Source organism: Carex rostrata, chromosome 20 (genome assembly GCF_964058835.1).
Source record: "Carex rostrata chromosome 20, lpCarRost1.2, whole genome shotgun sequence".
Taxonomy (NCBI): Eukaryota; Viridiplantae; Streptophyta; class Magnoliopsida; order Poales; family Cyperaceae; genus Carex; species Carex rostrata.
The window spans coordinates 1517462-1661640 of record NC_135937.1 but is presented as its reverse complement, the minus strand read 5'-3'; the positions used below and the strand labels follow the sequence as shown (position 1 = coordinate 1661640).

At 33.3% G+C, this 144179-nt stretch overlaps 4 protein-coding genes, 2 long non-coding RNA genes and 3 pseudogenes across 22 annotated transcripts in view; 5 read left to right on the top strand and 4 right to left on the bottom strand.

Moving 5' to 3' along the window:
• LOC144572642 (patellin-4-like) overlaps window positions 1–446 on the bottom strand; it is a 3107-nt gene extending 2661 nt beyond the window's left edge. Inside the window, exon 1 of the mRNA XM_078322290.1 lies at window positions 1–446. This exon is cut by the window's left edge and continues 41 nt beyond it. Within this exon, the coding sequence (XP_078178416.1) occupies window positions 1–376 (376 nt within the window). The 5' untranslated portion in view covers window positions 377–446.
• Window positions 447–17898: 17452 nt separating this feature from the next.
• On the bottom strand, window positions 17899–22868 carry MST1 (mercaptopyruvate sulfurtransferase 1). Of its 2 annotated transcripts, none has more exons than XM_078321873.1 (12): window positions 22589–22868; window positions 22304–22501; window positions 22065–22124; window positions 21813–21875; window positions 21071–21195; window positions 20399–20561; window positions 20035–20094; window positions 19802–19860; window positions 19400–19481; window positions 19160–19223; window positions 18365–18432; window positions 17899–18249 (listed from the first exon to the last, which is right to left on the bottom strand). In XM_078321873.1, exons 1-12 carry the CDS (start codon window positions 22751–22753, stop codon window positions 18148–18150), a joined length of 1209 nt encoding a protein of 402 aa, XP_078177999.1. In that variant the 5' UTR covers window positions 22754–22868; the 3' UTR covers window positions 17899–18147. The 2 variants fall into 2 exon arrangements, with proteins under 2 accessions (XP_078177999.1, XP_078178000.1); XM_078321874.1 differs by having other exon boundaries at window positions 22304–22503; window positions 22642–22846.
• Window positions 22869–49366: 26498 nt separating this feature from the next.
• Window positions 49367–56230, bottom strand: LOC144572415 (NAD(P)-binding Rossmann-fold superfamily protein). Of its 3 annotated transcripts, none has more exons than XM_078321997.1 (7): window positions 55974–56211; window positions 54537–54689; window positions 54188–54281; window positions 53835–53917; window positions 52975–53128; window positions 51914–52145; window positions 49367–49507 (listed from the first exon to the last, which is right to left on the bottom strand). In XM_078321997.1, exons 1-7 carry the CDS (start codon window positions 56109–56111, stop codon window positions 49498–49500), a joined length of 864 nt encoding a protein of 287 aa, XP_078178123.1. In that variant the 5' UTR covers window positions 56112–56211; the 3' UTR covers window positions 49367–49497. The 3 variants fall into 3 exon arrangements, with proteins under 3 accessions (XP_078178123.1, XP_078178122.1, XP_078178124.1); XM_078321996.1 differs by lacking the exon at window positions 49367–49507 and adding an exon at window positions 50103–50319; XM_078321998.1 differs by lacking the exon at window positions 49367–49507 and having other exon boundaries at window positions 51735–52145; window positions 55974–56230.
• Window positions 56231–79867: 23637 nt separating this feature from the next.
• Window positions 79868–83223, top strand: LOC144572073 (scarecrow-like protein 9). The gene is made up of 2 exons (XM_078321472.1): window positions 79868–80030; window positions 81198–83223. Exon 2 carries the CDS (start codon window positions 81225–81227, stop codon window positions 83091–83093), a length of 1869 nt encoding a protein of 622 aa, XP_078177598.1. The 5' UTR covers window positions 79868–80030; window positions 81198–81224; the 3' UTR covers window positions 83094–83223.
• A 1392-nt stretch (window positions 83224–84615) lies between these two features.
• On the top strand, window positions 84616–88447 carry LOC144572728 (scarecrow-like protein 9 pseudogene; annotated as a pseudogene). The gene is made up of 2 exons (XR_013517794.1): window positions 84616–84829; window positions 86290–88447. The product of XR_013517794.1 is annotated as a scarecrow-like protein 9 pseudogene (transcript).
• A 7502-nt stretch (window positions 88448–95949) lies between these two features.
• LOC144572695 (scarecrow-like protein 14 pseudogene) lies at window positions 95950–107223 on the top strand (annotated as a pseudogene). 3 transcript variants are annotated; one of them, XR_013517785.1, is made up of 3 exons: window positions 95950–96068; window positions 97436–99330; window positions 106963–107223. The product of XR_013517785.1 is annotated as a scarecrow-like protein 14 pseudogene, transcript variant X1 (transcript). The 3 variants fall into 3 exon arrangements; XR_013517786.1 differs by having other exon boundaries at window positions 106958–107223; XR_013517787.1 differs by having other exon boundaries at window positions 95981–96068; window positions 97486–99330.
• LOC144572348 (scarecrow-like protein 33 pseudogene) lies at window positions 104112–106957 on the top strand (annotated as a pseudogene). The gene is made up of 3 exons (XR_013517715.1): window positions 104112–104200; window positions 105080–105207; window positions 105873–106957. The product of XR_013517715.1 is annotated as a scarecrow-like protein 33 pseudogene (transcript).
• Window positions 107224–114334: 7111 nt separating the features above from the next.
• Window positions 114335–115945, top strand: LOC144572340 (uncharacterized). Its single transcript, XR_013517714.1, has 2 exons — window positions 114335–114783; window positions 115720–115945. It is a non-coding gene; the product is annotated as an uncharacterized LOC144572340 (long non-coding RNA).
• Window positions 115946–124383: 8438 nt separating this feature from the next.
• Window positions 124384–126665, bottom strand: LOC144572683 (uncharacterized). Of its 9 annotated transcripts, XR_013517777.1 has the most exons (9): window positions 126258–126665; window positions 126015–126153; window positions 125833–125898; window positions 125665–125753; window positions 125498–125567; window positions 125198–125270; window positions 124879–124966; window positions 124731–124752; window positions 124384–124628 (listed from the first exon to the last, which is right to left on the bottom strand). It is a non-coding gene; the product is annotated as an uncharacterized LOC144572683 (long non-coding RNA). The 9 variants fall into 9 exon arrangements; XR_013517776.1 differs by having other exon boundaries at window positions 124879–125270; XR_013517775.1 differs by having other exon boundaries at window positions 124731–125270.
• Window positions 126666–144179: the final 17514 nt, after the last annotated feature.

Genomic DNA, 144179 nt, shown 5'->3' with positions numbered 1-144179 from the left:
TGTTACTCTCAGGACATTTACTCGGGAGCAATGGCACTCTCCACAAACTCATCTCTTTCATTTCTCCTTCCTCTCCTTCATCCGGCTTCAACAATTTCGTTTCTACAAGTGACCTCAACTCGAACAGAGCTTTCTTCTCGGGCTCCGTCAAATCAGTGAGAAAGTTGCTCTCTTCTCGAAAAGACGAGTTCTTCTCCATGATGGAGCCCAATGTGGTCGATTCTTTTGTTTTCTCTTCTTCTTCTTCTTTTGGTTTATGCGTGGCGGTGGCGGAGTCGGGTTCTGTTTCTGTGACCACCGACTTAACTAGCTCAGATGGTGCGACTGAGACCGGGTCGGTGGCTTGCGAGCCGTTGGATTGTACTTCTGCGGTCATGGCGAAGAGTGAGAGAGAGTGGCAGGGGGTGGAGGGACGACGAGAGACGAAGGGTTTTGCGGGTATATAAAACAGTAATTTAAATAACAAAAATGTACTTATTTCTGATTGACTCCCTAAAAATATTGATATTCCGTTGTGAATTCTTCGGTGATATATTTGCTTCTTGTAATAGAAAAACTTTAAGCTTAGAACGCCAAGATAGTCTCTAAAATTTCATCTGCGTAAAATTAATTTCTAATATTATATATAAAATATAGATTATTTAACTTATAAACTTTAATAAATTTGGTTTCTAAATTTTAATTTGCATCAAATATGTCCTCTACGTCTCTATTAGAAGAGAAGAGGCCGTAGCATAGTTGATTAGAAAAAAAAAAAGTTTCTAAGATCATGGTTATCTAAAACTCGAGAGTTCAAGCCTCTCTCAAGATTTCATAGCTTTTGCGAAGATTTTAAAAAGTAAATACTCTCTGATTAATTTTTTTTATTGAAGTTCAATTCACTTCACAAGAAAAGAGTTTAATTGTATTAACTATTGTGATATAAAAAAATATTGATTTACTCGTTCAATTTGTTATCTAATTATACTTTACTGAAATAATGTCAACGTTAACATATAATTTTTAATTTTTGAAAGCAAAAACTAGGTAAAAGTTTACTTTTATTATTTCTTTCTTACTATTATTTTTCTATATATTTTATTTTTATACTTCTTCTTGATGAATCTTTTACGTAGATAGTGTTTTGCTTGTAATATATAAACGTAGTAAGCTTGCAAAGACCGTACTTCAAACAACAAAACAAAAATTCAAAATACTATATCATAAAGAGAAATATTTTGATACCCTGAGCCATCATATCTGAGCGCATCCCTCAAATAATTTAACAGAAAAATCTTTTAATATTGTCTAACTTTTATTTTCAACGCTAATATTCAAGTATTTAAAGCTATGTTTATAACATTTTTAAATATTACTCGCAAGTATATAAACCTCTGCCTGAAATCATTTTTAGATAGTTTTAACTCTCAACTACTTTTGTCTTCAAGCCAAAAAATGAAAGATTTTTTTCACTCACTCTTTTTTATTTTTTTAAAGTAAAACGCATAAGCACTTTCAATTTTCAAGTTTTTAAATCTCAGTCTACAACCATTAAAATTTTCAAGGCTTTGTACATGAGGTTTATATATTTTGTAAATGAGATATGTAATTGCAGTGTTATTGTTAAAGTTTATATGCTTTGAAGTATTATTGTTGAGGTTTAAATTCGTTGTACATGAGATTTATATGTTTTATTTTAGAGATTTAAAGTGTTATTAATGAGGTTTATATGCTTGTAAACAGATGTTTAAATTATTTTGAAGCAAAATAAAAAAAAACTGAAAGCCACATAGATTTAAAGTGGTAAAAAAATTACGACACAAATATAACTCGAAAGTTATTCTCCATAGATCTCATTTGAAAGAAAAAATCGGGTAAAAAAACGTTCACATTTTTAGATTCGCAAAATTTATCACGGATCGTCAAGAAAATGGATGAGAATAAACAGAGAAAAAAATTTTAAAAAAAATGGGTGAAGTGAATCTTTTCGTTTTTGGCTTGAAAACATAAGTAGTTAGGAGTTAAAACTATACAGATTTAGAATTTTAATGCTTGCAAATAGATATTTAAATGCTTGCGAGTATCATTGTAAAATGTTATAAACAAAACTTTAAATGTTTGAATATTAGCGCTAGAAATAAAAGTTAGATAACATTTGAAGTTTTTTCTGTTAAACTACTTGGAAAACACGCTCGAAAATTTTGTTTGAGATACAATTATCAGACTCCTATCATAAATTACACTATCTAAAATGTAAAACAAATAAGAGTAGTGAGGACAAAATAAGTGAGTTTTCCTCTGGACCTTCTCTCAGGGAAAAAATGAAAAGAGAAAAAAAGAAGAAGGTTGGTTTCCTAATACTTTGCGTATTGTGTCGGAGGCATAATACATTTTCTTTTCACAAATCATTGCATAATTCTTCAATAGTAGTGGGGTGGGAGATAAAGGTTGACGGAGCTGTTCGACAGGCGAGCCATGGGTCTTAGATTCCTCTCGCTCAACAAGCCGCTATAATATATCTGTCGAACATAATATTATAACGAAAGCGTTTGTTTGGTTGTTAGTTTAAAATAATTAATTTTGCATATCTAAAATCCGTTACTATAATCGGTTCGATCCTTAGTTGATTTTTTTGGTTCTCTGCTATATTTACTTTGCATAGAATTTCATCTTCATTTATTAAAAGATAATTTAAAGTAAATATATTATAATTACATATTTAGGTTTTGCCAAAGTAAATCTAAATTAATTAAATATTTACATTTTTTCAAAGTAAATCTAAATTAATTTAAAATAATTTCATACTTAACTTTCGTAAATTGATTTTAGTTCAATTTATAGCATTGATACCTTTTCTTATCTTAAATAATAAACAAAGTATAACTGATTAAGTAAATATATAATAAATCACGAAACAAAAAAATAATTTGATATTTTTGACCTTTTTTCCGCATTGGGATAAGGGACAAACGGAGCCCACCCCTCCTCCCCGAAAGGAAACATTTTGAGTTAATAAATTTCAATTGTCTAATTTTAAACGGAGTCAATCCGACTCTTACTTATAATATAAGGGGTCTTTTAATATTAGTGTAAATCTAATTCACACGAATCTTTAAACAAATCAGACGGTGGAGATTTATTAACTCAAAATAAATATTCTCTTTTGAGTTAATGCAAGGATACGAATCCCCCCTTATTTTATTTATTACTTTTATGTTGTTTATTATATTATTTAAAAAATTGCTAGCTATCCTATATAATTCAGAGAAAGTCTTATAATTATTATAATTATAAATAATTATTCTTCTTCTTATTTTTATTATTTCAAATTTTAGAATATTATGAAAACATTAAATCAACAGATCGTGTTTGAATCATGCAATACACATCTTTAATTTGTGTATATTTTGATGAAAATATTTCAAATTCTCAGTCTATATTTAATAATTATCATTGCATATTTCTGTAATTATGATGAGTTTGTCAACTTAAAAATAACTCTAGGCGCTCTAGTGTAAAAACTAAAAAATAATAATATAATAAACAAAAAACATATAAGCTTTTTATAGTTTTATGTGTTTTATTATTAATCGAAACTCCGTAAAATATTATTATTACAAAAACCCTGTCAAGCAATCTCATTTTTTTTGTTCTCTCCTTCTCTGAGAAAAGGGTGAGAAGAACAACATATTTGAATCTCATAAAGTAAAGCTATATGTATACACCATATACAAATTATCTGGATAATGAAAATTGTAGAACTAGGATGTTCTTAAGCTTACTAAGAATTTGATGAACTTAACTAAAAAATATATTTCAAATGAAAAATTCAAATCGTTGAAATCAATCTACAACACGAGTAACAAATTTTAATGTAAAATTTATAATTTTTCAAATTAATTTAGTATAAATTAAGCAATTAAAAAATATTGAAAAATGAAAGCATTAAAATTAACTTATTAACCTTTTTTTTTTTTACCGCTCAACTTTATACTTAATTGTTGGAAAGGCAAGCTGGCATTATACAAGATCTTCCAGAGAAGGAAAATGGGGGTAAGAATGGGTAACCAGGATATGCATCGTGTGGTATATGGCGCCTATATCTTTACTGGATCTCTGGCCGAATATCTACAGATAGCTAATTATTTGTTTCTTTATTTAGAGATATGTAAAAGATCTTAATATTGTTCTATAAATAATGCTAGCATAGAGAAATATGTAACTAGTGAAAGATTGTCTTGTAAAATTAATTTCTCAGTGAAATAAAGAAAGGGAGGGAGGTTTGGGGAGTCTTGTGTTATTTAGATTAATATTTTGTTATGGTATCAGAGCGGGTTTCAGTTTTCTAGTCTGCTGATGGCTATGCCGAAGGTGGACTAGTGGACTTATCCTGTATTTTCTTCCCCGAACCACTCTTTGCTTAGTTCAATTAATCATGTCAGAAACAAGCCCAGTAACTCCTGAGGCGAGTAGTGAATCCAATTCCACTACAGCTTTGCTAGAAAAACTCACCCAAATGATTAGTCTACAACAGACCCAAATCCTTGCATTGCAACACACCTCACAACCATCACCTATTACTCATGAAGGGCATGTCCATCCGAACCCAATTGATGTAAAGTTTGACGGCACGAATTTTGGGTTGTGGTCCCAAACCGTTGAACTCTATGTCAAGGGCAAAGAATGAACAAGACATCTCACAGGTGTGCCTCCACCACCACTCTCGACAGAACCAACGTATCAGAAGTGGGAGACGGATGACACAATTGTGAAAGGGTGGCTGATAAACTCACTCGAGACACGACTGAGAGGAAGCTTCATCCGAAATCCCACGGCTAGAGATGTCTGGAAAGCGGTGGCCACAACCTTCTACGACGGCAACGATGCCGCTCAGGTACTAGCATTAAATAGAAAGGTATTCCGTACAAAACAAATAGGGAGGTCAGTAGAAGAATATTATAACAAATTACAAGGGTTATGGCAAGAAATTGATTTCCGCCGACCAAATCCTATGATATATCCCGAAGAGATTGAGAAATTTAATAAAATTATGCAAGAAACCAGGGTATATATGTTTTTAGATGGATTGGATGATAGACTTGACCGAGTGCGAGCGGATGTAGTGCAAACTGTCCTATTTCCCACGGTAGAACAAGCATACGCAAGAGTTAGACAAGAAGCAACACGGCAAGGTGTAATGTTGAAGGGTGGAGATGAAGTATCTCAACCATCGATGGCAATGATTTCTAAGGGATATAAGCAACCCGAGGTAAAACTAAACTTAAACAAAAAAAATTTTAATCAAGATGGAAAGCAGGGTTGTACTCACTGTGGTGGACCGAAGCACACAAAGGAGAATTGTTTTCATATTATCGGGTTTCCTGAATGGTGGAAGAAGAAGCCACATGATGTAAGGAATGGAAAAGGTGCGGCCCATATCATTTCATCACATAACAGTGCCCATTCGGCCTCAACACAGAACAATGGTGTTACACCTACATACCTGCGTACCACACCTCAACTAAATCTGGAACCCATCCAGAATTGCGCCAACCAGGGGGCTGCCGCTGCACATGCTGTAGCAAGTCAGGTAGATGGGTCCAGTTCTGGATCCGAAGGTAAGACAAGTGGTCAAGGTAATAATTCAATCCCTAAGAAAATTTGTGATTTATCTTTTAAGAGTATAGACACGAAAAAATGGGTGATTGACTCTGGGGCAACGGACCATATGACCAACTCGGAAATTGAACTTGTTCATCTAAACAAATCAAATAAATCTGGAATTATAAATGCTAATGGGGATACTTATCCAGTTGAGAAAATGGGACATGTACAAGTTTCAGAAAAATTGACTCTCAGGAATACCTTGCTGGTTCCTTCTTTATCCACCAAGCTAATTTCAGTAGGGAAGCTTACGGAAGACTTAAATTGCATTGTTCTAATGTTTCCGGATTTTTGTGTTGTTCAGGATATCCTAACGGGGGAGACCATTGGGCGTGGTTCTAAGAGAGACGGATTGTATTATTTGGACAGCGTGTTAGGGAATGCATACTCTACAAGAAGTGATTCAGCAAAATTAAGAGAAAAAATATGGTTATGGCATAAGAGACTTGGGCATCCGTCATTTGGATATATGAGGAAGTTATCTCCAACTTTATTTTCCGGTTTAGAGAATGAAAATTTTGTGTGTGAAACGTGTATTAAAGCGAAAAGCCATAGAACTACATACCATTTGAGTACTAATAAATGTCTTTATCCCTTTGATCTTGTTCATTCTGATGTATGGGGTCCTTCCCCGATTGTCTCTAAATCTGGGTGTAGATGGTTCGTACTTTTTACTGATGATTGTACTAGGATGACCTGGCTATATTTGCTTAAAACCAAAGATGAGGTATCAAATATTTTCCAAAATTTCCATAAAATGGTTAGAACCCAGTTTGAAAGAAGCATAAAAACAGTAAGAAGTGATAATGGGAAAGAATATATAAACCGAAATTTGCAAGATTTTTTCACAGAAAATGGTATTATTCATGAAACTTCGTGCGTGGGAACACCACAACAAAACGGAGTCGCAGAACGGAAAAATAGGCAAATTCTTGAAACTGCAAGGTCATTATTATTTGAAAATCAAGTTCCCCAACTGTTTTGGGACAATGCTATTTCAACTGCCGTATATTTATTAAACCGAGTTCCGTCAAAAGCCAATGATTTCAAAACACCTTTACAAGCACTTGCTACACATGTTAATATTCCATCATACTTAAATCTTCCACCAAAAATCTTTGGCTGTGTAGCATATGTACATATTCAGAAAAAATTTCGTTCTAAAACCGAACCATGTGAGGAAAAATGTGTCTTTCTAGGTTTTGGATCACATCAAAAAGGTTATAAGTGTTATAATCCGAAAAATCGGAAATTCTATACAATAATGGATGTAACCTTTATAGAAAGTGAATCATATTTTGTGAAAACCCAAGTTTATGTTCAGGGGGAAACTACAGATACAGATGAACCTGAACTTGTTTTTTCTAACCCTTTACCTGGTGACTACATGAGCTATCAAAATAAAGGGTTTGATAACGAATTTCTTGCACAAGGCCCACACGGCCCAAATGAAGATCCCCCAGACAGCAGCGACCATCAAGGCCTACATGAAGACCGATCTATTGACAAAAACGTAAGCCCCACTCGGTTCACCTTAGACCAATCTGAAAATCAGTCAAACCAAGACCAATCCGAAAATTTGGCAGAACCACCCAGACAGGAAAGTAACACTGAACATTCGGATGTCAGATTCTGGATTGAAGCTGATGGAAGGAACGAAGAAATAATACAATCTGACTCTCAACCACTTGGCCCGAACTCTCCTGAGGATACTCCTGAGGTAAGGTTTCTTGACCAAAATTATGTTTCTCCATTTAAATTACCTGCTAGGAATAACCGAGGTGTGCCACCAAAATAGTACATTCCTGAAGAGGGAGTGAGTAAAAGAATAAAGTACCCGATTACAAACTATACAAGTGCCAACAATTTGTCTGAACCTTTAAGAAATTTTGTACTACACGTGTCATCTGTTGTTGTACCAACTAGAGTAGAGGATGCAATCCAAGATAAAAATTGGGTAGAGGCAATGAAATATGAAATGGAGGCACTTGAAAAAAACCGAACTTGGAAATTAATGGACCTTCCTGAAGGGAAAAAAACTGTAGGGTGTAAGTGGGTTTATTCTATTAAGTATGATGTAGAAGGAAAAATTGAAAGGTACAAAGCACGACTCGTGGCAAAAGGGTACACTCAAACCTACGGGATAGATTTTCAAGAAACTTTCTCACCTGTTGCAAAACTAAATACTGTGCGAGTCTTGTTATCTCTTGAAGTGAATCTTGATTGGCCATTACATCAATTTGATGTGAAGAACGCTTTTCTGCATGGCGACCTCAAGGAAGAGATTTACATGGATATTCCACCAGGGTATCATTGTCACGAAGCAAAAAAAAAGGTATGTAAATTGGAGAGATCACTCTACGGATTGAAACAATCTCCACGAGCTTGGTTTGGAAGATTCTGTACTGCTATGAAGGGGTATGGGTACACTCAAAGCAACTCCGATCATACATTATTCTACAAGCAAAACCAAGGTAAAATTGCGGTTTTAATCATCTATGTGGATGATATGATTATCACAGGAGATGACCATAAAGAAATACAGACGCTTGAAATAAGATTGTCCAAGGAATTCGAAATGAAAAACTTAGGTGGTCTGAAATATTTCTTGGGTATTGAAGTAGCTAGGAACAAGGAAACTATTTTTTTATCTCAAAGGAAATATGTGCTTGACTTACTTGCTGAAGTTGGATTGTTAGAGTGCAAGCCAGTTGATACACCGATAATACAAAACCAAAAACTAAGAATAGATACAAACCAGACACCTACTGATCGAGAAAGATATCAAAGGTTGGTCGGGAAACTGATTTATCTATCTCACACGAGACCAGACATAGCCTATGCAGTAAGTGTCGTTAGTCAGTTCATGCATTCTCCTAGCGAAGAGCATATGGAAGCTGTGATGAGAATTCTCAAGTACCTAAAAGGTGCTCCCGGACGAGGTCTAATGTTCCGAAAGAATGGTCATCTCAAGGTAACTGGTTATACTGATGCCGATTGGGCAGGTTGCATAGACGATCGGAGATCAACTGCTGGATACTTCACCTTTGTAGGAGGTAATCTAGTCACCTGGCGTAGTAAAAAACACAATGTCGTGGCCTTATCAAGTGCTGAGGCAGAATTCCGAGGGATGGTAAAGGGTATCTGTGAACTTTTATGGATACGAAAGGTGCTCACCGAACTCGGGTTTGAAACAAATGATGAGATGAAATTATTTTGCGATAACAAAGCTGCAATCGACATATCTCATAATCCGGTACAACACGACAGAACAAAACATATTGAGGTAGATAAACATTTTATTCGGGAAAAAATTGATTCAAAGGTGATTGAAATTCCATTTGTAAGGTCAAGTGAACAAATAGCATATATGTTAACCAAAGCCGTTTCTAATAAAGTGTTCAACCATCTGTTGGAGCAATTAGGAATGGGGGATATCTACATGTCCGCTTGAGGGGGAATGTTGGAAAGGCAAGCTGGCATTATACAAGATCTTCCAGAGAAGGAAAATGGGGGTAAGAATGGGTAACCAGGATATGCATCGTGTGGTATATGGCGCCTATATCTTTACTGGATCTCTGGCCGAATATCTACAGATAGCTAATTATTTGTTTCTTTATTTAGAGATATGTAAAAGATCTTAATATTGTTCTATAAATAATGCTAGCATAGAGAAATATGTAACTAGTGAAAGATTGTCTTGTAAAATTAATTTCTCAGTGAAATAAAGAAAGGGAGGGAGGTTTGGGGAGTCTTGTGTTATTTAGATTAATATTTTGTTATTAATTAATTCAAAATTTTATAAATTTGTAAACGCATAACTCGTAAAGTATATCAGTTTCAACGGTTTGAATTTGTCATTAGAAATCAATATAATAAATTTTAGAATTAGACTTGGTGAACTTAAAAACACCCTTGTTTTACTCAAATTTTAAAGTCAAGCTCACTAAAAGACTTGAACGAGCTCAAAAACACACCAAGTTTTAGGGCCCGTTCGGTGAACAGCTGTTCACCGTGGGAAAAAAAAAATTTGCTCAGAGTTAAGTTTTTATTCCCACGGTGAACAGTAAAATTCAGTTCAAAATTTTTAATTTCCACATCCATTCTCATTCCCTACTGGACTGCCGAACGGACCCTTACTAAAATTTTGTAGTTATCTCAGTATTTCGTATCAATTTCACATGTGAAACATCGTTCTACAAAATAAACGAGTCTGAATAAAATAATTCTAGACAGAGAGTTGGCAGCTAGCTTGGACTAAAACATTGAGCATCCAAATGCATTCATATCGATGTATGGTAATTAGTAATTTAATCATATCGATTTGTAGTCGTAATTAAAAGGAGAGAAGTAAATAAATCTGGTTCATCCTTTCCACACAGTGACACAGTCAATGCTACCAGTCTGACACTGACTGTTCTGAGAGAGAAAACAAAGTACGGCTAAACTTTATAAGAAGCTGATAACCATCTCCGAACTGTCAATGTACGTACCTCAGATTATCTTTTATTTTATATGTAATCCTTGAAATTTTTCATTTTATATCAAATCAATCCTATTGGTTTATCGATTCCCGTTTAAAGAAGAATACAAATCGACATTACCATCCAAGGTACGTAATAATGCATGAAATTATATCTTAATTAGTTCATAATAATAAACACATAAGCCAATGCTCGTATTTGTTAAATTGATATACGCTGTCGTCAATAATAATATTAATATCCGCATGTATATATATTGTTCCCGCACCTCTGTTAGTATTATTTGCAACGTAATAATCCCACCAAGATGAAAAAAAAAATCTGTTTATTTACTAATTTACGTATATGAGATGAGAAATCATCATAAATTTTGATACTGAAAGTCTGAAACCCTGATATTTGATAATAGTTAAATACTTATCTATCAATTTATTATTATATATATTCTTTAAAAAAATGAGGAGAAATTTTTTAAATTACGCAAATACCGGTGAGGCGCTAAGCATTAAATAACAATTAGGTGCGCCGGATTTACACATGAGATGTGGTTTTGAAAGTCCTAACATGGAAATAATGATTTGTTGTCATTGGTTGGTGGGACCCCCTCAATTTTTATACATTCCTTCTTGTTTGCCTAATCAATCAGCCTTCAAGTTCAACTTAACTGTGATGTGCTGTTCTTCAAAATCCCATGTGGATTGATTGATGATTTATTGAACCATTGAAGTTTGCACATTGCAACTCAATTATTTGAACAATATGAAAATTTTCATAACTTATCTGTAAACAACCTTTTAAAATTCTTTATCTAGTTGACAGCGCCTGATATGAGACAAAAATCCACCCATAGCATGTCTAGATGCTTGGAATATGGGAAATTTTTTATTCATAGAAATTAAGAAAAAAGTACAGAGAGAAATAGAAAGAATACAGTATTTATTATATTGATAGAAATATTGGTACATATGCTACCGATCTAAAAAAATCAGAAGAGTTAGGATGGGTAGAATTTGCACCGATCCTAACTTATTTCTCCAACTGCCACAGCAACAGGAATTCGTTACAGTTCAGTATGAAATAGAGTTAGGATGGGTAGAAATCTTACCTGTCTAAACTTTTACGAGTCTATGGTACTATGCATATTACGATTTGGTACCGTGCTACGGCTCTATATTCGAGTTTTCAAATCTTAACGGTCGATCCGAACCGTTCATCTTGTTCTCCATATTAATATGTGTTTGGAGACCAAATTTGACATTTTTTGAAATTTTTTTTACTATTTTTTTAGATTTATTGAAAATCACTGTTTTTGGATGGTCCAGAATTTTCAGATCAAGTGATTTTCTAAATATCTAAAAAAATAGTAAAAAAATTTCAAAAAATATAAAATTTGGTCTCCAAACACATATTAATATGGAGAACAAGATGAACGGTTTGGATCGACCGTTAGGATTTGAAAACTCGAATATAAAGCCGTAGCACGGTAACAACCCGTGATATGCATAGTACCATAGACTCACTCAACTTTTATTATATTAAAATATTTCCAAATGGAGAAGAGAAAGAGATAGGCAGGGGAAGGGGAATAGGCAAAAAAAACTTTAGATAGGTAAAATTTATGAGGAGGGTTCAAATGCCTCCCTTTTTTGTGCCTCCACAATGCCTCTATTTTTTAAAACTTTAATAATTCAAAATTTAAAAGTTAAAAATCAAAATAAAACCGTTAGATATGATCTACATCATTTTATCTTTGCACATGTAAAAAATTATGACATTTCAATTTTATTTTGATTGTCATCAAGAGCTTGTAAAAAATGCACTAATTTGGATGATTTCTAGACGTTGATTTTTGAACTTATTGATTCACATAAAAACAAAATTGAAATGTGATAATTTTTTATGAGCACATAGAGAAAATAACATAGATCACATCTAACGGTTTTATTTTGACTTTTAAGTTTTAAATCTTGAGTTATTAAAGTTTTAAAAAATAGAGGCATGATGGATGCACAAAAAATGGAGGCATTTGAACCCTCCTCAAAATTTATACCAATCTAAACTTCAATTAACTCAAATCTGAATCTTCTGTGGCACCGTCTTCACAATCTGCAAAATCGAAAAATTATAGGTTAGGATTGGTGCGAATTCTACCCATCCTAACTCTTCTGATTTTTTAAATCAGTAAAATCTGTACCGATCTTTCTATCAATATAACAAACACTGTACTCTTTCTATTTCTCAATCTATTTTTTTCTTAATTTCTATGAATAAAAAATTTCCTGGAATATGCTATTAATTGCTGTTGCCTGTGCTGTTGGGCTAGCTAGTTCAGCGTGCCTATCACTATGAGAAACAGAATATAGTTAAATATTTTTAAAAACAGCTAGAAAATAGCTGTCTGACTTTGAAGCAGGGCATTGGCAAGAATGTATTTATAATCCGAACCGTAGGAATTTAAATGCATTCATTTTTTAAACTGTTTTGATTATTTGATTCTATGTAAAATTAATTTTAAAATTATAATTTTTTTATATGTAGACGCATCACTCGCAAAGTAGGCAGATTTCAACGGTTCAAATTCGTTATTTAAAGCCGATTCGATGAGTTTTAGACTTGAATTCACAGGGAGACTTGGTCAACTTAAGAACACCATAGTTCTACTCTTTGTACTTGATATTACTAAGTAGTCAAATATTGTATTCTGAAAGAGATGAATCTGAATATATTTAACCAATGTTGTTGTTTAAAAAAAAATACACAATATACGGAGAGTAGTTATGAATAAATCGGAATGCGACTGAAATAATAATATAATTATAGTTTAGAGCAAATTTACTGGTGGAGCTACACTTTAGCAGCCGAACATTTATCTTAAAAATATAACAAGAAACAAAAAATAACTAAAGTATCAAATTAATTAATAACCACCAGCTTTGTCACGTAATAAGAGCTAATGAAATGTCAAATTTATTACTTGAATAAACCGCAATTCAAATTTGATATAATTTGAAAAAATTTTGGTCATGAATAAAATACATTAAATCAAACCAGTCATTAATTTCTTTTAAAAAAAGTAGATGGATGATTAATCATTTTTAAAATTGCATCAAATTTGATAAAAGCCTACAAAATGACAAAAAATAACCATGACAATATTTCTAATTTTTTATACATCAAATTAGATTTTAATATCAGTTATTGCAGTTTCTTAAACTAAATTTGTTATATATATGATAATTTGTAAAGAGGATAAATATAAAATATCCCTTGATTTCGGTTTATTAAAGTAAAATAGGTCATATTGTAATACAAGAGAGTAATGTTTTATTAGCTTTTTTTTTTTTTTGTGATGCCACAAATGTGATAAATCTGATATTTTGCCAACGTCAAACAAGCTGCATGAGCCTCCTTAGATGACTGCTATTCAAATTTGGCCAAACTAACTCAAAATAGTCAGATCGAATTCAAACAGCTCATATATATATATTTATATAGAGTACGGCTAACGCGCTTCCTCCAGCATATGGGCCGAAATGCTTCCGGTGGAAATTTGAAATTTTAAAATTCAAAAAGTCGATCTGAACCGTTCATCTTCTTCTCCATATTAATATCTGCTTGGAGACCAAATTTTACATTTTTCTGAAATTTTTTACTATTTATTAAGCCACTTTGAAAATCGCTGATCCAATGGTTTTACTGTTTTGTTAAGCCACCGTTGGATCAGCGATTTTCAAAGTGGCTTAATAAATAGTAAAAAATTTCAGAAAAATGTAAAATTTGGTCTCCAAGCAGATATTAATATGGAGAACAAGATGAACGGTTCAGATCGACTTTTTGAATTTTAAAATTTCAAATTTGGACCGTGTGTATTTCAACTCATATGCTACTGAAAGCACATTAGCCTATCTCTCTCTATATATATATTTTTATAGATAAATTCAAACTACTCATATTGGTATTCTGAATCATCCATCCATAAAAGTTTGATGCAGAATTCAAATTGAGCATTCCAAAATCTCGTGCTCTTCCTCCTAATCAAAATCAAACCGTCAATAATAGCTGCAGCCCGGAACAATTCTTGATTGGTCAAATCAAAACCGTTTGCTATTTATACCAGAACCGGACCTCCAATCTGCTTTGAAATCAGGGGCCGACGTAGGATTTATGTCAGAGCGGGGCAATAATTGGATGCAAACAGCTTATCGGGTACAATTCAACATAACAAAAAAAAATACCAATCAATATAATAAAAATCCTAAATTACTTGAAAAAAATCAACAATTCAATAGGGAATTTGAAATCAACATTTTGGTTCAATTTGACAGCCTCTGCCTTTGAATTCAAAAAAAAAAAAAAAACATTTTGGTTCAACTAATTTTTGCTATTTGGTATCAGCGCCTATTTGGGCTCCGCTAATTTGTTTCGCTCAGAGTTTATATGGGTTCCGTTCCGTCTATTAGAATTTCAGAATATGCTACAGGGGGGCAATTTGAATTCCAGGGAGGGGCAGAGGTCCGAAAAGCAGATTTTTAACACTATTTTTGAAAATCCAGCTAGAGGCAGCTGACCCCTATGCTACAGTGGGTCCGCCTCTGTTTGAAACAATTAAAGGAACCGTACATTCCACCTCGAACCGAATTGGTCGGAATTTTGATCGGACAGTTAGGACGCACCGCACCATGCAATGACATCGGATGCAAGCAAGAAGCTTTACAAAAAACAGTTGTCCAACCAAGCAACACCTGGAGCCTACAGTGAAAGATAAGACCTGTGTCGGGCTCATAATGACACATGAGATGTGTATGCACGATCCATCAAGTAGCCGTATCATTCTGTTGCCAAACTAGATATTAAATGAAGGATTGATTCCCTGCAGCAGATGCTTTAGGCGAAACCATATGTAAACTAAAGAATTGATTGTAATTCCTCCTTTTTTTTCTTTTTTTGTTTGAAATCAGATCAACGTTAATTTTGAGATCCATATTTTTATATGCATTTTGCGAGAACTAAATCTGTATTTTTCCGTAAAAAGACGAAACCCGTGGCAAGATGATAGCTACCGGTGTAATTCTCTACACAAATGTGTTAGATCTCTTTTTTTCTTTTCCTTTTTGAGAGAAAAATAAAGGTCAAGTTTTCAAATTCCATTAATTTGATGAGTAATAGTGATTTAAGTACTTTTAAGGTGCTTTAGTGCACTAGATGGAAATGCATTAAGAGTGTTTTAATATGAAATGAAGTTAAAGCAAATGTAGATGTGGAGTAAAAATTAAAACATTAAATTTCTTAACTCCTATCAATTTTTATTCTTACAAGACAAGAGAAACGAACAAGAGAAACGGAGTAGAACTAGGATGTTCTTAAGCTCACCAAGGTATTTGGTGAGCTTAACTCTAAAATCTATTAAATTAGCTTCAAACAATAAATTCAAACCGTTGAAACCGATTTACTTCACGAGTGATGAATTTATATATAAAGTTTTTAGAATTTCAAATTAATATTGTATAAAGTCAAGTGGACAAAAAGTGTTAAAAAAATGAATACACTAAAATTAAATTATAAACCTTCTAATTTTGACCGCTTGACTTTATACGAAAATAATTCGGAAACTTAAAATCTTGACATGTAAATTTATCATTTGTGAAGTAGATGGATTTCAATGATTTAAATTTGTCATTTGAAATCAATATAATAGGTTTTGAAGTTAAGCTCACCGAACACCTTGGTGAACTTCAGAACACTCTAGTTTTACTCAAAGAAACGAACAGGTAAAAAGTTAGTGCGCGAACTTTCCAGAAGCTGAGTGAGAACGAAGGAAAAAAAAAAGTTGAAGCTGATAGTGGGATCCAGTTGTAAGTCTCACTATAGAGAAGTACTGTAGATTTTCACTGTAGGTGAATAGTACCTATCTATCCAAAATTAATATATAAGAAAGATTACTTACTCTATTTACTATCATTATACACAATACATTTCGATTTTTTTATTTAATATTCTTCTAGAGTTTGGCTAGTATAACATCAGTCTCATTTCAGCTTATATAACACCAACTCCAAAACCTATCGAATCAACTTTAAACGCTAAATCCAAACCGTTCAAACCGATCTAATTCATTAGTTGTGTGTTTAGATCAAAATTTATAATTTTATGAATTTATTTAGTATCAAGTAAAGCGGTCAAATGTGTGAGTTTTTAAGTTAATTTTAATACATTCATTTTTCAACATTTTTACCGCTTGATTTGATACTAAAATAACTCGAAAATATAAAAAAAATTATATCTAAACACATAACTCATAAAAGTAAATCGGTTTGAACGGTTTGAATTAGTCGTTTGAAGTCTCTTTAATTAATTTTTAAGTTAGTGTCATATAACACCGATGTTATACTAGCCAGACTCTTACTATATATTTACTACTACCTAATATCAATATTTTAAAATTAATATCTACATTGTTTTAATTTTCCTTCACTTTCTTTTAACACATGAATACATGATGCATCGATAACATTGTGGCAGAGTAATGAAATAGGAACTTGATATTGTTGGTTCAGTGATATATGCTGGCTTTAGTCACTTTTAAAGGTACATTGCTAGCAAAAAACAACAGGCACCTATTAACCAGAGCTTGATTCTTTCACATGGCATTCTTCTATAATGGTGAATCTTCAGATTCAGTTGTTGTTGTTTGTACTATAGTCACTATTACAATGGATACTTTTATCACTAAATAGTAATTAACAGTGGATCCTAGTGTTTCCTCTGCTCTTGTTCTGTGACACAACTAAACCTTTTTATTCTGTCAAGGATTAGATGACTTTATTGCCCCATGGCCCCCACCATTCAACAAACACGTGGAATAATGCATTTACCGGGTCCCATGTTTTCATTTCTAGAGAGTAGAGAGGCGTGTTTATCTAATTAAGGACAAAACGAATAATAAATGGTTTTGAAACACAAATCAAAACTGACAAATTGATTCAAGACACAAAGACACAAGGACACAAGGTGCATAGTTTAATGACTTTAGGTGAAACTTATCCTTAATAAAAGCTTTTAGTAACATGCTATGTCTGTTTGCTTCCAGTGAATACCCAAATTTGCTTAAAGAATTATAATAATTAAAATAGTGATAGAATAGTGCTATTCATAGAAATATATGATTGCGATTTCCTGCAGTTTGCTAACCATGGAAACCATGAAATAGAGTGATCTATTCCTTTTTTTTTTTTTTTCTGCATTCTTCAATTTACAATTTGGTTTGCTGCCAAATATCATACGAAAAGTATGTACTACCATTGGACTTTTTAAGTACGAACGTTATTGACAAATATTGATCTTAACTTTGTAACTTCCTATTATATCTGTAAACATACTTTGAAACCATGGCATTCAGGTATATATATGTTGACATACATAAATTAAGTCTCACTTGATATATATTCTCTCCCTTGACCAAACCACCGAGAGCCATCAGAATAAACTTAAATAGTTTCGGCTGTCATTAGGTCCAAAACCATGGGCTTCCCTGCGGTATTTACAAGCCATAAAAGCATAGAAAGCCCAAAAATAGCTACACAAATTAAAGTCTTTTCAGAACCTATTCCGAATATTGGAGATCTGCTTTAAAATTCGTGCAAACTTCAAAGTTAAACAGTCCGGAACCGAATCTAACCAGAATGTGGTACCTCCCGTACCTGATCTGATCGTTAGTTTGACCACTGAGAATAGCCCGTCCTCGTTCAATGAACCAATGTGATGAAAATCAGAATTTTAGGATTCAATTTCTTATTGACAAGATCGACAGATCCTTTGTTTCAAAAATAAGAAAAAAAAAAAGGCTCTGACAATTATTCAAAAAAAAAAAAAAAGAAGAAAAAACGAGCAAAACCTAATTTCATTTTTAAATAATCAAAAGTACAACCAGCATGTCTTTTCCCCACGCATGTACAAAATACACATCCTGTGTGTTCTTTCGACCTCTCAAGAATACGCAGGAGAAGCACAGTTTATGCAAAACTTAAGCAGTATTTACAGCAACAGGGGCGTCAGCATGGCCACCCCACTCAGTCCATGATCCATCATATATCGGCACGTTAGTCTTTCCAAGCCGGTGAAGACCCTGCAGTGGTGTGACCATGTAATTTCTTAATAATTATAAATGTAATTACAGTTGTTATTATAAAGATGAGCATGCACTAAGTTATCTTGTTTATTCCGTTGTAAAAATCTTTTACCAGAGCAAGGATGCAAGCAGTAACACCGGTTCCACAAGAAGTAACCACTGGATGATCCAAAGAGATACCTGTAGTGTATCAGATTCACAAGCAAAAATATACATTTAAAAAGTTTACCCAAATATTAGCTGGGAAAAATAAGACACTGATTTTCTTATATCAGGAACTATCAATGTAGGACTAGAAAAAAAGAAGTAAATTTTGAACATGCCCCAAAATGTGGAATATAATTAAGGCTCAGCAGAAAAGGAATATACACCATGTGGTCCTATTAAAAATGGAATATCTATGACCCAATTTCCTCCCCTATTAAACATAAAATCACCATATTGCCAGTCTAACACATCAGAAAGTTCACCTTTATCTTTTGATCATAATAGAAAGCAACCATTATTTTCCTTATCTGAGCATGGGAAACAATAAAAATTAAAGAAATTTTCATCACATTATGATGTCTAAAATTTACAGGATGCTCGCAAAGCCAGCATTCTTTTTATTTTCCTAGCCATTTTTCGTGCATTCTTTTTAGATTCCATAAATTATGACCACTAAATCCTACTTAGATATCAAAATGTGACAAAACTTGCCAAAATATCTAACTGGGGGAAGTAAGGTATATGCCATACAGGGTATTTTATTATTTATTCATAAACATATGTCTTAGTTATAGTTACTTTTTATCTTTGAAGGCACACATTGATAAATATTCCTTAGATTTTTGATATAAAATAGCACATCAAAATGATATTTAGACAATTATGTTGGGTGGACTGGGGTTATGGGGCAGTAACTTACCTTCATCCTCAAACTTTTTACGGAGTTCACTTGCAGGTAATAACATCTGTGAGCTATCCAGCACCTGCAAGACAAATTAATACATCTCAGCGTAATAACGGAAAACTAAAACATACGTGTCCGAGACCATTAAATTACCTAGAAAGCTTATTCAACAAGATCGATTTACACAAGCATGGGAAATGAAAAGGACAAATAAGGTTCCAACTGATAAATTGGTTATAGAAAACATAAAGTTGCCTGAGTGAAAGGAATGCATTTGCTGTTAGGTACATGGCCTGCTCGTAATCCCTTCCTTGGTTCGGGAGCTCCACCATCAAATCTAAAGAAAGAAGAAAAATAATCAGCTGATTTTACAAGTGTCTGGAAACAATTCTGAGGCATAAGTAGTTTCATGTAATAACATAATAAAAGAAACCACAATACCCTTTTCGCAAGTTTTGGATTATGTGAGGCATAAATAATAGTATCATATGATATATCTCAAACAACTACAAATAAGCAAATGCAAAATATATGTTCTAATTCCTAAAAAGTCATAAAAAAAAGTTATAGATGAAACTGGTCAATATAAGTCATCAACAGCTACTGGTTTGACACAGAAACATAGTGTCATCAAATACAAGATAACTAAAAGTTTACCTAGCTTTTGAGCGGGCATCTATATGTTGATGAGACTGGAGGTCAATGTTATCTTTAATCTGAAAATTATAATAAACGTTATAACATTTAAACTATGCGGATTCTCTTGTAAGCGAACTTGCTCATAATCATGAATTATGGTGTATGAGCTGCAGTTAAAAAATAGTGAAAAAAAGAAAAGAAAATGAAAATGACAACCCACACATATTAAACTAAATGAATTAATAACAAACCTGATCTAAGTTCCACAGGAGATGAGGCTGTAACTTTGCTTCAAATGTAGTAGGGCCCGTCTTTAGAGAAAGACAAAATTCATAACCATCAACTTGCAGAAGTTATACAAGAGTAACTAATACCATGAAGCAAGGATCTAATGGTCTATTGACCCCTGCCTGGGATGCCACCACATTTTTTATATGGTTCATGATAGCGTTTCTATTCAGTGGTCTATGCACTTGTTACCGGGGCTGGTAGGGAAGAGGGTCTGAACGCAAATGACAGTTCCAAACTTCCAATAGACCGTACATGCCAACCTCATCACTATTCCATGGTAAAACAATCTTGGGTAAAAGATCTATACAAATTTTGGAAACATACAGGCTGGCCACTATAGACTTTCTCGACTGCTTCTCTGGCAGCATTGGCCTTCAAAATAGCATCGCTAGAAGCGCTGGATTCAACATCATATCCAGAAGAGCGCCACTGAGGTAGACCTCCATCCAATACCCATACTCTGTCATGCCCAAAAACCCTAAACATCCTGTCATTTTCCCAGAAAATGAAAGCACAGGTAGATAAGTTAAAAATGACCATGTATATTATCTGCTCTTGTTAAATGCTCCTTAAAAATGATTTCTGGCACGGTCTCATATATTTAAAAATTACACCAGCAGCTTTTTCATCTCTCTGCAAACAGCCGCCTACCTTCTAGGTTAATATTTATCCTCCAAGTTCAAATTGAACTAAAGTCAGTCCAAGCAATATTTATATTGTAACCAGGTCAACACTAATTATATAGGAAGAAATTTTCATTAAATTTATATAAAAGAAGGAAACAATATAGTCAACTCTTCAAAGCACTTGATCCATTTGGCAGAAAAAAGGAGCTCACTAAAGGAAAGCGCAAAATTGTCATGACTCAAGAGTAAATTTCTGCCCTCATGCGCTGTGCTAAGTAATTGATGGTTGCAAAATATGAGAACTGTTCGGTGTTGTTTGCAAATAAGTAAACACGGGCTGTAAATTACATAGGAGAAAAGGACCACATACCACCAAACACGAGCGGCACTGAAAATACCCTTGCCATCATAAACAATGATGCCATCCTTGTTATATATGCCAAGTGCTGACACAGCTGCTGAAAATGCTTCTTCCGACGGCAACATGTGTGGGAGCTATTTAAGAAGAAGGTAACATGTGAGAAGTAAACAAATATTAAGTACAAAACCATTCTTTCTTCCAACATGTAAAAAGACATTGTAAACAGGTATTTATAGCAGTGCTGGCTTCGCTACTTTTTGACCAACTTTTGCAGATCTTTATTTTTCTCTACTTGTCTAGTTATTGTTTCTCATAAGTTGATGGTTTAGAATAAAGACAACCAAGGCCAATGAAGAGTGAAATGAGGCCAAACTAAGATAAATTGAGGCTGAATTTAGGGTACAATGAGATACACTTGCATCATGCCAGAATCTAATAACGTATCAGTAAGATCACCTACCAGTATCAGCCTCATAAATCAACCTATGCTGCTGCACTAACCCTCTTGGCTTAATTAAGTCAAATGCAAAGCTCAGTTTCAAATGAGAATAAGCCAGGTTAAATTAAACTGAGAATAAACTAAGATACATTTTGGTCTGACCGGAGGACTTAGATTATTGACCTTAATTATTTTTTTAATTTGGACCAGAATCAACTGCTGCTGTTTTTATGTTCTTCCTCTGTTGCGTAACTTAAGCTAAAGTTTGACAAGAAAAAAACATCAAACAGAAAAGGTTAGAAGGTAACTCACATTTGATGTTCTGTCTGAAATTCCATCCACATCGAAGAATAATGCACCTGGAATGTGGGCCACCTGCTCATTTTTAAAATGGACTTAAAAGACCCTGCTAACTTTTTTGAAAACATTATTTTCTGTGCTTTCCTATGGATAAATAGAGGTGCATATGAATGTTGGGCACATTTACCATGTATAATTGTCACTACAAAGAACCTGCTTATATAAAACCCAAAACTTTGAACAACATTGAACATAAATTTAAACCTGATACTCTTGAAGCGGGCTCCTTTGCTCGTTTGGCATGTACCAAGATGCATCAAGCACCTATAAAATACAAAAAGAGTACTCTTAATCGTGAGTTCTAAGTTCTACAACTTCATCAATAATATGGAGCTGAAACAGCAAAAGTAGATTACTATGGAAATTTTCTTTTGATACGGACTCAAGCAAACAAACATAAATACAAATAATTACTGAAGATTGATTAGGCCCAATTGAATTACCTTCACATCAGGTTCTTTCAAATTAACATGCAACCAATCGGCAGAGACAACAGGATCGCTACTCGGAAGAGAATGGATACCGGATGATGCGGCCACACCCAATCCCGAAGTTGCTGTTGAATTACACTTCCCAAATCCGGCCGATGGCACAGCAAACAATTTGCAGTTCCCATTCTCGCCTATATAATTAGCTCTAATCTGAAAAAAACACACAGAGAAAAATACCAATCAGCTAAGAGATTGAAAAAGAACATTGGGATCGGGAAGATAACGTTAGACAGAGACCGAGGAGGGGTAGAGAAAAGCGACAATGGTGAAGAAGAGAACGAGAGTTTCCTTTGTGGCGTGGCTAACAGAGCGGAAGCTTCTAGAAGGTTCGCAAAAGTAGGGAAACGATGGACGGATCGGGCGCAGAGCGGTGAAAGCTCTCGTGAGGAGAGAGGTCGCCATGGGAGAAACCTTGTTAGTAGACAAGAGAAGATTGATTTAAGATTCGGGAATTAGAGAGCGCTCTCAGAGACTCAGACAGTCAGACAGCAGCCGGTTTTGATCGACGGTGGGCAGGAAACTGGAAAGCAAAACCCCCCCAGCCGTGGTTTTTATCGTCTCCGTTTCCTGATAACCCAGGGGACCCCAAGGGAGTCCATATTCACTGAGTTAACAGTATTTCATTTTAGATCCGGATCGTCCGATCAGAATTCCGATCAATCCGATCCGGATGCCAGCGTATCCCGTGAGAATTCTGATCAGACCGTTCAGATGTACACATAAATATTCTGTTCTTTTAGCCTGGAGTGTTAATTTGTTTTTTCTTTCTCAAAATCCTGAGATATTACAAAAAATCTCTACTAGTCTTAATGGAAATGATCATTAAAGCGAACTAATTTATAAATAAATTGAATCTTTAAGCTATTTATTTGAATAATAAATTGCGTATATTGTTTGCTTCGATTTGAACTGGTTCAAAACTCTACACTAATACATTTCCCGATTTTTTATCCTAAATTATTATTTTTTTCTGCCCTGTACTTGATAAACTATAAGTTATTAATTAAATTGAGTCATAAAATTATAAGTTGAATTCTAAAGTTAATAATATTAATTAATAATGAAGATGATATTAGCTTTATATTCTTTACATGTAAACACATTATTTGAAAAATAAATTGATTTAAATAGTTTAAATCCATCATTTTAAACTAATATAATTCAATAAATTTTTGAATTAAACTCACCACAAATTTAGTGACGTTCAAAACACACTAGTTCTACTTGTTTATTTAAGAAACAACGAATGTGCCGAAAAAGACAAATATAAATTACACTTTCGCATTTAATTCAAATGTTTTAGTATTATGAAGTATTCTATGATATAAAATGCACAAGTGGTGTCATGATCAACTTGTAATATCATATGTACACATTTTGGATTGTAGTATTGCTTTTGTCTTAAATCGTACAAGCATCTTTTTAATGTTTTAGTCATATCTATGAAACTTATCCTTTTGTTGCTCTTCTCTTACATGCATTAAATATTACAATATATAAAGTTAGTATTTAATTATATAATACCTTATTGGCTTATTCAGGTTATAAAAAATAAATTTATATTATTCATTCAAATTCTGTCACGGATTTACATGACGTATAACTAAATAAGTTTATACTTTTAAAGTTTCAACCATTAATTAAAGTGAAAATGTTTCTGTCCACTGAGTTTTGTCCACCACCTGTCCACAATCTTATCCGATTCTCACTTTTTAACGGTCTCCTCTGCTCTATTTAAACATGTCGTAACTTTTCGAATTTCATTTCTCAAATTTCCGATCAGATTTCATTTTTTGAATTTCTCTCTCTCTTTCTTTTTTCCTAGCTCACTGGCTCTCGCTACCCTATCTAAACTCCAAGATTCCAACCTTTTCTCTGTCAGATCTACTCTCGATCTCTCCATTACTCAACTTCTCCGCCTTGCATACTATCCTCACGACCAGCAGCGCCAAACGAGCGGCAGCGACGGAGTACAAGCGTACGACTACTTGTCGGCGCTTTCTTCTCTAAGAGAGATGACAGAGTACGAGAGTATGAGCGTACGACGATCTAAGAGAGGCGATCTGGAGGAGCAATCTGGTGAAGAGAGATGAGAGTGAGGCGATCTAGAGATGAGAGTGAGAGCGAGGTGATCTGGAGCATAATCGGGTTATTTTACAGTATTCACTTTGTAGTTTTACAATATGCATCTTGTAGTTTTACAGTATTCAAAACAGATTATTTACTAATCTATTTAAGTTTCATTCTTTCTATTGATTTGAATTGATAATCATGATTTCTTTGCTTCTATTGAAGTTTCATTTGAATTGATGTAGTCTCAGGCGTGTATGCATTATATGAACATTGTATTCAAACAAAATCGTAATTTATGCGATTTTTGTTGTATTTTGCTTCTGTCATTCATTTTTTTTTGTATTTTGTTTCTGGATGTTTGAAAATTTGAATGACGTTTTTTATAAGATTTGTTATTTAAGTTACAACATTGAATGATGAATTTTACAGAATTGGTGCAAGTAAAATGACATTTTTTTTATGTTTGAAAATTGTTATTAGATTGTTTTACATAAGTTACAGCTTTGAATTATGAATTTTACAGGATTGGCGCAAGTTAGTTTTACATGATATATGTTGTTATTTTTTAAATGTTATGTATATCATTTTATGTTATAAATGGGTTTGGTTTACGGTATAGGTGACAAATTTTACAGTATATAAGTAATGTTTTCATATGCATTTTGTATTAGTTATTATGATATGTGTATGTTACATTTTATATTAAGTAATTTACAGTATATAAGATATACAAATATAGTGTTATGAAGACATTTTGATGTACATCATTATATATTTTTTTGTTTGTCTAACATTCTTTAGTATTGATTTTTATAGTTTTGCCCCAATGGCTTTTGATTTGAATGAAGATTTGGCAAGTGAAAATTCTAGCGTGAATATTGTTGCAGAAATTAGGGTTGTAGAAATCGATTTAAATGCCGAGCCTGATATTGTGGGAGATGTAGGAATTGAAGAATCAGCAGAGTCAAACATTGGGGTTAACAGATTTTGTGTGTGGTGAACATATTTTTGTTGAACAGATGATGGATGGATGTATAGATTTAGAAATTTTACAGTATACATGGTATTATTTTATGATTTATATTTTGAAATTTACAGTATACATGATTCTTTGCAGGTTGTAGTTTAAGCTGAAATGTAGCATTTTTTACATTTTATCTTACAGTATACATGGTATTATTTTATGGTTTAGATTTAGAAATTTTACAGTATACAAGATTCAATTGAAAATTCTACTGTATACAATATTCAATTTTACAGTTCTGCTGATTCAATTTTACAGTATACAAGATTCAACCCAGTGCGGAAGCTAATAATTAACTCTAACTGCCAATAACCGCTAATAACAGCTAATAACTAACTCTAACTGCCAATAACTTCCTATAACTGTAATTTCCGAAAGTACAATTTGAAAGTACATTTATTTTGTCTTGTTGTGCAAGTTGCAATCTTTTTCTAACTATCATGTGAACACTTCAAATAGTTGCTGGATGTTTTGTGATTAACTGATATATTTTATGTGATATATTGTATAATTATACAGCATGCATAAGTAATTTTACAGTATTCGTGCAAGTCAAAGTTGTTGACAAATGATGGACAAAAGGCTGTGGACAATTAGATCTTCATATTTTGAGTTTGAAATTTCGACTGTTCAATCAGAACAATCGATCTACGCCTGTAGTATACGAGGTCTCTTTAATATTTGGTTAATATGAATCTGATAACTCAGATTCTTTCAAAATTTAAGTTAGACGATATGAATTTATATATTATGCTATGCCGTGGGCAATATAACTTTTTATGGCAGATTTAAAGGTTTCAGTTATACTGAATGTCTATTTTCTTTATTTTTCTAGTGTGTTATTTGCATCATGTAATATAATTTTTATTTAATATAAGCATACATACAACTTAACAACAACAACAAAAAAAAACTTTTATGGCAGACAATGATAATTGATATTTCAGTGCAATAGACAATTCATTAATTAATACGGATAATGAACGCAACAAAATTCCATGGGCTGAGATGTAAATGCCCAATTTTAGTGTACATAATTTACAGTCTGGTGTAAATTGCGGTGTAGTAGAAGTGTAGGACCAATTTAAAATAAAATAAAATTACAGGCCGATTTGTAAAAGAAAAAAAAGCCACAAGTTTAGGAAGAAAATATGCAATTTCTTGTAACTTTTGAGAACATTAACGAAGACGCTACTTGCAATACCATGCTAACAATATCACATAAAGTAACAAAATATTTCTGTTTCGATCCAAACCGTCCAAACCGAATATGCACAAATATTAAAGGAGTTCGTGCATTTCACCTGGTCTTGATTGGCCCGAATTCCGATCGGACGGTCCAAATCTAAACAGAAATATTATGTTACCTCAGAGGGATATGGATTTTCCAAACAACGGCAACAAAACCATGCATTGGTGCAAATTGGGTTGGTATTTAATAATAATTGAGTGTTAGATATATAAACCTAACGATCGGGCTGGAGAAAAAAATAGAAAAGAGAAAACAGGCGATCAAAAAAGCGATTTCGCCAAAAAGAAAAAAAGTGATTCCAAAAATAGCCAAATCTCACAACAAAAAAGAGAAAAAAACAAAAATAGAAGCCAAGTGAATCCACAGCATGGCGTTAGCCCATCAGCGAAGATTGGGCTTGATGCGATCTGCTTTCCAGACTCAATTTGGTGCTTTCACTCCGCCATTAATGGCGGAATCCAGCCTTTTAGGCCCATATCCTGGGCCGCGAGCCTCCTATCGCCAGATTCTCCTTGATCATCCATCGCTAGTGCGCACTAATCCTAACATACAACTCCCCCCCACTTCCGTACTAGTTCGGCGTAAAATTGCTGAGATTCGTGCCAAATCGAAGCCACATCGACCGATCTGTATGAAATGTGGCGATGCTGGTCATGTTGCAAAAATCTGTCGTAACAAGCAGTTGTGTTTTGCGTGTAACAAACTAGGGCACCGTGCTACTGAGTGCCGTACGACTCATTCCACCTTTCCGCAACGGCATATACAACCCCCCCTTTCCTTTGATTCCACTATCCTACCTAGATCTTTCCATTCTAAGCTAGATAACCCTAGATCTAAACCTCTTCTCCGATCACGACACTCTCCGCCTTTAGCGATGGCGTTCAAACCGCCGCTCGTCGTTCTGGAAGCAACACCCCGCTCTCTGGCGATTGAGGCAAATCTGATGCTGAGCTTTGTTCTTGACGACATCGCGGCGTGGGGGCCGGAGAGAGTCGAAAATGTGCTCCGTGCTCGATTCACCTCACATCGGTGGGTTGCATCGGTGTTTGATGAGTACAAATACCTCATCAAAGCACCCAACGCTGCCTGGCTGGACTCGGTGGCGTCGCGTGGCTATCTGCGACTTGGAGACGTTCAGTTTTCGATCATTGCCTGGGATAGAAGTTTTCATGAAGGCACACCTCTACAGAACATATGGGTAAGAATCTACAATTTCCCTATCACATTAGATGAAGCTGCAGAGTATGATCGGGTTTTAAACCCGTTTGGGGCGTATGTTCAAGAAATTGATACAGCAACCCAAAGCGGGTATGATGTCCGCTTTGCCAGACTCCGATTGGCAGTTTGTGATCTCAAATTACTTCCAAAGACACATATCGTTCCATACCGTGATCCTACTGGTAATATGTTCAAGTATGAAATAGATATTGAGATCGAGAATGCTCAGACTGAGCCTCTTAATGCATGGGCTAGTAGAAGGCGGGGTCGACCGTACCCCAATGGAACCGAATTTGGTGAGAGTGAAAGGAGAGACATCAATGGTAATGTCCTTCAGAACGGACCTCCAGTTAATCCACCTCCCCCCCTCCTCCCGTACAAGGTGGAGGCAGTATTAGGATGCTTTCTCTCGGTGATTCTGGTCTGGGTCATGTTGATAATAGGGGCAAAGCTCCTCTGGTGTCAGAGACTGAATGGGAACTCTTCTTACAACAAGTGTGTCAAAACAATCTGGGGGCTGCAGGCTCCAGCACTACCGAACAGTTTACTTTCCCTCCTTTACCCCAGGTTAATCCGATTGTAAACCCTCCTCTAGCCTCTCCTCCCATAGTAACACAAGCTGACCTTATCCCTACTCCTCCCCCAGTGGAAACAACAGAATCTCTCCCTGAAATGAACCGAATTATCTCCCTGGAGACTCTCCCCCCTTCTCCACCACCAAATCCAATCATTTCTTCTGATCTATCTCAGACTATCCCAGCTCCTGTAGACCAATCTCTTTCCCTTAATGACAATGAGGAAGAACCCATGCTGGACCGAGCCATTCGACTCAGCTTACAGTCACTACACAGTGCTTCGGTCACCAAGTCCACGCAAGGGACAGCTGGACCAATTTCCCAAAGACCCTCACCTAACAAGAAATTTACTTGGGGTCGCAAGAAAACATTAGCAATCAAAACCCCTAAAATCAGCAAAACAGTGGGGTCTAAAGCTAGAAAACCCCATCCCCAGGCTTCTGGAGTTGGCACAAGGCTTCGTAGTGCTTCTCGATTCAAACAACATGGCCCTGGGGCCACTCCTGTGACACCTATTCACCTGTCCGACACTGAGATAGCTACACCACTAGCTGCAGACCATCCTCCTTTGCAAAAAAAGACCAACCAGGCTGAACCTAGGCGTAGTTTGCGTGTTACAGCTCAAGGGAACCAAGATTCCACCATGAGTAAAGCTCTTAAGCGTAAGATGACTGCGGGTAGTTGCTCTTCAGGTATTACTCTTATTAATCGCTTTCCTTATAATAGGCTTTCTGTAGAACAAATTACTGCTTTGTTTGAGGTATATCAGATTAAGTTAGGTAACTCATTAGAAGATAGTAGACTTATTATCACTTGCCTTAAGTCTTTGGATAGAGATACTTTTGTAACAGTAGTTAAGCATATGATGAGTAGTGCTACCCCCAATAAATCTGCTACTTTTACTTTAGATCAGATACAACAACTTAGTTTGATAGATCAGTCTTGTTCTTTTGCATCAGTTTTAGTAGACAACCCTCTTACTCAAGATTCTGACCCTGTTTCTCAGGATCCTATTCCAGCTCCTGATTCTCACGGTCAGGATGGTAGTGTTGGTTACGTTTCTCTATGAATATCCTTACTTGGAATTGTAGGGGTCTTAACTCTAGTAGGAAGAGACAAATTGTTCATGATTTAATTGTAGATAATAAAGTAGATCTTATAGCCTTACAAGAAACTAAGAAAGAAACATTCAACAATAGATGCCTTCATAGTCTTTCTACTAGATTAGATTCTTGGGTTTGACTCCCTGCTATCGGACGGTCCGGGGGTATACTTGTAGGCTGTGACAGTAATAAATTTCGCATCCTTTCTCATACAATCCATACTTTCTGTTTAGACATTATTTTAGAGAACAAACTAGATAGTTCCAAATGGCAATTCACAGTAGTTTATGGACCTGTCCTTCGACCTTTAAAGGCAGCCTTTTGGGAGGAACTTTCTCATCTTAAAAATCCTCTTATAGACCTGTGGCTTCTCTGTGGAGACTTCAATGCCATTAGGAAAAAAGAGGACAAATCTGGACCCAATTTCGATGCTCCCATTAGTAGGAAATTTAATTCTTTCATTAATGCATCTAACTTAGTTGAACATAAACTACATACTAGAAAATTCACATGGTCCAATGGTCACAGGTTTGCCCTTTTAGATCGAATATTTACTTCACTACAATGGGACCAACACTATCACTCTAGCTCTATTCATGATCTATCTAGTCTTGGTTCTGATCATTGTCCACTTCTTCTTCATACTTCTTCAAATTTCCAACATCCCCTTCCACTGTTTAGGTTTGACCCTTTATGGACTGAACAAGAGGACTTTAATACCTTAATGAACAAGTGGTGGAATGAATATCCTTTAACTCTTCCGAATATTGCTAAAAGTTGGGTTAAAAAGCTTAAACATGTCAGAACTCGGATCAAAGGCTGGTCTAAAAATTTTTATGGTAAAAAAAGAAAAACTAAAACCCAACTCAAAACTCTACTGCATGAATTAGAGCTTATCAGGGATGATAGAGAACTTAACACCTCTGAGGGTGAACAATGGATTCACCTCACACACCAGTTAGAACAAATCTATCATGAGGAAGAAGAACAGTGGAGAACTAAGGCTAAGCAGAAATGGTTAGAGGGTGGGGATGCCAACACTAGATACTTTCACACCATAGCTACACATAGGTCTAAGAAAAATCGAATTAATGCTTTAGAAATAGATGGCCACCTCAATTCTAATCCTAGGGATATCAAAAATCATGTAGTTGACTATTATAAAGATCTGTTAGGCACTACGGGTACCAAATTTGCTAGTCTAGCACCTGATTTCTGGGATCCAACTGACAAACTTTTAGCTATTGAAAAATGGGAGTTAGAACGACCTTTCTCTGAAGAGGATCTCAAAAAGGCTGTTTTTGCATCTAATCCTGATGGTGCTCCTGGCCCAGATGGTTTTACTTTTCATTTTTACCAATTCTATTGGGATCTAGTTAGGCATGATCTGATGCTACTTAATCACCATTTCTTTGAACATACTCTCGACTTACATCAAATTAACAAATCTTGTATTTGTCTCATCCCTAAGGAAACAGATGCCACTTTAATTAAGAAGTTTCGACCAATTAGCCTTGTCAATTGTAGTTTTAAAATTCTGTCTAAATTACTAACCAATAGACTCGAACACGTAATGTCTAGACTTATAGATCCCAGTCAATCTGCCTTCTTGAAAAATAGGTACATCTTAGATAATATGATAGTTAGTCAAGAAATCATCCATTCCTGTCAACAATCTGTGCAGCCCGGTGTAGTCATTAAGATCGATTTTGAAAAAGCTTACGACAAAATCCATTGGGACTATTTGCTAGAAATGTTGCATAGTAGAAATTTTGGAGACAAATGGATCCAATGGATTACACAATGGCTGTACAGCTCACAGTCCTGTCTAACAATTAATGGCGAACTCACTAATTACTTTTATTGTAAACGAGGAGTTAGACAAGGTGACCCACTTTCTCCCTTTCTCTATATTTTAGCAGCAGATACACTTAGCAAAATCTTTTCTAAGGGTAGGGCAGCACATGTATTGCGTGGTTTAGGTCCTGATTGTATCGATGGCACAGCAATTACAAACTGTCACTATGCGGATGACACCATTCTCTTCTTGGTAGCTCAGGAAGACAATGTTGAATCTGCATGGTGGGCCATGATGGCTTTTGAAGCCTTGTCTGGCATTAGAGTCAACTATGATAAAACTGCCATGTATCCATTAAACCTAGATCCTGCTGGTTCTCATCTTAATCAGCTATTTAGATGTCAATGGGGGGCCTTCCCCTTTAATTATTTAGGGCTCCCTTTGCATAAACAAAAGCTAGCAATTCGAGATTGGCAATTCATTTTAGATAAGATAGAAAATAGATTGCCTAGTTGGAAAAGTCAATTACTATCCATAGGAGGTAGAATTACTTTAGTTAATTCAGTTTTATCTACAATCCCTCTCCATGCTCTCTCAGTTTTTAAAGCACCTCTTACTGTTATCCGGCAAATAGATAAGATCCGAAGACGATTTTTATGGCAAGGAACTGAGAAAAAAAGAAAATATGCTTTGGTTCCTTGGGAAAATGTCTGTATAGCTAAACAGTTTGGGGGTATGGGACTCTTGGATCTCTTTGAAATGAACATTTCTCTTTTGTTAAAATGGTGGTGGAAGTTTCAAAATAGTTCATACATAGCATTTTGGAAAACCGTACTTATACACAAATACATCAAACACAATGTCCCTGCCTCCCCCTTCTGGAAAGCAATTTCAGGCCTAGAACACATAGGGTCCATTAGTGTGCAATACAATCCTGGTGCTCAAACAACTTGTAAATTCTGGACCGATATTTGGAATAGTAATTGCTCCATGGCTACTAGATTTCCAGTCCTGTTTAGCAAATGTACCAACCAACACATTCTTTTAAATGAGGTGGTTTATACACAAGGAAAGGGGGTTAAATTCAGAACATCTTTAGAGGGCTTTGATTTACTTGAGTGGACTGAAGTCCTTACCATCATCAGTGCCACCTCCTTTACATCTCCTCATGATCAGCTCATCTGGAGATGGGCCCACACAGGGAAGTTTACTACTCACTCTGTCACACCCCGCGGCCACGGGTCGTAACAGTCTCCCGCCGTAAGCATACAACGCCGTGTATGCTTACAAGGCAATTAACAATTTAAACCAAACAACACGCAATTCAAAACAAGTTTCTAATATATAATCAGAGTACACAGTCTGGACAGTAAATAATACAACATAAGTATCTCATCCGGATACCAACCATGAGGCCTACCCTAAAACTATACACCAAAATATCTAGGGTCCTGAGATGGTAAGCTACTATGGCCTACTACTCGCGTGCCTCTCCGGAATCAGTCGCACCAGTACCTGTAAAATAACCGGGAGGGTGGGGGTGAGAATAAATTCTCAGTGCGAATTTGCCACATTTTAGACTATTGGACTTGCAATCAAACTCTATATTCAACAATGAAACCCAAACAATAACAGTTCAAACAGATATATATAATCATAAATAACAGAATGCCAATGCTCGACAACAGTTTAATCAACCTGAAACACAGTTTACGGAATTTCCAAGATGAATTTCAAACACAACATATATTTTGGCTTAACTCAATTCAATAACTCAATTCAATAGGGCTTGTAGCAATTACAGATGTTCTTTCGAGCTGAACCATTATCAAACCCACATCTGTAGGGTTACTGACACCTACAGATGGCCAACCGCTGGACCCTTTATCTGACACCCATCTGCAATCGCTTGGCTTAACAGTTTATTAAGGTCTGGTTTGAATCATATAAAGAAAATCCTCTCTGGAATCATTCCAATAGTCGTAATATTCAATTGACCTTTCAAATGCATTAACACGTAGGAGAATGCCACCGAGCCATAGACGTTACACATGTCACCCACGATTTCCAGTCACATCTCATAACATAATCACCCTCCCTCGTCCCAACCGGTACTGGGAATATCGAGGGCCGTTCACCTAAGGCCATTTAGGATCCTGGGAATCCAAGTCAGCATACAGCCCGACTTGGCAAATTCATTGGATCTAAGTGCTTAACTTCGTAAATCCATTCACATACATTCACATATTCAATCCAATCGTGGTGACTTTCAATCAAAATCAGATCACGATAGATCGATACTACCTATAACCATACCAACATGCAAATCATTCAATTCATATCAATTCGAGTTTAATTTGATTGGGCGATGCAAATGCTCTACACAATTCAGTGATGCAATCAATGATATTCAACATGACAAACGAATAAACAGTTTAATTCCTGAAAATAAAGTATCAAACAAGTCCAAGAATCCCGCACCTTAGTATGACGAGCGTACCGCTTAATTTAAGGATCGGACGTCTCGTATTGTCTCGCAAGTTCTTGCTCGACCGAGCCTACACCTATATTATACGTATACTTGGTTTAATTCGGGTTCAGTGGTCTATACGTTTACTCAGGGTTGGTACAGTCCCAAATCAATTCTTTTCGATTCCTTCTTTCTTATTAAAAATCTCATATAACGGTGCACCAATGCATCTAGGCCCTCTAGCCATATACCATTTCACTTTGGTAACAATCAATCACCGTTTTATTACTTTGGTTCTCGGATCAAATCAATTTACCGATTGGTTAACCCTAATTTGGTCAAAACCTCAAATTAACCGTTAAACGTTCTAAAAATTCACGATCAGGAGGCAACCCTACCGATTACAAGTCTAATTGGTCGGGTTAAACAAATCAAATCACGATTATGCCCACTTTCAATTTTGGCACGAAACCCTAGAAATCAGATTTCACAAATCGGAAGAAATCGGGAAAAACAAACTAGTAAGGAGTGTAGAGGAACTAGTCCTCGAGCAATTCGAACACAAATCTCGGGTTTAAAACGAGAATCTGAGAAATCGAGAAAATTCGAGGTTTCGAAAGAAATAGAGAGAGAAAGAAATACCAAATAGGAGGGTTCGGAGAGATCCTCGGCTGCTTTCTCGGTTCCAAACTCAATTTCTCGCAACAATCGGGAGTCTGAAAGAAACGGAAACTCACGAGCTCTTTTTCTTCTCTCTTGGACGAAAATCACTTAAAATGGGGAATGGTGGAAGAGAGAGAGAGAGAGAAGCTTTGATTTGGATTTTAGGGTTAAAATTACCCTGAATGCGGATGCACCCATCCGCACTGCGGGTGGCTTGACCCGCACTCGGGACTTAGAAAGTTTTCAGACCAAATTCAAGAAAATCCGAGCCTAGTGCGGATGAATCCCACCCGCACTGCGGGTCAACTTCATCCGCACTCACTACTTAGCCGATTTCAGGAAAATTCAGTGCAATACAGAAATTCATGAGTGCGGCTGGACCCATCCGCACTGCGGGTCACTCACCCGCACTCAGTACTTAGTCAATTTTGGACCAACACAGAATTGTATGAGTGCGGATGCACCCACCCGCACTGCGGGTCAATCCCATCCGCACTGAGCCTATAAAATTCCAAAATCTCGAAATTTCGACGCGGTTTCGATTCACACTTAACCTACTTATTTAGGGGAACCTTAATTAAGGTTTAAACTTCCATTTTATTAGCACAATTAACTTGATTCTTGTTTTTAATTCATTTGAATTTAATTGTAAAAAGTTCGTAACGTAACACACTCTATGTATAACTTTTTAAACTTTCGCGGTATAATCCCTATATCTCAAGATATTATCTGGTGGAGTCTACCGGTACCACCTAAAATTAGGGTATTTTTATGGTTAATTGCCCACAATTCAATCCTAACCAAGGATAACCTTTCCGTCCGGGGTTGGTCTGGAGATCAAACATGTCAGTTTTGCAACATACCTGAAACGATCTCTCATCTCTTTCTTACTTGTCACTTAGCACAACAAATATGGTTTTGGTTAGGAAAAAGTCAAGATGTCATGCATGAATGGCACACCTTTGAAGATATTCTTCTCTTTGCTTGCAACCTCAGTACTTCTGATCGGATTTGTTTTCTCATTGTTCTTTGTGCAGTCTGCTGGACTTTGTGGAAATATCGAAACGATAGTTGTTTTAATAACTGTGCTGCTAGAACAGCCCGAACTTTAATTCTCCAAATTAAATCTTTACTTTCTTATTGGTCAGGAAATGTTAAAGCTAGGATCAAGCAAGGGATTGAGGAATGGATGCCTGTCCTGGAAGCCGCCATCCCCTTGGCTCAGTACATGCCTTTGGAGATAGTACCATATCAGCCCCCAGAGCCTACCTCCCTTCCATGAAAGCACAATACCAATTGAATTTTTTGTATCTAGATTACAACATTAGCCCTTTGCTGAGTGGTTCGTTAGTTTACTTTTGGTGCCTCAGAACCTCTATTATATGGCTTGTTGTTAGGTTGCTATGGATTCTTATTTCTATATGTTGTTTTTATATATCACCAGTAGTATGAGGTGATTGAACACAATTGCTGGCGGATTTGCTGGTAATTGCCCCTTTTGTAATTATGTTTTCCGGTTAATGGAAAATGGGCTTTTGCCTCTTTTAAAAAAAAAAAGATATATAAACCTAACACATATTGCCTTTTGTGCTTTTTCTTTGTTTTATTTTTTCTGATAACACCTATTTATTTTTCTTTTCAATTTTCGGGGGAAGTTTATTTATTTTTTCTTAAAACTTCCTTACTGAAAAGGAAAACGCCTCTGTTCTTAATTATTTTTAAAGAACTGTTTTGGTGTCCGACCAGCAATCCGTGAAGCGGGTCGTCAACGATTCTCTCAATAATAATTTAGGCCCAATACAAACATCTAGACATCTAATACATTATTTTACCGGATTACATACAACCATTAGATTAGCATATATAAAAGTAGAAACAAAACCTCCCTTTAAACGCTATAGTAAAAACGGAAGTTTTTATATTCAATTTATATCACACGAAATGAAACGCGCGCTCACAGTATTTAACTTACATTCGACCTTCATTCATAAACCCCTCAAACAAGTGCTTTAATTTGCCTATAATACCCCATTTTCCCTTCTTTTTCTTTACAAACAAACTAATTAAACTTCGACAATCAAGGCATCATATATATCATGGTAAAGCTCAACTTTGCAAATGTGGCTGCAGTGCTTCTCCTTCTCACCATCATACCTTCACAGGCCGATCAAACAAACCAAACTGATCAGGTCACAGCCCCAACACCAAACCCTGCACAATTAAATAATCAATCTTGTTTTGATTTGCTACATGTGAAGAACAAGAATGATGACTGTCCAAACGATGTCTTGAAATTTATCGGAGCTATACCCCGTGAAGGCTGTGGCGATTATTGTCACGTGAGCCGTGATTGCTGCAATGCTACGGTTGCACTGGACACATACCACCCTGAGTGCTGGAAGTACTTGATGAACAAGAATGCGTCGGAGAATGATCGTTACATGCTTGTTATGACATGTGCAAAGAGCTTGATGTAGTTTTGATGTGGAAAGAGCGCATAAGGAATATGCATCTCATGGGTTTAATGTTTGGTTTTGCTCTTGCACATCAGGACTAAATAATATGATAATTTTAATTGATTTTACATATCTGCAATGAGTATACAGTAACAAATATATTTGATTAGTAAAAAATAATATGAATATTGAATGGTTGTATCATCTAATTGTGACTTTTCTTTTTAATGATTCTGAATTTTTTTTTTTTTTTGGTGGGGGTGGAGGAGGGTTCATTTTATCTCTCCAATTGTAACAGACCCGAATGAATGGCAGCATCAGAGCATGTGGATGGTACATGGTAGTCATGTAGAATACATGGGCGCATGGATCAGGGAATTAAAGCCTAGAACTGTAACCGATCATTTCGTTTTCAGTTTTTCTTTTAGGATTAGATTTTTTTTTTTCAAGGATTTCCCATTTTCACGACTTCAGCGTATTAATTCCTGCATTAAAGCGAATTACCAATTTGAAGTCTCAATTAAACGTCTCGCAATATGAAAGAATAATTAAGATTCAAGCCAGGAAGTATATATATTAATAAAATATGTATAAAATGGGTTGGTAGAATAGTGTTTTTCTTGAGCGAATCCAATTTGATAATTTGTATTTGGATCACCAAAAGGTTTAAAAATAGTGGAGCTAACTCAAAGTTAGCTTTATTTTTGAGTGATCCAAACGAACCCATTTGAAGCTAAAAAAACTCTTATCAATTCCGAAGACAATTAACCTTGGAAGGGGCATCCGCGGAAGCTATATTTGAGTATGACTAATATAACATCAGTGTCATTTTAGTCTATATAACACCAACTCCAAAACCTATCAAATCGAGTTCAAATGATGAATCCAAACCGTTCAAACCGATCTACTTCATTAGTTGTGCGTTTACATATAACATTTATAAGTTTTTGAGTTTATTTGATATCAAGTCAAGCGGTCAAATGTTTGAGTTTTTAAGTTAATTTTAGTACATTCATTTTTCAATTTTTTTGCCGCTTGATTTGATACTAAAATGACTTGAAAATATAAAAAGTTTGCATGTAAACGCATCACTCATAAAGTAAATTGGTTTGAACGGTTTGGATTCATCATTTGAACTCGATTTGATAGGTTTTGGAGTTGGTGTTATATAGACTGAAATGACACTGATGTTATATTAGCCATACTCGCTATATTTTTATGAAGTTGTAGTATCATCACTATTTTATTGTTCCTTGGCACAAAATGCGCCATCTTCAGCTCCTGCAGTCCTAATCTCTCTCTCTCTCTGTTTTCTTGGAAGCAAATCTGCTGCGATTTTACAGGATCGCAGGGTCCTGCGATTCTAATTTCAACCCTTCATTTATTATAGTGTGAGAATCTTAACAAGAGATAGTTTCTGTGCACGAATCTTAAAATATATAAACGGTTAAAATTAGAATCGTAGGGACCCTGCCATCCTGTAGGATCGCAGCAAATTTATTTCCCTGTTTTCAGGGGCGGAGCCAGACTTTCGAGTTATGGAGATCAAATGTGAATGGAGGTCAATCATATATAATTTTTCTACTACGAATGGGGGTCAAATTTACATATTTACACCATTTTACTCAAAACTACATAAAATATTGTGTATAATTATAAAATTTTTGAAATTAAATGGGAGTCAATTAACCCCTGTACCTTCAATATGCCTCTGCCTGTTTTCTTTTCTTATGAAAAACAAGTATATTTCCACCAACTGCTAGGCTCTGATTGAATTTCCAATTTTTTGCGATCGAGGCATTTTCAGAGGCTCACGAATCTGCAAGTAACAGATTGACCATTCCAGAGGGGGTAGAATCTCTCAAATAGCCACTAACATTGTGTTTGTTGCTAATGCGATTTACTCTAATCTCATGAAGATGAGTGTAATAAGTTACGTTTGGTACTAGACCAGTATTGTAAAAAATGGTCTTAACGGCTATTTAATCGTTAACGATGGCCAAACCGTTATGAATACACTCAACGATGCATGTTTGTAGATAAAAATAATTAATTGGCTGTTTTTTTCCGATTAATTGGCCGTTTTACCGTTTAATCGTCTGTTTATTCCCGTTTATTTCAATTTATTTCAATGAATATTTATTTTTAATGTTGATTTTTTTTTCCTATAATAGTGTGTGATAATAAGTTTTATAAATCATGTATTGTAGTTTTATTTGTGCTTGGACATACATTCAATATTTTTTTATATATATATATTTTTTTCTTCTTACTTTGAAATTGATTAATTTTTTTGTTATTTATATACCATATATTTCTCTTATTAATTACTGATATAACTTTTTCAATTAGCACGATATGTTCATTTATGAAACAAAGTTGTTATTATAAATCAAATTTAGTGATTTTATGTTGGAATATTTCATTCCTTTCAAATAATATGTTATTACTTATTAGTATTTGGAAAAGTTTAATCATTGAATTTATTTTTTCATTAAATAAATGTGTTACTTACACATGTAAAGTGCTTATGGGTTAAGAAAAAATAAACATAGTATCATGTTATAATAATAGAACTAAATTAAATTAAGTTTATTTGATAAGTTTAATGAGTTAAATAAATTATGATATATATACATAAATTTAACAAAAATGTTAAATTGTTTGCATAATTCCGATTAATCGGCCGCATACCGATTAATCGCTTGACGATACCCATCCGTCCGACAACCGCATACCGTTATTTACAACACAGTACCAGTGAACCAGAGTCCAGTATCTAACAAATTATAATATATAAAATGGGTTGTGTTTGGTCTGGGACCAGGTTAACGAGATACCCCATCGTCAAACAGCTTACGTGCAAGAAAAAAAGAGCTCATTGTCTAACTTTGCTGATTTGCTCTTAATGTCCATCATCCAACTCCGTTCATGATTTCCAAATGTATTTCATGTATTATCAGTTAAACTGTTACTGACTATGCAGGCAATAACACATTGCTTGAAATTGCTATTTTTGTTTGGGTTTTCCAAGATCAAGTTGAATGAAGCCCAATCAAGCCCAAATTGGTCCATGCTGGAATTTCATCAGGGTTTATATTTCAACTTCTATTATTTCAAAAGAGTGCTTGACTGCTTGTGCTAAGAGGGTAAGCGACACAATTACTGTGTTGGGGCTAATTGGGAACAAAATTATTGGATGAGGATTGTATTATGTTCAATTGTACAATTTTTTTGCCTATTAATACTTACTATCGCATTGTTGGATTATATATTAATTAAAAAACTTTGATTGATTCAAAGCTAGTATGGTATAAGTACCATTGTTAAGAAAACAAAAGCACTATAACAATGAGAATTATGTCTAATGAAGTTGGCTAACACATTCCTATGCGTGTGAGAGATTGCAGTTCAAAATCTAGTGCATGTTGTTGGAGGTGGATTGAGGACTTCGATCTTTATTTCATGTTATAAATACATATATTAACTTGATAGTGAAAAACATCAACAAAAATCTGCATTAATTTATTTATCAGTCATGATACATCGTACGTACGTAGGGGTCATAATATTGTAGGTCTCTCGAGCTCGAGCTCGTTTCGCAACCATTCGAATAGTGAAAGATTACGCTATTTTGGCTGAAAATGGTTGTCAATAAACACGGATTAGGAACCTCAAAGTAATTTCAGTATATGCTAATATGTTATTCTAGCAAATTAGTCGCGTAGTGTACTAGACATACTTTCGAATTATGAGAGTCAAATATATGAAGTCAATCATATAATTTTTTTCTACGAAAATTGGAGATTAATTTTACAGTACCATGATATTTGACTGTAAATTTTTATAGAAATAGTAAATTATTTTAAAAAATATATATATAATTTGGTCTCCAGGCATAGTTTAATATGGATATCATTTTTGAACGATCAAAATTGACTTTTTAGACTTTGAAAATGAAGATATAAGATATGAGACATGATGAGACATCCGTTTATCTTCCTAATAACGTACGTATAATTATGTAAATAATTTTATCATGATATGGATTAATATAGATACTTTAAGAAAAACATGTATTTGATATATAGAGTATGGCTAAATTGCTACCGGTAGTACTTCGACCTAAGTGCTTACGGGGTCATATCTTCGTATTTGATGTTCAAACAAGAAATCCAAACCGTTAGATGTTCAATCTATATTAAAATGTGCTCGGAGACCAAATTTTATATTTTTTTGGAATTTTTTTACTATTTATTAAGATGGTTTGAAATCGTTGTTTTTTAAAGGTGCAGAATTTTAATAAAAACAACCGCCACCGTTGGATCAACAATTTTGTAAAATACTTAATAAATAGTAAAAAAATTCAGAAAAATGTAAAATTTGATCTCCAAGCACATATTAATATGGAGAACAAGATGAACGGTTCGGATCGACCGTTTGGATTTTGAAAAGTCAAATTTGAAGCGTATGTATTTCGGCCCATATACATTCGAATGCACATTAGTCACTCTCTCTCTCTCTCTCTATATATATATATATATATATATTATATCTAAATGAACAATTTGTTGCATGTTTACCAAATTTTTTTTGTTTGAATTACATATTCTTTAAAATATTTTATCTACTCATTACATTCTAATGAGAAATAAAAATGTGTCAAATTGGATGAGAGTAAATAGGTGGAGATAGAGAGGGAGAGGGGGAAATGAGGGCCCTACAAAAATAATTTGTTAATTATTTTAGAGGAGGGGTATTTTATTTGAAAATTTTAAAAATAGAATAATTTGTAAAATTTTCCATTGTTGTTGTTGTTGTTATTATTATTATTATTATTATTATTATTATTATTATTATTATTATTATTATTATTATTATTATTATTATTATTATTCTACGATTTCAACTAATATTTTTAGCAAACAATTTCTGGTTCTCCTGAAGTGCAAGAATACTGCTATTCTAACTCTTATTAGAATGGTACCATTTATTTACTATTCTACTTGTGCTAGCCTATTTTAACTCTTATCCTTTGGTATCATCTCGTATGGCATGTTCAACAAGAGTGGAGTAAAGGAATACAGTGGAAGAGAGGTTTTATTCTTGCTGAATAAGAAAATAATTGAGTAAAATTATGGAACTAAGAAAAGTGAAATTTGGTTTGGATTTTTTTTTTTATGAAAATCTTCATAGAAGCTGCGAAGTCATTGTTAGAAATATATTTTGAAAACACAAAATTTAAATAAATATTTATGTTAATATTAACGTTTTAATTTTATGAATTATGAAGCTAATTGTGAATTATTTGATTAATCCAATTTCTACACGAAACTTACTATCCACTACCACAGAAAATCAAATCAAATAGATATGGTAGAAAGCTAGCTGTGGGTGATGCAATTTCTAAATCTTGGCATTTACTCATAATCAATTGAATTAATTGCACCACCTTGCACAGGAAATAAAATCCAATTTCCATTTGTGTTTTGTACGTGGATGTGATTAATTACCATTTATTCAAATATACCGTTTCTTTGATTTACATTATACTGTTCAATTTATTTTAAAAGAAACGGTAATATATTGAATATAATTTTTAATAGTCATGAATGCACAAATTGATTGATCTACTCTCTTCTTCCTGTTAGCTCCATATTTCATAAATTCAATTTCTATTCTCCCACAAACAAATATATTATTTATAGAAAACATATTATTCTGCTATCATTGTTGAAAGAAGCTACATCAACCTCTACCACGGTTGCGCCCGCAGGCAGAGGAATACCGGCGTAACTTGGGGCAATCTTAACCGATTATTCCTGCGCTTAGGACGGGAAGTTGTCTTAGGTCCGCATTTTGCAGCTCCGGGTAATAAAGTTTTAATTATATTATTGATTATATTTTTTAATATAATTGTTATTTATTTAGTGATCAAAATTCAGATTTAAAATTAGTTGGTTAGTTCATATTTTTTCCAACAATCTAAGGCAAAACCCGTAATCTGAATTTGATCAAATTAAAATTCTGATTTTAATTATTTTATAAATTATAGAATTAATTAGTTTACCAAAATGAAAGATAAAAAATCAAAATAAAATTTTTGATCATAACAAAAAGTACTTCCCTTATTCGGATGGTATTTTGTATGAACTATCACTGTGATTTGTGATATAAATTTAGCCGTTATGATTACTATGAAATTGCATTCAATCATTATTATTTGATTTAAATTACAAATGGAGAAGTTAGGAATATAATTTGGGGTTTGAATAGATGTTGCAATTTATGAAATTAAATTAAGTCCGTTATGTATGTATTAAAGTTTTATGTATTGAATGCATTAGGAAATTATATTTAATAATTAATTTCTAAGTATGAGAATGGTTTCTGCTATAAAAAAAATAAAATCAAAACTTTGTCTTCATTTGTTTATATTATTTTGATTCCAATCATAACCGGAAATCAAAATCTGATTTCTTACTAGAGATTCAAGATTTCTTACTAAAATGTAAATTTTATTTTAGTAAATGGATATTTGAATAATAAACTAAATGATTCAAGTTGATGTAGTGGTTGTTCAATGAAATATTATATAATTGAAATTGTAATAGAAAGTTAACAAGAATGAATTCAGTATTAAATTGATTAATTTAATACTTAATTAAAAAGGTGTTTTTCGTTATCAGAAATCTTAACAATTGTTAGCATTTATTTGATATAAAAATTTAACAAAGTCCTTTGATGAAATAATGTTTGTTAATTTATTTAATCTGAAAATTATTAACAGATTTAAAAGTCTTGCATTTGTTATTTTCTAGAATAAGGAGTTAATTTTTTGAGTTATTAATTTATTGAGAAAAAAATTAAATTATGTTTTTCATAAAAAATAAAATAACAAAAACAGTTGCATAGTAATTAGACTTATTTGTAATAAAAACAAATTTAAGATTGCCGGCAAGTAAATTTTCAAGATTATATGTGGAAAACTGTTACAAATAAAATAATAATTTTATGTAAAATAAGAACATCAATGCTAACTTTAGTTACTAATGATTCTTCCGTATATGAAATGTATAATTGAATTAAGTAATAAAAAAATAGATAGTTATTGTTTTCAGTTTACAAATTGTACGAAGGGTTAGGGAATTTTCAATTTTAAATTATTTGCATTGATTTGCAATAAAATATGAGGAGGGTTCAAATGCCTCCATGTTTTTGTGCCTCCATCATGCCTCCATCTCCCTCCATCATTTTCAAAGTTCAAACAGTCGATCCGAACCGTTCAACCTAAACTCCATACTAAAATATGTTTGGAGACCAAATTTTATATTTTTAGGAATTTTTTTACTATTTTTTTGGATAGGTAGAAAAATACTGTTTTTAGATGGTTCAGATTTACTGATTTTGTACCTATCTAAAAAAATAGTAAAAAAATTCCTAAAAATATAAAATTTGGTCTCCAAATATATTTTAGTATGGAGTTTAGGTTGAGCGGTTCGGATCGACTGTTTGAACTTTGAAAATGATGGAGGGAGATGGAGGCATGATGGAGGCACAAAAACATGGAGGCATTTGAACCCTCCTCATAAAATATATATAGTGAATAACATATAGCATAATAATCTCAGAAATTATATTTATCAGGTGTGTGTGCCTTTATGTTGAAACCTTAATTTTGAAAATTCTATTACTCAATATATTTCAGTTATTTTTCGAATTGGCTAATTAAGATATCTATTGATTGTAATAATGACTCTCTTATTTAATTCTAATAGTAACCGAAACAATAATGATAATAAAATTAATTAATATCTTTTCTTTTATGGTTACTCTGTATCCGAAGAGAAGAAAAATAAATATATATTCTTTCTATTATTTTCAGCTATCTCAACCGATAAAAAAAATAAAATAAAACAAAATCATATGTTTTGAATTTCCAGTTTCTTTATTTTTTACCTTTACAACGGATAATTGAATTTATATAACTGTTTCTCTTAATTTAATTTTTAAACACCATAATTACATCTTAATTATTAATCTTTAATGATCATAAAAAAATTGAACGGAGAAATAGTAATGACGGTTCAAATATATAATAGTATTAACTTCTAAAACTTCCTATTGTATGCTAGTTAAACGACGTTTATGATTATTAAAACAAATCATAAATAAATCCATCTCATTAATGATCGTTTTTTTTATTGTTTCACTATGACCTGAAAGTTTCTTAACATGACTTTAATAGTCTATGATAATTGATTATAATTTATGTAAAGATAAACAAAAATAAAATATATTTTGAGAATTGAGTCATAACACTCCAACGTTGACATAATAATAAATTAGAATTATTCGGGCATTTCATTTTAGAATTAGTTATGTTTCAAAATATTAACATGGAAAAAAAGCCAACCCATATAAACCTTACTGGAATTCTGGCCTTAAAAGGTTTACAGAGGTTACGCAAGTAATATAGAGTTATTTACTATTGTTCAATATTCAATATGTAAGTGCTAAATTGATATGGTGATTAATAATAGTAAATCGTTTAACTTAAGCTAAATCAAATTGTATATATATTTTATGAAAAGTTCAGAATGAAAATAATAAGTAACAATGGGGAAGTAGCTAAAAGAAATTTTGAATGAAAATAATTATGATGAAATATTTTTTAATGTTCAGTTGGTCATAATGACTTATATTAAATTTGGAGATATTAAGATGTATGATATTTTACACTCCAGTGAAAGTGCTTATAGATACATTTTTGTATCTCATATATAGTATAAAACATGGGGGCATAATTAAAAATAATAATAACTAAAATAATTGTGATCAATTTTATTGATTGAGGTTCATTTTTAATCATGATTACTAATTAGCATACATAATTCATAATGTTATATTAAGAAATAATTAAATAAGATGTCAATCTTATTATTTGATATATAACAGGAAAATATGAGGGTTAAATTTTTATTATAATATTAATAGACCAACCATAAGTTATATATGGCATGAAATTATAAATGCATCAATTAAAATTTTAATCGCACAATACTGATTATGCGTTTATTGAATGCTTTAATATTATGTTATATATAGTAAATTGTGGGGTTAAAATGTTTTTAGAAATATTAAGTTGACCCAACCATATGTGTGGCATAAATATTGAATATATCTCCTTAATTTTAATGTTTTGAGAAATCATGATAAAGTTTAATAAGAAAATGAAATGTGGGGGTGCTGAAATAAAATGTATTCATTTAATTATTGATATATTAATTATGATTATAGCTAATATGTATTAAATGAGATTACATTATAGTTTTCTTGTATGTTGCAAAAAATATGAGAATTTAAATTATCATATATCATGATATGAGGTGATAAAAATTTATTGAGATATACTATGCTTAATCTATCTTGATGTCTTAAATTATTTTGATTGTAATAGAAGAGTGAGTCTATGGTACTATGCATATTACGATTTGTTACCGTGCTACGGTTCTATATTCGAGTTTTCAAATCCTAACGGTCGATCTGAACCGTTCATCTTGTTCTCCATATTAATATGTGTTTGGAGACCAAATTTTACATTTTTTGAAATTGTTTTACTATTTTTTTAGATTTATTGAAAATCACTGTTTTTGGATGGTTCAGAATTTTCAGATCAAGTGATTTTCTAAATATTTCAAAAAATAGTAAAAAAATTTCAAAAAATGTAAAATTTGGTCTCCAAACGCATATTAATATGGAGAACAAGATGAATGGTTCGGATCGACCGTTAGGATTTGAAAACTCGAATATAGAGCCGTAGCACGGTAACAACTCGTGATATGCATAGTACCATAGACTCACTCGTAATAGAATGCTTGATTTTGACATTCTATTGAAAATAATTATTGTTGTTAGCTCATATATTTTATTATATGTGATTAATTTTATGTCACATGATGCTACAACATTAATAATATATTTTTGAAAGCATAATTTCTAATAATTATTTGGTGAATATTATTTTGCAAGTGATTTATAAATAAAATAAATAAATTACTTGCATGCTTGAGCAATAAATAATAATTCATTGATATGAAAATGTTAATGATGGACTAAAAGTTAAGTCCATGTGTATATAGGACGAAAGTCCTAGAGTCATCGAGGGGGATGGGATTTAGCCTAATGGGCAAATCTGGTGTGGGAACCCAACCTTTGTGATGGGGGATCCCCTGAAGGGGGTTCAATGGGTAAGAACAAGCAGATAGGTTGGCCAAGGAGTACAATAATATTTAGATATGGAACTTCTGTTCCAAACCCATCCCTATGGTGATCAGTGCTTCTGTGTATTGTAATAAGATGAGTATCCCAAGTCGGTAATTCACGAGATGTGACTCTAGACACATCCAAGAGGGAACTCTTCTATATGAGAATGACCATATATAAAAGGCCGCGACTACTGAGTTTAGGCAACCCGTAGAATATTCTCATGAAAAAATCAAGTTAATGTGTATGGCCTCAAACGCACAACCCACGATGTAGTTGTTTGTACTGTGTGTGTAATAATGTAAGTTCCGATCTAAGGAATCATTGTTCAAGACCTGGTTCACTCCGATCTCCTCGGACTGAAATTATTGACACTAAGCGAAATCAAAACATTTTGTCCAATGCACAGTATAAACAATGTTAGCAGAAATATTTATATATATGTTTTAGTTTATTTTATTTTTTATTTTTAATTAAATTTTGAGTTTTGTGGAGGATTGTTAGAAATATATTTTGAAAACACAAAATTTAAATAAATATTTATGTTAATATTAATGTTTTAATTTTATGAATTATGGAGCTAATTGTGAATTATTTGATTAATCCAATTTCTACACGAAACTTACTATCCACTGCCACAGAAAATCAAATCAAATAGATATGGTAGAAAGCTAGCTGTGCTTGTGCGTGATGCAATTTCTAAATCTTGGCATTTACTCATAATCAATTGAATTAATTGCACCACCTTGCACAGAAAATAAAATCCAATTTCCATTTGTGTTTTGTACATGGATGTGATTAATTACCATTTATTCAAATATACCGTTTCTTTTATTTATATTATACTGTTCAATTTATTTTAAAAGAAACGGTAATATATTGAATATAATTTTTAATACTCATGAATGCACAAATTGATTGATCTACTCTCTTTTTCCTGTTAGCTCCATATTTCATAAATTTAATTTCTATTCTCCCACAAACAAATATATTATTTATAGAAAACATATTATTCTGCTATCATTGTTGACAGAAGCTACATCAACCTCTACCACAGTTGCGCCCGCAGGCAGAGGAATACCGGCGTAACTTGAGGCAATCTTAACCAATTATTCCTGCGCTTAGAACAGGAAATTGCCTTAGGTCCGCATTTTGCAACTCCGGGTAATAAAGTTTTAATTATATTATTGATTATATTTTTTAATATAATTGTTATTTATTTAGTGATCAAAATTCAGATTTAAAATTAGTTGGTTAGTTCATATTTTTCCAACAATCTAAGACAAAACCCGTAATCTGAATTTGATCAAATTAAAATTCTGATTTTAATTATTTTATAAATTATAGAATTAATTAGTTTACCAAAATGAAAGATAAAAAATAAAAATAAAAATTTTGATCATAACAAAAAGTACTTCCCTTATTCGGATGGTATTTTGTATGAACTATCATTGTGATTTGTGATATAAATTTAGCCGTTATGATTACCCTCATAACAATATGTTCACCATTGCCCTTGAACCTGCAGAATTCAGATATTTAAAATTAAGGCAACAATATTTTTCTAATAAAAACATAGACACTTGAACACGTAATATTTTGTTCTACTGGTAATAGATTAAACTATTAAACAAAATACCATATATGTAAATTAGTGAGCTCAATACGTTAGATGAAGTTTTTAAAACATCTTGCCACAAAGAACTGAACTCTACTAGGCTGGTGTTTGATCCATTCATCATTCCCCATGCACTACGGATGCATTGGAGTTTGGAGATGATACATGATAGTGCTTCTATCCAATCAATTATTGCATTGAATAGCACAATTTCCCGAATTTTAAAGCACCATATCCAACCCTACATAAAGCCCCCAAATCCCGCAATGCACTATCGCTCATCAGAACAAAGAATAACATCTTCCAACATGAAAACCACACTCTTGGTCTTGTCTCTGCTACTTACATCTCTCCTCTTTTCCCACACATCCAATGCTGCCGTGACATGTGGCAACGTGGCAACCAAGGCACTCTCCTGTGTGGCATTCGCGACAGGAAAACAGCTGAAACCAACTCCATTGTGCTGCAACAATCTGAAAATGCTGGTCAGTAGTGCAAAAACTGTGAATGACAAGCGGGCCGTATGCCGGTGCTTGAAGGAAGGTGTCAATGCATTCCCCGGGGTGAAGGACAAATATCTAAACCAGATTCCCCGCCTCTGCGGCATCAGGATCCCATTTCCTGTTTCCCTTAACACCAACTGCAACAGGTAATTGATTGTTACAGCGACATATATTGCTAATTTTAAATAGGTTCGTGGTTTAAAATTCAGCCTCGTTGAAAGAAGGTTTATTATAGTTGCGAGTTCATCAGTGGATGTTCATATCCATGTTGTTTCCTCTTTATGTTTTTGAAGAAGAATACCAGAACCTAGATTCATTCTATTGATGATAAGAGATTAACTCTTTTCACACCGGATAAATAACAATGCACAAGGGGCAGATTGGTTCCTAGATCATAAATTAAGATAATTGTTTATTGAATGTGTTATTTCCACCTAATTTTATGTAAAAAAAATTCTTCAGCATATTCACTTACACTTCCTAGATCATAAATTAAGATAATTGTTTATTGAATGTGTTATTTCCACCTAATTTTATGTAAAAAAAATTCTTCAGCATATTCACTTACACGAAAATGCAAATCCTCATTAAAATACTCAGATATGACTGTTATAATAAAATGGTCTGACATATGCGGGACGATATTTTTTGCTTGTTAATTCTCCAATACTGCTAATCTACACAGATATGACATTTAATTAACACTATACTCAATAACTGATGCCTTCTAAATTAACACTCTTTAGAAACTATTAAACAAAATAGATATCTGGCAAGCACATGAACCACAGAATCGAAGGCATAACAACTAGGTTTTTTCTTGATTGCCTTCAATAAGAATCTTTCACTGATTACGTGTAACTAAAGTCGCTTTTGTCATTTACACTAAATACCATTACATTTTATGTTTGCAGGATCAATTAAAGAAGAAAAAAAAAGAATGGAACTCCTGATGCATGAAGAATGAATAATAAGCTGCATTAATAGATAGCAATTGTCAAGCTATTTGAATATATTCTACTGTGTAATCCCTCACATTTCATAATATAAAGTGACTTTTGCTCTACATAAAGTTTAAATTGATTCTCTTCTTTGCCATATTATAAAGTAGCCATGCATCATGCTCTTTTTTGTAATGCTCAATCAACTACAGCATTGGCCAATTTAATTATACAGTGCCAATTCAAGGGTAGATAAATAGTAGAGGGGGGGGGGGGGGGGAATCCAAACCGATCAGAAGAATTCCTTCTGCAAAAACTCACTGCAGTCTGCAGTCCTAAAATCAATTCAGAAGTCTCAAACCAGGTTAGACATGGTACCTGAAAATGCCCAACCCAGAACCAGAAACCTAAAATAACCTGAGACACTAGACAATCCGTACCCAAATGCCAAGACCCGAGATGATGATAATGAAAACCCAAATTTGAATAACCTGAGACCCTAACCCAATTGTCACCTGTGATATATACTAGAATAATAGCTATCTAAGTCTAAATATAATATGTGATTTAGTTGAAAGGTTGAAAAGCTATGAAAAACAAATATTCTTCTATGAGACTGGATGGCTCAGGTATATCACCGACTTGGATTGCTAAACCTTATCTGTTTTCCAATCCAAACAGTGTAATCAGCAGCTGATAAAAAATAGAACCATGGATTATTTATTCTCAGACACTCAGTTCTGAGAAAATTGATGCTCCTCCATTCGAGGACTATCACCAGACAATATGACATGCTCTTAAAAGGACTAAAAAAAAAAGGAAACATAATGATAATTGATTCAAAAAGCCAAGGTCAAGGTCATGAGTGCACCTAAATACAAAGCTTTTATTTAAAATTCTTCTTTATAAGCGTTTCATACTTTCATATAAAGGTTAAAAATGTTAAGTGGAATATAAGTTATCAATAAAACAGAGTAAAGATCCACAAAGTTTTCAGCATTGATAGTAATTTGATACTTATTCAATGTATGTATTTAGGAAGCTTTTATTTTGAGGGCTCAGTGCTAGGAAGATTATTTTTCTTAGTTGTACTAAAGCTGACTTCAGCAGGATTCTACCAGCTGTAGCTATGTTGGTAAAGAACAGAAAAGGCAAATGTTAAACATCTAGCAAAGTTGAAAGGACCAATTACGACTAATTATGAACAAAGTATAACATCTGATGCAGTCAGAAAGCCATGTTGAACAGCTAATATTCAATTTAGATTATTCAATTTTCAACATGGAATTTAGGTCATTCACATCATACCAAAAAAAAAAAAGAGAGAGTAGAAAATTGATAACAAAACATAAAATTGACAGCCAAAATGCATGGATGCAATGATTGGATATAATTTGGATAATTTTAGTATAAGACATGACAAAAAAATTACAAAACAATTGGCAGAATTAATCTATTTTTTATATCTTTAGTACAATTAAACATTACTGAATTACACAATGCTAGACTAAAGGGTGCTTCCACAGATAATTAAACAAAAGAATTAATATGAAAGAAAAATTAAACATTTTCAGAAAAGCCAATAGCTAAGAAAAAGATCACCATGGAATTTCAGTGGAGTCCCAGGCGAAGAATTTGCCATTGTCACTCCTTTTGGTATTGTCAATAATGTTCAGAAGCTTTTGCACAGAGAATTCTCTGGTAAAGAGCTTCTCAGGTGCCACATTTCTCTGAAATGGCTTTGATAGGTCGGTATCTACAGTACCAGGATGCAACAAAATGCAAGATATTGGGTCCTTTTTCCGAGAAAATTCCACTGATATAGTTTTTGTCACTGTAATAGAAAAATATATAAAAAAATAGTAATCTATGAGATTCCTGCTGTTGGACAATTCTGCTGCTCATATGAATGTAACCAGCAGTAAGATAATTGTACCGAGCGACCAAAATAAACAAATATTCTCATTTATTTTGTTTTATGTTTTTTCTGGTGCATAACTGTGTTATTGAGACCTATCTGGTATAAAATTTAGAAGAATCATAGCTTTATTCAGTCATGTACACTGGAGTCAATTTTCAAAGATAACATAAAATGGAGTCCTAATATGGTCATATTATTGATTTCGTCAGAGGTAACTCAACTTGGGTATTTCTCATGAATAGATCACTCATGTTTAATGCATTAATTAAGCACATTCTTTGTAATATAGTCTGCGTTGTATTAGGTTATTAAGTTCAAGAAGTGGAAGTGGAACATTGTTGCATCTTGTGAGTTGTGATCTCCTTTGTCAATAATAAATCTGTTAAACTGCTTGCTACCTATATTTTATTCTTTAAGTGGGCCTATTGGCTTGTAACATAGGTTAATGAATGAGATCTACTGATAATACCAAAACTTTTGTTTAACATTTCTCAAGAATTTGTGGCTACTAATCATATCTCTTAGAAGAAAAGCAACCAAACAACAATCACAAACCAATTTAGTATTAATATGACATGATTTTTCTTTTCTTAAAAATCTCCGAATATACCTCTTACAAAATAAAAATAAAATAACGTTAATAATGCTGACGGGGATTTTGAGGTACAGATATGTAAATGAACCAGCCAAAAACAAAAGAAGACAACAAAACTAAGTATAACTAGACAGAAAGAAACCATACATTGATTTAGTGCGGTTTTTGATGCACGGTAGGAGTGCCAACCACCTAACCCATTGTCTCCAATAGAACTGACACGGGCACTTAAATTTGCAACCACAGCAACCTCTCTATCAGTACCAGCGCCTCCTCCCACTTTTAGAAATGGCCACATATGCTACGTACCAAAAATTATAATCCTGGTTACTAAATAACTTAAATGGTCGGTGCCACATTATCTGCTATGTACAGATAACATCTTAATGCAAGCTCAACCACTTTGTAATTATAGTACTGTATGAGCTGATTATGATATTGACACAGTAGTGGCAAGGCACTTAAACACTTAAGGCCCAAACAAATTACAAACATGTCCTATATAGTTATAGATAAGTAATGGGAAAACCGAACTCTGATTTGGTTCAGCTTGGTCACACAAATCTATCTGGTCATGGTTTAAACAGTAATCATTAAATCAGAATTCTATGATTGAGTTAGGTTTCTACAATGGAAGGCTGAATTTTGTTTTAACAGTTGGTTCTAACTAATATACTCTCTCATTGTATAGATTAGCTTCTGCCAGGTAGAGCAATCTTGGATCTTCGTATGGCACCAGCTTTATTTGTCAGTAAAATAGGACGCACAAAAATATTTCCAATTTAAGTATCAACTGAAATGCTTAATTTAAAAACTAATAGGAGGATCATTTAATCTTGCTAAAGGAGCATCTGTTCGGACGGATTAACGTGGATTAAGAACTTAAGGAACTTTAAGGAAGCTTAATCCTCTCCAGCTGAACAGCACCAATGATAGTAGGTCTCTTTCTATCAGTTTTTTATTTTTTAATTGCCAGACTATTTTATCATAAAATTAGGATGGCATACCTTGACAACTAAAATTGGGCCAATGGCATTGACCTCATATGTCAACAACAATGAAGACTTCTCAACTTTGCTTAGTGTAGTTTCTGCACCAACAAAATGAGACCATTTTGACTTACAGTCATAAAAGGATCACTGAGAGACTTATTTATCCTATATTCATCATAAAGAACTTCAAAAAATAAATTATAGAAGCATTACCAGATCTTTAGGCTGTCAGTTTTTGTTTGATAATTCAATAGGTATGAATTTGACTTTAAATTTGTATTATGATATGACAACACAAATTGAAAAACTCTTAATATTACAGTATTTAAGCCTCAGACTAGAAACAAAAGTAATCGTATAATACTCACCAGGTTGTAGTAAATTAGGGATAGATAAAATTCCAGAAGCATTTATAAGAAGGTTGAGATATCCATAGGCGTCTCTAATGGCAGTTGCTGCTGCCTGAAATTATAACAGTTAATATTGCATATGTCAGTTGTAGTTTACACTTTCATTTTTATAATTTTGATAATATTTTCGTTTGTTAAGCAGGGAATAAATATATCTTCTGCTTGGTCAGTACAGCTTTACACTGCCTATTTCCAAATAGAATGCCAAAAAGAAAAGAAAATAATCTCAAATGGAGGCAGATATTTTCTTATAAAACAAAGCCTAATGCAAACAAAACAAAATTTACATAATAACTTTAAATGGTACCTCTATGGTGCTTTCATTGGTGACATCCAAGGGCAAAATGTTCAGCCGGTTAGCATAATCCCTTTTCAGCTTTAGAAGATCAGTTGCACTGTCGGGATTCCGACAAGTAGCGACCACATGCCCCGTTTCTCTTCTATGCAGTAATTGCCTCACCTACTGACAACAAAATTAATGATCAATAAGAACCACTATTTTCTGGAACCCATCATTGTTAATCAAATTTATGAAGAAATTTCCTTCTACTGCCTTGTAAAACCTGCAACATATCCTCACAACATTGTAGACATATTTAGCATAACCAAATAATCTAGAAAATATTCCTGTGCTACTCCATTTTTAATTTTGAACAATGCCCAAAATGACCCTTCTCTGTTATTCATTCATGACAAGAATAAGTGTACGTGGCAAATTTTGAGAAGTTTTCATAAAACTAATTAATATAATGGATGTCTTTAACTTTTGTAGAAATCACGCAAGATGATTTGAAGGTCTAGCATTGATGCTCAAGTACTTTGTTGGTGTTAAAATTTTTAGAGACTCAAAACGTAATTTCTTTTTAATGAACTCCCTATGGAAAGCCATAATGTGTGGAGATATTGAGATGCATGACTATGGAGCATTCCATTCTCCATAACAATAAATACAACAACTTGGCAAGTAATCCTTGAAAATTACAATACTATAATTTCCAGTGGTGGCACTTGATCCTTGAATTTCTGGATTTACAGCATCTGTACAAATATGACAAAAGAGGATACAACTAAAGTGAGCAATTGCGCAGGCAGTGCAAGCTGGGTCAAATGCACAATTTGGATCAGTTTGGTTTCAGTTGTTTCTGGTCTCTGGTAATTCAGGTTTTGATTTCGGGTCATCCCATGCCAGGTCCTTCTGATTCACGTTTTTCAGGTTTGCAATTATTTTTGGGGTTCAAGTTAATTCCAATTTCGAGTTATTGCCACTTAAAATATACTCTAGACCAATAGTTGAGTTTTCTTGAGTCAAACCATGTCGTAAATTGGACTGAGCGAACCGAGGTTCCATGTGGGGGTTTGGGTTTGGGTTCAGGTGGAGTTGAGGTTACGGGTCATTGAAATTTCAAAATATAGGTCAGGCTCAGGTTCAGACGGGTTATATGGCATATGGGTTTGGCTCTTGTAAGATTTTGCCAACACTATTAAACTAGACTTCCAATAAGGGTTAAATAAACAAATATGACTTGTGGTCTCCAAATTGTGCAGATCAACCAGAAATTATTACATGAGAAATTAACATACATGATCTTTTCAAATATGTGTATTGCTTGCATTAACAGTAATTTACTGGGCTTTAAAAACAAGACAGATAAACAGGAGGCCAATTCCTCTAGAAGCCTCCAAGAAAATACCATAAAGCGATAATAACAAGATAGAGAAACAGTAAATAGCAAAAGGAACTGACGAATTCGAGGCCAATTCCTCTGGAGGCGCCTTGTACCATAGAGACACCTCCTTCCAATTTAGCCACAGAAGTGGAGAAGAAAACCCTCTTCGCTATTGTTCGCATAATGTAAGCTGGATACAACGCTGCCTTCATCATTACTTAGCGTCACGAGATACCGTCGGTTCTCTCTCTGTCTTTTTCTCTCCAGTCTCCAAAATGGATTCATAATAATAAGTGGGCAAATCCTTCCGGCGCGGAGATGCGTTACGTGTAATGATATTATCATTTGGAATCGCAGCTCCTTTTTTTTCCGTTGAGGGACTCATAACTTCCCCATTTTTTATTAACAGAGAGATAAAAAATATCGGAAATAGATACGATTGCACATGTCCGCCATAGACTATCCCGTAAGTAACCCCGTTCATTTAGTCTTAACTATAACTCAACTCTTTTCTGGTCATGATTCCACAATCTTAATCATAATCCCACACTATCTTAACCATGACCATAAAAGAGTTGAGTAAAGGGATATACTATCCTATTCAGAATTTTTTTTTCTTCTTCTATAATAGTTTCAAGATTTAGTATAGCTGTGAAGATTGTAATTTGTAAATATTATCATTGATTGTCTGTTATTTTACATTTTATCTTAGGAAGCGTCTAATTGTCCACCATTTGTCCACAACTTTAACTTACGCGAATATTGTAAAACTACTTCTACATGCTGTATAATAATACAATATATAACACAAATATATCAGTTAATCAGAAAATATCCAGCAACTATTTGAAGTGGTCCCATGAAAGTTAAAAAAAGATTGCAACTTGCACAACAGGACAAAAAAATTTGTACTTTCAAAATGTACTTTCGGAAATTGCAGTTATAGGAAGTTATTGGCAATTACCGTTAGTTATTAGCAGTTATTTTGACAAAAAACGTGATAAAAATGCAAAATTAAATTTCCCGATAATTTTTTTTATTCTTTTTTTCTCGATTTAATGAACACACAACAAAATCATTAAAACATTGAATACTGTAAAATTGATCACTTTACCTATAAAAATAAAATGTACAAACTATAAAATTACAGACATGCAAAATTCACAAATGAAAACGATAAAATAAAATGTTAAAAAAAAATTAATTTTCAATACTGTAAAATTATCAAATTAAATTGTGAAATCAAAAGGTAAAAACTATAAAATTACAAAATTGTAAAATTAGCAGATTAAATAAATTTTAAAAAATGTCAAATTGCAATACTGTAAAATTGTAAACTTAAACTATGAAAATAAAAAATAAAAACTATAAATTTAAAATAATGTAAAATTAGCAAATGAAAATGATTAAAATACAAATTAAAAAATATAAATTTTCAATACTGTAAAATTGTGAAAATAAAACGTAAAAACTATAAAATTTCATTAATTTAAAATAAGCATATGAAAAGGATCAAATAAACTGTAAAAAATACAAAATTTCAACTTAAACTACAAAAACAAAACATACAACATACAAACAATAAATACTGTAAAAATTTTAAATCTAAACTATAAATCAATTCCATGTATACTGTAAAATTTCTGAATCTAAACATACATACATCATCTGTTCAACAAAACAATAATATTCACCACACACAACATCTGTTCAACACAAAACATAATATTTACCACAAAATAGCAAACCTAATTATATAATTCAACATCCAGAATATCATAAAAAAAAACTAGCGTTCTTCAAAATACTATCCTGCAAAAAATAAAAATAATAAGGTTATAAAACTGTGACTTATATCCTGTAAAACACTCTACATATCATGTAAAACTATAAACTATATCCTGTAAAATTGTGAATTATATATATATATATATATATATATATATATATATATATATATATATATATTGTAAACCTTTAAACATTAACAATAATAAATATTGTAAAATGATGCATATATCATGTAAAATTGTGAACTATATCCGGTAAAAAACTCTACATAACCTTTAAACCTGATTTATATATCCTGTAAAAAAATACTCCACAACACATTCTTTTGAAATATCATCCTGCAAAAAAATAAAATAACTGATACTTGAAACCTGTAAAATAACTGATACATTATTTAAAACTATTGAATGATACCTGTAAAATAACTGATACATCCTACAAAACTATGCATAAAACCTGTAAAATAACTGATACGTGAAACTTGTAAAAAAACTGATACATCCTATAAAACTATTGAATGAAACTTATAAACTAACTGATAATCCTACAAAACTACCATATAAAAATTCTGTAAAACAAATTATGCACCAGTCAATAGGAAATCCATTACTATAATAAATTTAGCAATTATACTAAACAACATAATTAAAAACAAGTAAAAAAAAAAATCAAAATAGATGAATCAAACCTTTCACAAACCTTTCACAAACATTTTCAAAACAAGAAAAAAAGAAGAATAAAATCCTTCACAAATGTGTCGTATATTCGATTATCATCTGACAAGGTCATTAACAGTACATTTTAGGTTGCTAAAGGACTAAAAAAAATGAATAGGCACTTGAATAACTTGTTCTTCTCATTTTATTTACACTTGTCATATCCAACATAGATCTCAAGCTATGGAGCAATCAAACCAACCTTCTACCTGACGGGAAGGTTCGCATCGTGGTTGTTGCAGTAGATTGTGCGATGAGTAGGAAATTGCGGCTGAATGCGGCCAAGTGTCACAGTCCAAAAGAAACCAAAAACATACTTGTTATGACACTTTGATAGGCACAGTTTTAACGTTAAGAAATTTTGTGGTGAGATTTGACCATGACTAAACACTCAAGGATAAGTGCATTCCATCATAGGCATTTCAGCAAATACCTAAGCTGCAACACCGATCGGCATCTACTTGATAAGAGAGTCCAACATGATGGTATTAGCACTTTATAATCTGCCTTTTTAGAAGCTGCAACACCAAAATACGGACCAATTAAAAACGAAAATGAATTTCTGTTGCAATTAAAAACCAATACGACATGATGGAGGTTCTTTTGCACTTCAAAAAAGGCGGTTCTAACACGGCGCCGTGTCGGTGCCTAGTCGAGGATTTGACCTGCTAGCATATTCAGCTCTTCACTCACCCCCTCCAGCACGAAATAAATTTTACCACAATAAGCTTTATTCTATAGAGATAAGCCCGATCCCAAAGAAGTATTGTCATAATTATTAGATTCAAGCAGTGGTGTTTCATTTGAAGGCTGATTCGCTTTTCATAATTTTCAACGATATGAAACACTAGCATCAAACTAAAATATGTAGATTTCTACTTAATTGATAGCTAATTTAGATTTCTTACTCAGAGAGAGACGAAACTAAAGAGGTGAGAGAAACAAAGAGAGAGGAAGAGAACCTTAATCTCTCTAGCTTAGGCATTGTATCGAACACCTCACAGCACTGCTTTTGGATTGAACTTGTTTGTTCTCTAGTTTAGGTATTGTATCGAACACCCGTGCACACCTAAAAGCTATGTAAAATTGTGTTAAAATTGAGTACTAGAAGTAGAAACTAATATTTAAGCAATTACCTTGACGGACTAGTACTAAAAAGTACCGTTCAAATCAGCAATCACGATTTGTATTATAATATGTTATCAACAAAAGCTAGTCCATTATCTAAGTACTAACTACTAACAAACTTTTAAAATAAGAAAACCTTGTCATTGAGCCACAGGCGGTTGCGAGAGGCTAAGGTTGACGGCAACAGTTGTGGTGGCGAAGAGGTGGAGAGGATTGAGTGTGAGCCATAGTGTTACGTTACGAAATTTTAATAATTAAAGTTAAAGGATTTAAAAGCAAGAATCAAAAATTGTGCTACTAAAATGGAAGTTTAAACCTTAATTAAGGTTCCTCTAAATAAGTAAATTAAGTATGAATCAAAACCGCGCTGAAATTTCGAGATTTTATAGGCTGAGTGCGGATGGGTTGACCCGCACTGCGGGTGGGTGCATCCGCACTCATGCAAACATGTGTTGATTTGAAATTCTGAAAAATTGGCTAAGTACTGAGTGCGGGTGAGTGACCCGCACTGCGGATGGGTTCAGCCGCACTCGTGAATTCCTGTATTGAACTGAATTTTCTAAAATCGGCTAAGTACTGAGTGCGAATGAGGTTGACCCGCACTGCAGGTGGAATTCATCTGCACTACGCTCGGACTTTTCCTGAACTCTTGCCTAAGTCCCGAGTGCGGGTGAGTGACCCGCACTGCGGATGAGTGCGTCTGCACTCTGAGATTTCTGTGTTAAATTCTATTTTCCGAAAACCGACTAAGTGCTGAGTGCGGGTCAAGCCACCCGCGGTGCGGATGGGTGCATCCGCATTCAGGGTAATTTTAACCCTAAAACTCAAATTGAAGCTTCTCCCTCTCTCTCACTTCACCATTTCCCCATTTTCAAGTTATTTTCGGCCAAGAGAGAAGGAAAAGAGCGTGTGAGTTTCCATTTCTTTTAGACTCCCGATTGTTGCGAGAAATCGAGTTTGGAACCGAGTAAGCAACCGTAGATCTCTCCTAGCTCTCCTATTCGGTATTCTTTTCTCTTCCCGATTCTCCCGATTGCCGCACTCGTGATTTGATTGAAAGTCACCACGATTTGATTTGATATGTATGTGAATGGATTTACGAAGTTAAGCACTTGGATCCAATGAATTTGCCAAGTCGGGCTGTATGCTGACTTGGATTCCCAGGATCCTAATGGCCTTAGGTGAACGGCCCTCGATGTTCCCAGTACCGGTTGGGACGAGGGAGGGTGATTATGTTATGAGATGTGATTTGGGATCGTGGGTGACTTGTGTAACGTCTATGGCTCGGTGGCATTCTCCTACGTGTTAATGCATTTGGAAGGTCAATTGAATATTGCGAATATTGGAAACGATTCTAAAGAGGATTTTCTTTATGTGACTTGAACCAGACCTTAATAACTATTAAGTCAAGCGATTACAGATGGGTGTCAGATAAAGGGTCCAGTTTGGTTGGCCATCTGTAGGTGTCAGTAACCCTACAGATGTGGGTTTGATAAAGGGTCCAGCTCGAAAGAACATCTGTGATTGCTACAAGCCCTAATGAATTAAGTTAAGCCAAAATATATCTGTTGGGTTTGAAATTCATCTTGGAAATTCCGTAAACTGTGTTTCAGGTTGATCAATTGTTGTCGAGTATTGGCATTCTGTTATTTATGATTGAGAAAAGGTTTTAGTCCACAAAAGACTGTCCACGATTTGTCCACAGCATAACACCTTATCCAGTTTAACGTGTTTTAACGGACTCCAGTACAGACTGTTATTTATCTGATTTCCATTTACGGTAACCTTTAATCCCAATCCCCTCTCACGTTCTCCCTCTCCTTCAGTAGAGATGTCCTTCCTCCTCTCACACTCTCCCTCTCCTTTCACCTGCTCCGCCACCTCGCACCGTGCCCTTCAAATCCTCTCCCGGTCATCTTCTTTCCGTGACTCACCGATCCTACTCCTCGCTCACAAACACCAAACAACCGCTACCACATCGAGCTCTTCCACCAGATCTAGATCTGATGACTATGATGAGATGCAACGAGATCACGATCAGCTCCGAGTACAGTGTTCAATCCCTACAAGAGACAGGCATATCAGCTCTGACATCGGAAATTGTGCAACCTTCATCAGCACTGACCGTTGGACCTGGCGCTGCTATGCCTATGTGTCACACCCCGCGGCCATGGGTCGTAACAGTCCCCCGCCGTAAGCATACAACGTCGTGTATGCTTACAAGGCAATTAACAATTCATACAACATAACAAGCAATATAAAATAAGTTTCTAGTATATAATCAGAGTACACAGTCTGGTCAGAATATCATACAACAAAAGTATCTCATCCGGATACCAACCACGAGGCCTACCCTAAATCTATACAACAAAACATATCTAGGGTCATATACTGGTATGCTACTAAGGCCTACTACTCTCGTGCCTCTCCGGAATCAGTTGCACCAGTACCTGTAAAATAACCGGGAGGGTGGGGGTGAGAATAAATTCTCAGTGCGAAATTTGCCACAGTTTAGATTATTGGACTTGCAATCAAACTCTATATTCAAAAATGAAACCCAAACAATAACAATGCAAACAGATATATATAATCATAAAGGAAGCGTCTAATTGTCCACAACCTTTTGTCCACCATTTGTCCACAGCTTTGACTTGTGCGAATACTGTAAAAATTACTTCTACATGTTGTATAATTATACAATATATCACATAAAATATATCAGTTAATCACAAAACATCTAGCAACTATTTGAAGTGGTCCCATGATAGTTAGAAAAAGATTGCAACTTGCACAACAGGACAAAATAAATGTACTTTCAAACTGTACTTTCGGAAATTATAGTTATAGGAAGTTATTGGCAGTTAGAGTTAGTTATTAGCGGTTATTGGCAGTTAGAGTTAATTATTAGCATCCGCACTGGGTTGAATCTTGTATACTGTAAAATTGAATCTTGTATACAGTAAAATTGAATCTTGTATACTATAAAATTGAATCTTGTATACAGTAAAATTTTCAATTGAATCTTGTATACTGTAAAATTGAATCTTCTACACAGTAAAATTTACAATTGAATCTTGTATACTGTAAAATTGAATTAGCATAACTGTAAAATTGAATCTTGTATACAGTAAAATTTTCAATTGAATCTTGTTCGGATGAGTAAAATGCCTCTCTAACATCTCTTTCCTCCAGATTTTCAAAAGATGAATACTGTAAAATTGCAAAATGAATACTGTAAAATTAACAAATCAATACTCAAGTAAAATTTACAATTGAATCTTGTATACTGTAAAATTGAATCAGCAGAACTGTAAAATTGAATCTTGTATACAGTAGAATTTTCAATTGAATCTTGTTCAGATGAGTAAGAAGCCTCTCTATCATCTTTTTCCTCCAGATTTTCACAAGATGAATACTGTAAAATTACAAGATAAATACTGTAAAATCTCTTTCCTCCAGATTTCCATAAGATGAATACTGTAAAATTAACAAGACAATACTGTAAAATTAACATATTAATACTCCATATCACCTCTCTATCATCTATTTCCTCCAGATTTTAACAAGATGAATACTGTAAAATTAACGGGGCAATACAGTAAAATTAACAGATCAATACTCCATATCGCCTCTCTATCATCTCTTTCCTCCAGATTTCATTAGATCTGTTACTGCATACAACAAAAACAACATATTCAACAGAAATAACTTACTAGATTTGAATTTTGTCGTGCTATTCAACAAAAACAACTTCTATTCAATCGCGCTCCACGATTGAAGGTTTCATTGCGATCATGTATAAAAAATGAGATCAAGTCAGTAATCTCAATTAAAATCGACATTGCAAAGAAAAAATGAATCAGAGAAGGTAAATACAAAAAAACAACAATTACGATTTTGTTGCCGTCGCGACCGATCCAGATTATTCTTCCGATCCGATCATCTCTTTCTTATCCACTCTCGTTGCCGTTGCGACCGTCGGTAGAGAGGTGAGAGAGAGGAGAGATGAGAGGCAGCCAAATGCGCCACCCTGGGATGCACGAAGAAAGACGGGTTAGGCATCAGGGCTTAATTGCAATTACTGGATATGCACTTGATGTTGCTTTATGCACTTCCGTCACTCTTGAACTGGCCATCAGTTCAAACTGTTGTAGCTGCTGCTTCGAAGATAAGTTTTTCTCTTTCCTGATTACATGGAAGATGTCAAATGTTACGACAAAATAGGAGAAGAAGGGAGAGATGAGAGGCAGCCAAATGTTACGACAAAATAGGAGAAGGAAGAGATGAGATCCGATCATCCTTTTTTGATTCATCGCGTCGTGGTAACGAGTCTGTGTACTTTTGTTGTATAGATTTAGGGTAGGCCTCGTGGTTGGTATCCGGATGAGATACTTTTGTTGTATGATATTCTGACCAGACTGTGTACTCTGATTATATACTAGAAACTTATTTTATATTGCTTGTTATGTTGTATGAATTGTTAATTGCCTTGTAAGCATACACGACGTTGTATGCTTACGGCGGGGGACTGTTACGACCCATGGCCGCGGGGTGTGACACATAGGCATAGCAGCGCCAGGTCCAACGGTCAGTGCTGATGAAGGTTGCACAATTTCCGATGTCAGAGCTGATATGCCTGTCTCTTGTAGGGATTGAACACTGTACTCGGAGCTGATCGTGATCTCGTTGCATCTCATCATAGTCATCAGATCTAGATCTGGTGGAAGAGCTCGATGTGGTAGCGGTTGTTTGGTGTTTGTGAGCGAGGAGTAGGATCGGTGAGTCACGGAAAGAAGATGACCGGGAGAGGATTTGAAGGGCACGGTGCGAGGTGGCGGAGCAGGTGAAAGGAGAGGGAGAGTGTGAGAGGAGGAAGGACATCTCTACTGAAGGAGAGGGAGAACGTGAGAGGGGATTGGGATTAAAGGTTACCGTAAATGGAAATCAGATAAATAACAGTCTGTACTGGAGTCCGTTAAAACACGTTAAACTGGATAAGGTGCTATGCTGTGGACAAATCGTGGACAGTCTTTTGTGGACTAAAACCTTTTCTCTTTATCTTATACTTTGTGTTGGAGATATACCGACTGTTTTGTTTTGTTAATTTAATTTACTCATATTTAATTAAATTTACTTGAAATAATGTCCAACCAATTTGTGGCAGAAATAAACTGTTAACTAGTATTTGTTATTCATTTTTTTTTTACATATTTCATATTTATTATTCATTTGTTTTCGTATTTGAATTTTGTTAACTAGTATATCTTAATAGTTAATTCATATGACTCAATTATTTGACAATTATTTATTTCGTATTCAAATTTAAATTATTTGTTCCGTATCTGTAGCGGATTTGATTTTAAATTTTGACATTTATTTACTATCTATATCTCTAGTCATATCCGTCCATTGAAAACTAGATAAAGATTTGATATTAGCATTATCTGCTCTGAATTCGCTCTGTTGACAATCCTAGTTCAACAAGATCTCCATATATGAAAATATACGGATTTGAATTTTTTTTTCTTTCTATTTTTAGAATAGGTAGAAAATTACTTGATCTAAAAATTATTAATCATTAAAAAGTAGTGATTTTCAATTAATTAAAAAAAAGTAAAAATATAAGATTTTGTTTGGAATATATTTTCACATGGAGATCGTGTTGAATATGTTTTAGATCGATTATTTCAACTTTACAAATGAAAATATTGGTTCACAGTAGAGAACCTAATCTGCACTATGCATATTACTATAGCCTCACTTTTTTTTTTTTTTCTAATCAAGCATATATTTTCAAAATAGTTATTTACAAAGACAAAATGATTTTTAAAATTTTGCAATAATAGTTGTCATGCATAGAGTTGCAAAGCGCCGCGAAAGCTCAGTTTCTATCAAGAAATCCAACCATGCAAACATATTTCAGAACCAAAAGTATCTTTACAACATATTTCATCTAAAACTTATCGTGCCTACCCCTATCATTAACAAATTCTTCGAAACACTGCTTATAAATTTGTCGATTTTAACCTTCAAAAAGCATTAAATTGTCCATTGTAATTGAGAGCTGCAGGGAGGGAATTAAGACGGTATATATTCATTATATATTATAATAAATGTGCTATGGCTAAATGGGTTGGATGGACATCAGATTTATTTTTGGTCCAAAGAATTCTAAGTTCTTCTAATCCGCTTTATGATCTGTACACAAAAATTGAAGCGCATGCGCATAAATATTAAAGCGGAGTGTACAGAACGTAAAGCGAATTAGACGGACTTGAAACTCATCAAACCAAGGACCTACTCCGCTCTAATTTTCATGCTCTATTTATTAGACATGGACGGAACTAAAAATTTAGATTAAAGGGAGAATTTGAAACTTAAAATGCATAATGTACGTATGATTATTAGAATTTAAACTAAAGTCTTCACACAACCACAAATTAAAATTGTAACCACTAAGCTGCAAGTACAAATTTCTTATTTTATGAGACAACTGAATTATATAAAAACTTAAAAAAAAAGTTCAATTAAATTTTAATGTACATAATTAAAAAAATTAAAAGTATATATTGGGGTGCTACGCATTATCTGATTGATTTTAGATCTGCCCCAGTTATTATGCCTATTTTCATTAAAAAAATATATTAATTGTAGAAAACATTCATTTTTAGTGGTTGTGTGGGAAAGATATCTTTTACCAATTATGCATGATATTTTTAGTAAATATGAAATGATGATGAACATATTACTTGAATACACCACTAGTCGCTTTAGAAATTTCTTTGCTGTAAATACTGCCCGCTATATACACCACTAATTACTTAGAATTTTTTTTTTAAAAGATCTGGTAGTAGCAATGGCTTAGAAATTTCATTGCTAGCTGTAAATACTGCCAGCTATACAGTTAGGCCTCCTGATTAAGACTAATTAATTGTAGTTCTTGTTCAACAAAAGTTCATTTGTTAATCATATGCCAGCTCACTTGAAATTACAGATCGCCATTATATAAACAACTATCAAAGTGCTCGGAAAAAGGTGTTAATTAATTTTGTTTTGAGTGGCTATATATGCAAAGTATATTTTTTTCTTTCTAATAATCTACGTACCTTACAGACAATACAATAACAATTTGTACCGAACATAATTATACTAAAAAAAGTTTTGCAAATTATTCAAAAATGATTCCTTTTCAATGCCTATATGAATGAATAGACGAATTAAATAAATTCTCACATTATTTCTGAACTATTAGTAAATTCTTTGCAAATTTTACATATTTGTGAATTATTCACAAATTAATTCTGAATTATATCTGAATTATTTTCAAAATTAATTTTCTTTATTAAAAAAATAAGAATTTTCACATATTTATATGTATTATAAAAAAGTTATTTTATATTCGAATTACAAACTTTAAACTATTTAAAATCTTTTTCGATTTCCTAATTTGTCTTTTTGTTTTATGGTTGGCAGAAAATGCCAACAATTGCATTGATAAAAAAGGTTTATTTACAAAAATAATCTAATACTCTATATATTTACAATCTCAAAATAAAATTAACTCGGTTTCTTCAAAGCGATATTGTCCACTGACAAATCTCCAGTGTTGTGTCATTTATCAAATTATGCACTATTTTTTGCTTATTCGAGAATAAGCGTCTGTTCCGCTCTCACCATAAGGCCCATGTCCCTCCAGCCTAGATCACACTCCATTGTGCCCTCTCTTCCTTTTCTATCGTTCGCAAACCTTCTAGCCAAACACTTACACAATGTTGTCCCTGCCGCCTCTTATAGAGATATTGTGATGAGCCATAATGCCCGTCCAAAATCTTTTCGCATAGCTGCATTCCCACATGTGATATCAGAATTCTGTCAAATCCCACATGAAGATAACTTGATGGATCTTATTTATCCATAATATGATGAAGAGAATGCTGTCAAAGAAAGTTTACGTCAAGTTTGGTCATTCAAAGGTTGAGATCTTTTGTTGTAGGCACAAGGAGAGCTACATTAAAAGAATAAGTGTCAATTGATTCTAATTTATTTTTTATTTTTTTTATTTTTATACACAATTTTATATATAGTTTAGAGCAAAATATTAAAGATGTGATAATATTGATGATTTTCATTCACATTATGAAAATTTTATATAATTAATTTCATTTACGTTTGACCTCGTAACTTAAAAGTGACTCCGTTCCTAGTTGTAGGTAAATAGAGCTAGGCGTAGTAACTTGTACTTGGTTTAGTTTCAAATCTTGTTTTTCAAATGATATGAATATGATAGGTTGACAATTGACTAAATGAGTTTTTATATGCTGATAGATACAAGTAAAATTGTTGACATATAGTTAGAAGTTGTTTAACAAATATTCATGCATATATAGTTAGTAGTAGGTTAACTTTCATATTGACAAATAGTCACTTAGATATATATTGAAAATCGATGCATTCCATTTCTTTTACTATATATGTATATATTTGTTTATCTAGTGTTCGTATGTCACAACAAAAATATATTATAAGCGAACAAAAAATAATCATACAAAATAATATATTTTATACAAAAATTTAGACTAAATAATAAATAATATTCCTTAAATGACACATTCAATAACATATAAATAACATTTTTTTAAATAATATATTAAATGATATATATATTTTTTTAATCTTTTTGGCATATTTTTATAAAAAAAATCTCATATAAAATAAAAAAATAATATTTCTTAAATGATATAAAAATAAGAAAAAAAATGAAGACATAATTAATCAATTATCAATTAATCCAAAAATATATATAAATGACATTTATAAAATGGAAATAAATCATGACCAATCACAAAGATGACAGAAATTGGTATGTGTCTAAATAAATTTAGACTTCTACAAGTAAAAAAATTAAAAAAAAATGTATAGAATCACAAAAAGACAAATTATTTGATTGGAATGCTATAAGAATGAAGATATAAGAAATTTAATTAATTCATACATCTATATATTTTTTTTAAAATTTTCTGTGAAAATTTAACATGTATATCTCACTTCTCAAAAGAAATTTATTAGTTTTATTATTAGTATTGGCATGTGTTGGCATACATAACTAAGGACATAATACAATACCATACGTCTTAAGACCGTATCGTGTCAAGACGTGTCTGTGACATATTTTTAACCGTCTTGTGTCTTATTTTTTTTTTGAAATCAGAACGTTTAAACATGTCATGTCTATACATGGACACAGTACGACATGACACATGTACAACACATTTAATTTTTCTACTTTTAGACACTTTTTTTTTTACTACTTACAAATATTTTATCAAATTATACCAACAACACAAAAATACTACAAAATGTTTGAAAGAAAATAAAACTTAAAGTAAATGCAGTTTATTTTATTTCTGATTTTATGAATATTTTTTCAGATTTCTTTAGACATTAGTCCTCATTATTAAAAAAATCTAAAAGAAAAGAAAAGAAACTAACACGGCATGTCGAAATATGTCTTGCTAAGTCATATCGTGCCGTTAAATGTGTTGTATTTATCTCCGATGTAGCGGAGCACAACATGTCTAAAAATTTCGACATATTAACACAATATTCCGGACACGTCTAAATACAACATGCCGAAATATGATACGGCACAGCTTCAACACACTACTAATTTTGGTTTGAAATTCGAACCGTTCTCTAAATATCCGATTTTTTATTAGGGAAAACCCGTAGGGGCAATCCGAACTTATTTGAAAATTTACGGAGCATATTTACGGAGATACTTTAAATTTTGTATCGAACGGTTCAAATTCTTCACTGAAAAGCTCAAAATTTTAAATTACATAAAAAAAAAAAAAATCTGAATTTTCACTTCCCAAACTATGAATCAACCTACCGCAACAATTATATATTGACATGCAAGTAATTCAAGATGACATTCCCATTGAGATCCGTGCACGTGTTGAGATTTTCACAAAAATCCTTCATATAAAATCTAAAAATAGTTTGGTAGCGTGTCTCCTTCTGTGGTACCGGTTGTTTGGATTCTTTTTTGATTGGGCAACATTTGTTGGCCTACGCTGACCAAAAAAGGCAAAAAAACAGATCGTGCAAACATACAACGAACCAAAACAGAGAATTAAATCCTCACACGTTCATGGATTTAAGAAAATAAAAGCTCCATAATTGATTTCCCATTTTGTCTCTTTGCAATGAGATACACTTTTTGTTGGCACTCACTAATGGAATTTTTTTCATTAAGTTCTGAAAACCAAATAAATTTATTGGATATTGAAAGGCTGAAGTTTAAAACATCAATTTAGTTTTACATTATGGAATTTATGATCTTATGCTAAGTAGCTTAAGTATGACTAATTATAAATTATTGAGAGAAAGGTGAACTGTGATGGTTGGTGCCTTCTCTTTCTTTTATTTAAGAAAAGGAGATTATCCTTCTCTCTATCATAATTCATAAACAATATGTAGTAGTGAAAAACTATGTGTAAAGATAAAAAATAAAGATATACCATCAATTTTCTCATAATTAAAAAAAAAATCGGTGACTATGCCACTTCTTTAAAGAAAAAAAAAATTATCATAAAGAAGCTAGTGTTGAAAACAAAGAAGATTATTTTCTACAAAATCATATCATATATCAATAATCAATTAATGTGCATTTTTTAGGCTGAGAAGTGTGTACATTACACAGGAGAGGACATAATGCATTAAAAAGTTTTTTCAATGGCCCAAACTTTATTTGCTATTGTGTTCATTTATGTTGTATTTCAAGATATAAACTCTTTTCTATCTGTACATGAATTTAGCTATATTCCAATGAGAAATTTTTTTTGTTTAATTGGCTGGGTAACTAACTTTTCATCTACCTATTAATGACATGACATTATAAAAATTGCATAATTTATAATCAGATGGTTACATCATGCATTCATGGAAAGAATTAAATAGCAAAGAACAGGAACTCAAGTACAATATCATGAGAATTCTCCTCTGTTATTTCATTAATGAAATCATGTTTTATCCTCTGCGAAGGTTTCAAAAAAAGAAAAAAAAAATCATGTTTTATCAAGTACATTGATAAGGAAAGTTTGCTTACATTGTGAAATTGAAGTCACAAATGAGAACTTAAAATATCGACCATGACAAATTAAGTCGACTGGGTCAAAAGTAGAGCGAAAAAACCTTATAATCCAATACAGATGCATTTAAGAATTCAGAAATCTGGATAACTAAAACAAAAAAAGAAAAAGAAAATGAAAATTAGCTAACAACCTTCATTAGTAAACATAAAGCTCGGTGAGTTCCTTCAAAGCACTCTCATCCGCATCCACCTCGAAATCAGCATTATCTAGCATCCAGAGAAGATGATCGAACAAGACAACCTCGCATTTCACCGAAATCTCTTCTTCTGTATTCAACCTCGACTGGTCAATCAGTGCAGATATGAGAGGATGTTTCAAATGCTTTGAACTAATCACATACGGTCGCCTTGAGCTGCCAACAAATACCACAGCCTCCTCGTCTCTTTCCTTCAGTGTAATTTGACTTGCTCTCTCTTCCCAAATTAAGTCTTGTTCTCTGTTGGATTTGGATCTTAGGCTAGTATAGGAATTTGATCTGCCTAGCCTTGAGAGGCTCTTGCATTTCCTCAATATCACACTAATTTTCTTCATGGCAAGCTAGGAGAGAATTGGTTTGTAACTTACAAGAGGTACAATCTTTGACTTAATAATTAAGCACTCTTGGCTTATAATGAGTGCTCTCCTTATAGTATGCTTTAAACTGAACTTGTGATGGTTGGTACGGTGTCAGTTTATTCAAGTTAATTGGAGATTGGACCCTTCCTTAAGACCTAACATAGGTAAGGCAAAAAAGAATTTTCTTCTCTCCATTATCTACAATACTCATAGATGTACATTAGTTGGTGAATTTCAACTGTTTAATACAGAGTTGATGAATTGTGGTTGTTTACAGATACTGAATATAATATTGAGGTGAAAACCATGTTTAGCAATTCAGCACAAGGATTTTTATTTATACATTAATTATAGTTGTATGTAAAGAATTGAATTTGTGCTCGTTTTTTCACTATTGATAGACCACAATTCTTGCGTTGAGGCTTGAGAATGGATGTGTCCCTTGCTTTTACAATGGAGAGCATATATCAAAATCCAATGCGTATGGTCCTGAGTCGTTCATCATGACTACAGTCAGGTCCACAAACACGTAGAAATTAACAAATGAACTAACTAGTGCAAATTGGGGTCTAAACTGTAAAGTGAAGGGAGCTGGCATCAGAAAGAATTTATGTTGCTGTCTGGCTTCTTTTGTTAAAGCATTGTTATATGAATAAAGCTAGGGTGTGACATGCTCACCAAGAAAGTTTGGTGAGCATAGTTCCAAAAGTATATTGGATCGAAGTTAAATATCTAATCAAAACCGTTGAAATCCATGTACTTCATGAGTGATGCATATACATGCAAAATTTTGAAAGTTTCGAGTTTATTTACTACACGGTCAAGTGGTCAATGAAATAATAAAAATTGAATATATAAAATAACTTATAATAAAATGTTCATTTCTTTGACCACTTGACCGTGTAGCAAATAAACTCGAAACTTTCAAAATTTTGCATGTATATGTATCACTCATGAAGTACATGGATTTCAACGGTTTGAATTCGATATTTGACGTCGATCCGATATACTTTTGGAGTTATGCTCACCAAACTTTCTTGGTGAGCATGTCACACCCTAGCTTTACTCTTGTTATATCATAGACCAGATCATTTCTTGTCATTAGTTTAATGACACAGTACTTGTGGTGGAAAATTAATTGAAGGCTAATTGAAATTTATTTGAAACAAGTTGTCTTTTCTCTTAATTTGCTGTTTAGAAACATCTGTTTTGCAATTGATAGGGCCTACTCCCAAGAAGGTATAGAATAGGCTATCTCTTTTCACTGCTTAATTTTCCATATATATCTAAATTTGATTTATGGTTTTATCATGGAATTGAATTTCATAATTTATAAACTAATTTTTCAATATGCTAGATTATGTCAACTTTAGTAACTAACAGAAACTGATGGCTTCAAAGTACAATTCTTCCTCATGAGTTTATTAATTGATAGTTTTAAAACTTGTCAACAAGTGTAATCTAAACTTAATTTAACAACACATCATCACTAGATCTGATTATCCTAAATAATTTGATTGCATTGTTCAAAATTAACTTGATTCCCTTGCCATGCCTTTTGCAGCTTATTTAGGTCCTATATATATTTTTTTAAAGATTCTTAACATAAAAAGGATAATCTGGCTTCCTAAATTCATGATACATAAGATTAGCAGGAATAAAAGAATATTATAATCGGTTTTAACATGTAAACTTTCTGTTTTTGAAATTTAAAACTAATAGGACAAGTAGCAAAAATAAACTTCATTCTGCTTGGGACGACAAAAATTAACCTTCTGCAATTCTATTGACTCGTCTATGAATGAATTCATAGGCAGTTTAATTTGTGGAGACATATTTTAATTTGGGGTGTCAATGACACCCTTTTATCCGTTTATCCGATCTGTATTGTATATGAAAATATATATAAGGGTAAGATTTTTTTTCGTTAGCTTATCGGGTACGGTTAAGAGTAACAATTTTTTTTGTTGTTACCCGTTTTCGTTTTCGTATATAATAATTTTTTAAAATAAAATTATAGATATAGATATATGTTTGTATGAAAATGATATATGATACAATAAAATTTTATATTTTATTAAATTTTCATTATATAAAATTAGTTGTATTAATTCATTATTATTTTTTTTCTTGGTTTGAAAAATATTTTATTGAAAGCACAAATCGACATGTCAATGATACTTTTTTTTATCCATTTACTCAACCCATATTGTATTGAAAAAGACAGATAAGGGTAAAGATTTTTTTTCGTTATCATAACGGTACGTGTATGAAAATACCTCTACCCGACCCGTATCGTACCCGTTGACACCCCTAATTTTAATTTGTTTATTTTTTTAACAGTATATTTTCTTACAAATAATTGAGGTCCTTTTGACCTTCATGAAATGACAGTAGCACTCTTTTTGAATATGTTTTTTTGTCCTATTTTTTTAAGCAAATCATTAATTAGTTTGAAAAAAAATACATCGTCTGTCAGGACACTAATTTGGAAAAAAAAAAAAAAAATATGGTCTATCACAATTGTTTAATGCAATAAATAACCATACATATAGAGCGGGTTACTACTCTAATGTTACTAAATTTCAACTATCAGAACTCTTGTAAATAATTTTCATATAATATAAATGTTGATAAATTTTGATGACTGTTTGTCGTTGACCCTAAAAATATTACGAGGAGAACTAGTTTTTGATCTAGTGACTAAAGTACATATATAATCTATGATGTAAGAGGTCATTAATGAAAAAATCAAATGGAAAAAAAATGTTATAATAACAAGATATGAAATTTAAAACCTTAACTCCATCTTTCTTTCAAAAAAAAAAAATCAGCTATGTGGATAAAATTTTATGGTCCGAATTGCATAAGAATGCAGTCCTAATTTTCTTCAATGGAAATTACACAATTCCTAATAGAAAATTGGGCAATACAAAATCAAGAAATATATGAATGATATAAAATAATAAAATTAGGCCATTGTTAAAAAGTTGGACTACACAAGTCATGCCGAACCAAAACAAATTAGTATAGCTTGTGTTTAAACTAGCGTTGGCATGCCATCACACCCAATTTCCCCATATTAGATCCAATACTCATGATATTTAATCAAATCTATAGATTCAAATATCTGTAAAAAAATCTAAATATCTCTGTGAGCATCTCGTCACATTATTTTTACAGAAAAATTCTAACAGCTTCTTTAGACTCCTTTCTCAAGTAATATCTTCAAATCAAAATAGCATTAATAGTATTCTATCAAAAGGCACTAATCTTAATGTTAATTCCTTACGACTACGTACGGAATAATTCCAAGCGGACATCTGTTGCAAAGCGAGTGTAAATACAAACAAAAGTTGTTTCGAACAGAATTATAATTTTCATTACTTTAGAAACCGAAAATTTTATTAATACCCTTCTCAGAATTTTTTTTTTTTATAGGAATTCGAAAAATACCCGTTGAAAGCCACCATTTGCCGTTCCAGCCCAAAAAAAACCAAAAACACTCAAAACATTTGTTGTTTTTAATTGATTTCTTTTAAAAAATAAAAACAAAAATTAATAATTTGAATATGTTAAAAAGAACATCAAAAAAATAGATAAAACATCTTATAATTTATACGTACTAGAAGGACTTCAAAATATTTTTCAAGCAGGATTTTTCCCGGCTATAAAAAATAAACTATTTCTAGGTGTGTTTTAAAATAAAAAAATAAAATATTTTGGATCTGAATTATTGATCCTAGTTCAAAAATCACTTCTAGTAAATAAATAAATTATCGTGATCATTCTAGTACATTCAAATTGTAAGATACTCCATCTTTTGAAAAAAAAAATCCTCGCCATCATCAAAAAGTCAAATCAAACTTTTTTTTTTCAAAAATAGATGAAGTACCTTACAATTTGAATGTACTATAAGGATCACGATAATTTCTTTATTTACTTAGAACTTAGAAGTGACTTTTAACCGAGATCAATAATTCAGATCCAAAGCATTTTTATTTTTTTTTAGTAATACACCAAGAAATATATATATATTTTTTTAAATCGGAAAAAATCTTGCCTGAAAAATATTTCGGAGTCCTTCTAGTACATCTAAATTATAAGATATTTTATCTATTTTGTTTGATGTTCTTTCTAACATATTCAAATTATTCAAATTATAACATGTTCTTTCTATTTTTGAAAACCATTAAATAAATCAATTAAAAACAACAAATGTTTGGGATTTTTTTTAGTTTTTACGGGGCCGCGACGACAAATGGCGGCCCCAGTCTTGAGGAGTCGCCATTTGTCATTGCGGCCCGTGTATTTTTCGAATTTCTCATAATTAGGAGTTTTTTTTTATTTTTTAGAAGGTTATTAATAAAAATTTTGGCTTTAGAAAGGAGTACCAATTTCGGGATTATTATTTTTAATTTTGTGGTTTCAGTTAGGCTGACTCATGATTGCAAGAAAACAGAATTAGGCGTACAAGGACTTGAATTTTTTTTTTTAAAAAAAAAAATAGGCCAAAGGCCTATTCCATTGAACTGGAAATAGCTTACATTACCAGTTTAATATCGAAGTACCCAACAGATGTACTCCATTCCATGCAATATACCAGCAAAACAAAACAGAAAGGATACAAGCCAACAACAGCATAAAAAGCATAACAAGCAAGTCAAATACCAAACTAAAGAGGAGTGTATTGACCAAAAGTAAGCTAGATTAGCTATGACTAAGCCGCACTTTAAGGAGCTAAGGAGAGTTAGGTTCAAAATTGAGTGGTATGGGGGCTTCATATCGGCGGGGTATGCTCAAGTGGCTGGTACACCACCATCTCCAACGGCATGAACTGAGCTAAAGGTATTGCATACTCCATAAGTGGCATCCAAGCATCCACCTCTCTTTGCATTGCCGTGGATGTATTACAAGGACTTGAATTAATAGGCTGCTCGTAAATAAAATTGGTTACATTCAGCAGCTCGTCTGTGTGGTTTACTCAAATTGGGATCCAGAGAGCAAAATAACTTAATAATGTCAACGTAATGAAATTGGAATTTATGGTGACATGAATGGAGAGCTAACAACAATACAAGCCATACTATTGTTGGGAAAACACTGAGAATTTGAACATTTTATTGAAATCAAGTTTGTAGTAATTCTAACACAAAATCTATAAAATTTAAAATTTAAAATTGTGTATATAATTTATATGATGTGATAAATTAATTGTCTCAATTTTGCAGTGATTACACAATTTTTAGGTCTTTCATAAAAAAGGTTTGGAAAGCGTGTCCGGTTCGGATCAACAAGTTGGCAGTATGCTGATACCGTAGCGGTAAGGGGACAATTTATTTTCTTAACCGGCCTTCATGTCGGCCTTGATTTAAAGTGGCAACGCACACACACTGGGTTTGACTTCTATTTGGGCTGTCATGAAAACGGTGCATCTTTTAAAAGCTTGAAGGAAATGAAATTTTGGATGTATGGTATTATTCTCAAAAGGCATTCAAGTAAAATAATGAAGTTGGTTATGAAGCAAGAGAACTCATGCAATGTGTGGGGGTCAGGGAGAAACCAAAAAAGAGGAAAGGTAGAAAGTGCTTGAATTTCTGAATAAGAACCTTCTGTCATCTTAAGTAAAATAATTTATTAGATGTAATAATGAGATCTACCAAATGTTTAAACTGATGGTAATGGTGTTTTGATTCGGTATGATAGCATTAACTTGAAATTGACTTGTTGAGGTTCTGGATCAAGTTTAGACTATAGACAGTGTGTTGAGCCTACAGAAGAAACGATTCAGCTTAAATAACCAAAATAAACATAAAAAAAAACATAATCATTATGATATCTGGTCGTAGAAAATGTGATGCAACGCCAGTATTTGAGATGCAGCGAATGACCTACCATCAAAGGAATTGGAATAACTTGGGGGTTTTTAAGTTGGGATGGGCCGGATTGGGTCAGCTGCATTGGGGGCCTGGTCAAATCTAGGGGTGTCAAACTGTCAATGGCACCCTTTTATCCATTTATCCGATCCGTACCGATAAGATGAGTACAGATAAGGATACAGTTAAAAAAAATAATAAAAATGATTATTTTAGTAGTATTACCCGTTATTTATCTGCTACAGTTTCGTTATCCGACAACTATAACAAGTAAGGATAGAGTACGGATAAAATAATTTGTAGTGGGTAGAGATAGAATATGAGTAAGGATAATTTGTAATAAGTATGGGTATGAAAATGGTTTCATCTAACTCATCTTATATTTTTGTAGTAAGAGATTACCTTTCACAGTGGACTTAATTTGCAATTGTGATAACTGACCTTCGTGATTTATTTAGTTCATATACTAAATTTTGATGTAATTTAAAAATTAATTGGATTTTCATTGAATGATTTCTAAAATTAATTCGTTAATACATTATCAATTCTTACAATATAATTTAGGCTTCTAAATAGCTAGCTATAGCGGCGCTATAGCTTTTCCGGACCATAAACGCTAAGCTATGAGATGAAATTGCGCTAACTCAGCTACGACCGCTATAGCTATAATAGCTGACCGCTATTACCGCTATATGAGACCCGCTATAGCTACCGCTATGCTACATGATTTTTTTTTTGCAATTTATATGAACTTATGTACTTCTATTCTTATTTCTAATGCTACATAGTCTTCTACGATAAGTATACTAAACCAAACTATATGCTTCTATTTTTATTTGTGATTTATTCTATCATTCTATATCGAGAAATATTCAAATATTAATTCTTCATTTTGATTACTCTTTTTATAGTATTCATTTGTAAAATTATCATCGTTCGTTTCAATTGAAAGCTGATTTTGATTATTATTATAATTATAAAATGTTTAAATATATATATTGACTTCATTTACCTTATAAAATTAATTGCTCTTTGTCTATTATAATATGTAATACCATGAAGTATAAACTATTAAATAATGTTACTTTTTAGATTTTTTTTCCTTCTTATTTGCATAATTGATAAAAAAAGTATAGACTTATATTAGTTGTCATTTAGTTGTTACATCAATTCTCTAATATTGATTATGTTGATAATTAGTAGAAATATAGAATATAAAGTTTGAAAAAGAAAAATCGCTATGTGTGATAGCTTCCGCTATAGCTACGCTATTCGCAATAGCTTTTTTTTTTTGGTCTCCCCGCTATGCCGCTATAATCGCTATTTAGAACCTTGATATAATTTGATACACAATACACATAAAAATATATATAATAGACTTTTTTATTTTTTTATTTTAGGTTTCTTACAATATAATTGGATTGCTATTTTCGTTTTTTTTGGAAAACAGAGTAATTGACCTCTTCTAGATAGAAGATTTTGAAAGCTACATATATCGATACCATAGTATGACACGTTATCAAGACATTGAAAGCTTACATACATAGTATGACACGTTTGCACGTCTTTTTTTTTGAGGTAGAAACAGGGGAGTCGGGCTCCCAGATTTCATTGATTTTGACACCAGAGGTGTAGATTACAAAGTTTTGTACAAGAAATTTTTACAAGAATTAAAATAGAGAACTCAGTAGAAGGAAATAAATAAAACAAAAACAAACAAAAAAATATAAGGCAGTCTATCCTTCCTCATACTGCAATTCCACATTTCCATTAAACCAAAGCTGTTCTTCTTGAACAATTTCCGCTGCCAACTGCATTGGCGTTTTCTCCTTTTCCTGAAATACCCTTTGACATCGCTCCTTCCATATTGCAAAAATCATTGTTATTTGCATCTGCTTTACCTGCATACTTGTTGAGTACAACAGTGTATGTTTATATCTCCCTTGTACAAAGCTCTGAGAACTGGCTAAGTATGGTTTTCTTTGCTGCAGCTGTAATCTAACTCCATGTGTATATATGCAATTTCCAAAAATGTGGCTAACAGATTCGGATTGTGCCTTGCACAGACTACATCTATTCACCAATTCCCACCCTCTCTTGACCAGATTATCTACTGTTATAATTTTATTATTAAGCATCAGCCATCCAAACACCATAACCCGCATCGGTGCCCTAAGTTTCAAAATTTTTGAGATACTGCTTACGACATGTGGTCCTTCCTCATACATCTTGTAAAAGGATTTTACAGTGTATTTGCCATCCTTTGACCATTTCCACGTTTGCACGTGTTGAATCTTATTTGTGGCGAAACCACGAAATCGTCAAAAATAGAAAGCTATCTCATTGCCGCATTTATTTTTCTTTTGTAATCATCTAACTTCCAAAATTCTGTTTTGTTCAGATTACTTTGCTCGTCCACGTCACCGTACAACCATCGGCAGCAAGTCAAAAAGGACCCCATCCGAAATTAATGAAGAACAATAAAATAAAAAGCGACCTCCGTCTACCATAGACAAAAGTGGGTTCCTCTCCAACAGGATAGCTACTGGAAAACCTGTTTATTTTCATACCGTCAGTTTCATATTGACGTCACAAATAGTTGTTCAACCAGGTTGGCGTCTTCATTCATTTAGTCTCCATACTGAGGCGAGCAGCCAGTGGAGAAGTGGCTTTTTGTGGATTACCTTTGACTACCAGTCTACGAAACAAAATAATTAATGAATTATATAAAGTCTTAGACATAGAAATGTGTGCCTGAGTGTGTAACCGTTTCATATTTCTATCTCTTGTCTAACCATCGACTATGGGAACTGGGAAGAGATAAAGATCCAACTTTCGATCGAATCTGCCGAAGCTTTGAGTAGTTTTATCATCCCATTTGAAGACGATCACTTCTTCATCATTAATTGGAGGTACTTTTAATTTGTGCCCCTATAATTTTGGTTAAGTTGGTGCAAATATTCCTCTAGCACGCAAAAATCCTGTTATCTGTTCATCTCCACTAGATTTGCTCTTGAAATCGTGTTGCACGTGTTCTATTTTGCGTAGAAATATTGAAAATTCAACTAACTCTTGGCATCTCTCCAAAATTTGATTTTTGCATAATTTACAAGTTCGTGTTGCACATGTTCTATTTTTTATTTTTGCATAATTTACAGATAGGTTTAAGCTTATTTGAATTGTTAGTCTTCAAATTATAGATTTCAACCTTCAAAAATAAAATTAAAAAAAAAACTTCAAAAATTATAGATTTCGGGTTTTGGATTGAGTCATTACTTTCTTTCAATTCTGATCAGATAAGTATATATAAAATAAGTTAAAACGTTTTCTCTCCTGGGTAATCATGGTTCATGCATTTCTTAGGTCCGATTTCATAAACCTAAAATTATCCTACCAAAAACAGTACAAGTAACATTCAGTATGCAAAAGATATCAAATTTAGGGGATTTTGTTGAAACTAATTTGTCACCTATTACCTAGTGCTTCTACCTTGAATAAAGAGCAATAAATCTCTCTTGTAATCTGGACACACACATCTCAGTCACTGACACTTTCTATCTAGTACTCAAAAGCATTCAACCTCAGTATTTGAAAGCACTATGCATGAAGTGCCAACCTGAAAATAGTAGTCATATATTAGATTTGGAAAAGGAAAAAAAAAAAATACCTGCTCAGATTTGCTAAGGATCTCCTGCTAGTATCAATACACAAGAACCCTTACCCTGATCATAGGTTTGAGGAGTCAATTACTAGCAAACTTGGTTTAGTTAATTTTTTTACTTCAAGTACTGAATTGCTCTCTTAATTTAGTTGTTGAATTAAAGTTTGAAATATTGGAGACATAAAGGTCTTGCTATTGAGCTCAACACAAATTTCTAGTTTTTGCCAATAGGCATAAAATAATACGGAAGTTACATACTTTTACTGCCAGTCATCCACTTAACTTACTATGGCATATTAAAATATTTTGGTAAAATATTGTTTCTCTGACATTTCTATTTGAAATTCAACCATAATTTTTTCTCCTGCATTGGCAGTTCCATATAATTATTTGATTTACTAACTCAATTCATTCACAGGTTTAATTTGGTTTTTCTCGTTAAATCATGGTCGGAGGTTCTTCACCTGAGCTAGTTTTACCAAATGAGGAAGACAGCTTAAATACCGTCATTGCGAAAAACAATGATTCCGGTATCACCTTGGATCCAACCATTAGCTATTTGAGCAATATGCTCTTGGAGGAAAATGTAGATGAGGAGGATATTGCTTTTAAAGAGGGGACTGCTCTCCAGACCATGGAGAAATTTTTTGCTGATATAATCGGTGAAAAGTACCCACCTCCCCAAGATAGTTCCTTGCCTCAGCACGACACACAACCAGAAAAGTACCCAACTTCAACCAATGAACCTTTGCAAGAACAATTTAATTCCACTTTAGAAACCCTGCCAGCTTTGGAGTACAATAAAGGAGTTGAGGAAGGAATGAAGTTTCTCCCGAACATAGAAAAGTTAATGATTGATGTTAAAGGGAAAAAGCTCGCACTTCCTTCTCCACACAGTTCAAATGAAGAAGAGGATGTAGATCAGGGATGTGTGATTATTAAGGGGTCTAATGGCAAAAAGAAATCAGGCAATGGGAATTTGGAGCTATTAGAGGGACGGAACTGTAAAATCCCACTGGTTTATTCTGAGGAACCTTTAAGAGATGCAAAGCTGGATGAAGTGATCCTGTACTATGAGAGGGGACCTTTAAGAGATGACTATTTCAAAAAAGTTGCTTGTGTTCGGGAAACCATGCAAGGAAGAATGTGTGGTGGGAAGGAAGTACAAGAGCAATATACTGATTGCGAAGATCTTCTCATACGCTGTTCTCTTTCAATAGCCGCCGATGACCACCAAGCTGCCAAAGACATCATACAAGAGATAAGGAAGCAAGCTCTTCCCGATGGAAATTGGAACCAAAGGCTTGCACTTGTGCTCGCCAATGCTCTAGAGGGTCGATTAACCGGGACTGGCATGGAGGTGTATAATCGGTGCGTTGCAAAAAGGATTTCAACTTCTGACATTGTAAAGATCCAGTACCTATTTATGACGGTAACGCCGTTCATAAGAGGTACGTATTGTGTCGCTAAAGATACTATCCTCAGTTCAGTGGAGAAAGAGAAAGCATGCAAGCTACACATAATTGATTTTGGCATTGATTTTGGTTTTCAATGGCCATCTCTAATCCAGGAATTGTCCAAACGGAAGGGTGGGGCCGTAAAACTAAAAATCACTGGGATTGATTTCCCTCATTCTGGATTCCGCCCAAGTGAACGGGTAGATGAAACTGGACGGAGATTGGAGGAGTATGCTAGAAGTTTTGGTGTTCCTTTTGAGTATCATGGTATAGCATCCAAATGGGAGGATATTAGTATTGAAGATCTCAAAATTGGGAAGGATGAATTGCTCATAGTTAATAGTATGTATCGGTTTAGACAACTGGGGGATGAAACAGTTGCCTTGGATTGCCCAAGGAGTCGAGTTCTTAATCTTATATGGCGGCTTAAGCCGCATCTGTTCCTCCAAGGAATTTCAAATGGGACATTTAGTCCCTTCTTTGTTACACGCTTTAAGCAGGTTATGTTACAGTATGCCTCAGTGTTTGATATACTAGATGCATTTATTCCTCGGGACAATATGGTAAGGCAGCTCATAGAGAGAGACATTTTGGCTCGACAAGTGATGAATCTGATAGCATGTGACGGCCTTGCTTGCATAGAGAGACCAGAGACCTACAAACAGTGGCACCTGAGAAATTTGCGGGCTGGATTTGAACAGGTACCAGTGGACCCAACTTTAGTGGAGTATAGCAAGCAAAAATTGAAGGAAATTCATGACAAGAGATACTTTGTTGAAGAAGAGAGTTATTGGTTGCTTATAGGTTGGAGAGGAAGGACATTGCATGCTATTTCCATCTGGAGACCAAAGGATTAAGCAGCGTAAAGGTGTTATGCTACTCATCTTCATATAGAACTTGTAAAATTTCTGGTTTAAATATACTGTACCATATATGTGTATTTTATAATTGTTAAGATTTTTTGTAAAATATATGTGCAAACCCTTAGGAGTTATTGTTACAACATCTGAGTTATTCGATTCCAAAAAATAATGATTTGTTATATTACAGTTGTTGCTGGCGTTCTAATCTAAAGTAACAATTGCTAATTTAATTTTAGGGATGTACAAAGTTTTTTAAATTAGAAAGATTTATATATTAAGAAAAATTTCAAAATTGAAATTCATAAAAAATTAAAACGTAATTTCTGAGATAAAAGGGTTAAAAATTTTTAAGGTCTGTAATTTTATCTAATAAACTTTTGGATGGAGATACTCAAGATTTTTAAATTCCTCTCAGCCTCTCTCACCCCAACATGATAGTCCCAAAAAATAAATATTAAGGGAGTGGAGATATTATAGACACCGAATTAAATTGGATCATTTGATGTCATAGTGATAAATGAATTATTCATGTTCATTTCGGCGAGGTCAAAAATTCGTGATTCATGAATAATTCGGGAATGATTCAGAATCATCCGGATTAGAGATCTCAATCCTATAAGAGAGCAAAAAAATAATATTTGGGGAAAATTCGGGAAATTTTTTGAAAATTAATCACGGAAAATTCACGAATTATTCGGATTTAATTCTGTCAATCAAATAATTTGACGTTCGGTTTGACATCACCAAAAAAACGAATTATTCGAGTATAATACGCGAGCCTTGTCACTATATTTGATATGTGATAAAATTCGTGCAAAAAATTAAAATTATAAATTATTCATGAATTAATCAAATGCACAATCTCGATGTGGATTGCACGATTCATACCCAACATCAGTCCCAAATATTAAACCACGCGTGCAATATTAACTTCAAGTTGTACAAAATAAACTATTTAATACTAAAGAAGCTTAGACAAAAAAAAAAAAAAATCGAATCTCGTTGGAGAACATCTTTTAAATGCTTGTTTCTTTGTTTCTAAATTTTGTTTTTTCGCTGACATACAAATATTTTTGGAAAAAGGGTCATTTCTTAAGATTTACTTGATTTTCCATCTAAATCTCTGGTCAGGGTTCAATTTAGATAATCTCTATTATATTTACCTTTAATTTGTGTAGTATTTGCCTTGTAAATCTTAGATTTCACCATGTTAATGTTTCAGTTTAGTCAAATATCTCTCTGAGAATCACTTTCACAAAGCGTTGACCGATCCATAGGTCATGGGGGAACGTGGCGGAAATAAAGTAATTGGGTACTAGTGGAGAGTAAAAACAGAGTGTACAGGGGAGGAGCTTCAGGTGAATCTGTGCTGTTCGTTTCACATCTCACGGTTCATATATTGTATGGAAAGGATTTGCCAATATAGAAGTACAAGGAGAAGGCTTTGTTTCAACCGTTGATCTTAGATTTAGTAGTCTAAATCAGACTGAACAGTGCATTCCAACAGTTCTTGCAATGGAGAAAGTTTTCGGATAGGATGATGAGATTGATTTATTTTTTCAAGAAAAATAGAATATTAGTTTATTTATGCATTATCCGAATTTGATCTTTTCGGCTTCCTCGTCTTCTGGGAAGAGACAACTTGCAACCTCGATCGTTTCGCATCACATTAGTAGCATTGACAACTCACTTTTCTCATCCCTCCATAACCGATCTCTTTTCGATCCTTGGTAAGTACACTTCTTTTCAGAGTTTTATCAGGTCTTTCAGATGTTGATTTGAGAATATACTTTTCAAATAGCTTAGTACATCTGCTCAATGCAAGTAACCTCATGTTGATATGAAAACAATTTTATCGCTTATACAACAATGCGTTAGTTATTTCAAGATTTCAACCATACATACGCTTGAAATTAGGTTTTGGTGAACCATTTGTAGTAGGAAGGGTAGAGAATGTAAATTTAAGTGCCTCCTTTGAGCTAGTTTTGGTCAACTCTCTCTACAATCTGATTGAAATCAACTAATCCTAATTGGCAGTATCAAATAGGAGTGGGGTTCTTGTAAGAATCATTTTTATGAATTTGGTCGAATAAGTCTAATTTTGATCAGATTACTTCTGAACAATGAGTGTTCACAGTCAAGCAAGAAATGAAGTCCAAAATTTACACAAGGGCATTTAAGTCAAGTCCGGATCCCTATGAGGTAACTAAAATTTTGAGTTTAGATCCAGACAGTTCGATGAGAATCTGAGCCAATCCTGTTTGAGGTGGAATGCACGTGGCCCCTTTAATATTCGTGTTAAAGTATATTAGACAGTTCGGATCTAAACTCAAAATTTTAGTTACCTCAGGTAAAATGAATTCCAGTCAACTCCTTACCGTGATGCTGGGTGTGCCACTGAGGAAGTATCTCTGCGGAGTTGTTCCGTCCGGAGCTTTTAATCTGGTCCATTCGTTTCGGATCGGACGGAACAGATTAGATCTTGCCCGAATTGAAAAAAACAATTCTCAAAATTTGCGGAGCTTTTAATTGGGTCCGTCCGATCCGAAACGAACAGGCCAGATTAAAAACTCCGCACAAAACGACTCCGCAGAGAATATGCTTCCGTGCCACTGAGACCTCTAGGTAATCCGGTTTTTCTGGGGTAGTTTATCTTCTTGGGTTTTCTCTTTCAGTTCTGGTTGTAAACACTCCCTTTTTTAATGGACGGGCGTTTATGCCTTTTTTTCAAAAAAAAAATTCAGCTCCTTACCAACTGCCAAGACAGTGGTTGGATCTTTGTCCCATTTTTTTCCTTTTTATGATGAGTTCATAATTTCATGTTTTAGGCCAATTTTTTTGTAGTTCAGCTCCTGATTATGTGTAATAAAGGCCTGAATTATCAATCCTAGCAAATTCAATTTAATTATTTAAAGATGCAAATGATGGATTGTATTGTTAGTATAGTATTGCAAAAAATTCTCTATAGAATAGCTAACCTGTTGTTGGCGAGCTGTTGCAATCAAAAATTTCGAACTTTAGCTACATCACAAATGTCTAGTGGAAGTGCTTTTTCTTATTCCAATTGGAACACTTAATTTTACTGTGACACTCTTTGAATATTTTTGGCACAGCTTTGTTACTCTGACAGTTCTTTTTGCATATCACCTTACATTTAACTGATGCATCAGCTTAATTTATTTACTCACAGGTCAATTTGGTTTTAATTAATGGTGGGAAGAACTTCATGTGAGCTTTTACTAACAAATGAAAAGGACCATCAAAATACTAACATTGCACAAAATGCTGTTTTGGGCGAACCATTGGATGCAACCTTGAGCTACCTGAGCAAGATACTGTTGGAAGAAAACATAGATGAGAATCATATTTTGTATGAAGGAGTGGCTCTAGCGGCCACAGAGAAAATTCTTTTAGATATTATTGGCCAAAAATACTCTCCTTCCCCAAATAACTCGGCACCTTCGAACGAGGAACAAGTGTATCCCACTTCTACCAATCACCTTGTGGAGTATCAAATCGCTCCTGGTTTGGTAAATATACCGGCTTTTGAATACAGTAAAGGGTTGGAAGAAGGAATGAAATTTCTTCCCAATGTTGGAAAATTGAGGACTGACTTCCAAGCGAACAACCTTTCAATTCCTCCTCCTCACAATTTGAACAGCTTAAATGGGTCTAACAGTAAAAAGAAATTGAACAATGCGGATCTAGAGTTCTCAGAGGGACGAAACTCTAAAATATCCCAGCCTTATTTTGAGGAACCAGTTAGAGATCACAAGCTGGATGAAGTGATCCTCTATAATGATGACTATATTGATAAAGTTGCCAGTCTAAATGAAGCCATGAAAGCAAGCATGCGTATCAAAAAGAATGCCAGAGAGAATTTCTCGAATGTTGAGGATCTACTCATTCGTTGCTCTCATTCGGTAGCCACAAGTGACCGTCAAGCCGCCGAAGAAATGATAAAGCAGATAAGAAAGCAATCCACCCCTGACAGAGGCAGTACCAGTAGGCTTGCTCTCGTGCTTGCTGATGCACTAGAAGCTCGATTGACTGGCACTGGGAGCGAGGCATATAATCGATCTGTTGCAAAACGGTTTTCCACGTCAGACATTTTGAAGATCCAGTACCTATTAATGACGGTAACTCCTTTCCTGAGAGCCACATACTGCATTGTGAAAGATAGGATTCTTAATTTGGTGGATACAGCATCAAAATTGCATATAATTGATTTTGGGATTGGTTTTGGTTTTCAATGGCCGTCTCTAATTCAAGACCTGTCTGAACAGAAGGGTGGGGCCATAAAACTTAAAATTACTGGCATAGATTTCCCACAGCCAGGATTTCGCCCAACTGAACGGGTAGATGAGACCGGGCAGAGGTTGGAAGAGTATGCCAAAAGTTTCAATGTTCCTTTCGAGTACAATGGGATAGCGTTGAAATGGGAGGAGATTCGTATTGAAGATCTCAAAATTGAAAAAGATGAACTGCTAATAGTTAACAGCATGTACCGTTTCAGGCAACTTGGTGATGAATCAATTGGTTTGGATAGCCAGCGGAACCAAGTTCTGAATTTGATAAGGCAGCTTAAACCAAAACTGTTTCTCCTTGGAGTCGTTAGTGCATCATTTAGCCCCTTCTTTGTCACACGATTTAGACAGGTTATGTTACACTATGCCTCAATGTTTGATATATTAGATGCATTTATCCCTCGAGACAACAAGGTGAGACATCTAATAGAGAGTGAAATGTTGGCTCGTGAAGTTATTAATCTGATAGCATGTGAGGGGGCCTCTTCTGTAGAGAGGCCGGAGACCTACAAACAGTGGCACCTCAGGAACTTGCGGGCTGGGTTTCAACATATACCAATTGAATCAACCCTATTGGAGTATGCCCAGAAGAAATTAAAGTCAATATTTGACAACCGATACTTCATTGAAGAAGATAGCAATTGGTTTCTTCTAGGCTGGAGAGGGAAGACACTGCACGCCCTATCTATGTGGAAACCAAAGCAAGAAGAAGCGTAAAGTATTTGCCTCACATGGTGCATAAAAATTGGTAAAATCTCTTAGAAATATTATCTTTCTGGTTTTCCTCATTGGCCTTCATGTATGTGTTGGGTGGATTGTACAACTTTTAGATTTCTTATTTAGCAAAAAAAAAAAATTGATCTGCTATGTCAAGCTTTGGGTAGATGTAGTTTGGTACTAATTTGGGGCATTTAGAAAATTGCTTGGGGCTCGCTCATGTTTTATTTGTACTTTTCTTGTTGAGTTTCTTGTGATTTTTACTAGCGAGTTTTTTTTATTGAAATAAAAACATATTATGTTTGATAATTTCAATATTTCTTGTTTAAATGTGTTTATGAGTATGCCTGCAATATGAAGATTGTACTTGTGCTAATTTGACAATGGTTAGCAAGGTCTTAAACCAAGATGAAGGTGATACAATTTCACAATTCATCTTGTTTTTATTATGTACTGCCTCATTCGTTGTTGAGAAATAGGGAAATTGTCTCAGAAAATCATCTTATGATGAAAATTAGCTAGCATTAAAAAAATTTAACCGCTAATGCTTAATTAGATATTTAGGTATCTAGCTTAATCCTTGTAATTAGGCAGATACAAATTCCAGCAATTTAGGATAGCAAACAAACGACTACATAGAATTTAGCTATAGATACTCATGTAATCCTTGTATAATTGAGACCGAAACAGTTTGTGTCGACCAGAAACAATCCAGTTTCAGTCCGAAATTGATGAACTGAAATACATGGTGTTCTGGATAAGCTGAAACAAAACAGTTTCGGTCCGAAACATAGACTGAAACAGTATAGTTTTGGTCCGAAATTGCTGAACTGAAATGAGCGGTCTTCTGGTAAGCCGAAACAAAACAGTTTTGGCCCGAGACTGAGACCAAAACAGTTTGTTTTGAGCCGAAACAGTTCAATTTTGGTTCGAAACTGATGAATTGAAAAACCCAAAAATTATATATTGCAGAAAAATGTATTTAATTGTAGAAAAGTGATGAATTATAAAATTGCATATTGCAAAAAACCCAAAAAAATGTATTTAATTGTTGGATATCAATTGGAACATAAAAGAAATGAATCCAAGCATTTTTTTGTTTTTGTTTTAAAGTTGTCATTGATTGCCGTTAACGAGTATTCTCATAAAACAACCAACTTTAAAATCATAACATCTAAAAAATAAGAATAATTAAAAAAAATTAAATGAGTAAATTTTTAAATAAGAAATAATACTTCTGTGTTTTAATTCTCGAAATATGCCGAAATTTTTAAATATACCATCATCCCAAAAAAGATAAACCCAAACACTCCAATTTTGAATTTTTTCGAATTTTGACATGACCGCATCGCCTAGATGCAGCCACTTTTCTGCGGGCCGCATCTAGGGGCAGCAGCCCATTTTTTTTTTTTTTTGCTTTTTTCTCATGTGACTTTGAACTGAAAACAGGGTGGCCGCTCTCTCGGGATGCGGCCGTGTCAAAATTCGAAATTTTTCAAAAAAAAGATGTTTGGGTTTATCTTTTTTTGAACCATAGTATATTTAAAAATTTCGGCGAAATATGACACATTTTTACTATTTTGAGTGAAATGGCATATTAAATTTTTAATAAGTTTCTTAATGCTGAAATTAATTTAACAAATTTATTAAATTAATAATCAGTTTATCAAAACAAATAAAAAACCTAGAGAGTTTGGGGGGGGGGGGGGGGGGGGGGGGGGGGGGTGGTTGATTTGGTTTTGAATAAAAGAAACACCAAGTTCCCACTAATGAAATGAGCCAATGATTTTGGACCGTTTATTTTTATGTCATCAATCAACAATCGATATATAATGAAATGATTCCAAATTTGTTTTGAAATAATCAAAAGAAAACTCTAAACATAAATAATGCAAAGTTTCTCAAGTTTGGCTGTCTAAGCTTCGATCCAACTTAGAGTGTTTATGACCATACGATGCTTTAATTTTCGATTAACTAGATTGATGGGTAAATAAAAATAAAATTTCATGGAACTTTGCTGGAAAACAATAAATGCAGTGGTCTTTAATTTCAACGGTTCCGACCAATCAATAGATGACATATTCCCGTGCATCTTCATTAACTCACAAAATAAGAGTTTTGTGAAAAATGAGAAAAAAAAAAAATATATATATATATATATATATATATATATTGATAATGAGGAAGTATGAAAAACATGATAATTTATAACGTTCAGGTGACGTTATAGATCATTACGGCCAGCTTAACGAAATCAAGTTACCTATAATTAACCGAAATAAAATCTGGAGCTTATCGTTATTGTCTATCACGGGCAGAGAAATTTTGAAAAAAAAAAAAATCTGGCCGCTGTTGTCTATCACAGTCAGAGAAATGTCAAAACAAATTAAGTCGGTTTGGATATTGGGTAAGAATAAGCAAGGAGACGGTTTTGTTTAATATTGATTGTTTTTTTATTATATCTCTCCTCCTTATTAAGGAGCTTAATATCTAGATCCTACAAGGGTTCTGACTGTTTTTTTTTCGGAATGATGCTCAGCCGTTGAATTTTCAGATCGCACATAGATGAATTTTCCAAATTATGAGCTTCAACACTTAAGTATGCATTGGTCGCACCGTATATGATCCCAGTGCTGCACCGCATATGATCCCAGTGCCCGTAGACCACGCGCCGCACCCGTGGACTTCGCCTCTGAGCCACGCACGGCACCTGCGGACCGAGCTTGTGCACCGCGCACCCTTTTTCTTTTTTTTTGCTGAAGGCGGAATTCGAACCCAGTTGGGTTCTATTGATGCCAAAATTCTTACCACTACACTAGAGTTCACATGTGTTATCTTGTAGATAAATATAGTATTTAACTATTTTTCTCTACAAATTTGATTTAAATTATCTCTCCTCCTTATTAAGGAGCTTAATGTTTTCTACTACATAATTTGCTCATGTTGCTGTGTACGGTCACGATTACTAGTTAAACACTATGTACGTTGATTGTCCTAAATTCTTCTTGTTTCTGATGCTTGGGTAAGAATATTGAACTTTTAGTACTGGATTGGGGAAGTGGTTGAAACATTTCATGCGAAGTATTTTTTATTAATCTGCAGTTTTTGCATATTTTTATTGTCAGCTCTGTTTTTAATAAAAGAAACACCAAGTTCCCACTAATGAAATGAGCCAATGATTTTGGACCGTTTATTTTTATGTCATCAATCAACAATCGATGTATAATGAAATGATTCCAAATTTGTTTTGAAATAATCGAAAGAAAACTCTAAACATAAATAATGCAAAGTTTCTCAAGTTTGGTTGTCTAAGCTTCGATCCAACTTAGAGTGTTTATGACCATACGATACTTCAATTTTCAATTAATTAGATTGATGGGTAAATAAAAATAAAATTTCATGGAACTTTGCTGGAAAACAATAAATGCAGTGGTTGCTTCGATCCAACTTACATTCAGAACATCCTTTTTGTTTGTTCAGATTTAATTATTAGAGTCATTATCATACTTTTCCCTTTAATTTCTCTTTTGTTTTGAATAAATCTGATTCTGTTTGGTCTTCAAAGTGTTGCTATCTTTTTTCCTTTTTTTTTTCAATTTAGAATCATTAATTTTGATAAAAGACTAAATCTGATGTTAGAGGTGTAAACAATCGGATACGGATTAGATAGTGGTCTTACTGTATCTGTATCGTTATAATTTTTTGAATACAGATACGGATCGGATATTAAATGTTATGGATACGGATCGGATATTGGACGGATACAGATATTTTTCATAATTAGCTTGTTGATTAGAAAACATCTATTATATTATTAAAATATTAGTCACTAATTATGTCATAATGTTATATTGTTCATCAAAATATATATTTATATGCAATTTAATAAATTATTGGTATAATACGCAATTTAATAAATTAATTTAAGAACATATATCACATTTATTGTGGTTTGAAAGTGTTAACGGTCGGATACGGATAGTTAAAAGTCTTACCATATCCTTATCCGTTATAATTTTTCGGATACGGATACAGATATGGATAGTCTCAAATACGGATACAGATCAGATAATTTAGATAATTTTTCAAATTCGGATCCAGATGAAATCAGATAATATCCGATCCGTTTACACCCCTATCTGATGTACAAAATTACATGAGTTACAGGCTTACAACACCTTTGTACCAGTCCAATTCGGACTCTGTTCAATAATTTATTTTGACATTTCTCTGACTATGGTAGAAATTTTGACTAATATATAGAGAGAGAGTGACTAATGTGCATTCGTATGCATATGGTCCGATATGTATACAGTCCAAATTTGAAATTTCAAAATCCAAAACGTCGATCAGAACTATTCATCTTGTTCTCCATATTAATATGTGCTTGGAGACCAAATTTTACATTTTTCTGAATTTTGTTACTATTTATTAAGTCACTTTGAAAATTGTTGATCCAACGGTGGCTTAACAAAACAGTAAAATCAGCAGCCACCGTTGGATCGGTAATTTTTAAAGTGGCTTAATAAATAGTAAAAAAATTTAGAAAAATGTAAAATTTGGTCTCAAAGCACATATTAATATGGAGAACAAGATGAACGGTTCGGATCGACGTTTTGGATTTTGAAATTTTAAATTTATACCGTATGCATATCAGGCCATATGCATTCAAATGCACATTAGTCACTCTCTCTCTCTCTATATATATATAGTTGGGCTACGGTGCTATGCATATATAGTGTCATGTTGTGCTATGTATTTTTGAACCGTTGGATGTTGGATGAGCTTTAAGATTAGTGCATAAAAATTTCGATGGATAAGAATTTGAGGGAATAGACAAAAATTCGCTAAAAGGTTTGATCATTGATCCGGGCAAGGGTTTAGTCCTGAGTTTTATCGCCTAGGCCCCCACCGGCTCGAGTTTGTAGACAGATTGAATGAGATACCAGGTAATAAGCGGTTAATGAGGATGTTGTAGACATTGATAATTAGATTGTCGTTATGTACCGCCTCGATTTGTGGTCTTGAGAACTATCCATTTATGAAAATGCCCTGTATTTTTTCAGAAATACCAAATAACAATTTAGATTTCCATATGGAGTAGAATTGCAATGAGGGATTAATCGAGTGTTTAGGAAATTCAGAACAAAGATTTGAGATGTACATGTTATTTTACGTCGAGGGGCCAGATTTCACCATTAGTGACATTTTTAAATAAAGAAGCGATACAATAGGGTAAAAATGAATTGAATTTGGGGGAGTATGAGGTGCAAGAGGCGATAGAGAGGGGTCGCCATAGAGAGAGGAGAGAGGACATTCTCTCTAACAAAAACAGAGGGGTCCGTCTGTTTTAATTTTCGGCTGTTAGTCTCATCCAGCGAAATTTTTATGCACTAATTTTAAAGCTCATCCAACAGTTCAAAAATACATAGCACAACATGATAGCACAACATGACACTGTATATGCATAGCACAGTAGCCCAACTCTCTCTCTCTCTCTATATATATAGGTTGGCTACTCTACTTCCATAAGCATATGGGAGACATATGCTTATAAGTCATTTTTGTTTTTTCGATGTCTAAATGATTAATCTGAAGCGCTCAACATGTTCTTCATATTAATATATGTTTGGAAACCAAATTTTATATTTTTTTTGGAATTTTTTTACTATTGTTTTAGAATTTTTCATATTTTTTTATTATTATTTTTAATATTTTTTATGACTGTTTTGAAAAATTCTGAAAAAATAGTAAATTTTTTTCAAACAATATAAAATTTGGTTTCCAAACTCATATTAAAATGGAGAACATGTTGAGCACTTCAGAACAATCATTTTAATATCGAAAACGCAATAATAATTTATAAGCATATGCCCTCATATGCTTATGGAAGTAGAGTAGCCAACCTCTATATATATATAGAGAGAGAGAGAGAGATGGGCTATGGTGCATTGCAATGCATGGGCACTCTTGTGCATTAGACTATAAATCACCGATTCCAAGTCCAAATGATCGATCCAAACCATTCATTTTGTTCTTCATATTAATATGTGCTTGGAGGCCAAATTTTACATTTTTTGGAATTTTTTTACTATTTATTAAGCCACTTTGAAAATCGCTGATCCAATGGTCCAGAAATTTTTACTGTTTTTACTGTTCACCCAGATTTTCAGATTTCTAAAGTGGCTTAATAAATAGTAAAAAATTTTCAAAAAATGTAAAATTTGGTCTCCAAACACATATTAATATGGAGAACAAGATGAATGGTTTGGATCAGTCATTTGGATTTTGAATCGGTGATTTATGGTCCAATGCACAAGGGTGCCCATGCATTGCAATGCATCATGGCCCATCTATATATATATATATATATAGAGGAGGGTTCAAATGCCTCCATTTTTTAAAACTTTAATAACTCAAAATTTAAAACTTAAAAGTCAAAATAAAACCGTTGGATATGATCTATGTCATTTTATTTATGCACGTGTAAAAAATTATGGCATTTCAATTTTATTTTGATTGTCATCAAGAGCTTGTAAAAAATGCATTAATGTGGATGATTTCTAGACGTTGATTTTTGAACTTATTGATTCACATTAAAACAAAATTGAAATATGATAATTTTTTATGAGCACATAGAGAAAATAACATAGATGACATCTAACAGTTTTATTTTGACTTTTAAGTTTTATATTTTGAGTTATTAAAATTTTAAAAAATGGAGGCATGATGGAGGCACAAAAAAATGGAGGCATTTGAACCGTCCTCGTATATATATATATTTATTAATAAAAATTTCGGCTGATAAAAGATATAAAATAATGAATTTCACGACTTTGAAAAGGCCCAAACTCAAGGAAGAAAAAACTACGGTCAAGTGTGTAACAAGATGTCTTAAACAAGAGTAGTGACTCGCTATGCTTATCTTGAAATTGATAAGGAAATAGAAACCGGATTTGATTGTACTGACTAGAGTACAAGACCAATAAAGACCAGAGTGCGTATCCTCTGAGATATCTCATATTTAGCGTGACCGACGTGTCCGGTGCCTATTCGGGGTTGACGTAGCGAGCTGTATTATTTGAGCTTTCAGATTTGCGTAGAACGTATTATAACGGTTGAGATTTTCCAAGAAGTCACGCAAAATATGAGATATCTCAGAAGATGCGAATTGTAAAGACCAAGGACTCCAATTAAGGGGGAATTTCACGTATACCCCTCAAAAACTTCAAAATTATGTATTTCCCCCTCTAAAGTTTGAAATTACATATTTCCCCCTCTAAACTTCAAAAACTCACAAATTTACCCATTTTATTGTATTTTATATTAAAACTCATTCTAAAATCTTAAAATACCCATTTTACCCTTTATTAAAAGCATATAAAGCCCATCAAACTCAAAATTGAATCTGAAAATTTTTGCTATCGTCCAAACTGCTTTTAAATATGCGTGCGAATACGCACGTATATTGATATGACGTGCACAGATCTTAATGTGATGCGCACCAATCAATATTGCTTTAAGATCCGTGCATGCTAGATCAATACGAAATTCAAGCACTATGCACAGTTCTTAATGCGATGCACACGTATCAAACGGTAAAGAAACCCTTTAGATTTAAATTTGAGTTTGATGGGCTTTATATGCTTTTAATAAAGGGTAAAATGGGTATTTTAAGATTTTAGAATGAGTTTTAATATAAAATACAATAAAATGAGTAAATTTGTGAATTTTTGAAGTTTAGAGGGGAAATACGTAATTTCAAACTTTAGAGGGGAAAATACGTAATTTTTAAGTTTTTGAGGGGTATACGTGAAATTCCCCCTAAAAATAAAGACCAAGGACGAGACCATTAGTTTCGTTTTTCCTTTGAAATCTCATCGTGATTCCTTGCTCTGGTTCTGAGAAGTGATCAGGCTACCTAATTTCTTTCTAGCTCTAAAAGGTACCTCTCCTCTCTTTTTTTCCCCTAATTATCTCTTTCTATGGTGCTACTGCTATCTGTGTTACTGTGTAGGTGAGGTCGTTTGCCTGAAAGGATTAAGAGCGTGTTCTCCTGCATATATAAGTTCATTTATTCTTAAACATATAATTTTGTTTCACCATAGAAACCAGTTCAGATGCTTTTTTCAGCAAACATAATTTAGTAGTGACAATTAAAATCTGTTCCCGTTCTGTAAAAATTGTGTCCAATTATCTTTGATTTCGTCAAATTTTACCTGATTCATGCCCCAAATCGGATTTCTACCCATACTGATTTAAAATTTGACTAGATTTATGCCTCGAATAGGTTTCTGCTGATACCAATTGTTGTAGGTGAATAGCTTTTGGCTAGCTTCTTGTTTCTTTCTTGCGTTACAGGCTCTTTTTTAAGAAGGAAAACACTCTTAACATCAAGTTCTTCACAATAATTTCAAGAGTGAGGCTATGGTACTACTACTATGCATAGCCCGGATTGGTCTGTACTACAGATCAATATTTTTTTTTCCAAAATCGTAATGGTTGATCCAAACTGTTCAACATAATCTCCATATGAATATGTACTTGTAAACTGTAAACTAAATTTTACATTTTTTAGAATATTTTTACTATTTTTTTAGATGGGTAGAAAGTCACTGTTTTTGGATGGTCTGGAATTTTTAGTTCAAATGGTTTTCTACCCATCTAAAAAAATAGAAAGAAAATTCTGAAAAAATGTAAATTTAGTTTACAAGTACATATTCAAATGGGCACCATGTTATACGGTTCGGATCGAACGTTAGGGCTTTCAAACCAAAGATTTGAGTCCATAGTGTAGGCCAATATGCTCTATGCATAGTACCATGGCCTCACTCTAATTTCAAATATATATTGGGGTTATGGACTTAACTTTTAGCAAACTTAGCTGCACTTCACCAAGCCAGTTGTTGCAAACCGTATAAACTACAGCTTGGTTTTGCTGATATACAAATTAAACTAAGAGCTTAAAGAATTTTGATGGATTTTTTTTTATAGAATAGTGCATATAATGGAAAAGTCTTAAAAAGATTAATTTGATCATCCAGTTTTATGGTCAACAAAAGAAGATTGTACCCTTTTGAAAGCATGTGATTATGAGAATTCAAATTAGATATTTTAGAAATTGAATAGCAATATGATAAAATTTCTGAATTATTGATCTGCATACAGATGCTGGATAGTACATCTTGTTACTAATATTAAATTATTATCATCATCACCAGCATCAATCATCATCAATATGGATGAAGCAGGATACCAATTACTTTTATAAACAATGTATTTGTTAATATCTTTGTTCAATTCTGTATGTAGGTTGTCTCATCCTCTAATTAAACCAATGGAGAATACTTCGAATGATGCAGTTTTAAAGAACAAAAATGCACTGCCCTCGGATAACAACACAAACAACGACTTTGCTTTAAAGGAAAATTCCAACGGTATGATTGATGTGACCTTGAACTACTTGAGCAAAGTACTGCTGGAAGAAGAAATTCATGAAAAGGATAATATGAACCCTGCTCTATGGGCCATGGAAAAAGAATTTTATGATATTCTTGGCCAGGAGTATCCATTTCTTTTGAATAATTTGTCACGTTCTGACCAACCAGAAGCAGACCCTACTTGTAGCTATTCCCCTTGGCAATTTCAAATTGGTTCTTCTTCCACAGAAGTATCTGTTTCGGGGTTCAACCAAGTAGCAGAAAAAGGAACAAATGTTCTTCCAAGTGCTGATAATACGGCGATTAATTTTCAACCTAACATGAACTTGTGTCCTTCTGTGCACAAGGGAAGTGTTGATAGGGTTAAGGTCAATTTAGACAATAAAGAGAAAGAAAATCAATTTTCAACGATAAACAAGTCCAGGGGTAAAACGAAATCCAATGACCAGGATTTGGACCTCATAGAGGGGCGCAACTGCAAAATGTCAACACCTAATTTAGAGGAACCAGCCAAAGATGCAATTTTTGATGAAGTGCTCCTTTCCCCTGATTTTTACACAAAAGAAGTTATTGGTCTAAGAGAAATCATGCAAACAAAGGCATGCAATGGAAAGAATATCCAAGACAAAATTCCTGATGTTAAAGATCTTCTAATCCAGTGTTCTCATTTAATAGCTGCTAATGATCGACAAGCTGCAGAAGGACTCCTAAAAGAGATAAGAAAGCAATCTTCTCTTGATGGAAACGGGAATCAAAGGCTTGCCCATGTGCTTGCTGATGCACTTGAGGCCCGATTGACAGTTACTGGGAGTGAAACCTACAATAGATTTGTTGCAAAACGGATTTCCACCACCGACCATTTGAAGGTCCATCGCCTGTATATGACAGCAGCTCCTTTTTTGGGATTTTCTTTGTATTTTGCTAATCAAATTATCCTCAAAGCAGTAGAGAAAGCTTCAAAGCTGCATATAATTGATTTTGGTATCTATATTGGTTATCAGTGGCCGTCTCTAATCCAAATTTTGTCTAACCGAAAGGGTGGGGCCATAAAACTTCGGATTACTGGAATAGAATTCCCTCGGCCAGGATTCCGTCCTGCTGAATTGGTAGAAGAAACCGGGCAGAGGTTGAAGGAGTATGCTAGAATGTTCAATGTTCCTTTTGAGTACCATGGTATAGTGTCCCAATGGGAGACCATTGGCGTAAATGATTTGAAAATTGAAACAGATGAAGTGCTGATAGTTAATAGCATGTACCGCTTCAGGCAGCTTGGAGACGAAACAGCTGGCTTAGATTGCCCAAGGGATAAAGTTCTTAAACTCATAAGGCATGTTAGACCACACATTTTTATTTTTGGAAACTTTAATTGGGCGATTAGTCCCTTCTTCGTTACACGCTTCAAACAGGCCATGTCCATTTATGAAACAATGTTTGATTTACTGGACACATTAATTCCACGGGACGATAAGGTAAGGCAAATCATAGAAAGAGATATGTTTGCTCGTGACGCTATAAATTACATTGCATGTGAGGGGACAACTCGGATAGAAAGACCCGAGACCTACAAAATGTGGCACCAAAGGATAGTGAGGGCTGGGTTTGAACAATTACCACTGGATCCAATCATTGTGAAGAAATGTAAGAAGTCCTTCGGAAAATTTTACGATGACAAGAGGTTTTTTGTAGAAGAAGAAAGTAATTGGCTTCTTCAGGGTTGGAGAGGAAGAACACTTTATGGTCTTTCTACCTGGAAACCAAAGTAGTAACGTGCCGAGTAGAACTAGGGTGTTCTTAAGTTAACCAAGTTCTTTGGTAAATTCAAGTCTAAAATCCATCGAATCGGTTTAAATGATGAATCTGAACTGTTGAAATTTATCTACTTTACGAGTGATGCGTCTACAGGTAAAAAAATTTAATTTTGAAATTAAATTTGCATAGAATTAAGTGGTCAGAAAAATGTTCAAAAAATGAATACATTAAAATTAATTTATTAACATTTTAATTTTGAGCGTTTGATTTTATACTAAATTAACTCAATGTTTAAAATTTTCACATGTAGATGCATCACTCGTAAGTTAGGTGGGTTTCAATGATTTAGATTTGTTATTTGAAGTTATATGACAGGTTTTAAAATTGAGTTGGTGAACTTAAGAACACCTAACTTGCCTCCGATTCTCGTTGATGCAGTGGCAGCAGTGCACATAATGTACAGAATAAGGCGAACTCAAAAAATGAAATTCTGATTCATCTACTATATGCATTATTTACATTAGCAACTTTCATTAATTTTTGTTTAGTTCAAATGTAATATAGCTTTAAATTATGCTATATTATGTAAATTCTTGATGTTTTGCATACGAGATAATGTAGGCTTAGTTATTTTAAGAAAGTGGTTGGAAGTATTATTCTGTCTTCCACTACTCTATCTATTACTAATGGAGTAATGGTGTTCAAAGATATTTTGATTATTTATCACCACAAAACTAATAGTATTAAATGAAATTTATGGTTGAGCGGGGCAGAGGTTATTGCCATATATTGAAATATGTGTGGAGTATTTGTCGAAATTTAAAGTTTGTAGGTTGTTTTGTATGTTACAAAGTAAATGTTTAATCGTTTTTTTTATACCAATAACCCCTTTTCACCCCCTTCATATTATTTAATAAAAAAATATATTAAACACATTATTTACTTAATGTAATTAAAAATAAAAAATATAATTATTGATTCCATTATGATAATAAATATAAATAACTTTTTTAAATAAAAATACAAAATATATAAACCAATCTAATCATAGTAAAAATTATATAATAATAAAAATAAAATATATTATATGTAATTTTACATTTATCAATTATCATTATATTTTTATAATGTAATGGATATGAAATAATTCTTTTGTATTTTGTTTTTCTTTGATAATAAAAGAGTAGGTGGAACAAATTATAAATATAGTTATTATATTATATTATATGTTTGTTGTTGTTGTTTTGTGTTGGTTATTTGTTTGTGTTATATTTCTTCTTTTATCTCTCTTGCTCTAATAACATTTTCTGGCTCCAATTCTGGTGGATCTCCCTCTAATGGGTAATTGATTCAGTTTCTAATCCAGTTGATTCAGTGCTTTTTCGGTTGCACACTTCTCTAAACGGTGATTATTCTGGTTCAATTGATTGAGTGCCTTCTCGCACAAAGAAGAATTCCATACAGTGTAGTCTGCCAGAAGAAACAAGACAAATATATACACAGCGGAAATAATCACTATACTCTCATCATTATAATCAAATAAGAATGATCAAATTTGTGTCTATATAATACCATACCCTGTGCGTGTTTATTTGTTTACAACTAAATGCTTTCACAGACACTTGTTGTTTAATATTATGTAACAATTAGTTTATAATTTTTTTTAATCAATACAATTACCTACGGATTTTCAACCAAAAAAAAAAATGTATGATACGATAAAAAAATTCGTTGACACTCATACGTCTAGTGTATTGAAATGGACCAACCGGTCCAGAACCAAACCCGGACCACTCCGGAACTTGCCCCAAACCCGGATCGGATCGGACTGTGGCTAGAAACGAGTCTAACAAGGGCTTAGGTTGAATTTTTTCACTAGAACCGTGTAGAACCCTACCGGATTGACCCGTGGAACCGTGTAGAACCGGACTTGAATAACCGTGGCTAGAATTTGGATTTTAAATATGCCTCCTTTCAAGCTGTTCTAACATCTATCAATTAATCGTTAAAACTGTACTAATCTGTAATATTTTTGTATAGAGAATTTATATTATATGAAAACTAGACTTCCATATCTTTATTTTGATATAAAGAACACAAAAATCTATGTAGTCATTTTCTCCAAATTGAAATTTGAATATGGTCAAAAACTAGGACTGCTCACTAGAATTTCATCTTTTCTTATTTCTGACCTCTGTCAATTAATCGTTAAAACAGTATCAATCTATAATATTTTTGTATAAATAAATTATATTATCTAGAAAATAGACTTCCATACCCTTAGTTTGAATAAAGAACACAAATATTAGTGTAGTCATTTTCTCCAAATTGAATTTTGAATCTGGTCAAAAACTGAGACTTCTCAATGGAATTTCAGCTTTTTTGATTTCTGACCTTTGTCAATTAATCGTTAAACTGTACCAATCAATAATATTTTTGTATAGAGAAATTATATTGTCTAAAAACTATACTTACATATGTTTATTTTGATATAAAGAACACAAAAATTCATGTAATCATTTTCTCTAAATTGAATTTTGAATATGGTCAAAAACTGGGACTACTAAATAGAATTTCAGTTTTTCTGATTTTTGTCCTCTGTCAATTAATCATTAAAATTGTATCAATCTGTAATATTTTTGTATAGATAAATTATATTATCTGAAAACTAGACTTTCATACCTTTTTTTTTATATAAATAATACAAAAATCTATATGGCTATTTTCTCCAAATTGAAATTTGAATATGATTGTTCGATTTTAAAAAAAAAAAAAAAAAATAGACCCATTGGACCAGATCAGACCAAACCGTGTGAATCTGGCATGGTTCTAGCACGGATTTGAGTCAACCATTTCAAATTGGACCTGCCGAATCCGAATCGTGTAGACCCGTAGAAACTGTAGATCGTACGGAACCGTGAACCGACCAGATCCAAATCGGACCGAATCGGCCCGTTTGCAATACACTACATGCGTCCAACCACCGCCCCCAAATGTAAAAGCAAAGTTGGTTATGGACCCATCAATATTTGGCCCATCAAACTAATATAGACTAAAACGAAAGTTTTGTTGACCAAAATACACCCTTTTGTTCAAAATTGAATTATATTTTTCCTCTTCCACAGTCCTGGATAATCGTTTGCTCCTTTCACACGATTCTTAATTTCAAGCATGATAGTAAATCAACGATTTAGCGTAATGACACGATCCCAGTCACGCAGAATTTTGAAAGTTAAAAATCAAGCCATTTAATTATTTAATATTTATAAATAATTGTTTTTTGAATTTCGAAATTACAATCTTACAACCTCCCACGCAGTTTAGGTTTTTGAAAAAACATCTTTTGAGAGTATGGTCGGTTTCGTATATAGACAACAATGAAGATGGGGATAGTAACTAATCATATAAGCTTGCATTTTGATATAGTTAGAATGCATACGTAATACGTTCAATATATTGACATAAAATCAAATATATTTGAAAATAAAATATTTGTTATTTATTAAACAAACAATATAGAAATCGAAAAGCCCCTTAATATAGTAAGGAGCAGGCTTAATTCACGTACATTGCCTATGATTTCTTAATGAAATCGGAATATCACCTACTTTTGTCAAAAAAAAAAAATTCTATGAACTTTATTTATTATTTATTGTCTTTACACTTCCAAAAGAAGAAAAATGTGAAATTTTGAATTTTTTTAGAAACCATAAATAAAAAAATTACCGAACCAACTTCAATGATTTGATTTTTACAAAAACCATAAGTATGGGAATTGCATTTCGGTACCAGGTTTTTTTTTTTTCTCTTTTTTGTTGTGGTGCCAAACAGCTAATTTGGTCCACAAGTTTCACAGAAGCATTTTTAGAATTTTAAATTTTGGAATAACATTTTTACAATTTGAAGGTTTTGGAGTGACAAATAACCAATTTTCCCTTTATTTTATGGTTTCTAAAATTTCATTGTTCTTAGTTTTTTTTTTTTTTTTTTTTTCTATATTGGATTGACCTAGGGCTGTACAAAATTGCTCAAACTCACAACTCGCTCGTTAATGGCTCACTTCAACTCGCTCATTTACAACTCGAGTCAGTTCCAACTCAAGTTGACTGACTCGTTTAATAAATGAGCTGAATTTGAGCATAGCCCAACTCGCTCATTTATAACTCGAGTTGTTGGTGCTTATGTACTAAATTGTTGTATGAAAAAATGTTAGATTCTAAGTTGTTGTTTGCTTTGAGTTGTCTTATTATCTATGTATTAAATTGTTTGTATTTAAATAAATTATTACTAGACCATTTCAATTGTTTGTGTATAGATAAACACATACTAGTGTATAACAGTACCTAAGAACTTGATTAGTTAAACGTGTTATAAACTAGTTGCAAGTCAACTCGAGTTGATAACGAGCTGAATTCGAATTGGTTCTACAACTCGTTATTACCATCTTAACTCGAGTTGACTCGCTCATTTATATAAAATAAGCTGAGTACGAGTTGGAGGTTACTCGTTCAAACTCGATTCATTTAGAGTCCTAGATTGACCTATACAATAAATAAAATAATGAATTCCCTGACTTCGAAAAAAAAAAACCAGACTCAAACTCAACCGCTAAACCCTAAATCCTACCCTAAACTCCTAAACCCTAAACTCAAGTGTGTAATGAGTTGTCTTAAACATAGTGGTGACTAGCGAGTAGAGACCATTAGTTCGAAATTGATAACGAAATAGAAACCGCATTTGATTGTGCTGACTAGACTCCAGAGTACTAGACCACTGACTAGAGAATAGAGACCATTAGTTTCGTTTTTCCTTCGAAATCTCATCGCCATTCCTTGCTCTGGTTCTGAGAAGTGATCAGGCTTACCTAATTTCTTTCTAGCTCTAAAAGGTACCTCTCCTCTCTTTCTTCCCCTAACTCTATCTGTGTAGGCCGTTTGCAAAAGGGCGTTCAGGCGTTCTCCTGCATTTATGAGTTCATTTATTCTTAAACATGTAATCAATTTTGTTTTACTATACAATCAGTTCAAGTGCTTTTTTCAGCAAACATAATTTAATATTAACAATTAAAATCTGTCCCTGTTCTATAAAATTTTGTCCACTTATCTTTAATTTCATCAAGTTTAACTTGATTCATGCCCCATATTGGATTTCTACCCATACTGATTTAAAATTTGACTAGATTTATGCCTCAATCAGGTTTCTGTTGATACCAATTGTTGTAGGTGAATAGCTTTTGGCTAGCTTCTTGTCTCCTCCTTGCGTTACAGGTCCTTTTCTAATAAGAAAAATGCTCTTAACTACAAGTCAAATATGCTCTTAACTTGTGGCAAAGTGAGCTGCACTTCACCAAGCCAGTTGTTGCGAACCAGATAAAACACTGCTTGGTTTTGCTGAAATACAAATGGAATTAAGAACTTAAAGAAGTTCGATGGAATAAATTATTTTATGAAATAGAGCCTATATTGGAAAAGACTTAAAAAGATTAATTTGAACGTCCATCTTTATGGTCAACAAAAGAAGATTGTACCCTTTTGAAATAATATGATTATGGGAATTCTAATTAGATATTTTCGGTTATCAAATGGCAATAATCAAATTTCTAAAATAATTGATCTGCATACATATGCTTGATAGTACATCTTGTTACTAATATTAAATTATCATCATCATCACCAGCATCAATCATCATCAATATAGATGAAGCAGGATACCAATTAATTTGGTAAATAATGTATTTGTTAATATCTCTGATCAATTATGTATGTAGGTTGTCTCCTCTAATTAACCCAATGGAGAATACTTCAAATGATGCAATTTTAAAGAACAAAAATACATTGCCCAGTGTCTCGGGTAACAACACAGACAATGACTTTGCTTTGAAGGAAAATTCCAACGGTATGATTGATGTGACCTTGAACTACTTGAGCAAAGTACTGCTGGAAGAAGAAATTCATGAAAAGGATAATATGAACCCTGCTCTATGGGCCATGGAAAAAGATTTTTATGATATTCTTGGCCAGGAATATCCATTTCTTTTGAATAACTTATCACATTCTGACCAACCAGAAGCAGACCTTACATGTAGCTATTCCCCTTGGCAATATCAAATTGGTTCTTCTTCCACAGAAGTATCTGTTTCGGGGTTCAACCAAGTAGCGGAAAAAGGAACAAATGTTCTTCCAAGTGCTGCTAATATGGTGATTAATTTTCAACCTAACATGAACTTTTGTCCTTCTGTGCACAAGGGAAGTGTTGATAGGGTTGAGGTCAATTTAGACAATAAAGAGAAAGAAAATAAATTTTCAACCATAAACAGGTCCAGGGGTAAAATGAAATCCAATGACCAGGATTTGGACCTCATAGAGGGGCACAACTGCAAAATCTCAACACCTAATTTAGAGGAACCAGCCAAAGATGCAATTTTTGATGAAGTGCTCCTTAGCCCTAATTTTTACACAAAAGAAGTTCTTGGTCTAAGAGAAATCATGCAAACAAATGTATGCAATCGGAAGAAAAGCAAAGAGAAAGTTCCTGATGTTAAAGATCTTCTAATTCAATAGCTGCTAATGACCGACAAACTGCAGAAGGACTCATAAAACAGATAAGAAAACAATCTTCTCTTGATGGAAATGGGAATCAAAGGCTTGCCCATGTACTTGCTGATGCACTTGAGGCCCGATTGACTGTTACTGGGAGTGAATCCTACAATAGATTTGTTGCAAAACAGATTTCCACCACCGACAATTTGAAGGTCCATCGCCTGTATATGACAGCAACTCCTTTTTTGGGAATTTCTTTCTATTTTGCTAATCAAACTATCCTTAAAGCAGTAGACAAAGCTTCAAAGCTGCATATAATTGATTTTGGTATCTATATTGGTTATCAGTGGCCGTCTCTAATCCAAATTTTGTCTAACCAAAAGGGTGGGGCCATAAAACTTCGGATTACCGGCATAGAATTCCCTCGGCCAGGATTCCGTCCTGCTGAATTGGTAGAAGAAACCGGGCGGAGGTTGAAGGAGTATGCTAGAATGTTCAATGTTCCTTTTGAGTACCATGGTATAGCGTCCCAATGGGAGAACGTTGGTGTACATGATTTCAAAATTGAAATAGATGAAGTGCTGATAGTTAATAGCATATACCGATTTAGGCAGCTTGGAGACGAAACAACTGGCTTAGATTGCCCAAGGGATAAAGTTCTTAAACTCATAAGGCATGTTAGACCACACATTTTCATTTTTGGAAACTTTAATTGTATGTATAGTCCCTTCTTCGTCAGACGCTTTGAACAGGCTATGTCACTGTACGAAACAATGTTTGATTTACTGGACACATTAATTCCACGGGACGATAAGGTAAGGCAAATCATAGAAAGAGATATATTTGCTCGTGACACTATGAATCTAATAGCATGTGAGGGGACAATTCGGATAGAGAGACCCGAGACCTACAAAAGGTGGCACCAGAGGATAGTGCAGGGAGGGTTTGAACAACTACCACTGGATCCAATCATTGTGAAGAGATGTAAGGAGACCTTCGGAAAATTTTATGATGACAAGAGGTTTTTTTTAGAAGAAGAAAGTAATTGGCTTCTTCAAGGATGGAGAGGAAGGATACTTTATGGTCTTTCATCCTGGAAACCATAGTAAAGTGCCTCTGATTCTCGTTGATGCAGCGCACATAATACACAGAATAAGGCGAACTCAAAAAATGGAATTCTGATTCATCTACTATCTGCATGATTTACATTAGCAACTTCCATTCATTTGTGTTTAGTTGAAATGCATTATAGATTTAAGTTATGCTATATATGTGCATCATTTCTGTATATATCAACTTCTATTGTATTGTTTTAGAATAAATGCATTGTAATTTCGTATTGTGTAAATTCTTCTTGTTTCACGTGCGAGATAATGTAGGTTTAGTAATTTTAAGCAAGTGGCTAAGTATTTTTCTGCGTCTTCCAATACTTCGTGAATGACTAATGGTGTTCAAATATATTTTAATTTATTTGTCATCACCACAAAACTAATGGTATATATTAAATGAAATTTATGGTTGGAAGGGGCTGAGGTCATTGCTACATTGAAATTTGTTTGAAGTATTTGTCGAAATTTAAAGTTTGTAGGTGGCTTTGTATGTTACAACATTAAATTTCAATCGGGTTTGATAGTAATAGCCCTTTTCACCCCCTTGATATTATATAATCCCAAAAGGTCTTCACAAAATGCAAGTTCATAAAAGATATTGAATATATTATAAATTTGAGTAGAACTAGAGTGTTTCTAAGTTCACCAAGTCTATTTGGGAGTTCAACTCTAAAATTTATCGGATTGACTTGAAATGACAAATCTGAATTGTTAAAATCCGTCTATCTTACGTGTGATGTGTCTACATGCAAACATTTTAAACTTTCGAATTAATTTAGCATAAAGTCAAGCGGTCAAAACTAGAAGGTTTTTAAGTTAATTTTAATGTATTTATTTTTTAAACATCTTTTGACCACTTAACTCTATACAAAATTAATTCAAAGTTTAAAATTTTTGTATGTCGATGCATTACTCGTAAGATAAATAAATTTTAATTGTTCAAATTTATTAATTGAAGTCAATTTGATAAATTTTAGAATTGAGTTAACAAATAGACTTGGTGAACTTAGAACACCCTGGCTCTACTCTATAAATTTATAAGCGATATGAATGTGCGAGGGATTGAAATTGCATTAGAGCTGGAAAGCCATCCTCTAGCCATTATGTTCTTCCGAGTAAGCAATTAGTCAAGTAAAATAACTAAGATAAATCTTTATCTTTTTGAGGTGCCTTGATTTTTCATATAGCTTTTTGAATGGAACACCTCCAACCCGGCAAAGTCATTCATGGATAAACAGCCATTTGCATTCTACCTCCAAGTTATGGAATTACCAGACATCTAGAGATAAATGTTCATGAAAGATGTAAGAGAGAACGTCTTCTTGGGATGTTAGAGATAAATGTTCAAGAATAGATTGAAGTATTTTTCTATTCATATTCGTCTAAAATTAATCTTTTTTTTTATCCTTCCTTATCTCTTACGTTTTAGCTTTATTATTATTCCATTATTATCTGTTAATATTATTGAGTACATATCAAATAAATTGATAACTTACATAATTTAAGCACAAAACATAACAAATACATAATATTATTAAATATAAAAATGTAATTATTGATTCCATTTTAAAGAGTACACATGCTTCACGTCTTCCATGTCTCATTCTTATTTTCATTTCATAATCCAAACAGTCGATTCAAACTGCTCAATGCGATTTTCATATTAAAATGTACTTGGAGACCAAATTTTTTATATTTTTTTTAAAATTGTTTACTATTTTTTAGATAGGTACCGTAGTATCTAGTACTAGAGATTTTCTTTGCTGAAATTTATGTTATGTGTTTCTTTGTATTCGAGATGCTTCAAATGAGAAGTATGTCATCATGTTTATAAAAGATAAGAAGGTTCTTGCAAAAGGTCACATTCTTTCGACGAAATGACACATCTCTTCGATGCATCTCTTTGACGTATCCCTTCATTGAATCTCTTTGATACATCTCTTCATCGCATCTCTTCGACGAATCGAAGCATTAAATAGTTTTCATACCAAATATCAACAAATCCTAAAAATATATGGGTAAGGCTAAGGTGCTCTGGGTTGCATAGAGACCTACGGTGCTACGGTTCAATATTCGAGTTTTCAAAATTCAAACGATCAATCCGAACCGTTCATCTTGTTCTCCATATTAATATGTGTTTGGAGACCAAATTTTACATTTTTTGAAATTTTTTTACTATTTTTTTAGATAGGTAGAAAACCAAATATCTGAATGGTGCAGAATTTTTTAGATCAACTGATTTTCTACCTATCTAAAAAAATAGTAAAAAATTTTCAAAAAATATAAAATTTGGTCTCCAAACACATATTAATATGGAGAACAAGATGAACGGTTCGGATCGACCGTTTGAATTTTGAAAACTCAAATATTAAGCCGTAGCACCGTAGGTCTCTATACAACCCATAGCACCTTAGCCTTACCCAAAATATATTATGAATTAATCATATTTTATCTAAGTGTTAACTTAAATGTGTCAACAGAGCAAATAAGAAACTTTTAAGAGTTGAGAAGTATATTTTAAAAATTAAAACGTCAACAAAAAATAAATAAATACAGTAAATTTGAAGGTCATAAAAAGTCACGATGAATGTAAGTTTTAGTGAAACTGAGAGAACGAACAAGTCTATCTCCTAACTGGATCCGTCTCTCCTCAAGTATTAGAGGATACAATAATTAAAGAATGGTCTGTAATCTGGATTAATTTCAGCCGGATTAATTCAATTCAGTACCTGATTTAAGGGGTCCGATTTGAAATTCAAGTAAGGGTTACGAATTTCCCTACCCGGAACCGGCCGCCGATTGCTAAATGCGTGGATAAGGCGATTGTTGTCTGTCTGTCTGTCTCGCTCTCTCCAACTTTTCTAAATACTCTTGTTATTTGTTTTTTTTTTTTTTTGAAATGGTTTGACAGAGGCTGTCTACTCTTGTTATTTGTTAGTCACCAAAATCCAATAAAAGAAATACAATTCGTTACTGCGAGTGTTCTTCCCATTTCGCTAATTTTCTAACCTCTCAATTTCAATTCATGAAAGGTCGAAAGGTCACATTCATCGATTCCGTTAACACAAATCTTCGTCCTTCGACAATTTGCCTTTCTTAATCTGTTGCTCTTGTCAATAGAATCCATGCCTCCTCTTCTCTCAATTTATTCTTTCCCAAGCACCGGTAAACCTGTGTTTGAAACCAGCCGAACCAAACCAAAGGCATCCTTCCTCTCTCACCTCACAAAGAACCCGACTTTGTCCCTGAAGAAACAAGTATGCGCTACTTCTTCAACATTAGAAGATGAGATGTCCCCTGAAATTACAACCATTAACCATCCGAACAGGAAGAATGGCAGCAAAAAGAGGATCCTTGAGGCCTATCAATTATTCCAAAAAATGACCAATCAAGGGAAAAAACCCACGCCGTCTACGTGCAATACCTTAGTTTTCGCGCTTTCCGATCATGGCATGTTCAGAAAAGCTGTTCAGATTGTGGAGTTCATGCTCCGTAGTGGTATGTTGCTTGACGAGGTTTGCGTGCTTATTATAAAAAATCTCACCACCATAGGAGCATACGAGTATGCCATCCAACTGCTCGATGAAATGGAGCAAAGAGGCTGCACTCTCGATCAAGAAGTGTACGACAAATTGACAAAGTCACTTTGCCGGAAAGCGGGCACATTAAACCCAGGCCAGGGTTGGCACTGTTTGGATAAACTAATTCAGAAAGGACTTGCACCAACGACGGACCCAGACACTATTAATAGATGGATAAATGCTGCTTATCTACTGGGAGGCACCTACTTGACTGTTTTTGTGTTAACCCAAATCTTGTTAAGAGGTGGAGAACCAGACTTTAGATGTTACAACAGGGTTCTAGCAGCATACAAGGAAGACAACCTGGTTAACGAGGCTTTGGAGGTATTTTTGGTATTGCCCCCTTGTTTAAAGTATCATTTGAATACCTATAACCTTTTATTACATGCATTGAGTTACCAAGGCCGGTGGAGTGAGGCAGAGGCACTCTTAGATGACATGATGGAGAGAGGATTCATGCCCGATATTATAACTTACAAGGGTTTGATATTAGCTATAGCAAACAAAGGGTACACACAGGAAGCGTTGGAAATTGTTGAACAACTTGGCATAAATGGGCTCGAAATTGACACATGGTGCTTCAATCCAATAATCATGCGGTTTTGTTCAGAGGGCCAGCTGAACATGGTCCACAAATGTTTGAAAAACATGGAAAGATGGAACTGCCCTTTCAACTTTGGCACATATAGGGCTATCACCCTCCTTTGCAACAGAGGGATGGTAGATGAGGCAGTTAAAATTTTGGAGTCATTGCGCCAAAAGCAGGGTAAAGAGCTCAGCTCTTTTTATGGGAAAGAGATCTTTGGTTACCTGTGTTGTAGAGGTAACACCTTCGAGGCATTGCAAATTCTGACGAAGCTAGAGCAGGTACAGTATACACCCAAGTTACAAACCCTCTTAAATTTTGTAAATGGTTTGTGTATGGAATGCTTCCACGAGGAGGCAGTGGAGATGTTTGAAGTGATGGATAAGTATAATGTTCGGCCGAATATTGAGAACTATAATAAACTCGTTTTTGAATTATGCAAGGCGGGGAGAATAGATCTGGCAATAATGGCTCTTGAAAAAATGGTAATGAAGGGTTATGAGCCGACAGAGAGCACATATGTGATTATTATTGAAGCGTTTGGGAACCTAGAGAGGAAAGATTTAGTAGGGGAGTTGTGGAGGGAGTTATATGCAAGAGGGAAAGTGAGCCAAGAGAGTATGGAGAAAATTAGCTTGAAGTTTTGCTTGGATAATGTTGGATTTTAGTTTGGTAGACATTTTAGTTTGCAAAAATAGTACTAAATCTGTCTATAAAGTTCTCTTCTTCTTGTATTGGGTTTGTCAATATCCGTCAAGATGACGCAAGGGATGAAGAAAAACCTAGCTTCGAAGATTTGATTGAATGACATGCCGTTTTCCTTTTAGTTTTATTTTCTGATGAGAAATTTTGTAACCAAAATTGTTGCCCGAGAAACTCAAAAATGTTGAAACCATTTCTGAAATTATCTACAAAAACTTGGAAGTCCTATTCATGAAACGAAACTTCTGCAAAATATCAAAGACACTAGCCGGAAGGCCGTTTTGAGTACTTGGTCTCTGGTATTTTTCAACACATACATTGTTTGAAATCAGAATGACCTAGAATGAACAGGTAGTAGACATACTGATTCATATATCATAACTGGTATGGTGCCCTTCTATTGTGATAATTAGAGTAAAACTAGGATGTTTCTAAGTTCACTAATTCTCTTTGTGAACTCAACTCTAAAATATTTCGGATTGACTTCAAATGATGAATCCGAACTGTTAAAACCTGTCTACTTTACGAATGATGCATTTACATGCAAAAAAATTAAATTTTCAAATTAATTTTGTATAGAATCAAGTGGACAAAAAAAATCAATAAATGAATCCACTAAAATTAATTTATAAACTTTCTCATTTTGATCACTTGGTTTTATACTAAATTAATTTAAAAGTTTAATCCAATTCATAAACAAAGTACAATTATGATTGACTGCTAGATTACTATCTAATAATCTCTCACTTAAGCTAGAGTCGATCATTCTAGACTCTACTATACAAGTCTCTACATGTTCTCAAAGGTCTCGTAGATCTTAAGAGAATCTCATAGCCAATCCACTATGTGTCTCAAATCCATAGAAGTAGTGTGCATTTGATGCTTGACTTGAGGAAGAGATTTTGTCCGTGGATTAGCTGTGTTACTGATTATGTCACTCTTACAAATCTTTACATCTCCCCTGTTTACGATCTCTCGTATCAGGTGATAACGCCGTAAAACATGCTTTGACTTCGCGTGCGATCTTGGTTCCTTAGCTTGAGCTCTAGCTCCATTATTGTTGCAGTAAGAGGTCCACAAGCCTTTTTCATAGCTTCTTCATAGGCCAGCGGATCTTCAGTGTCAGATGCTGATATTTCATGTAGTCCCATGTACCTTTCAGGTGCATGGACTATCCTTCCTGATCTACATAAGACTTGTGCTTTCAGCTGTTGATTTTCTTCCACAACTGTTTGCGGATTTAATTCTTCTTCAGCTTGCGTTGAAGTTTCTTGGACTTGAACCTCCTCCTCAACTATTTGCGGATTTGGTTTTTCCATATACTCATCAGCCAAATCATCAAGTGATGGGATTATCTGTTCATCATTCAATACAATATCATGTGATGTATCTTGAACTTCTTCAAGTATTACATTACTCCCACTACTTCTTTTGGAAATAAACTTTTTTTCTAGAAATGCACCATGTCGAGCAACAACTATTTCGTTATCCGACAACCATAGTAGGTAAGGGTAGGATACGAGTAAGATAATTAGTAGCGGGTAAAGATAAAGTACAAATAAAAAAAAATTGTCGCAGGTACGGGTATGAAAATGCTTCAACCTGACCCTTATCGTACATGTTGACACCCTTACTAATGTCTCACGCATTGTTGCTTTTTATGTTGATCTTTTTTTTTTGGATTTCGATCTGTTTGTGTATTAAAAATTAATTTCTATAGATGAGTTGTAGCTGTTTTTACAGTGACAATATATACGTTTTATTTGCGAATATTTTTTTGTGGAGTTTCTGAATCAAACAGTGAATATTTAGTTGACCGAATTTTTATCGAATTATTCGCGAATAAAACAAATTTTATCATGAATAAAACGTGAAAAAAAAAATTCTCTTTTTTTAGGTGGGGGAGAGGGTTTTGCTTTCTTGTGAGACCAAATTATTGAGTTAGGCTAATATGACATTGGTGTTATTTGAAACTAAATAACACCAAATCTTAAACCCTTAGATCTGCTTTAAGATTCGTACAAAATAAAGTGCTTGAACAGTAAAAGCGGATATTACGAATCTTAAAGCAGATCTAAGGGTTTAAGATTTGGTGTTATTTAGTTTCAAATAACACCAATGTCATATTAGCCTAATTCCAAATTATTCTCGAATTATACTGAATTATTTCCGAATTACGAACTTTCTACTCTGCCAAACTGAATCCAAATAACACATTTATCATTATAAATTGTTCATATAGGTTCGACGTTTGCACAAAATTTTCCGATTCGCTTTATAATGTGTGTTTGATCCACATCACTATAGAAGCAACACACATGCATCAGCGTGGATTGGATCAATTTTGATCAGATACTTGAACGCGCTTCCCATCAACGGTTGGATTGAGCATTGAAGAGGCGCGCTTCCCCTCAACTGTTGAATTGAAGAGCAAGCGCAAATTCTCTCACAAGCTTTCCCAACTGCGGGCTGAATTCGGGCTTTTTCTATGGGCCAGTACTATTCTAAAAATCTGTACGCCGAAAACAGGTACCCGATGTGTAGTTCTATTTGTGAGGCGTTCGTTATTTCGTGATCAAATCTAGACCCTTGATTGTAGATCCACCCTATTTTTAAAACCCTAGCACTGGTTATATACTCTTCCCACAAATCTCTCCCCTCTTACTTCGCGGCGAGCGAGCAAAAGAGCGGAATTCGTATCCTCTGTATTAACTCAAAAGGGAATATATTGACCATTTTATTTGTTTTAAAATTTGTGCAGATTAAATCAGTAATTAATATAAAAGAGCTTCTATATCATAAGCAGAGGCCGAATTAATTCTATTTAAAATTAGACAGTTGAGATTCATTAACTCAAAAATTTCTTTTCGAGTTAACTCAGAGGATACGCATTCCAAAGAGCGAGGTCTATACAGCGAGAGAGAAGTTTCTCGATCTTAACGATGAGGGCAAAGGTTTGTATTGATCTGTTCATTTAGCGTCGCTAACATTTCTGTTTCAATTTTATTAATTATGGTTTAGACTTTGAATTGCTGATATAACCTGTAGATTCGTCAGTTTTGTCGTACTTGTCAACATTTTATTTTTACGATTAGATTATGTTTGGAGGCTTCTTGATTGGTTCATACATTTTAAAATGGATGATTAAACACTTGTACTTATAAACCTAGAGAGAGGGTAAGCATTGCATGTGTTTTTTCGGAGGTGTAATTGTTGATTCGGCACCAATTATTGTTTTCCTAGGAAGCTGATTACCAGCACTGTTAGATTTTTGCGCTTTGTCTACTGGTGGGGAAATTTTTTCAGTTATTTTATGTCTACATTCTGAGTTGAAAAAATGATAATATTCTGCTTTCTGAAACGTTTATTGTCATACGATAGTCTTGTCTGAAACAGTCTACTCAATAATTTGTTAACGTTGGTTCTTTGTATAATGAAAGTTTCACCTATTTTCTAGAAATTTGTATCAGAAATGAAGTAAAACTTGGGTTTTATGAAGTGCTGGTTCTGTCTCACCTGTATTGGACCCTCTCTTATCTTCTGCATCTTAAATTTTTCTATTTTTTCCCATCAATACCTTGAATTAATTTTTATGCTGTATATTATTGTACTTGTTGTTTTTCCAACCACTTGACATTTAAGCTTGGATATGATTGTGAATTGGAAAGAGAACTGAGATTATGGTGCAAAATTGTTGTTTGTTTTAGTTGTGCTTTCTTGGTTCAAATAATGAGTGAATTAAATTTCATAGTAGATACATGATTTGATCATAACTCATTCCAACTCTACTGAAGTACAAGTCTTTACTTGCTATTTAATTTTGTGTTCTGGGGAAACATTTTATATTCAACTGCTAAACTTAATGTTTTGATATTTGCAAATAATACTAGTGGAAGAAAAAGAGAATGAGGAGGTTGAAAAGGAAGCGCCGAAAGATGAGGCAGCGATCCAAGTAGATGCCTGCACTACTTTTAGCTGTTCTTGATCAGTATATCAAACTTGGGTTTTGTTGTTCTTGTTAGTAGAACCTTGTTGTTGCAATTGAACCGGATTTTTTTAAAGTTGTGTTTTATGTATCCTTGTTTGAATTAAGTTGAACAATGCTTAATATTGTTTCTTGTGTTTGTGTTATTGTGTTATAATTAGGTAAGTGTTTTGCCAAATATTATTTGAGTTTACCATGCGATAATTTGGTGGTTTGCCAAATATTTAATTTGTCTGGTGCCTCCCCTAATGTATTATTATCTGTTGCTTGGATTTCTTTTGTAGTAAAACTAGTTTAAGCCTAAGCTTATCAACGTGATGAATTTACTATTGGAATTGATTTAATTTATGAGGATATGGTTGTGTTTATATTTAACAGTGTTTTAAATAGCGCGCTATAGCGTTTTCCGACCAAAAAAGCTATGGCGCTATGCCCAAATAGCGCCGCTATAGCGCGCTATTCTGCGCTATAGCGCCGCTATTTGAGCATAGCGCGATTTTTTTAACCCGTACGCTATTTCGCGATAAACGCTATTTAAACCATTGATATTTAGTAGAAAGTCAAAGCTGTAATATAATTATCCTTTGTGTTTTTATTGATTGAGTTTAAATATTCAAAAATTCACAGTATGTTTAAGTTCGTGTTAGTTTCGCTCCTTTTTATGCTAGCCTATTTGCTATGTATGCTTCGATACATTCAGCTCATACCCCTTAAACACTGAATCCGTATTCTCTCCGGTATTGCAGAGGATCACCCTCACTTTACGGTTTGAGATTAAATCTCAACTGGTTTGGGATTCGGGTCGCCATAGAGAACTGTATTTTTGGGCTTTGAGATTCATGCCAAGTTAAAAAGAACGATTCAGATCTAGTAATTGTAAAAGATTCCCTTATCAGGTATTGGAGAGGATGTGAATTCTTAAACACGGCCTTGTGCAGCATTATAAAATAAATCTATCACAAATCTCCTTCTACTCGAAGGACGTGCTATGCATTTGTTACATTCTAATAAGTTAGCCTAACAACAAGAATTCAGAAGGGTTGGATCATTAACAGTGAAAATTGAAATGCAGGGTCGCTGGCTTCACTCAATCTGTCTAGTTTAAACTGTTATGACCTTGAAACTTTGAAGGCTGGCTGAACTTAAGAAATCGAACAAGAATTACTTGTCATGTGATCTGTATTTTGTAGATATTTTCGTTCGGAGATAAAATTCAATTTTTCTTTCTCAACTTAACAGTAAAAATGGTATAATTATCACAATAGAAGGGCACCATACCAAATATGATATATGAATCAGTATGTCTACTACTTGTTCATTCTAAGGTCATGCTGATTTCAAACAATGTATCTGTTGAAAAATACCAGAGACCAAGTACTTAAAACGGTGGAAGAGTCGACAAAAAGCTTCATCTTCTTGCAAGTTGCAACGAGTTGTGCCAATCCGAGTCAAGCTGAGTCAAGCGAGCTCGTTAATAATGAGGAAGTCAGAATTAAATAAGCTAATTATAAACTTTTATTGAGCCGACCTCAAGCGGACCTCAAGCGAACCACAAGCTACGAGTTTTTTTCAACACTACAATTCAGAACCACAAGCTACGAGTTTTTTTCAACACTATAGTTCAATGGGAACAAAATTGACTAATTACAAGTTTTAATTTGATCTTAAATAATGTAAGAATTATTCTTTCTTCTTTGACTGATTATCAAAGAAGTAAAGAATAATCCTAGCATTATGGTACTGGCTAAATAATTTAACATATATATATATAGAGAGAGAGATGAGTTACGGTGAGTCATGAAGTAAAACGCGTTGGTGCTCCATGGCACTATATTTTTATTTTGAAAATTCAAATGACCGATCCGAACTGCTCAACACGATCTCCATATTGAAATGTGCTTGGAGACCAAATTTTACATTTTTTGGAATTTTTTTACTATTTATTAAGCAATTTTGAAAATCGCTGATCTTATGGTCCAGAAAATTTTACTATTTTTACTGTTCACAGCAAAACAACAATTTTAAAAAATGCTTAATAAATAGTAAAAAACATTCAAAAAATGTAAAATTTGGTCTCCAAGCACATTTCAATATATATTAAACATCTAACAGTTCGGATCGGTCGTTTGGATTTTCAAAATGAAAATATGGCGTGGAGTATAAATGTGTTTTACTCCATGGCTCACCGTAGCTCATCTCATATATATATATATATATATATGAGGAGGGTTCAAATGCCTCCATTTTTTAAAACTTTAATAATTCAAAATTTAAAACTTAAAAATCAAAATAAAACCTTTAGATATGATCTACATCATTTTATCTATGCACATGTAAAAAATTATGACATTTCAATTTTATTTTGATTTGTCATCAAGAGCTTGTAAAAAATGCACTAATTTGGATGATTTATAGACGTTGATTTTTGAACTTATTGATTCACATAAAAACAAAATTGAAATGCGATAATTTTTTATGAGCACATAGAGAAAATAACATAGATCACATCTAACGGTTTTATTTTGACTTTTAAGTTTTAAATCTTGAGTTATTAAAGTTTTAACAAATGGAGGCATGATGGAGGCACAAAAAATGGAGGCATTTGAACCTTCCTATATATATATATATATAGAGGACGGTTCAAATGCCTCCATGTTTTTGTGCCTCCATCATGCCTCCATCTCTCTCCATCATTTTCAAAGTTCAAACAGTCGATCCGAACCGCTCAACCTAACCTCCATACTAAAATATGTTTGGAGACCAAATTTTATATTTTTAGGAATTTTTTTACTATTTTTTTAGATAGATACAAAAATACTGTTTTTAGATGGTTCAGATTTACTGATTTTATACCTATCTAAAAAAATAGTAAAAAAATTCCTAAAAATATAAAATTTGGTCTCCAAACATATTTTAGTATGGAGGTTAGATTGAGCGGTTCGGATCGACTGTTTGAACTTTGAAAATGATGGAGAGAGATGGAGGCATGATGGAGGCATAAAAACATAGAGGCATTTGAACCCTCCTCATATATATATATATATATATAGTTGGGCTACAACGAGTTGCGAAGTAAAGCGACTATTTTACTTCACGCTTATATTTTGCGATTTTAAAGTTCAAAATGTCGATCCGAACCGCTCAACATGATCTCCATATTGAAATGTGCTTGGAGACCAAATTTTACATTTTTTTGGAATATTTTTACTATTTATTAAGCCACTTTGAAAATCGCCGATCCAGCGGTCCAGAAATTTTTACTGTTTTTACTGTTCATCCGGATTTTTCAGATTTTCAAAGTGGCTTAATAAATAGTAAAAAAAATTTCAAAAAATATAAAATTTAGTTTCCAAGCATATTTTAACATAGATTAAACATCTAACGGTTTGGATTGGCTATTTGAAATTTGAAAATGAAGATATTACGTGAAGTAAAAACGTGTTTTACTTCGCAACTCACCGTAGCCTTACTCATATATATATATATATATATATATATATATATAGAGTACGGCTAACGCGCTTCCTCTAGCATATGGGCCGAAATGCTTCCGGTGGAAATTTGAAATTTCAAAATCGAAAAAGTCGATCTGAACCGTTCATCTCCTTCTCCATATTAATATCTGCTTGGAGACCAAATTTTACATTTTTCTGAAATTTTTTACTATTTATTAAGCCACTTTGAAAATCGCTGATCCAATGGTTTTACTGTTTTGTTAAGCCACCGTTGGATCAGCGATTTTCAAAGTGGCTTAATAAATAGTAAAAAATTTCAGAAAAATGTAAAATTTGGTCTCCAAGCAGATATTAATATGGAGAAGGAGATGAACGGTTCAGATCGACTTTTTCGATTTTGAAATTTCAAATTTCCACCGGAAGCATTTCGGCCCATATGCTAGAGGAAGCGCGTTAGCCGTACTCTATATATATATATATATATATATATATATGAGTAAGGCTACACTACTTCGCGAATTAAACGTTTTTTTTTAGAGAAGTGGCATTGCCACCGATTTTCATTAACATGAAAACCAAAATTTTACAGAGTATCACCGGTACCACTAAGATGGAACCATACAGACCACATAATTCTTCCAAAAAGAACCTATCATCGAATAGCCACAGAAAGACCAACAATATATCAAAACCTACAAACAACAAAATAGAAAAGCACACAAAAACAAAATATAACAGCAAACTATAAAAGTTGAAAATAGCAGTTAAGACCCTCCATCTTCCATAGACTCCCAAGGCACCATCTGCATTCCATAGTTATCATCCAAAGCTGTCCCGCCTCCATTCGTAAGGATTGTAACATGTATATCCCCCATGAAAATAGCCCGCGTTGTACCTAATAGGTCCTTCACATCACAAGGCATAATAAGCTTTAGTTACGCAGTTAAATCTGTTTTCTGTTGAGAAGCCCAAAAGAAAGCAAGTGAAATAATCTTAGAACCTAAAGCTTGAATATTTAAAATTTTGCCATTACGAAACACAATCCTGTTGCGATCCAACCAAAGGGACCACAGAACTGCTCCACGTATCATTTCTACCAGATTAGAATCCTTCAATGGTATACAGTAATCAAGCTTCGCGAATTAAACGTACTATTTTAATTTGCACTCATATCTCTAGTTTCGAAGTCCAAATAGCTGATCCAAACCGTTAGATATTTAATCTATATTAAAATGTACTTGGAGACCAAATTTTACATTTTTTGAAATTTTTTTATTATTTATTAAGATGGTTTGAAAATCGCTGTTTTTATTAAAATTTTGCACCATTAAAAAACAGTGATTTTCAAAATATCTTCATAAATAGTAAAAAAATTTCAAAAAATGTAAAATTTGGTCTCCAAGCACATTTTAATATAGATTAAACATCTAACGGTTTGGATCGGCTATTTAAACTTCGAAACTAGAGATATGAGTGCGAATTAAAACAACCTGTTTAATTCGCGAAGTAGCGTAGCCTTACTCTCTCTTTCTATAAACTTCGAAACTAGAGATATGAGTGCGAATTAAACAGGTTGTTTTAATTCGCACTCATATCTCTAATTTCGAAGTTTAAATAGCTGATCCAAACCGTTAGATGTTTAATCTATATTAAAATGTGCTTGGAGACCAAATTTTACATTTTTTGGAATTTTTTACTATTTATGAAGATGGTTTGAAAATCGCTGTTTTTTATGGTGCAGAATTTTAATAAAAACAGCGATTTTCAAACCATATTAATAAATAGTAAAAAAAAATCCAAAAAATGTAAAATTTGGTCTCCAAGCACATTTTAATATAGATTAAACATCTAACGGTTTGGATCGACTATTTGAACTTCGAAACTAGAGATATGAGCGCGAATTAAAACAGCCCGTTTAATTCACAAAGTAGCGTAGCCTTACTCTATATATATATAACATTTTAAATTTAATTTTGTTAGATGAAGATATAGCGTAGCGGAAAGCGTGATGTTATACCTAACAATTATAATATATATAATATATTTTTGTCTACTTAATTTATAATAAGAAAAATACTAATTTTATCTTCTCTACTTTGATTTTGAGTACGAAGTATTTTAATAGAAGAATGTTACATTCCGTAATATACAAACATTATATTAATAATTGAGACTAATATAAGAAACATTGAATGAAATTTTTCAAGAAACTAAGAGCATCTCCAATCCAGCAATTGAAATTAATTGCTAAATTAGCAATTATGAAAATTTTAAAAATTAAGCAATCTACTCTTACATTGGTGCAATCAATCAAACAATTGAGAATTAAATATTTGACCAATAAGAATTAAACATTTGGCCAACTCATCTTTAGAAAATGATTTCTTATTAAGCAATTATTTCCAACAATTGCTAAATAAGCAATAGCCATACAACCCAACAATTACAAAAACAATTGACACATCAGCATAAGCAATCCATAAACAATCACTATTGGATATGCTCTAAGTAACATTTTAAACAATAAGTATTATTCGCTGAACATATCGATAAGATAATTAATTTATTCTCAAGTTAATTAAGATTAAAAAAAGTTAATTTATTCTCTGACATTTTAAACAACAAGTTTACGATTTCTAGGGTGTAGCTTGTACCACGCTTTTTTTTTTAAAAAGTTAATTACGATTCATCATATCATCTAAAATTTTATTTAACTGAACTATGAATCTTTTTTTTTTTTGGAAATTTTTAGGAAAAATACAAATTGTTTGTATTGGAAATATAACTTATAACAAACGGATCAGCAAAGTAATTAAGCTAAGCAAAAACTTATTACAATGGATCATCTAAATTTCTATTTGACTGAAGCAAAATACTTGTAATAATAATAATTATAATGATCTTATTAGTAATGCATATAAAAAATCCACAGCCTTGTATATATGTCTTAATAAATATACACGACATGCTGCATGCCACTATACCCGTATTTGAGATTTGACAGTTAAGATGGTATGAAGATAATATAAATTTGGAGCCCTGAAATGATAATATCTCGAAAAAAAAAAGATTCTTTCTAACTGTGTTCATACACATACACTGGAGTTGAACAGCGAAAGAAAATGGCACTGAACTTTCGCATCTGATAAAGTGAACAAGAGTTCAGTACAACCCAGAAAAGGATGGGTGTTATATCTCTACCAGAAACCTTATACTCGGGAACAAGTTTTGTTAAATCACTCATATTTTCTTATCAGGGTTTTACTTGTACTTGAAATCATTGAAAACATATCAACTACAAAAATTCAGCATTCCTTTGTCTGTGACTCAACTAATGATTTTTCTTCTAAAATCTTCTTGTGCAATTTCATTTTAATCCTAGATCATTTGTTTATTATGACTTCAATCTTTGATCGGGTACCACTTCTGTAGAACTTACCCCCCTTAATTATCAAAACTATGGCTTAAAAAAGCATGTGTTTAGAGACCAGCAATCAGTATTACCTGTGCACTTATTTAAACTAGATTCTGGTATTACTGAAACTTGTAATTGAATTAAATTGCAAAGAAAAACTGCGCTGGTTGTATATATATATATATATGCAAAGTTGCGTATGCTCAACAAAATTTCACGACTCTCGAACAATCTCTGAGATGTGATTTCAACTTTAATTATATGTTTGAGATGCTAAAGATAGAGAGCTTTTTTGCTAATGGTATATGCGGTAGTTGATGATGTAACCTTAAACCCAAACAGTGAATAATGAGTTAAATGAAGTCGTAGCATCCAAGTAATTCGTGATATAATCTTGCGGTCATAATTTCGCAAGCATACTAGAAACAATTTAGTTTAATTTACTATAACCGTTTTATACTTATATCATACCTTTTAGCAAAAGAGGCGATCAAACAATATATATATATATATATAGAGTGAGTCTATGGTACTATGCATATCACGGGTTGTTACCGTGCTACGGCTCTATATTCGAGTTTTCAAATCCTAACGGTCGATCCGAACCGTTCATCTTGTTCTCCATATTAATATGTGTTTGGAGACCAAATTTTACATTTTTTAAAAAAATTTACTATTTTTTTAGATATTTAGAAAATCACTTGATCTGAAAATTCTAGACCATCCAAAAACAGTGATTTTCAATAAATCTAAAAAAATAGTAAAAAAATTTCAAAAAATATAAAATTTGGTCTCCAAACACATATTAATATGGAGAACAAGATGAACGGTTCGGATCGACCGTTAAGATTTGAAAACTCGAATATAGAGCCGTAGCACGGTGCCAAATCGTAATATGCATAGTACCATAGACTCGCTATATATATATATATATAGGATTTGGCTAATATGCTATGGGTTGCATAGAGGCCTCCCATGCTACGGCTCAATATTCGAGTTTTCAAAATTCTAAAGGTCGATCCGAATCGTTCATCTTGTTCTCCATATTAATATGTTTTTGGAGACCAAATTTCCAAAAAATGTAAAATTTGGTCTCCAAACACATATTAATATGGAGAACAACATGAACGGTTCGGATCGACCATTAGGATTTTGAAAACTCGAATATTGAGCCGTAGCACCGTAGCTCTCTATGCTATCCATAGCACCCAAGCCTTACTCTATATATATATATATAGAGTAAGGCTTGGGTGCTATGGATAGCATAGAGAGCTACGGTGCTACGGCTCAATATTTGAGTTTTCAATATATATATACAGAGAGAGAGAGCACTAGTGGAGAACTTGGAATTAGTATCAGTTGTTTATGAGTATTAGTGTCGGACTTTAGGCGACACTAATGAGGCTGATACTAATACTTTGTAAATGACCGACACTAAAAGTAAGGCATTAGTGTCGGCTTTTTATTAAATAGCCGACACTAATACTTATTAGTGTCGGCTATTTAATAAAAATGCGACACTAATAAGTATTAGTGTCGGCTATTTAATAAAAATGTGACACTAATAAGCATTAGTGTCGGCTATTTAATAAAGAGCCGACACTAATGCCTTACCTTTAGTGTCGGCTATTTATTAAATAGCCCACACTAAATGTTTATTTTTTTTTTTTAAAAATAAATTTCAAAAAATCACTATAAATCATAGAAAATTCCAAAAATGGAAATTTTTGTTCTGAGATGCTCATTGGAGTGTTGTCTATATGCATGTGCAATGGCTTGGCTTAGTTCAACTTGGAACCATAATTTCTATCTAAAAAGGTTTTACAACTTACAAATAAGCCTCATTTTATAAGAAAAAAATTACTGTTTGTTCCTTTATTCAATATCCATACATTTCAAGTTCAAAATCTAGCTTCTGAGAGGGTCCAAAATATATTCCAATACCTGAATAATTCCAATAACTAATTACTCTTCACAACAAAAACAAGCAGTGTTATATATATTCTCATAAAAGAATATAGAGTCAAAAAGAAGAACATGAATTACCAGTTAGGTGCAATTGCATCCTCTGCACCTCGAAACATGGTAAATCAGGGTAAACAAGAAGCAATGCAAAGATTCAAGAAACAAACAATAAACATATTGCTCTTTTTTCATATGTTAAGAATTAGATAATATTTAACAAGTAATTTACCTCACCCAAGTGGCTGAAAGCGCCATCAATTCCACTTGCACATTAACTCACACTTGCACAAATCTAAACAGTCATATCATACCTTTACCTTGTTATCAAAAATCAGAAAAAACACGGTAATTCAAATTTGCAACAATGTTATCATAAGAAGACCTTTTCAACAATGTTATCATAACTATTAATATCATAAAACATTTGGAATAAAATAATTGCAACCAAGACGTATGAAACTAGATTCAATATTCGTAAGATACTTTGAAACTAGTACCTCGAAATTAGCTATGCTTAAGATACTTTGAAACTCCATTTAAATACTCACATAATCATAAGATGTAAGGTCAGGCTTGTAAGCAGATTCGTCATTTGAATCAGTATTTGCTCCACTTAAAAATCTGAAATTTGTGCCACCATGGGCCATCTGTCAGTATATTCAACAATATATACAAGTTGGAGATAAGTTGGTGCAAGTACTTCTACTACGAGCATATGGATCCCAATATATATGGATATACACCACACATACATGCTCAAATACAAACACTTGCGCATCTGCCTCCACACTATGAAAGTATATTCATAACAAAAAATGTATAAAGAGGTATCCAAAGAGAGAACAAACCATGGGGGCCATTTCAAGGCGAGCAACAGGTTCAGCAGCTGTCCATTGCTCTCTGCATAGTAATACACACCTAATGTGGCATCTAAGTTTTGGTTAGGACTAGATACTTGAGATGACTTTAAATTAAAATTTAAACAAAATGCACACAGCTAAAAAAATATATGCACCTAATGTGACTTTAGTTTACCCGACTAGCACCAGTGTGAGCACAGAAAATGGAGAGGATGCCTGTTCCGCATCCTACATCCATCACAACCTGATAATTTCACACTTCCAATTAAATTCTGATTATTATATCATTGTTTTTTTAAATTTAAGAAGAGATAAATAATTACTTTGCCTGCAATTAAATTCTGATAGCGCATGATTGCAGCTTTGTATGTGTCAATTCTGATACGATCCTGCAAAGCACAAATCTATTTACTTCAAAAACAATAATTTGTAGTAATTATCTACTCAGATTTACTTACCAGTATCTCACTGATTTATGTTCTAGGCTTTTCTTTGTACATTATACCTGGTATAGTTCCATACCAGTTGGGTACAGTTGACCTCATGGCTTTCCCCCCTCAAATTTATTTGTGTTTCTCGGACTTGTGCGAATTGAGGCCACAACTGTCTCTGGTGCCTAACTTGGCAAACCACAACAAGAGAAGCTGAAAACAACAATAGGGGCAAAATTAGGCTCATAAATAATAAATATACTAAACATTATGAGGAAATAAAATAAATTTAATGATAAATATACTAAGCAAGGCACCTGAGCCCCCTTTCTCCTGAGAGCGCCACACCAGCCGTCCAGCCCTGCACCTAGGCTGAGCGCACCTTGTCAGCCCCGCCTCTCTTGCCTAGCCCCACACGTCCGCATCTCGCTTCGCCTGACCACACCGGGGAACGCTGCACCTGGCCCGAGGCCACATGAGCCGCCTCTTGACTCGCACGAGGTATAGAGAGAGAAATAGAGAGTGAAATGGAGGGAGAGAGACACCGATAAGGGGGAAGACGGCCGAGAGCTAAGTAGATCTTGGCAGTGGTAGCGGAGTAGAGAGAGAGAGAACAAAAGAGACGGAGAGAGAGAGAGAGCGAGAGAATCGCGTTTTGAAAAAACCCTAGATTGCGCGAGAGAGATAGAAGTAGCGGTACTGAAAATGAAAATGGTGCGCGGGTTTATTCGCGAAAATTTTCAGCTTTAGTATCGGCTGAAAATCAACCGATACAAATTGGTTTTAGTGTCGGTTCTTATAATCAGCCGACACTAATAACTAACAATTAGTGTCAGCTGTTTATAAAAGACCGACAGTAAAGTATTAGTGTCGGCTGTTTATAATCAGCCGACACTAATTATTAGTTATTAGTGTCGGTTGATTCTAAACAGCCGACACTAATTGTATTAGTGTCGGCTTTTTGTAATCAGCCGATACTAAAGTATTAGTGTCGGTTTTTTGAGGCGACACTAAATGTACATTCTCCACTAGTGGAGAGAGAGAGAGACTAATGTGCATTCGTATGCATATGGTCTAAATTTGAAATTTTAAAATCCAAAATGTCGATCCGAACTGTTCATCTTGTTCTCCGTATTAATATGTGCTTGGAGACCAAATTTTACATTTTTTGGATTTTTTTTTACTATTTATTAAGTCACTTTGAAAATTGCTGATCCAACGGTGGCTGCTGATTTTACTGTTTTGGTAAGCAACCGTTGGATCAGCGATTTTCAAAGTGGCTTAATAAATAGTAAAAAAAATTCAAAAAATGTAAAATTTGGTCTCCAAGCACATATTAATATGGAGAACAAGATGAACAGTTTGGATCGACATTTTGGATTTTAAAATTTCAAATTTGAACTGTATACATATTGGGTCATATGCATACAAATGCACATTAATATCTCTCTCTCTCTCTCTCTCTCTATATATATATATATATATATATGAGATAGGCTACGGTGAGTTGCGAAGTAAAACGTGTTTCTACTTCACGTCGTATTTTTATTTTGAAAGTCCAAACGATCGATCCGAACCGTTAGATGTTTAATCCATATTGAAATGTGCTTGGAGACCAAATTTTATATTTTTTGGAATTTTTTTACTATTTATTAAGCATTTTTAAAAATTACTATTTTGCTGTGAAGAGTAAAAAAAATGAAAAAATATGATCTGAAGGTAGCCAGATAGGGTGACGAGAGGGTAGCTTTTGTCTTTTTGTTTGAAAATGATTCCCTTCGCTCTCATACCTTCTCTAATTCTTTAACAAATTAAATATGTAGTAATTGGAAAATGATCCCTCAACTTTCTTTTACAATTCTGCTATACAGAATTCAAATGGTACTTATACTTCACTTGTCAGACGCGGGCCTTAATTGATAAATTAAAAACCAAAGGGAAATTTCATAAATATATATATATATATAGAGAGAGAGATAGATGGGCTACGGTGAGTTGCGAAGTAAAGTGACTATTTTACTTCACGCTCATATATTGCGATTTTAAAGTTCAAAACGTTGATCCGAACCATTCATCTTGCTTTCCATATTGAAATGTGCTTGGAGACCAAATTTTACATTTTTTGGAATTTTTTTACTATTTATTAAGCATTTTTAAAAATTGCTGTTTTGTTGTGAACAGTAAAAAAAACAGTAAAATTTTCTGGACCATCAGATCAGCGACTTTCAAAATTGCTTAATAAATAGTAAAAAAATTCCAAAAAATGTAAAATTTGGTCTCCAAGCACATTTCAATATGGAAAACAAGATGAATGGTTCGGATCGATGTTTTGAACTTTAAAATCGCAATATATGAGCGTGAAGTAAAATAGTCGCTTTACTTCGCAACTCACCGTAGCCCATCTCTCTCTCTATATGTATATATATATATATATTTACGAAATTTCCCTTTGGTTTTTAATTTATCAATTAAGTCCCGTGTCTGACAAGTGAAGTATAAGTACCATTTGAATTCTGTATAGCAGAATTGTAAAAGAAAGTTGAGGGGTCATTTTCCAATTACTACATATTTAATTTGTTAAAGAATTAGAGAAGGTATGAGAGCGCAGGGAATCATTTTCAAACAAAAAGACAAAAGTTACCCTCTCGTCACCCTATCTGGCTACCTTCACGCCATATTTTTTCATTTTTTTTTAAATACATCCCATGTCAGTATGAGATATTAATGGATTTTTTTCAGAAACCATAATTAAAAAAATAATTTTTAGGGAACCAAGAAGATTATTTTTTTTTTTTCAAAAACCATAAGAACCGTGGGAACCTCACGGTCTGGCATTTTTTTTTTCCAGACCGTGTGCTTCTCACGGTCTTGCGAAATTTTTTTTTTTTTTATTTGTCCACACTTGCACGAAAATTGCCACAGAAGATCCGAAATGAAATTCAAGACCGTGTGCATCCCACGGTCCGGCCTTCAATTCTGAAGACCGTGTGCTTCCCACGGTCTGGGCTTTAGTTTTAAACCCCCAGCGAGACAGAGCCTTTCTTCCCCCACGCCCCTTCTCCATTTTTTTTCTTCCTCTTCTTTCTTCCTCTCTTCCATCAGATATTTTTTTTTTTTGTACTCTCATAATTAGAGTAATTTTTATTTTAATTACATAAGTTTATATATTTTTGAGAGAGGAACAAAAAGAGCTTCAGATCTACAAATTTCGTTAGGTATGTGTTTAATTCTTTTATTTTTGATAAATAATTCATAATTATGAATAAATAAGTAGAATAGATTGTTTATGTAGTATAAATGGTTTATGTAGTAATTGTAGTATAAATAAATGGTTTAAGTATAATTTTAGTGTAGATGAATGTAGTAATTGTATGGTGATATGTCTATTTGCATATTTTATGTGCATGTAATTTTTTTTAGTTTAGATGCATGATGCATGTAGTTTTTTTTAGTGTAGATTAATGTAGTAATTTTTGGATTATTTATTTGTGGTTTATGTAGTAATTTATTTGCATGTAGGTTTTTTTAGTATGCATGTAGTAATTGTTGGGTGATTTATTTATTTGCATGTTTTATGTGCATGTAATTTTTTTTAGTTTAGATGCATGATGCATGTAGTTTTTTTTAGTGTAGATGAATGTAGTAATTTTTGGATTATTTATTTGTGGTTTATGTAGTAATTTATTTGCATGTAGGTTTTTTTAGTATGCATGTAGTAATTGTTGGGTTATTTATTTATTTGCATGTTTTATGTGCATGTAATTTTTTTTAGTTTAGATGCATGATGCATGTAGTTTTTTTTAGTGTAGATGAATATAGTAATTTTTGGATTATTTATTTGTGGTTTATGTAGTAATTTATTTGCATGTAAGTTTTGTAGTATGCATGTAGTAATTGTTGGGTGATTTATTTATTTGCATGTTTTATGTAGATGCATGGTTTATGTGCATGTAATTTTTTTTAGTGTAGATGCATGGTTTATGTGCATGTAATTTTTTTTAGTGTAGATGCATGATGCATGTAGTTTTTTTTAGTGTAGATGAATGTAGTAATTTTTGGATTATTTATTTGTGGTTTATGTAGTAATTATAGTATAAATAAATTGTTTATGTAGGAATTTATTTGCATGTAGGTTTTTTTGAGTATGCATGTAGTAATTGTTGGGTGATTTATTTATTTGCATGTACTAATTGTTGAATGATTTATTTATTTCCATAGTTAATGTACATGCATGATTTATTTGCATGTAGTATAAATAAATTGTTTATGTAGTATAAATAATGTAAAGTAATAGAATGAATGTGAATATTTGATTGGGTTTGCATGTTATGCATGTCAATATTGAATGTTAATTTTTTTTGTATGTATTTATTTATATCTACACTTATAACTGGTCGGAGATATGGCCAGGATTCAATGCATGGACCGAAAGCCCATGCCACACGGGTGAAAATACGGATGCCCATTTTTGTAGATGGTTCGTGCTCAATTACGTATTTTGTTCCTGGGGTAGACATCTGGATTGCACCGAGCAAGGAAGGTAGCAGTTCGTAGGCTTTTTCCCAAGAACCAAATAAATCAGCAATAGCCAACTCCCTCCCTCTCCAAATCTTGTTGTATGAAGGCTCAACCATTTTGTATATATTTCTAACTGCAAATCGACATGCTTTAATTGACATCTCCAGGTCCTCCTTTAGACCAGGTCTGATTACATCTGCAATCATCCTGGCAGTCAGCTGACGACTGTCTACTTTACAAGAAATACTGTAACAATTGTGCTCGTCTGGGTTTGTTGCAATTGTCCAATTTCCCGTCTCAGTGGTTTTTGCGTACACCCTCCATGGACACCCCTCTGCTCTACATACAACTACATAACCAGTACGATTGGTATATTGTTGTTGTAATTCTAAGTTATTATTTAGGGCAAATGCACCCAACTGGGATTTAAGATCGGCTTTGGAGTCAAACATCTGTCCCATTGAAAATTGACCGTCAATTCTGGGTGGATAACCAAAAAATGCTTCATCCTTGTACGGCATCGGCACATCGTCATTAAATGCCGGAAAATGATGCTGCAATCCTCGATTAATAAAGGGAATAGAATTTACCCACTCCTTCATTACATCTTGCATTCTAATTTGATCCTCCATTTCAGCCATATCATCTTCCCCGACAACTGAGCCACCAAGGTCAGAGTTTGTGTCTGAGCTAGAGTTTGTGTCTGAGCTAGTATTATTATTCATCTCGTTAAAACGAGTTACCAAATCATCCACTATCGGTATTTCGGGTGGGTCATCATAATATATGGGTGAATCAGACACCGTTGTGTCTCTACTACTTCCAGGTACACTACCCGGATATGGGTCATAATTGGTATGACTATCAACTGGTATTGACTCAACCACTAAATCAAGAAGTTTAAAATTCAGTACCGGAGTGGCATATTCAAGCATCATGTGCCATATCGTTTCCTCGTCTACGCTAAATAACTGGTATTTTTCTGCTGAGCCAGGTGGTGCCGTGTTCAAACGAGCCTTGATTGTCAGATCGAACTGACTAGGGAGCAAATGAATGCTAACATATATATGTTTTCTTAGCTCATGAAGACTGGTTGAATTAGTAACAGGAAATGTGCAGGTCGGTGCGTCTGAAATTTCGCGTCCATAATAAACATTTATTATCACTTGAGACATTATCTGAACAAAAAAAATTCATAATCAATAATCGATATCATTTTCAATTTTACAACCTAAAATATGATCGTCATTGAAAAAATAAACTTACTACAATTACTTATACTACAAAAAGAAAAAATTATACATAAACCATTTATTTATACTACAATTACTACATAAATCATAAATAAATAATCCAAAAATTACTACATTCATCTACACTAAAAAAAACTACATGCATATACACTAAAAAAAACTACATGCACATAAACCATGCATCTACATAAAATATGCAAATAAATAAATCATCCAACAATTACTACAATTACACTAAAGAAACCTACATGCAAATAAATTACTACATAAACTATTTTTTTATACTACAATTACAACATAAACCATTTATACTAATAAAAAAAATACACATAAACTATTTATACTACAAAAAAGAAAAAATTATACATAAACCATTTATTTATACTACAATTACTACATAAACCATTTATACTACATAAACAATTTATTCTACTCATTTATTCATAATTGCATATTATTTATCAAAAATAAAAGAATCAAATACATACCTAACGAAATTTGTAGATCTGAAGCTCTTTTTGTTCCTCTTTCAAAAATATATAAACTTATGTAATTAAAAAAAATAAACACACTAATTATGAGAGTACAAAAAAAAATTAAACTGAAGGAAGGAAGAAAGAAAGAAAAAAGAGAGAAGATGAAAACAGTGGGGAAGAGATGCACTGACTCGACAAGGAAGAAGCAGAAGGTAATCGTGCCAAGGAAACAAATAGGGACCGGACCGTGGGGTTCCCACGGTCTTGAGATATATTCATCAAGACCGGACCGTTCCCACGGTCTTGATTTCAATTTAGGTGGACCGTGGGAACCACACGGTCTGGAAATCAAAAAAAAAAAATTGCGGATCTTCTGTGACAATTTTCGTGCAGGTGTGAAGAAATTAAAAAAAAAAAAAAATTCCAAGACCGTGAGAAGCACACGGTCTGGAAAAAAAAATGCCAGACCGTGAGGTTCCCACGGTTCTTATGGTTTTTGAAAAAAAAAAGTAATCTTATTGGTTCCCTAAAAATTATTTTTTTAATTATGGTTTCTGAAAAAAATCCGATATTAATAATATAATTTCTAGTATCATTTTTTTTTAGTGAGGAGGTTTCAATATCTTATACTTATCATACCTCATCATATCTCATATTTTATATTTTTGTTTTTAACTTTCAAGTTGTTGATCCGAACTGCTCAATATAGTATTTATACTAAAATATGCATGGAGATAAAATTTTATAATTTTTAAAATTTTTTTACTAATTTTTAAGATGGATACAAAAACATTATTTTTGAACCGTTCAAAAAACAGTGATTTTCTACCCATATTAAGAAATAGCAAAAAAAATTCCAAAAATTATAAAATTTCATCCCTAATCATATTTTAGTATGGATATCATGTTGAACTGTTCGGATTGACAATTTAGACCTTGAAAACGAAGATATAAAATATGAGGTATGAAAGGCATGAGGCATTGGAACTCTCCTCTTTTTTATTATTGTATTTTTTTGAGAGTAAGGTCGCAAGTTGCCATCATACGATTTTCATTGATAAGGAAAATGATACAACCCAAATGGACTAAAAGTTTGAAACTTAATTACAATTAATTACATTATCTCAAACAAACCTCAAATTCCATCTACCAACTAGTCTATCATTGTACCAATTATTCTCGTCATCTAACTGTGGTTAATCCATTGCCTAATATCGCCTCTCGTTTCTCTCGTGAGTATATCCTGAGATTTCGATCTCAGGCTAAAGATTCTATTATTCCTCTCGCACCATAGAGCCCATAGCCCTGCCGACCAATTACCGTATCCCAGGTCCTCCTCCCGACCTCATCCTATTGCCGAGCTATGGCTATCCATAGTTGCACATGTGACCTGGCATTTATCGGTCGTCCGTCATTGTAGGATGTTAAAAGCATACGCCAGTATATAGCCGTATAGGCACATTCCCAGAAAAGGTGCACATCCGTTTCTGTTACCGTGTCTCCACACAATACACAATCTCTAGGCACTTGACATTCTTTAATATCCATGTGTCTAAGCCAAAAGTTCTCAAATTTGAACTGTCTTTTCCTTGAGTTAGAATGAGGACCAACCGTCTTTTTTATTATTGTAATATTGTTGTTGTTGTTGTTGTTGTTATTATATCATTAATTTTATCATCACCATTTCCATTATTGTTGTTATTTAGTACTAATATTATAATTATTTATACTTCTATTACCATTATAAGATATTCAAACAATAAAAAAATCGAATTCTCTCACGTATCAAATATGTTAACTCAAATTAGCATAACAATATACAAATCAGTCACAAAACGCAAACCGGGATCTAGTTGCTCTTTTATTCCAGTTGTAAAAAGAAAAAGAAAAAGAAAAATTGTGCGTTAGTTTGTTGCTATTGGTGCTGATTGCTCATCAATTAATAACTGTACAAAGAAAGTAAAATGTCAATACAATGTACATTCCGAGTGAGATGTACGTGCTAATTACTTGTTAACAAAAAATAGAAATGAATGGAGTTTGAGCAAGTTAGTCCTACTAACTCTTTCCAAATTCGAGATCAATAAGATACTAAAACTGAGTCAACTCGAATTAAGAATGTACTTCGAGCTGAAAACATTTTTTTAAGAAAGCATCTAATTGTCTAGTTTGTCCACAGAAAAAATGACACTGGACTTGCGTGAATACTGTAAAACTATTATTACATGCTGTACATTTACACAATATATCACATACAATAAGTCAGTTAATCAAAAAACATCCAGCTAATATTACAAGTGGTCCCACGATAGTTAGAAATAGATTGCAAGTTGCATAACAAGACAAAAAAAAATGTATTTTCAAAGGGACCACTTGTTGTACTTTTGAAAATTGCAGTTATAGGAAGTTATTGGTAGTTAGTATTAGTTATTATCAGTTATTTCGACAAAAAAAACGTGCTAAAAACACAAAATTAAATTTTCCGAATAATTTTTTTATTTTTTTTCTTTATTTAATGAACACACAAATAAATCATCAAAATAATGAATACTGTAAAATTGAACACTTTAACCATATAAATAAAATGTACAAACTATAAAATTGTAGTCATGTAAAATTCACAAATGAAAACAATAAAATATAATGTTGAAAAATATCAATTTTCAATACTGTAAAAATATCAAGTTAAACTGTAAAAACAACACGTAAAAACTATAAATTTTTAACAATGTAAAATCAGCAGATGAAAATAATTAAATAAAATTTAAAAAGTATCAATTTTCAATACTGTAAAATTGTCAATTTAAACTGTGAAAACAAAACGTAAAAACTATAATTTTTTTTAAAATGCTTGGTAGAGACTACCTAGTTAAAAAAACTATAAAATTTTAATAATGTAAAATAAGCAGATGAAAACGATAAAACAAAATGTAAAAAAATACAAAAATTTCAATACTATAAAACTGACAACTTAAACTATAAAAACAAAACATACAACCTACAAAAAACCAATATTGTAAAATTGTTATATCTAAACTATAAATCAATTGCATGTATACAACATCCAGAACATTCAAAATAAAACGTCAAAAAATAAAAACAACAATAGCTCAATACTGTAAAATGACACATCTTAACTACAAATATAATAATTCAAAACTGTAATACACAATTACTCAACAAAACACATCAGTTCAACAGCATCTGTTCAATAGATCCATAATAATCACCACACAATACCAAACAAAAGTATATCATTCAACATCCAAAACAGCTTCAAACAAACTATGGAAAAATAAAACTTCTACATTAACAACCTCCTGTGAACATTGTTGGGATGAGTAAGAAGGCTCATTACAAGAATCACACGTTCTTTCGAAATCATCCTGCATACAAATAAAATAAACAATGTTGGATTTATTACATGTTGATACTGTAAAACTGTGAACTATATCCTATAAAACACTCTATGTATCATGTAAAACAGTGAACTATATTATGTAAAATTGTGAACTATATATTGTAAACCTGTAAACATCAATAATAATAGATATTATAAAATGGTGCATATATCATGTAAAATTGTGAACTATATCCTGTAAAAATATTATACATATTTCACCAGATATGAAGTGGTATAGGTTAATTGACTACTTCAGAGACGACAAAATCACATCGTGTTCTTCTTTCGAAGTTGAAATCGAATACTGTAAAATAAAATATAAAATCATGTAATTTCGTACATCAGACAATTCAAAGCAATGACATAAAGAAAATGAACTATACATTTCAAATCAGACCATCCGATAATGCGAGATCCGTTATTGAATAGTAAATGATACAATTAAAATTCAAATCAAAGTTCATATAATGCATACACGTCTAAGACTGCATCAATTCAAATGAAACTTCAATAGAAGCAAGGAAATCGTGATTATCAATTCAAATCAATATAAGGAACGAAACTTAAATATATTAGTAAATAAACAACTTGTTTTGAATACTGTAAAATCACAAGATGCATACTGTAAAACTACAAGGTGAATACTGTAAAACAACCCGATTATGCTCCAGATCGCATCGCTCTCATCTCTCTCCTCCAGATTGCATCGCTCTCATCTCTCTCCACCAGATTGCTCCTCCAGATCGCCTCTCTTAGATCATTTCTCTCCATTAGAATCTAAGAGAGATGCCGGAGAAGTCCGTCAGAGAGAAGAAAGCACCGGGGAGTAGTGGTGCTGCCGTTGAAAAACGAACTGCAGGAGAGGAGGTCGTTCAGATTTGCACGATCAAGAACCCATCGAAGAGGAGGCTGCCAAAGGAGAGGTCGTCGGAGGGAAGGGGTTGAGGAGAGGAGAACCGCCAAAGGAGAGGCCGTCGGTGGAGACCCGTCGGAGAGGAGACCTTTAAGGGGAGGCCATCGGAGAAAAGGCCGTTGGTGCAGGTCGAATCTGGATCTTACGAAAAGAGATGAAAAATGAACGACAAAATTATTGTTTTTGGATATGGAAATGAGGATTGAGAAAGAAAACAGGGAGAGATAAGTTTTAAATAGAAAGCTTTGAGTGGAGACTGGTGATAGTTAATGAAACCGTTATGACAGTTAAACTCAAAATGAATAATGTTGTGGATAAATCGTGAATAAACAGTGTGGACGAGAACCTTTTTTCTCTGTTTTTAAAGAAAAATAAAGATCTTATCCGTATTTCATTGATAATTGTGGTTTTACAAAGTGTTGTAAGGTGTATCGCGAAAAAGTAATACAATGTGCTCAAATTAACTTGAAAAGTAAAAGAAAGAAAGGAAAACAATAAATGTCACTACCTAATCAAAAGTACTAAAAAAAAGAAGAAAAAAAATGAAAAATGCCAAGAAAGAAAGAAAAGAAAAGAAAGAACGGGAAGCAAAAAAAAAATTTGTCCTCTACAGTTGTTCTGTACGATTGATTTACGGCGTGTCCGTGTATTGTTGTAGCATCTGTGTCATCTGTTCTACCAGTTCTTCCTCAATCCTTACTGAGTCTTTAAATATTCTTGCGAATCACTCTCTCCAAATGACGAACGTAGTTACCAATATTGTTCCCTTGCCTTCCTGTTGTTTGTCGTTTGTAGTATAGCATGTATCGGTTGCGCTCAGTTCGAGTTGAAAACATAACTCGTGATCAACTCGTTTATTGTCATTAAAAAGTGAAAACTCACTTATATACTAATGCTCGCAAAAATATGTTAAATTAAAGGATAAATTTCGTCGCAGGTAACTAAATTTTGCTCCATCACAAATTAGTCATTTAGTTTTAATTTGTCCTCCACTAGCTATTAAACTCTGTTAAATTTAAATTGTGTTTATTAAACTCTGCATTTATTTCGATTAAGTCGCTTCATCACATTTTTCATTCAAAACATGAATAGAATCCGATGGCAATCAAATAAACACAATTTATCACTTTTCTTAATTTGTGTGACTTATTTTTAGAAAAAATAAGGGTCTAGAGTGTGACTTTTTTTTAGTACTTCAAAGTTTTTTTACTCCATTGGTCTTAACTTTCTCTGCGTTAAGCTAGAACCAACCAGTGTATCAGACTATCGACCGATTAGTGTAATTAACACAGTGGCTAAGCTCATTACAAAGATTATGGCTAATCGACTGCAAGCACACCTTCCAAGACTGGTTGAGACCAACCAGACGGCTTTTGTCAAAGGAAGATCCCTGATGGAATCCTTTCTCACCGCAAGGGAATTCCTGGCTTTCTGCTCCAAAAACAAACTTCCAGCGGTACTGTACAAAGTGGATTTTGAAAAGGCTTTCGATACGGTGAACTGGTGTTTTCTGATCAACCTCCTAATTGAAAGAGGTTTTCCCCCAAGATGGACTTCGGCGGTTCTCAGCATCCTACGCTCCTCATCTTCAGCGATAAAGGTAAATGGCTCACTCACGGCATATTTTACCCATCAAAGAGGCTTGAGGCAAGGAGACCCCCTATCGCCTATGCTCTTTATTATGGTAGCTGATACACTGAATAGATTCCTGAAAGCGGCACAACAGGATATGCCTCAGCATGTGAGAATTGCCACGGAAACTATTCAGTTTGCAGACGACACGGTCATTATCTCAGAGGCGCACCCAGTGACCCTGAAAGTTATCAAGCATGTGCTGAAAGCCTACGCAAGGCTGTCAGGGCTGAAGATCAACAGGTGTAAAAGTTGTTTTGTGCCAATCGCGATCCCGAGTCACTTGATAGGAGTGGTGCAGAACATTCTGGGCTCACCTCCGTCACAATTACCAATCACATACTTAGGGTTACCACTATCAATCAAGAAGCCAAACAAGATTGATTACCAACCATTGTTGGCATCAATCCAAAACAGATTGGAAGGATGGAAATCAAATTTCCTATCTTATGGTGGACGAATAACTTTGGTAAAAGCGGTGCTCACGGCGATGCCATTGCATTACATGCAAGCACTAAAGATCCCAAAAGGAATAGTGAGGCACATCAACAGAATGAGGAGGTCCTTTCTATGGAAGGGCAAAGATACATGCCGAGGTATAAACTGCCTTGCAAATTGGGAATTAGTGTGCACACGCAAGGAAAATGGGGGTATGGGTATCATTGATCTAGAAATTCAGAATAATGCATTACTAACCAAGTGGTTGTGGCTTATTCACCATAGTCCAAATGGGTTATGGGGCTCCACCTTACAGAGATTATATGCCATTACCGAAACTTCACAATTGGGTACATCTGCAACATCCTCGTACTTCCTCAAGGATTTAGCTGGCCTACTCCCGTTTTTTTGCGTCTCAGTGAATCACGATGCAATAAACCAGAAATGGGTTTGGCGATGGTCACCGACGGAGAATTTTACATGTAAATCAGCATATAATATGATGTGCAACCCAGGGGTAGTATCGGCATACCATAAAGTCCTGTGGAAAATGAAAATCCCGAAAAAGGTTCAGGTTTTCATCTGGTTGATGGTTGAAAATAAAATCCTAACACAAGAAATCCTGATGGTAAGAGGATGCATGGTGCCATTCGGATGCAAACAATGCCATAGTGAAGAAATGGAAACAAGAGACCATCTTCTATGGGACTGTAGCTTTGCCTTGAGGTTCTGGAGAGGGCTGTGTGCACAATTTAATATCAGGACGGGGGATGCCCGGGAGGTTCGCAACATGTGGCTAGGCTTACAGCATCTTTCTAGCCGAATGAAGAGACAACAACGAGTAGTCTGGGCGGCAGGAGCATGGGCAATTTGGAAAGAAAGGAATATAAGACTCTTTTCGGACAAGAGTAAACCAGTAGATATTTTAATTAATGAAACATCCATTATTATCATGCAGTGGTTGTCTAATATTTAAAGAAGGGCAAAGGAGTAAGGGTATGAGCCAGGTGGGTGCATACGTAACACAATTGGCGGTTTTATCAACGATTTGAAAAATGGAGCGAGCTCTTCTTCTTTTTTCGTTTACCTTTTCCTTTGTGTAAATAGAGTGGTTGTGAATACTTATTGTACATAAACTTTTTTTATCAATATATTGTTGGTCTAGGCCAACCTTCAAAAAAAAAAAAAACTTTCTCTGCGTTAATACACTCTTTTTCTATTTGTTTGCATATACAATAATATAACGGTCAAAAGCATTTCGGGAACTTCGAATCTCTTTCTGGAATTTTCTCCTTCGAGCAAAGCACGGTGTACCATTATTTGAGTCTCATTTGCAAAATGAACTAATAATACTCCGAAATCCCACCTTTTTTTTCTTTATTTTTGGGGTTATATTTGCAGAGAGGGCCCACCGCTGAAGTCAGAGTTTGTATTTGTAAATTATTCATGCGAATTTGTCATTTGAGCAGTTGAACTCATGCTAAAAATTACATCTCAGTAAATGTTACTGAACTTCACATATCATTAATCCTTTTTTCCTGGATTTTTAAGTCCAATTCTTTGAAATTGAAGATAAGGGAAACATCAGAATTAGAAACAAAATCGTCAAGATTTCACAGAATATGTCTTTAATTTCTATCTATAAGTTGGGTGTCGGTTACAAATATGTAAAACAAAACTAAGAATGGAGGAAAAGGAAAAAAAAAAAAGAGAAAGAAATGAAAAGTCGCTAGAGACCGGAAAAATCAAGATAGAGAGGGCATTGATAGATAAAAAAAATATTATGTTCCAAAAAAATTCACACAAGTTGTCATATATGATGAGATGGTATTCATATCGGAGTGATTTAACGGGAACAAATACAAAGTTTAATGGCTAGTGAGAGACAAATTAAAGTTGAGTAACTAATTCGTGATAAATAATAAAATTGAGTGACTTCCGACAAAATTTATTCTAAACTAAATTAAAATTTATCTATATATTACTGAGTTCGTGACCACTGAGTTGGATATTTGGATTCTATTGAGATCTTATGTGGCTTGATTTTATGTAGATTGAGTTAATAATGAATGAATTGAGTATGCTCAAACTCAGTTCACGAGATTAACAAATCAGTCAACTTGAGTCAGCTTCAACTCAAGTTGACAATAAAAAAAAAAATTAATGAGTTGATACTGAACGAATCACGAATTACAAACTTTGTTTTATAGTCCTACAGATAACAAAGACATAAAAGATAAAATTATAATAACGAAGCAATTATTGCAATTTCTAAGTTGAAAAAGGAAAACAAGTAATTTATGATACACACCTTACATAAAAATAATAAAATTGTAGAAAAGAAGCAACTAGGGAAGTTTTGGTAAATTGAAAAAGAAAGAAGTGTTTAAACCACAAAATATATATGATACATACCTTACATAAAAATGAAATTGGGTAAGTTTATTCTGGTGTCTACTATCAATAAAATTTGAAGGCGTGGTCTTCATTTAAATTCATCTTTTTTTCTAAAATGTAAGTTTGAATAATAGCATTAATTTTGTAATTAGTTGTTAGAGAAGTTTTCAAAACATCATGTATATTCAAGAAAACTCTTTTAAGTTCAAAGTTATGCAAGTTTCAACATATATTCATGCAAATGAATTTTAAAGCAGATCGAACAGCCTTAGAGTCCATTAAATTCGAAAATAGATATAATACCCATTAAACCTACTCCGCTTTAGTTCAACATGATTTGCCTGCTTCTTTGTACATATTACTTTCAATTTAAAGCAAGACTGATAAACCATTTACACCGGTTTGGGTCAGGTCAGGTGGTGGCTACGCTATCTCGACCACCTACGAATCGCTACAGTAACAGTCATATCTTTTGATAACAATGTCAATTTTGTACCTAAACCTTTCTTTTCTTAATTCCCATTCCGTAAGACTTTTTGGCTAAACTTTGCTTTACCTCTTTTCAAATCACAATTATTGGTGTCTTTCCGTTTAATTTTGTAGCCCCAGGGAATCTAGATTTCTCATGGACAAGCAACATTCCAATTTTATGGTATATCACCATCAGGTTTTGTAGGGACTGCGATACAAACATTCTTTTTTTCTGGCATATCACCATCGATCAGAAAGTAAATGGGACTAGTAGATCGAGCACTCACAAGAAGAAATCAAATGTATAACCATCAATCACTGGATAAATTAGTCCTGATTCAAACTTGAAAACGTAGAGAACTTGTAACAAATCACGGATCTTCCAATATTCTCTTAATATTAGTAAAATCATCACCAAACAATATGGATTTATTAGGTTGTGCTTCAGAACAACCCGTGTAGAGATAAGGAAGAAAACGTGTGACAGTTCACCTCTGTTACACTACGATTTGAGAAAGAAACATTCGCTAATTATCTAATACGGTACGGGTTGGGTGAAGCTTATTTTGTAGCTGTTATCCGATCAGCTAATCATTGTTTTCGTGATCCAATTATAGCTCACATCCTTATCTTTATTATTATGAAAATTATCAACAGGTGATTTGAACTGTTCGATATAATCTCTATATTAAAATGTACTTGGACACCAAATTTTATATTTTTTTTAAAATTACTTTACAATATTTTTAGATATGTACAAATTATTATTTTTAGATGATTCGGAATTTTTTGTACAAAAACAATGATTTTGTATCTATAAAAAATAGTTTCAAAATTATAAATTTTGGTCTCAATTATATTTAATTATCAAGATCATGTTGAGTGGTTTAATTTGACTATTTAAATTGTGTAAATAAAGATAAAGATGTGAATTATAATTAAAATACAAAATTAATGGAAACATTAGAGCCCTCTTTCAAAAACAAATTTATGAATGGTTTTCTATCTTCCATCTCTCGCTATCCTTCACTCATTAATTATCTTAGAAATTACTAGGGTTTGTTAAAAATAAATAAATAAATAAATACAGTGTGCCACGTGTCAGAAAGGCACAATAGTGTATTAGAGAATAACAGGAAGCTGTTATTTCGTTCTCAGCTGTTGATTTGTTGAGATTCGTATATAAAAAAATTATTTAATTTGTTAAAATTTGCATATATAAAAATTTAAATAATTGAGATCGGAATAACAGATTCATGCCAATAAATATGCAAACACAACAAAAGACGCTCTCTAACCCGATTTTTTTATATATATCCAAAACTTCAATCAAATTACAAAAAATAACCGATGCACCGTTGAAATTCGATTTTTACCCAATCCGGTTATCCAATAACCGGAATTTATAGAAATGTCCGGTTAACCACTCCCCGGACTCAAAATGCACAAATCCGGTTAATGGTTAACCGGATTTGTGCATTTTGCCTTTTTTTTTTTTTTTTTTTCTTTTTTTTTTTTTTTTTTGAAAACAGAAATTGTTTATTTTTTTTATTTTTTGTATTAAAATATTAGAAATATTGAATATATTTCTTTGAAAACAGATATAATACAATATAATTTGATTTATTAGAAAGACTGCAACAAATAACCCGGATCAATATTTTTCAGATCCGATTTTTCGCGGCTGTAAGAAAAATTAATATATTTCTTTATGTGTTATTGGAAAAAAATAAAAATAATTAGATTCCGAGTTATTGATCCCGGTTCAAAAGTCACTTCTAAGTAATTCAGAAAATATTGTGACCTTTCTAGTACATTTAATTAATAAAAAGTTGTATCTATTTTTGAAAAAAATCAAAAACTTTAATTTATTTAATTATTATTTTTCAAAAAGAATTCTCAAAATAGATACAACTTTTTATTAATTAAATGTACTAGAAAGGTCACAATATTTTCTGGATTACCTAGAAGTGACTTTTGAACCGGGATCAATAACTCGGAATCTAATTATTTTTATTTTTTTCCAATAACACATAAAGAAATATATTAATTTTTCTTACAGCCGCGAAAAATCGGATCTGAAAAATATTGATCCGGGTTATTTGTTGCAGTCTTTCTAATAAATCAAATTATATTGTATTATATCTGTTTTCAAAGAAATATATTCAATATTTCTAATATTTTAATACAAAAAATAAAAAAAATAAACAATTTCTGTTTTCAAAAAAAAAAAAAAAAAAAAAAAAAAAGGCAAAATGCACAAATCCGGTTAACCATTAACCGGATTTGTGCATTTTGAGTCCGGGTAGTGGTTAACCGGACATTTCTATAAAATCCGGTTATTGGATAACCGGATTGGGTAAAAATTGAATTTCAACGGTGCATCGGTTATTTTTTGTAATTTGATTGAAGTTTTGGATATATATAAAAAAATCGGCTCTCTAACACAATGTGCAAGCTCATGGTAGCATGAGAATTGATATATTTTGTGGATAGATAATTATATGTTAGAATACTAAATACAAATAACTGATGCAGTATAGTCCGGGCTGATCTTAGCCACCCTTGTTATTCTAGAATTTTAATTATTTATATTAAAATTTATTTGAAATTTATTTATTTAAATGTTTTTTATATGATTCATCTCTTTTTATAAAATACTAAATGTGTAATTGTAATTTTGTAATTAGAATTTTATTTTGTGATTTAGAGATTAGAGTTTAAATTCTATCTATTAC

Excerpts from the sequence above, each read along its gene's own strand:
- MST1 (XM_078321873.1), bottom strand. The coding sequence starts at position 22,753 with ATGGCGACCTCTCTCCTCACGAGAGCTTTCACCGCTCTGCGCCCGATC. Across the intron at positions 22,502-22,588 it reads CTTTTCTCTACCCCTCCTCG|ATTAGAGCTAATTATATAGG; the intron begins GTCTCTGTCTAA and ends TGTTTTTTTCAG. Across the intron at positions 22,125-22,303 it reads TGAAAGAACCTGATGTGAAG|GTGCTTGATGCATCTTGGTA; the intron begins GTAATTCAATTG and ends TGTATTTTATAG.
- LOC144572415 (XM_078321996.1), bottom strand. The coding sequence starts at position 56,111 with ATGATGAAGGCAGCGTTGTATCCAGCTTACATTATGCGAACAATAGCG. Across the intron at positions 54,282-54,536 it reads CCAATGAAAGCACCATAGAG|GCAGCAGCAACTGCCATTAG; the intron begins GTACCATTTAAA and ends TTATAATTTCAG. Across the intron at positions 53,918-54,187 it reads CCCTAATTTACTACAACCTG|AAACTACACTAAGCAAAGTT; the intron begins GTGAGTATTATA and ends TTGTTGGTGCAG.
- LOC144572073 (XM_078321472.1), top strand. The coding sequence starts at position 81,225 with ATGGTCGGAGGTTCTTCACCTGAGCTAGTTTTACCAAATGAGGAAGAC.